Below are 143,374 nucleotides of genomic sequence, written 5' to 3'. Positions count from 1 at the left end.
TTCTTCTTAAGACTGGACTACTGCATACTTGGCCCCCAGGCTGTTTCTGGAAAATCAACTACTTATCGCAGCCTATCAAGCATTTGGACAGATCTTCTTTTTTACAGCTTTACCATCGTCCATAGATGTTGGCAGCAGTCCCTAATATAGAACTGATTACACGCACACAACCAGAAGTCTGTAACTTTGACAAACTGTCAGGCAGCCGTCACACAGGACTTGGCTATATTTATTTATTGGGCTTTATTCTGGCCATAATAAATTACAAACCAAGCAAAGCGTTCTGATGTTTTAGTTTTTCCAGTGTGTGAAACGTTGCAGGTATGTGGTGTACAGCTTCATTCTTCTTGTTAAGTCTGAAAAACAGGTTTTATGGTCTTTCTGCTCTTCAAAACTGAATGAAGACCAACAAGAATGAGCCATGTACCACAAGGATCCTTCTCCACCATACCATCTAAGCACACAACACTGTCTTAAACTGGCTGGCGTCTGGTTTTTTTTCCCCCCTGTTGTTTTGAATGGTAAGCCAGTTTGAATGTTCAGTTGGGACAGAATGGCAATACATGTATTAAATCCAGGTTTTAAAAAAGAGTTTAAAATATTGTTCTCTAATAGGAAAAGGCTGATCAACAAGAACACTGTCACCCATTGGAAATGGAAATGGGAGTGTGTCATCTGGCCACTCCTTTCAATGGGTCTAGGTTCACTAGATGTGGTAGGAAATTGTGCCTGCACATATACTGCAGCATCAGTATGGTTCAACTGACACTACCATACTCCTGCTATACTGTGAGAATGGCTTAAAAATGATCGTTTTAAGACTGATCGTGTATCCGATGCCATTTTGTCCTGTGGAAACCAAGCAACAACACACCAGTGCCACCACGGCCTTTCCCTGCAGCAGCCTTGAAGCTTAACAATCTGAAGAACCACAGAATGTGCTCTTGTCAGATCAACTTCTGCTGCATCACCTACAAGCTGTTGCAATGGGATGTACAAAAGGGAATGCTCTCTAGTTGCACAGATTCCAAGACCAGCTTTAGCACAAGAATGCCTGAAAACTGACTGCTGCAGAACACAGATCAAATCCTTGGTTCTTGCCAAATTTAGGAGGGGAAATGGCATCTCTTGTTTGGCAATTTCATAGAAAACCAAAGGAGAGAGATCTTAAGAACCATGGCCGCCAGACCTTCCAGCTAAGAAGCCCCAGCAGGCTGCCTGATCCTGGAAGAAAAATAAATAAATCCTCATATTTATCTAAACAGGGAGACCATCAGTATCTGTTCTGTCCACTTCCATTTTTCTATTTCTGCTTTCGGTAATTCAAGTTCAGCCATTTTTGGGGAGGTATATTTGTAGCCTTGAAAATAATTTATTAGAAACCTTTATAATAGCAAGAAAGCTCAGATCAAAATTGGACATTCCAAGACTTTCTGTGCCATTTGTTATCAAAACTTTTTGAAAATGGTGCAGAGAACCTTGTTATGGGGGTCATTGTAAGAATGAATTCTTGTGAATATTCTGAATTGTTGGCTCAGTTTTGTTTCGTTTTGTTGTTGTTTCAATTACCAACTATTTATGTCGCCAGATCCTAAAGCCAAACTAAAGAGAAAAAAAGTCACCAAATTCAGAAGTGCCATTAAAAATGAACTCTGAATGTCATATCAAGTTGCATCTATAGCTGGGACAGAAAGACAACAAGTGTTGAATATGGTTCACACTTGATTTTTAAAAAATAAAGTTAAACAAAACCTCATTTTTTTCAATGTACTGTGTGAAAACTTTTTGGAACAGAGTAGTGTGCTATGTCTGTAGTGGACGACATCCCTGGCCCTTTCCCTCAATTTCTGATGATGTTTTCTTGACTAATCGTTGTTACTGTACTTTTAATCATGAGTAGTTGGTGCTTCTTCATAGCACAAGCTTAACAATCAACTACTGAAGAACAGTCTTAAAAGCTAAATGTCTGCATGATGTTACACCCGTTGTACCTACTGAACAACTTTGTATGTAAATGTACAGGAATAAAAGACGTTGCTCCATTACTGCTGCACTCAGTCTTCATCTGTCTTGTTGGGATTGTCCCATTTTGCGCTATTGCAGATGCTGCTTTGCCCAAAGTTGCTTTCCACAGGGACCTCCCCACCCCTTGCGCCTTTCCAAGAATAGCTCCCTTTTTTTCTATTCAGGACAGAATCAGGGTGACTGAATGAAGCTGAGCATTTACTGGCCAGATGCCCCTCCTGACACCCTTGTGGAGTTGCAGCAAGTATTTTGTCTTTATGCTCTTAGGAGAGAAATATCTGCCACTACCTAGGATTAAACTCTCAATCTTCCAAGTGCAAGGTAAGCATCTTCATCATTAGGCCACCATGCCAACACCTTGCCTTGCTAAGAATGCCCTCTTAAAATTCAGGAGCTAAAGGATTATGTAAATAAGAAGGAAAACGGCAATTAAAGCTTTCAATAACTTTAATATAGCTATTATACTTCCAGAGAAAACTACTAAAAGCCAAAAAAAAAAAAGTCAGGTCTGATTTAGAGCAACTGATTGACAGATTGAGGCAAAGAATACTGGGTTAAATAGACTTTTGCCATTATCTAACAGGGTAGATTTGAATTTCTTAAGTATAGATTTTAGAGATTTGCAAAAGAAAAAAACAATACAAACTCGTCCTGCGATATTACATCCTGTCCCCAAACATTAAACCGCCTCTAGGAATTATGCAGCAATTATGTAAAAAATAGTTAAACTTGCTCTCTCAGTTGCAATGAACAGCCAATATGATCTAAGGACAATTTCCTTTACAAGCCCTTCACTGAAATTTCTATATACCACTATAAACCAGGAATTCTTGACCAGTGGTGGGATTCGAAACATTTTACTACCAGTTCTGTGGGCGTGGTGTGGCTTGGTGGGTGTGGCAGGGAAAGGATATGTAAAATCCCCATTTCTTCTGGGGAAAGGTTGCTCCACAATCCCATTCCTTCCCCACCCCAACCTGCTTTCCAGCTCTGTTCTCCTGTACGGGGCAACAAAAGAAGACCCGGCCAATCAGCTGCGATTCAGGAGGCAGACAATATGGGGGCAGGGCCAGTCAGAAGTGATATTTGCCAGTTCTCCAAACTCAAAATTTCTGCTACTGGTTCTCCAGAATTGGTCAGAACCTGCTGAATACCACACATGATAGGGACCCAGAGGCCCCTTGACAGTCTGGATAGATTTTAGGGATCCATGGACCTGGATTGGCAAAACATTCTAACTTTATTTCACTAAGTTTAACTGAAATGAATTTGTCTTGTTATTGATTTAATGGATAAATCACAAAGCACATACAGTAAATATTACATTTTGGTTTATTTTAATTTGATAGCACAAGTGGTTTTCTTTGTAATGCAATCGACATCTGGCTATTTTACTTTATACATTGCAATCCATTTTTTCTGAGAAGAAGCTGTGACTCCTTTTCTGCCTCATCTCAGAGATGTTCTAGATGCTTCTCCCTTTCTTGAAAAAGATGTAAACCTGCTCACCACTGGTGCTCACGTAATGGGAAAGTAGTCAATCTAATTGCTAGGGAAGCTGATAAGACTAGACTTATTAAGTTTTAAGTCTTTTTCCCTTGACTTTGTTTGCTAGGCATATATTCTGCAATGAATCCATTTCAAATCTGATACTTTTCACTGAACAGATTTATTTTATCTTTGATCGAATGCCACAGAACTAGATCACATATGATTGGAAAATTCAAAACAGATCTATGTTGTGTCAAGCAAAAACAGCAGGTGGCAATATCTGTCAAATGTTGTAGCATTTATTCCAGTTCTATATTCTCCCAACAGGAATTTCTGAAGAGCCGAATACTTCTTTCCTTTTCATTATATATGTAGATTCATTCATTAGCTCAAAAAGAAACTCAATTAAACTGAATGCATTTTGCCATCCCAAATATATAACTCAGTGACATTTTTAAAAAAAAAATCTTTGGGAAAAAAATATATAAACAAAAAAATGTGACTATCCGGAACTAAAATTTGTCTGGGAAAGTTGCCATTTCTTCCTTGATACGATTTTCTACAAGTAGTATGAAGCCACTGTCAGTATTTTGAATGTTATAACTGACAAAAATCTGTTTTTTAGTCTTGCTGGCTAAAACATAAACAAAGCACAGGTCATATCAATCTTTGAAGGAAGGCACAGCAGAAATCAAATTCTATCAAGTGTTTCCCACAGTTCCAAGCCCACAGTTGCTGACAAAAAACGGGTGAGTTTGGGAGGTAGTTGCTTTGCATTTGGGATAAATTCTCCACATAACGCTTTGGGAGTTCTTCGGGATAAAAAGCTTACTTTAAACAGGGATTAAATTGCTTTCAATATCTCAAGGGAATATCTGAAAATTTCTTTGAGCATGTTTATTATTGTTGTTTTAAATCAGGGGTGAGGAATTATGGCCCTTTTATGATTTGTGAACTTCAACTCCCAGAATTCCTGAGCCAACCATGATTTCTGGGAGTTAAAGTCCACAGGTCATAAAAGGGCTATAGTTCCTTACCCCTGATTTAAAACAATAATAATAATAAACATGATCAAATATTACTGAAAGCTCACAAGGTTTATGATGATCCCATATAATTTGAACCATTAATTTTGTTTTAATTTTTGTATCATGGTGCCCAGAACATACAAAGGCTGTTAATCATCTATGTGGTCATAGATTTTTTTTTTCTTCCATTTCCCTGTGTTAAGTTTTAAAAAATCATGCATATACATACCTAGTCTTTGAGCTAAAGAATTAGATGTATTGTCAGAAGCATTGCCAAAAAGCAAGGTAGATGCTGGAATGGAGTCCTGGAACAAAGAAAAAAAATTAGGACCAATTCTGTGCACTCATACATACACAGATCCTTTGTTCAGAGGGGAAAAATGTTGTAATCAAGGAATTTATCCCAGTGTTGATGCCACTGAAGATACAATTTTTGCTTCATCCTTTTACTTAATATTTCTTTTCTAAAAATCTCGCTCCAAAGATGTATGAAAATAACAAAAGTGCTAAAATGAAAGATCACAAAACAGAAACCTCATATCTAAATAGATTTAATGCTTTTAATTTAAAAGCATTGGGAGGTGTAACTAGGATAAATAAAATTAAACTTTGAGCATATACAGTACATACTCATAATTATCTTTCAGGTTTTGCAGTATTATGTAGAAGTGCTTTCACAGTGCTACACATTATGTTTCTACCAACATAACAAACTCTTACAGAACTTGCTCAACAATCATTCGAAGTAGCTGAGCAAAAGTTCCTACAATTGTACCCTAAAGTTGCAACAATTGTAGTAGGCCCTGCAGTCACATGACTGAGATATGGGCACTTGGCAAACCATTGCTACTTCTGATTTGGTTGCCAAGTGCCTCACAACCATGTGATCGCCATTTGCAATCTCTCCTTCTGGCTATCCCAGAGTCATTGGGGAAGCCAGCAGGGAAAGTCTCTCTATTTTGGGATAGTACATCTCACTTGTATTTTGTCAGGGAGGATTTTTAGCCTCACAGTGGAAAGGAAAGGATATCTGTCCACTCTGGGTCTGAAAATTCTCTCTCCGAAATCCAATTCTGTCATCAAACTCCAACTCTGATCAGACAGATTCGCCTCTCTCTCCACTCGGGGGCTGAAAATGCTCCCTGTCACACTGTTTCTAAGGCACTCCACACTCTTTAGGTGGGGCTACATCTGCTTAATGCCCCATAAAATTGCTTAATGATAACAACCAAGAGTGCCAGGATTGCAGCTGTTAAGCAAAACAGTCCCGTGACATCTCACTTAATGACCCATCACTCAATGACTAAGATTCCAGTCCCAATTGTGTTTGTAAATCAAAGGACCGCCTGTGCAATGAAGTGTAGAGTAGCTTGGTTTTTATACAGAACTGTTTTTTGCTTTTTTCAACAAACATTCAACACACTATTTTCTACCCACTACTATTCCCCCCACATTTTTTGTTTATAGTTATATTATATCATGAGGCACAAAAATATCTGCCTGCCCTGGTTTTTCACTACTTTTGTATAACCTGAAAATCTTTGCACTATTTTCCTTGTCAAACAAACCACCTTGAGTTTTGATACGTTAACCACACGTTCCTCACTGCACTCACTCACTCACTCGTTAATATTCTCTGCAATCATTCAGATTCTGTCAAATATTCTAGGGGGCGTGCATAAGCGCACCAACGTGCCTACTGTCCCTGTCCTATTGTTTCTTTTATTTTTCTTTTATTTTTCTTATATGTACCTATTTCATGTATTCATAACTATGTATACACTTATACTTATTATCTTGTAAACAATTGACAAATCAAATAAATAAATAATAAATACAAGGTATCATCTGCATTCAAATGTGCACATACATTTATATCCTTTACCAATACACTTTTGCCATCTATACGTGTGCGCCATGGGAATGAGGGATGTAAACCTTATGTACGTGCCTACAGGGTCGCAATGCAAACACATACAAAAGGTCATTATGGCATCATTCATCATTTTAGCACTATCATAATTAGCAGCTGATGCCTATGCCATTATAACAACAGGCATTCCTTACACATTTATCCATGAATACTTTTATTCCTAGGTATAATTTACTTCCATCGTGCGTATATGCCAACAATCTTTAGAAGATAAAAAAACTACAAAACAGCAGCCAAATGGGCAACAACAAAAAACCTGTACAAAAAGTACTGTGAAATCATAAGCACCAATTGTAGATAATTAATTTGTACATAAAATGTTGTATACAGCCTTTTTTGACACCAATCCCCTACTCAAGGCAGAAGCCTTATACCACCCCAGCCAAGTGGTTGTCCAGTCTATTTTTGAAAACCTCCAATAATGGAACACCCATAGCCCCAAGTGTCAAGCTATTCTACTGACTGTTCTGTCCAGAAAATTTTTCTTTTTTCTAGGTTGGATCTATCTCTAATAAGCTTCTACCTGTTACTTCTTGTCCTGTCATCGGGTGCTTTGGAGCAGGGGTCTCCAAGCTTGGCAACTTTAAACTTGGCAGACTTCAACTCCCAGAATTCCCCAGCCAGCAAAAAGTTGAAGTTCACCAGGCTTAAAGTTGCCAAGGTTGGAGACCCCTGCTTTGGAGAATCCCCTCTTCTCTGAGACAGCCCCCCAAGTCCTGGTCAGAGTGTTATCATGTGCCCTTAACCTTTCTCTTCGATAGGTTAGACGTACCTAACTCAACTGTTTCCTGGTATAAAATGAACTTAGCCTGAAAATTAGGATAGCAACAGATTCACTGATCTTAATTGATCAGCATGCCAACCTATCAAGCTATGACTCCACCGAGATGAGAAAAAAAATGTGTCGTGCATCCCCAAATGAAACAGAACCATAATGCAGATGTAGCTCTGAGTGCCGTACAAACCCGCAACTTAGCCTCAATAAGGATTTCTGAGGCTGTCAAAGCAAACTATCTCAGTGATCAATCCCAGGGTCTCATCCTGAAGGGAAAAATAGAAAAATCCCGTTATTTATTTTGGTGCTGGAAACTTGGAAAACAGACTTCCTGAAGAATCTGACTGGGTTCCATTCACATAAACTGGGAGCTGCATTAGAGGAAAAAAATCAGTGCAAGAGGCAGGAAGAGGAGATGCTAAGGTGTACCTCCCTAGACTCGAGCACCAGGCCCAGTTCAAGTCCTTTTCTTAGCAAGAATTTGGAAGCGGGCTGACTCTGCTCACCTAAACAAAAATGATCCCAAGGGGTGGGGATGATGTGTCTCTCCTCACGACCCACTTGGATTCTTTAAAGAATAATAGGGGTTTCTTATAGGAGAAGTTTAAGGCCGCAATGTCCTCTCCTCTACTCTCTAAACCTTGGCGAAATCCTGGGAATCAACCTCTGGGGATTGAGATACCTATTCAGATACATTTAGTAAAATTACAACAGCAGTGAAAAAAAGTGACTTATGGCTGTTTTTTCACACTTAACTCCATGGTCACATGATCTACATTCAGATGCTTGACAACCGACTCATATTTATGACGGTCGCAGTCATAGGATCATTCCCTTTTGCAACCTCCTGGACAAGCAAAATCAATGAAGTCAGATTCACTTTGAACAACACTTTTTGTGTTGTAATGGAACAACTGCAGTGATTCACTGCCTTAACCAACATGGCAAGAAAAGTCCTAAAAACCTCGCTTAACTCATTTCAGGGAACTAATTTGGGGGGGAGGGGGGGCTCAATTGTGGTCGTAAGTGAAGGACTACCTGCACCCACAGGGCTGAGCTGCAGCAGGAGTTCGCCTCCTCATAGCCCGGTTAAAACAAAAAAACCCCAAAAGACCCCGGCTTGCATCTGCGGAGAAAATGGTTGCTTAGCTGTGTCGGGAGCCAACCGGCAGCTACCCCATTTTGCAATACGATACGCTTCGTCTGCCACTTCCATTACCACCTTCCCCCCCCAGGTTGTAACCCCCGAGGGGGGCAAAAGGTCCGGAACTCACGCGGGGGGTGCACATGGCCACGGCCAGGTTGCTGAGCTGCGGGCCGTCCCCGACCCAAAGGAAGAGCGAGTCCTGCAGGCGCATGGCGTGGAAGTGCACCAGCTGCTCCGCTAAACGGCCGTGGAAATTGTGCAGCGAGATTCCCCCTTCCTCAGCCGGCGGGGCGGCAGCCGAAATCCGCTCGGCGGCGTCTCCTTTTGCCGGCTCCTGCGCTTCCTCCATCGCCGCCACAGGCAACCGTAGTAGGCCAAAGCAAGCGATCCCCGATCGCGCCGGCACTTCCCTGGTTGTCAGTAGGCCAGAAGCGGGGCGTGGCCCTCGCTTACTTTTTGTCTTTCTTCCAAGCGGCGTCTGAACGCCTTTATTTTCTCTCCCCCACCCCTTTTTTTTTAAAAAAAATACACGCTCAACCTTAAAGGAATGGTTAGATTGGATTAAATTAACGCATCGCTGGCCATAACCACGGTTTGGCCCACCTTCTTGTGCAGATTTAGCTTAAGAAACAGCAGTTGCCTCAAAAGAGCTTTGGCGTTTAAATTACACACCTGTCCATTATTCCTGTACAAGGAATCTATGATTAACTTCTTTAACCCAATGCTCTGGAAAATTGGGGTCCTTAAAATGACAAGCAAGCAAATCATAGAAGAAACGGATAACAAGAAAAGGATAAGAACTCAGCTGCTCAAATGATCTTCATTTGAGTCAAGGGTTCCAAATGTCTGACAAAAGGACACCTTTTTCTCTTCATGTCCTCTGTCTTGCAGGCAATGTCTTAAAATCAAACATTGTCCAGCCTTTTGAATATCTTGTTGCTTATTGTTGGACAAAATCATATTGACTATATACTCAGACAAGCAAAAATAAAGATGCTCCATTCAGTCAGCAAAAACCAATCCCTTGTGATGACTACAGTTCAGATTGCAAACTCCTTGCTAAATTATAATTAAAAGAAATCAATAGAATCATCAGCCCCCATAAAATACAATTTCAGCAATATTCCATATTATTGTGCAATGGAGAAAAGGATTTTAGCTTCAATGGGTTAGGTTTGTTAAAAAGAATGCCTGAAGAATTTGGGCTTGACATTTGTGTTATCTTGAAGATAAAGCAAACAAAATACCCAAAATGTAAAACAGAAAATAAGGCAACATAATTATGTTGATATATTGAAAATATCTAATAAAAGCAGAATGTAAAAGGCAATAGAATCAGACAGTATTTTGCCTCAGTAAATCTTTTCAGGGAAGAAGAAAAAGAAACCAAGAGTTCTATAAATAATGCAAAGAACAAGCAAATGAGTAGTAAGAGATTAAAATTAGAAAAATCCCCAGAAATAGACAAAGATGAGCGTGACAAAAGACAAAAAAGGCAAAGAGTTATTGGAGAAAAAAAAGCATGGTGCAAATATATGGAATAACTGCATAAATAATCTCCCAATCACTGATATATACATGATTTGATCACTGAACTACAGCCAAACACTCTGCAAAGATAATCAAAAGAGTCCTATAAAATATTACTAATAACGAAGTTGCAGGTACTGAATAATTGCCAGCTGTATTTTTATAATCCTACAAGAGGGCGATGTAGTTAAAGTGCTACCTGTGGTTTGGAAGCAAGTATAGAAAACAGAGCAGTGGCCAAGGGATGGTAAAAGATCAGTTTATAGGACAGTGCTAAATAATGTTCATAATATCATGCTTATTTCATCTGCTAGTAAGCTAATGTTTTTGCAATCCAGATTTCAATAATGCATGGAATGAGAACTGCCAGATGTACAAGATGGGTTCAAAACCGACAGAGGGAACTGAGATCATATTCTTAACATATGGTGCCTAGAAAAGAAAAGGGAGTTCCAAAAAAATGTCTAATTTGCTTTATGAATTATATTAAGGCTTTTGATTATGTGTAGACCATAGCAGATTGTAGGTAGTCTTTAAAAACATAAATATTCCAGTCACATTTTAAAAGAATTAGTAGCAAGACCAGGAAGCCAAAATTAGAATGATTATACAGGTAGTCCTCAACTTACAACAGTGACCATTTACTGACCATTTGAAGTTACAACGGTACTGAAAAAAGTGACTTATTACCATTGCCCTTATGACCATTGCACAATCTCCATTTCCCATGATGAAAATTCAAACACTTGGCAACTGACTCATATTTACGATGGTTGCAGTGTCCCTGGGTAATGTGATCACCTTTTGCAACCGTCTGTCAAGCAAAGTCAATGTCAATAAATGCCAAAACCTGGTTTTCAGGGAGGGAAAGAGCTAGTATTAATCAATATAAAATGCTGAATCTTAATGTTCCTAAATTCTTACAAAAAGCATTCCCTGTTAATCTGCCAAACTCAGGACAACCCAATGCAAACTGTGTGTGCTGCTGCCTACATTTTTGTTAATAATGACTTCGACTTTCATTTGTTAAAAAAACTGCAACATCATTGCTGCTTTGAATGATCACAGCATAAATGTCAGTCTTACACCCAAGATCCAGAGATGTCATAGCTCATCTGTCCACAAGATGGAGACATTTTATTATTCCTATCTGGAGGCTCTACTTCTTACACCATTAAACATATACTCTCAGCATTTCTAGGGAGGAGCTGTTCTGGCTGCCTTCCTCCCACTCGGACTAAATTTTGCTGGCTTTTGTTCCTCTGGAATGTAATCCTGCCCTCCTGGAAATCCAGACTACATTCCTCCACAGTGGAAACTGCTTCGTCCATATATTGTCTCATTCATAAAACAGAACAATGGAGCTAAAAGATCTTGTTCAATCTTACTGCTAATGCAGGGAATTCTTTACAACTCATCAAGCCTTTTTCTTCTTATTTACAAATAGTAATAGTAGATTTCAGTGGTGGTATTCAGCCAGTTCACACTGGTTCACGCAAACCGGTAGCAAGGCATGGGTCACCGAACCAGTAGTAAGTTCTGGCTGGCCATGCCCCCGACCCAGTCACCCAGTCACCGCTGGCTCATTTGCCCCACCCACCCAATGCTTGCTCACCCTGCCTGCCTGACGCTCACCCCTTAAGGTATTTTTCCCCCTCCCAACAATCAGCTGTTCATACGATCAACTGTGCCGGGATTCCTCTTGCTGAGGCCCAGGAGGGGCACAGCCCGGCCCCTCCATTTTTTGCTTTCCTTAGCCCCAGGGGAGCCTTCTGGAAGAAAAAACGCCCTCCAGGAGGCTTGCCTGGGGCTCAGAAGGCCCCAAAATGGAGCAAGGGGGGTACTTCATGCCCCTCCTATGCTGCATTTTTTTTTCCTTCCGAGCTCCAGGGGAGCCTCCTGCGAGCAAAAATGGCCACCCCAGAGGCTCCTCTGAGGCCAGGAAGGCCCCAAAACAGAGTAAGGGGGTGCTGCGTACCCCTCCTATGCTCCATTTTTTTTCTTCCTGAGCTCCAGGGGAGCCTTCTGGGAGCAAAAACACCGCCCCAGGAGGCTTGCTTGAGGACCAGAAGGCCCCAAAAATGGATGGAGGCTGGCTGCAAAAAGCAAACAAAAAAAAAAACTGCCACGCCCACCGTCACTTTGCCATGCCCACCAAGCCATGCCCACAGAACCAGTAGTAAATTTTTTTGAATCCCACCACTGTTAGACTTATATTACCATCCCATAGTGCTTTATAGCACTCTCTGGGCAGTTTACAATGTCAGCATATCATCCCCCCTAGCAATCTGGCTCCTCATTTTACCAATCTGAGAAGGGTGGAAGGCTGAGTCAACACTGAGCCCCCTCAGGATCAAACTCCCGGTTGTGGGAAGAGTTTGCCTGAAATACTACATTCTTTTTTTAAAAAAATAAATTTTTATTGGTTTTTAAGACAAACATAGACAGACAAAACATAAAAACGTCAAGCCTTCTTCCATATATATACATACAGTGTGTCGGTTGGTTTACAAATTGTTTTGTGCTTCCATTTCGTAGCCTTCAATTACAATTACATTGTATATATTCTCATATTTTCAATCAAATATTAAATACATTAATATCATTGTTAATCATTTGACTATAGTTTTATTCATTCATGTTTTATGAAATAATCCATATTTTACTTAATTTGTTTTATGACAGTTCATATTATCATCTCAAATCTATCCTACAATCATTTTGTAGATATAATAAGAAAATAATACACCTTTATATATTTATTATTTTCTAAGAGTCTACATATTTCATTACCATGTTTTATTGTCTAACCATTGATAGAATAGATCCCAGATTTTATAAAATTGTTTATCATCTTGTTCTCTGATTTCAAATGTCAATCTACTCATTTCAGCACATTCCAATATTTTCTTAATGATTTCCTCCTGTAATGGTATTTTATCATTTTTCCAGTTTTTGGCATATACAATCCTAGCCACTGTTAATATATTTACAATCAGGTATTTCAATTCTTTACTATATATTTCAGGCAAAACTCCCAATAAAAATATCTCTGGTTTCAAATCTATATGCTTTTTTGTCATTTTTTCCAACCATATGTGATTTTAGTACAATATTTTTTGGCATCCGCACAAGTCCACCACATATGGTAATATGAGCCTGGTATCTGATGACATTTCCAACATTTTTCGGATTTGTTCTTGAACATTCTTGCTATTCTTGTTGGGGGAAAATGCCACCTGTAAAACATCTTATACAAACTTTCTTTATATGCTGTTGACATTGTCATCTTATAATTTTGAGACCACAATTTTTGCCATTTCTCTAGACCAATCCCATATCCAAAATTCCCCCAAGCAATCATTGTTTCTTTAACTTGTTCTTCTTCTAGTTTAATTTCTAATAAATATCCATACAATTTTTTAATCACCTTTTCATCAGTATCTGTCAAAATCTTATCTAAATCAGTCAATTTATCATAGAAGCCTTCTGTTTTAGAATCTTTGTCATACCTTGAATGTATTTGCGCATATGAAAACCAATTCATCTTTATATCTTGTTCCTCTAATTTTTGCATGGATTTAAGTTCACCCTTTTCATTCAATATTTCACCATATCTAACTGTTTGTTCTTTTTTATATATTATAGGATAAGAAAATGCTTCAATAATCAATAGCCAGACTGGAATTTTCAAATAACATTGCCTTTTAGTCTTCTCCCAATTTAACCACAGAGACTCCCGTATATAATGTCTTCTTAAAATACCACTGTGTTTTAGTTCCTTTATACCATAGAAAAACATGCCACCCCAACAACAGATCATGACCTTCTAATGTCAACAATCTAGTATTTCTTAATGTTATCCATTCGTTAACCCACATCAAATTTGTAGCTTGGTAATACAACTCCCAATTAGGCAAACCAAATCCTCTTATTCTGGCATCTTGCAAATGTTTTAACTTTATTCTCGCTTTCTTACCTTGCCACATATATTTCAACACAATTTTATTTAAATCTTCAAAATAATCTTTTCCAAGCCTAACTGGAATTGTTTGGAACAAATATAAAATTCTGGGTAGTATATTCATCTTGATTGTTGATATTTCTCCCTATTAATGACAGTTGTAAATTTTCCCATTTCGCCAAATCTAGTGCTATCTGCTGCTTAAGTTTGATATAATTATTCTCTTTTAGTGTACTACATCTTGCTGTCAAATGTATCCCCAAGTACTTGATCTTATTCGTGACCTGAATTTTCAGTACATCCGCCAGTTCTTCCTTTTGTCTTAATAGCATATTCTTTGTCAAGATCTTTGTTTTATCTTTATTTATTTTCAAACCAGCCACCTTCCCATATACCTCTACCTTTTCTATCAATTTTGATGCTGTTTCTAGTGGGTCTTCTAAAATGAAGACCAGATCATCTGTGAATGCTTGCAACTTGAATTCTTCCTTTTTAATTTTCATCCCTTTTATATTCTTTTCTTCTCTAATATTTCTGTTTAACACTTCCAAGGTTAACACAAACAACAAAGGTGATAGTGGGCACCCTTGTCTTGTTCCTTTTCTTATATCAATAGAGTCTGTCAGTTCTCCTTCTATCATTACCTTTGCTGTTTGCTTATGATATATAGCTTCTATTGCTTGAATAATTTTTTTAGCAAAGCCCATCTGTTCCAGCAGTAATAACATGAATCGCCAATTCACATTGTCAAATGCCTTCTGTGCATCTAAAAATATCAAAGCCATTTGCTTTTCAGGGTGTGCCTCATAGTATTCCAAAGTGTCCAAGATTACTCTCATATTGTCTTTAATTTGTCTCTTTAGCAGAAATCCATTTTGATCAGCAGGGTGGATAAAATTGTTTAAGTATTTTTTAAGTCTTTCTGCCAATATTGAAGCAAAAATTTTATAATCTGTGTTTCGTAAGGAAATAGGTCTATAGTTCTTGATTTGTAATGGATTGGCCTCCTCTTTTGGGACAAGTGTAATATAAGCTTCTGACCATGGTTTGGATATCTTCTTCTTTAACATAACTTCGTTCATAACTTCTAGCAATGGAAGGTTCAACAATTCTTGTAGTGTTTTATAAAATTCTGCTGGAAGTCCATCTGGGCCTGGTGCCTTTCCATTGTTTTGCTTCTTAAGTGCTTCAGTTAACTCCATCATCGTTATATTGTTTTCTAACATTGTTTCAATCTCTGTAGGTATCTGGGGTAGATTAGCATTCTATAAGTACTGTTTAACTCTTTCCTCATCAATATTCTCTTGTGCGTATAGTTTTCCATAATAGTCTCATATAATTTCCTTCTTCTCTTTACTACCATAGCAAACTTGGCCTTGGTCATCTATTAATTGCAATATTTTCCTTGATTCTTTCTCCTTTCTCAATTTGTATGCTAACCATCTACCTGGTTTATTTGCATCTTCAAAATAGTTCTGGTTTGCACCTCTGATTTTCTGTGCTAGTTCTTCTTTTTCCATTAGTCCCATTTTATGTTTAATTATATCCATTTTTAACTTAATATCCTTTTTCTGTGGCATTTTCTGTAGCTCTTTTTCAAGTCCTTTATACTCATCCTCTAATGCCTTAGAGGCTAGTCTTTTCATGGTATTTCTTTTCCTTGTATAGTCTATTATCAAGCCTCTGGCATATGCCTTCATTGTATCCCATACGTTCTGCATTGATGTATCTTCTTTTTTGTTTTCTCTAAAGAAGAAAGCCAGTTCTTTCTCCATCCACTGTATGAAGTCTTTTTCCTTTAATATAGTATTATTTAATGTCCATCTAGATCTTCTTCTTTGTCCTTTCCATTTAATTGTCATTGGATTATGATCTGCCCAAGTACTTGTTTCAATATTTATTTCTTGAATATTAGCTAACAATTCTGTTGACATCCATATCATATCTATTCTGGACCATGATAAATGTCTATTTGAATAGAAGGTGTATTGTTTAGTCTTAGTGTTTCTTTCTCTCCATGTATCTTTTAAATTTATTTCATCTATCATTTTAAAAAAGGATTTAGGGAGAGTCTTTCTATTTTGCTTTGTTGTTTTCTGTGCTGTATAGTCCAATTTATTATCTACAATTCTATTAAAGTCTCCCATCATAACTATATTAGCATAATCCAGTTCAATTATTTTCATATGTAATTTTCTATAAAATTCTTCTTGTCATTAGTTGCATAGATTGCAATCAGGAGCATTTTCATATTATTGTCCATTATTTCCACCATTAGTAATCTTCCATGATCATCGGTATAGATCAATTTCACTGGGATAATATCTTTAATGTATAAAACCACTCCTCTTTTCTTGCATTGTGTCAAAGAGGTAAATATTTCCCCTAATTTTCACTGTATCAGCAATTGTTCATGTTGCTTTTTAATATGTACTTCTTGTAGGCAGATTATATCAAATTTTAATTTCTCTAATTTATGGAAAGTTTTTCTTCTTTTAACAGCTGAGTTAAGTCCATTTATGTTAATTGTAATCAGTTTTTTCTCTTCCATTGTTATATTTTGTAGTTAGGTTTAGCAGCTCTCGTAGATCACGTTCACGTTGTTCTTTGACTTCCACCTTTCCTCCTATTGCACCTTCTTCCTTTTCAGTCGCTATTTGGGAGTCCTCTTGGAATTCAATTAGTGACGTTTCTTTTTCTGCCTCCTCCTCTTTTCCTCCAAAATATTCTGTACAAAATAATTCAGCTTTCTCAATTGAATCAATTCTATGTTTCTGTTCGTGCCATGTGAACATTAAACCTTCTGGAATCAGCCATCTATAATTCACCTCTTTTTTAAGTAGAATTTTAGTCAGAAATCAGTATTTTCTTCTCATCTCTCTCACACTTCTGAGTACTTGTTTCAAGACCACAATCTCCTTGTTTTTATATTTCAATGTTTTCTTTCTTGCCACTTGCAATATTTGTGTTTTAATGGCTTTCTTTGTAAGTTTGATGTGAATTTCTCTTGGTAAGCTATTTCTCATTGCATATCTTGTGAAGATTCGATAAACCTCATCTATTCCATCCATCATCTTCTCTTTAGTTATTTCCAAAGCTTCAGCCAAAATTTCTATCATTATCTCAGCTAGGTTTTGTCCCTTTTCTTCCTCTATGTTTTTGGAATCTGAGATAAAATTCTGATCCGTCCTTCTCCCATCTCAACATCCCACTTTTATCTTGTTCAACCACAGTTAATCTGCTATCAATATCTCCAATCTTCTTATCTCTTTGTTTATCTTCCTCAATTTTTTGGAATCTCTCATCATACTTCATCATCATTTGTTGAATGTTCTCCACCTTTTCATCAGTTTTTCCTGTTCTTTGTTCAATGTTCTCTGTTCTCTTTTCAATATTCTCTGTTCTTATTTGTATATTTTGAATTCCTTGCATAATCATCTGCAGCGTCACTTTTTCCTGTTCTTTTTCTTGCTGTAACATCGTCTGTATTGAGCGTTGTCCTCCAGATGGTGAAGAGGAAGAAGTAGAAGTTGAGGAACCAGGGGCTGTTAATTTCCTAGTCATTTCAGACAATTCAAAATCTTCAGGTTCTTCTAGACCTTAATCCACTTGTGAAATAACCAATTGTAATTCCAAGTAAAAATAGTGGGAAAAAAGAAGCCAAATAATAACAATAATAATAATAATAAAATAAAAAAAATCTTCAAGTTCTTGTATATCTTAATCCAATCGATTGGTTAGATAGCAGTAAAAACTCAAAAATGGAAGAAAAGACCATAAACACACAAAAAAAGAAAAAATTATTAAATCCTGGAACAGGCGGAAAAATAAAAAATAAAAAACTAAAGAAGAGAAAAGAAAGGTTCTTCAGGTTCTTCAACACCTTAATCCAATTAAAAAGTCTCAGGTATAAAAGGATGCATAACAAAAAAGAGAAAACCACAAAAAAAAAAACCAATATGGAAGGTAAATAGAAAAAAAAATACAAGAGAGGGAGAGAGAAAAAAGAAGAGAGACTACTCTCTTAAGAAAAAAAGAAAAAGGAAGGAAATCATTAATACTAAAGCTTTTCCTTTAAAATAAAATGCAAACGTAGAAATTAGACTTCAAAAACAAAAAGAAAGACAAAAACAAGTTCCAAAAGGCCAAAGATCCAAATAGCTATTACAAAAAGTAAGCTAGTAAGGAGAAGGCTTGTTAAAGTAAGAAATAGCCCAGCTTTAAAAAAGTAAAAAGAGCACACTGCACCTTGTTTGGTTATCCAAGGCTTTTGTTAAAATTTATAACTCTCTTCTCCAGAGTCTTATCACCTTTTTTTCCTATAAATTTCAACAGCAGACTCCAGCTATTGATAGAAACCCAGAAGAACACCTGCAATAATACTCTCCCATGCTCTTCCCTCTATCTTATCAAACAGGCAATGTCCTTGAAAAGAAGTCTCAGTTCTTTCACAGCTTTGTCTGGTCCAGAAAAAAAAGAGATAGAATATGTCCAAGCCTCTAGTTGGCAGTGTTACACAGTTTCTTCTGCTTTCACTTTCCCCCTCCTTTTCCAAACAAGATATAATAAAAGTTAATTCAAAAGGGGAAAAGACATTTAAAAAGATGACTAGAAGGGAGTCTCTAGCCTAAAATATTATAAAGTCAAAAAGGAAAGAAAGAATAGGTGGAAGAAAAAAAAACCCAGTCCAGTTTCAAAATCTAAAATCATGTGTAAAAAATCCAGCAACGAGAAAAAAAAATAAAAAAATATTACTTTGACTTCCTGTTAAAAATCACCGCTTAATCACTTCTGTCAAAACTTTTACAGATTCTTTCTTTTCCTTAGGATATCCTTTCAAATCTTAAAATAAAGAAAAAAATCTCACCAAATTGGCACACTTTCTCTTTCCGTTCTCTTTCGTTTCGGAACCGTCCCAACTTCAGCAGCTTTAATGGCTGCCTCTTTGCTGCTGGCAAAAAGAACTTCTCCTGGATCTACCAGGGACTTTGCAGTGTCCCTGGCATCAACAGGATGCAATCTTTACATTCACCGTCTCTTTGGGAAGCAAAGATATCGGCAGCGATCTCAGACCTCCAAGATTGCGCGCCGTATCGTTGTGACGCTAGCTCCGCCCTCCCTGCAATACTACATTCTAACCACTGCACCACTAGGGCTCAAATGAATGCAAATAACTGTTTGTTATTACTGGAAAATTATTTGTAAGCTCTAGACGAAATCTACTTTGCCATTTTTTTAAAAAAAAAAATTGCACTAATTGGGAGAATTCATTCCTGGAGTGACAAGAATTGCTCCATCATTGTAACAAATCCTCATACTTTTTAAGACAACTATTATATGACTTGCAATGGTCCCTTTTCCAAGATAAACATCTATGTGCTTCAGTTCCAGAAGGATGGGACAGCAGTCGCTTGAGTACCCTGAAATGGAACTTAATTTGTTGAAATGTATTGAAGGCTGGAAGCAAATGGATTTTTTTAATATTACCTAGTGGATTACTGTCGTATCTGGAATCTATCAGATTCATGTACCAATGGATATACATCAGAGCAGAGGTAGTATTCAAACATTTTTACTACCGGTTCTGTGGGCGTGGCTTGGTGGGCATGGCAGGGGAAGGATACTGTAAAATCTCCATTCCCTCCCCACCCCACTAACCTGCTTTCCTTTCTCCTGTGCAGGACAACAAAAGAAGACCCAGCCAATCAGCTGGGACTCAGGAGGCAGAGTATAGATGGGGGCGGGGCCAGTCAGAGGTGGCATTTGCCGGTTCTACAAACTACTCAAAATTTCCGCTACCGGTTCTCCAGAACTGATCAGAACCTGCTGAATACCACCTCTGCATCAGAGGAGAGAGTGAGCCCAGCCAGTTTATGGTTAAGTAATATGTCTGAACACAGGCAATTGGTTAAGTAAACCATGATTCTGTTAACCCCAAGTGAATGTGTTGTGCAAATACTGCTGCAGAGAGACAGGTAACAGTCTGTATTCAAAGAGGGAGCCAGTTGTTTTCTGGAAATATCAGAGTTTTCCTGTGTTTTTATACTTCTATTGTTCTCTACTTACATATTTGCAAAAAAAAAAACCCAGCATAACCAAGTCTCCAGAGATTTCTTTGTCCTAACATTGCAGCATGCAGGAACTTTGTAACAAATTATGAATCTGTTTAACTATGAAACCATTTTTCTCCCTGGAAGGTTTATGTGAAAAACCAAGCTTCCCTTGTTACATTTAAAAGCTAAGAATTACTCTTTTGGGATGTAGCCCACTTCTTACTAAGGTGCTCTTGTAATATTAGTCCTTCTCTGAATACATACATTTCTACTGTTTAGAAAAATCCAATTATCAAAAGGTTCAGGAAACTCCTTATCTCTTATTTCCTTTGACAAATGCCAGACAAGAGTAGATATTCTTGATTTCACCACTTAGGAAATCAGGAGAGGAAAGAATATCTGGTCTCTAAATTCAGCATTTGCTACCAGAAAACTATTTTATTTTGAATTTGTTTTATTCTTTTATTTTATTAATTTTGACTTGTCTGGCACCCATCTCACTTAGAGGTATTGCAGTGTATCTGTTAAGCAGTCAATAGGTTGGGCAGAAGCTCTACAATATGTACTCTATGAGTGCTTGATATGGATCTGTTGAGATTCTCCTTCCTCACCCTCTTTTTCTGCAAGTTGGGAGGAAGAGTTTCAAAGAACAATCCATCTCTGTTCATGAACCGGAACCCAGGGAACTGCTGCATTTAGAATACGACCATGCGGGCAACAAGCTCAGTGTTCATCTACGATGTCAGCAGATCTGAAAGACCAAAATGACTCTTAACTGTAGCTGCCAGGGATGAAACCCTATCTGCACAAAGAACAGCTGATGTTGATCTTCCCTTGTTGCCGGATTTAAGTCTTTTGTTTTGCCTTGTCCTCAAGAGTAATATAACTACTCACAGAAGGCAGCATTATACATAACTGCGGTTTTTAAAAACAACAACACAGAAATACTTAATCCCATAATTCCCATTATCTGTGTCGGTTGGACCAGCATTTCTGAAGGACACCAAATTAAGAAGCTATGGTTAACTAAAGTATTTTAAGGCTCTGGTTTCTCTTTTGAGTCTTTTAGCCTATCAGCAAAAAGAGCTGTTTCATCCTTTCTTAGATCGGGGTGCCTTTTTTCGTTAGCACCATCCAGGCCACTACCCAAAGGGAAATCCAGGCTATTGATTTAATTGAGATAAAGAGTACTTAACACTGCAATACTGCAGTGTAAGACTCACTGAAATCTGTGAGCCTTACATCTATGAAAAAAGCATAAAATGACGCTGAATGTCAGCTTTAGGTTGTTTTCATAGATTTCTCCAGCTAGAAATCAGCTTGGTAGCACCTGCATGAGTACTATGCCTCATAATAAAATGTGTTTTTCTTAGAAGGTGCTACCAGACTCTAAGATTTTTAACTATCAGAAAGGTAAAGGTTCCCCTTGCACATATGTGCTAGTTGTTTCCAGTTCTAGGGGGTGGTGCTCATCTCCATTACAAAGCCAAAGAGCCAGCACTGTCTGAAGATGTCTCCATGGTCATGTGGCCGGCATGACCAAACGCTGAAGGCACACAGAACGCTGTTACCTTCCCACCGAAGCGGTCCCTATTTTTCTATGTGCATTTTTACACGCTTTCGAACTACTAGGTTGGCAGAAGCTGGAACAAGTAACGGGAGCTCACTCCATTATGCAGCGCTAGGGATTCAAACCGCCAAACTGCTGACCTTTCTGATCGACAAGCTCAGCGTCTTAGCCACCAAGCTACCGCGTCCCTTTTTGACTACCATAGATGAACCCAAATTTCCTTCTACAAAGTCTACAATGAGAATCCCCAGTTAGGTGTCCTGAGAAGGCTATCATGAATGATGGTTGGATTATAATTCCCAACTAACTGCATTGAAGAAGGTAGATGTAGTCCCATCCGGAGGTCATTAGGCTCCGGATAGAACTGCAATCTGATCCGTGTCTGTTCAGAATGAAATCCCACTAAGTTTAATAGGACATATGGTCACATGAACGGGTATCAGTCTGAACTGCAATCTAAATCTGAATTGCAATCAAAATGGCAATGCACTATCTCTTACGTGCATTAGCAAAACATCACAACCCCCCTACAGAAGGAGCAAAGTTTGCCTTGCAACACAGTGATGTGTGCTTTGTCATTTTCCCCTTCCTTCCTCCCTCCCAACAGATACCCATGGCGGTTGTATCGCTGAACTCTGAAATAGTCTGTTGTGACCTGCCAGCAAGGAAACTAATAGCCCTGGGGTCTTAACACCTTCTTATATTTGAACACCATAGCTGTATGCTCAAAGGGCATAGAAAAAGGTGTAAAATAAATGTTGTTCTGGGCATCAATTTCAAGCAATTGTCTGCTCCCTTCCTTCAAAATTCAGGGAGAAAGATAAATAGCAAAGGGAGACTTTCATTTGTTTCCATATTCTTGCTTTTTAAGCCATGAGGCGGTATTGTCAGGACCGAAAATGTTACGGGATTAGGAGACAGAGGGATCCTTTTTTCTTTTTTTTCATTGCAGCTTGTTTCCAAGGCTAAACCGGTTGCCTAGGAAACTGCAGTAGGTGGAATCTGATTCAATGTGTGGCCAGACCGAGAGCGTCAGGGATCTGCGGGCAGCGTTTCAATGAAGGAGGGAGACGGTCTCTGAAGAATTAAGGAAGGCATAAAATTGAAGAGAAGCAAAAAATAAAAAAATTGTAAAAAATGCAGATTCAGGGTAATTCCTTTCCTAGCGTGGAATGTAAAGTTGTGCATAAAAATAACTGCGTAGGAGGCTCGAAATGTAGCAAAGACTAGGATCAAGCAAGATGGCTTGCCGAGAACAATAGGAACCTGCTATTATTCAGTATAATGGCTCCTCTAACTACTGTTGACTATGAAATGTGTTCAGTTTCTAACACTCTCGTCCTAGAGATGGGGGAGGGGAAGTCTGCTTTTGTTTTGTTTTTTTAGGGCACAGACACGTAGAGTCAGAAAAACCAGCACTTTTTTCCCCAAAAAGAATCACCACTATTATCTGGAGACATCTTCTTAATGTCTGCTAGTAAAATTCACAGGAAGCAACCCGACTTCCATTTTTATATGTGATGTGAAACCGATACGGTACTTGTGCACGTGTCAGGTTTTGAGACAGATGGATATATATTACACACATAACCGAGGAATTAATTATTCAGTTATAGCCCTGGCTATAACATCCAGTGGATGAATACGGAGCATCAAATCAGTCATATTCGTGCTGGTTTGAGTATCTGCTTTTGACATGCTGTAGTTCTTTCTAAGTGCTGCACCACTCGGTTTAATAGCATGGATCGTGTTACTCTTCTGGGACCTGAGGATGTTAATAAAACATTGTGGCTCTCTTGGCCCCTATCTTAATTTATTCGTGCTAGTTTGACGGAATGGTAATGCCAACCTTGAAGTGGACCGATCCAATTCATAAAGCAGCTCTTTTTGGACCCAAATAGTGGCCTTGAGGGGTGGGATGAGGTGCGGGGCAATCTGCTTGAATTGCAGTAGTCTCTCTCTACAATTGCAGATTTATTGAAGGAGACCAACTACAGGTAGTCCTCAACTTATGACCACAATTGAGCCCAAAATTTATGGTGATAAGCGAGACATTGGGAAGTGAGCTTCACCCCATTTTATAACTTTTCTTGCCACTGTTGTTAAGTGAATCATGTGCTGTCCAGACAGTGTATGGTTAATTGGGAATTGGGATAGTTAAGTGGGAATTAGGAGCTGTCCCCTTAAGGGAATGCCTCAGGGTAAATGTAATTAATGCATCATGGGAAATGTAGTTCGTGTCATGTGATCACATCTGTAATCCTGATTGGTCACTGAACTGACCCTTGGTTGGGTTGGGGGAATTTCTTTTACTCTTGCTCGGACTCCAGCTTCATGCAAGTGTGTCAGCCTTTGTCAGCCTTTGCTCCACCGTTATGGGATGAAGATAACTGTATTTTTACACTACGGAGTCGACTATGCAAAGATTTGGACATTAGATGGATCTCGACATAACCATGAGTTATATTTCAAGGATGCCTTGTGACCCAATAAAGAAACTTTGAATGGAAGCCTTTGTAGAGTTTACCTGCCTGTCTTTATATTCAGCCAGCAATTTGAAGACAGGACAGTGAGAGTGTAGTGATCTTCATCCCATCACACACGGTTGTTAAACCTGGCTTCCCCGTTGACTTTTGCTTACCAGAAAGTTGCAAAAAGTGAACACACGTTCCCAGGAAATTGCATCATAAATGTGAGTCTCTTGCAACTGTGTGGATTTTGACCACGTGACTATGGGGATGCTGCAACGGGTGTGAAAAACGGTTGTAAGTCACTTTTTTCAGTAACTTTGAACAGTCACTAAATGAACTGCTGTAAGTCAAGGAATACCTGTTCATCTAACTTGCCCCATGCATCATGATGTAGGTGTGTTGGAACTTAGTCAGCCAGATTTCTCAGTTTATTTAAATGGAGGATATTTGTCCCTAAGAACCTATGGCACTTTTTTCCAGGACCAGGAAAGGATTTCGGACAGCTTTCATTCCAGTAATGTTATACTGGATTGTAGCTAATATATCTGATTTGATTCTCAATAAGACTATGCTGTAACCCCTTCATATATTATAGTTAGAGGAAGGATGCCAGGAGAAAGGCATGGGGATCACAATCAAGCAGCAGAATTGTCTCAAGTAAAGCCCAGTCTCCCCTCAGACCTAAATACAGTAATCAATGTTTGGCAAAGTGTGCTGGCTAAAAACAAAAAAAAATCAAAACTAAGGTTTTTAAGGAGGATTACTCAGTGTTGAAGGAGAATAGAGGATTCCAGGAAAAAGCTATTTGAGACCTAGAGATTTGTTGCCTAATAAAAATGAATGTGAAACATAACCACAACAGGTAGCTCTCAACATATGGTTGTAATGGAGTTTACCCATTTAAGCCATCAGTTGTGACAGGTCAATCACATGACCAAACTGATTTTATGACCTTTTAAAAACAAATGCAGCACTTGTAACATAAACCTGTGGAAACCACTTGGAAACCACTTCTGGGCTTTGTGCTTGAGGTGGAAAAAAGGAAACTCTGGTTTTGAATTTTACTGATTTAGATAGATCTGTTGTTATAGAAATGGCTAGTTTATACTGTTGTGTAAAAGTAAAAAGTTGAGGTTCAATGTTATTCCCTTATTCTACTGCACCAAAGGGAGTCTGACAGTCAATGCCTTTTCTCTTCCCCTTCCCCTTCTCTGTTTTTATTATTTGCTTTTGCATTTTATATTATAAACTAATAAAAAGAGAAAAGCAAACCCAGGATTTGGTATCACAACTGTTTAGCTGAAAAGCCAAAGTTCCAGTTTTCTGCAAAACCATCATAAAACATGGTAATACGGTTGCAGCGCACTGCAAATCAGCATAAATGCAGCCCTGTTGCCAAGTCCCCAAAGTGATTTGATTATGGAAGGGGCCAAGCTTTGTAACTTTGGAAATGGGTTGTAAGTAGCCCTAAGGTGGGTTTGTCATAACTTCAACTGTCACTAAGCAACCAGTCAGCAGCCTGAAGAATTCAGAATTCAAAATTTTGAACTAAAAGTGTAAGAATTTATGACTGAGTTCTTAAATAAGATCTGGAAAATGAACTAAGAGTGGTAAAACTCAATTTCATTTGCAAAGTCAGTTCTGTTGTCTTCCTTGGGAAGCTAAGAGAATGAACACAGGACTACAGGTTTCTATACCCATTTTTATTCCAGTGTCAAGATTTAGTGTTGTCTGAATGGACACATTTTCAGCTGTAAGGGCCCAATCAGCTACCAGATCATGGACCAGTCATTTTATAGATGCACATAATTCTCCAAAATATTTTTAGATGCCCCACGATGTTTATTTCCAGATAATCTTGATTTTTACCTACAACACTCACATATCACATTATCCTTCCTAGCATTTTTCCTCCAAGTGCAGGGCTTGCTTTTTCATATGAATCAAATGTTGATCCATTGGTTGCAACAGGAAATGACCAACTGGTTTGTATCCCAAGACAGCCCCTTCCTTCTTTAAGCTGAGAGAGAGTGACTGGCCCATAGTCACCTAGTCGGCTTTCATACCTAAGGTTTCCTGGTTCTAGCCTGATGCCTTAAACACTTTATTCCCCACTATCCTGTCAGAGCTGAAGAAGCTTCTTGGATGAGAAGCAAAATGTCTTCAAAGAAAAAACAAGAAAGTCCAGTTGCCTCCTGAAAAATCACCTTCGGAACAACCATAAACTGGATGACTGAGAATCTCTACAGACTTAACACTAGAACGAACTCTCTTTTGCTATATTCATAAATACTTCCATTTACTAAGTCTATTTTCCACATAGGTATAGAATATACATAGCAGTATACGTGATTAAACAACATATTCCAATTAATGTGCTTCTTTGCAGCACATTTTCCTGAGTTTCACACATTGTACCAGATTATAATGTGATTTCTTTCCTTTTAGCTAAATTATGACAAGTGAAAGCAAGCCAGTTTGGTCTAGTGGTTAAGGCATCAAGACTAGAAACCATGAGACTGTAAGTCCTAGGTATGTCTTAGGCACGAAGCCAGCTGGGTGTCCTTGGGCCAGTCATCTCTCTCAATTCAAGGAAGGAAGCAGTAGCAAACCACTTCTGGAATCTTGCCACGAAGACTGCAAGCACTTCCCCATGCTGATGTGAGGAGTAAGGCTGATATGAAGCCCCCACCCCCCATTTAAAAAAATAAATAAATGAGAGGCTTAATTTGGTGCGGTGATTAAGGTACCATGTTCAAAACTGAGCTAGTCCTGCCAGTTTGCGACCTTGGGCCAGTCACTCATTCCCACTCCTAGAAAGCATGCATTGGCAATCCACTTCTGAAACCTTGCCAAGAAAACTGCAGGAATTTGTCTGGGCAGTTGCCAGGAATCAAGACTGACTCAGACATTTTTTTTAAAGTGTGAACTTAGCATTGTGATTTCTTAACAATACAGTTTGTTGTTATGCATGAAATTAGTGTTAGGTGTGAACAAGCTACAGTTAAAATGTGGATTAATATTGTGTGAATTTAGGTTTTCCTTGCAGAAAAATGTGTGATGATAGTGTACATTATGTCTGTTTGCTTTTGAACAACCTTTTTTTCCCAAAGATCAAGCAGACAGATCTCTATTTGTGTATGTGTGAATATAAATATATATATCATGTATATTACTATTCACTTTTAGTGTATTTCCTACTTGTTTTGATATACCTATGTATAGTGTTAAAATGATTGTATTAATAGTTGGAGAGAATTATTTTACCTTGAGAATCACAAGATCTGTAGATTCATGTAATCATAAGATCACATGACATGGGATGCTTTTTAAACCCCCGTAAAGCAGGTCTCCACGGTCAACAACTTTAAGGCCTTTTTGACTATATGCTTTGTGGAACAGCCTTCTCCCCCCCCTCCAAAATTCCCTACAGAAAGGCAGTGAAGACCTGGAGCCATGGTGCTGATGGAGCTGGCATGGTTTCTTTGCTCTGCAGGACTGACGTTCTCTCCCCCACCTCCCAATTGTAATAAACATTAACAATTGTATTTGCATTTTTTATTTTGGTTTGCCATCCAGAGTTCCCTTGGGCAAGAATGGGTGGCTTTATCTATTTGCTTAATAGATGAACAATACATCATTTTTGTGCACGAAATGAAACAATATAATCATGCCTATTTTATGCAGAATACAATGAATCCAGATGCCTATTCCTCTCTGTGTGTGTATATACCTATATGTATGTGTGTATATAAATATATATTGTCTGTCTGTCTGTCTGTCTGTCTATCTATCTATCTATCTATCTATCTATCTATCTATCTATCTATCTATCTATCTATCTATCTATCTATCTATCTATCTATCTACCTACCTACCTACCTACCTACCTACCTACCTACCTAAAATAAAAACTGGAGGTATATGGATTCTGCATTTAGGAATGCAAACGTGAAAAGCCCCAGCCATGAGATCCTTTTGACTCACTTCCTGAGCAGTGTTCTAGTAATAATACAAAAAGGCTACTCCGTGGCTTAGGATCACTCGGTTGACAGGCGGCGCGCGAGGCGCGTTTCCTTCCAAGTTACACCTACTAGCAGTAGGAATTGGCAGAAACAACCAGCTGCATAGAAAACCCCACCCCACCCCCAGCGCTAATTCCGTTTCTCATCACAGCTGTTGGATGTGTTGAAGGACAACCGACTGTTCACCCCCCCACCCTCCTAAAAACGTGGGAAGCTAATACTCAGTACAGACCCCCCTCTACAAAGAAGCGGATCTAGGAAAAGCGATGCAATTGGCACCCTGCTTTTGTGCAATTGGACAAAGAGTTGCCTAATCCGCCGAATTAAACCATCCGTATTTTATTTTACTTTTTAAATAGGAAGGACTCTTCAGTCCGAGACATTCTGGAAACCGGAGAGTTACTACTTCGCTTAGCACCGACTCGGGTACTTTACTGCTTTGACACAGTTTCTGTTCTTTACCAAATCCCAGCCCGCGGGAGAAAAGACCCTGGTAGCCTTTCTCGCCTCGTTTTTCAACGCCCCCCTTTTCTTATAAAAGCGATTATCTCCCAACCGCTATCACCCCCCCCACACCCCCTTCGGATCGCATCGCCGTCAAATTTGCCTTCCCCGCTCGCTCCCACCGACCGCTCAAACGATAAAACGCGCCGTTGCCCGATGACTAGGAGGACGAGGACAATATTGCGACCTTGACGAGACCCGCCGTGCCAAAAAAAAAAAAAAAAAGACCAATCGATCCGGGCTGGCTTTTCATACCGAGATCCGATGCTGCCATTGGGGGGGGGGAGAGACGACGACTTCAAGTTCAAAAACACCTTTATTGTCCCCTGTGTATAATGAGATTGGCTGAGCCTCCATTCGTGAAAACTCCCCCCCCACACACACACACAACTCGCAGTGAAAGGCAGAAAATCCCCTAAAAACCCAGCGTAATCCTACTCCTCTCTCTCACACACACACACACACACACAATCCTATTGCACCAAGGTGAGCATATTGCACGAGAGGGAAGATATGGGGGGTGGGGGTGGGGAATGGGGAGCATGACTTTAAAAGCTCCCCGTTATCTATGGAAGCTGAACCCAGGGTGGAGTTTCTCCCAGAGGCTCGGAGGACTCGATCCGCAGGCGGCTGCCGTGGTTTCCCGAAAAGGCGCGTGTGTGTGTGTGCGGGGGGAGTGGGGATAGGGAGAGGGAGAGCGTGGGAAAGAGAAGCTGCAGCGCGGGACCCGCCCCTGCCCTCGACCCCCTTTTTGCAGCGCCGTTGCTGTTGCTGCAAAGGGGGCGGGCGGGCGAGCGAGCCTCCGAAGGAACAAAAGAGCTGAGGGGACGAGAGTCGGAGGGCGCGGCGTGCAAAGCGCTCCTCTTTGATGGACGCTCGGAGCCTTAAAAGCCCAGACGGCGCAGTTTTTCCTCCTCCTCCCTAGCGCCTCACTTAGCGTCATTCTCCCTTCTTCTTCTTCTCCCCCACCCCACCCCAAGGAGAAGAAACCCAGAACAAAGAGCTGCTTCAGCCTTTTTTTTAAAAAAAAAAAAGTTGAAGCGCTCTCCCCACCACCGCCCTGGCTCCGCAGGCCGGCTAAACCCCTAAAAAGAGACCGCGGAGGGAGGGAGGGAGGGGTGTGTGTGTGAGAGAGCGACAGCGAGCGAGCGCGCGCGAAGGGCAGCAGAAGGCGCGAACCAAAGCAGGGGTGCCTTTCGGTCCCTTCTCTTACCCGAGCCGCGTTTTCTCTTGCCTGGAAGGTGGCAAGGTGGGGTTCAAATCAGCAGAGGGGGCAACATGCATTGAGGAATTACGCCTGAGGGGTGGGTGGGTGAGGGCTGGGATGAGCGCCCCGCCCGCGGTCTTAAAACGGGTCTGGGGTTGCTTGCGTGGCATCGAATCTCATTTTCACCTCAGGGCTGTTCGCGCGCCTTCGAGACGCGCCGTTCCCTTTATTTCTGTACTAGGCTCTACTATTAGATTACTACGGCTAGTACAAATATTGCTTTTTTTTGTTTTGTTTTTTTGCTGTGGCTCTCTCGGTTGTGGAGTAGAAGGGAGCCAATTTGACGGCTCGCGAGCCCCACCCCTCCCGGTGGATTTTTTAAAAAAGGAAAAAAAAAAGACCGCAAGGGAGCTGTGTCTCCGCGCGGTAGCGGCGTAGAAGGTAGCGGAGCAAACAACAATCCCCCGCCGGCCTTCTCTCCTCTCTCTCCCTCTTTGCCGCGGTCGCCCCCTGCGCACTTGTCCAGAGCCGCATTACCTCACCCGAGGAGGGGGCGGGGCTTGGGTGGAAGGGGGCGGGGCTTGTACTGCAGAAGGGCGGCGAGCCGGGCTGCCCGGTATAAAAGGAGGCTGTCGGAAGGAGCCCGTTCCCTGTCGCAGGTTGCCGGCAACGGGAGCGGGTGGGGTTAAGGCAGGAGGCTGAAGCAGCGGCCACTGAGGTGGGGGGGGGGGGGTGAGCCCAGAAGAAAGCCGTCGCCATGCGTGAGATCGTGCACATCCAAGCCGGCCAGTGCGGGAACCAGATCGGAGCCAAGGTACCCTGGGCGAGGCGAAGGGGCTCGTCTGCTGTCCGGAGGCTTGGCGGCGGCGGGTGGGGGAGTCAAAAGGGTCCCCGGGTGTGTCTGCATCTGTGGGCGGGGCAGGTGTTTCCCCACCACCTGCAGCAGATGGAGGGGTAAATGGAAATCCAAGGGTCGCCAACCACCGTATTCTCCAAATCCAATATTCTCTCTTCCTCCCCTCCCCCTCTCTCCCCCTCTCTCTCTTCCCCCTCTCTCCCCTCTCTCCTCCTCCCCCCCTCTCTCTCTCTCCCTCCCTCCTCTCTCCCTCCCTCTCCCTCTCTTCCCCTCTCTCCTCCCTCTCTCCCTCTCTCTCTCTCTCTCTCTCCCCTCTCTCTTCTCTCTCTCTCTTTCCCCTCTCCCCCTCTCCCTCTATCTCTCCCTCTCTCTCTCTCTCTCTCTCCCTCTCCCTCCCCCTCCCTCTCCCCCCCTCTCTCCCTGTCTCCCTCCCTCTCCCCCCTCTCTCTTTCTCTCTGAATAATGAAAAACGATTGTATTTGCCTATGGGTTGCACCTTTCCCCCCCTTTGTTCTGCTGGAGGGGAGGGGAGATCAGATCGCTGGTCGGTCGGCGTTCATAGTCGGGTTCACGGGCACAAAAGAAAGGTAGCTGGTGGGTGAGCTTTACCCGGGGCACTTGGGGTGGGGTGGGGAAAAGGTGCATCTTTCCCCCCCCCCCCGTTGCTTTTTTTTGGGGGGGGGGGAGGAAACGATGCCAGCTTCGAGCGACACAACAAGAAAGCAGGGATTCTGTTGAGCCAAGTAAAGAGATCTTGGCCACACCCTTCCATTCAGAGGTAACCTCTATTATATGCTAGTGCGGAGAAAGATTAAACGAGAGGATGTATCATTTAATTGGAACCGAATTCTGGAATTTCAGTACCCCCCAAAAAGGCAAAAGGCACAAAATACGGAATTATAGACCCTTGCCATTTTAATGTAGGTTGAGCTTTTCACAAGGCTGGTGAGACTATTCAATGGGGAAATCCGGCTGGCTAGCGATAGAAAAGAATCTTAACTCTTCGCTGCCATCTAGGCAGATCTGGTTGGTGGTGCCCATTGTTGGTGCTTTTGACACCACCACACAGAAGCTGGGAAAATTGGCACCCAAACGCTCTGAAGGTTGGGAATAGAATCCGTCCAGCACTGGGTGGTTGTGAGCCTTCTGCAACTCCACCCCTCTAAGACAGCCTGAAAATGTTCAGCACACATTCCGTAGATCTTTAAAATACTAAGGACCACTTCAAAGGGGCTCCATTTTTAAAGGGACCTCAATCAGATGAAGCCAAATGTGAACATTTATATCTCCGGAAAGGAAGTGGATTATTATTATTATTATTATTATTATTATTATTGGTAGGTATGTGAACCTCACAATCCTACATCTCCAGTTATTCTAATGTGGAACAGAGTCTGCAGTATGAGCAAAATATTTTCTTCCTAGAAACAGCTGTTAATAAAGCCTCTGATGCAAAATTGCACCATGTTCTTTCATAAAGAACATAAGGGGGAAAAAAAAACCTTCAGACTAGTTTTAATTAGAACGTATCTGAAAATAATAAAGAGCAGGAACAGCTGTTATCTTTCATTTATGGTCCCCAACTCTCCTTCTGGGCAAGAATACAGAAGAATGTTTTTTAAAAAAAAATTAATGGCACGTGAGTGACAGATAGAACCTCTTTCTGCCTTCAGCTGTAACTGTGTCATTTCTTTGGGCTTTAAAAACCACCTTCCTTTGACAGCTGCCTTGATTTCTGCTGGGGCAGCAGCAACAGCTCTGACAGCAGAATTAGACAGGGTGTGCCTCCAAGAAGCATATGTCTGCTGCTGCAGCAGTAGCTTCCTGGCATTTTGAAGGCAGTTGCTAACAGCTCTCAAAAAAAAAAAAAAATTCCCATTCCAGTTCTGGGAGGTCATCAGCGACGAGCACGGCATCGACCCCACTGGCAGCTACCATGGAGACAGTGACCTGCAGCTGGAGAGGATCAATGTCTACTACAACGAAGCAACTGGTAACTCGGGTAGGGGGTGGAAAGAGAAAAAACTATGCCTGAATTTTACATTAGCCCCCGAGTGCAGAGTGTGACAAATCCTGGATAAAGCCGTCTGGTTAAATCCCTAGCAAAGCATTGAATGCCTGCTTGAAAATTCCATCCTTGTTTCCGTAGATCGGGCGTGTCCAGACGTGGGCTGCATGCAGCCTTGGACGGCGAATAATGTGGCCCACAAGAGACTATTACAAACAATCCTCGAGTTAGGACCACAATTGAGCCCAGAATTTATGTTGCTAAGGGAAACATTTGTTAAGTGAGCCTGCCCCATTTCACGACTTTTCTGGCCACGACTGTTAACCCCGAAGCATTGCATTTGTTAAGCTAGTAACAGGGTTGTTAGGCAAATTGGGATTCCCCGTTGACTTTGCTTGTCAGAAGGTCTCAAAAGCGGATCGTAGGACACTGCAACCGTCATAAATATGAACCAGTTGCCAAGCCTCTGAATTTTGATCACGTGACTGTGGGGATGCTGAAGTGGTCATAAGCGTGAAAAACAGTCATAAGTTGCTTTTTAAAGTGCCATTGTACTTTTGAATGGTCACTAAATTAACTGTTGTAAACAGAGGACTACCTGTAGGGGATTTACATACATTACTACATAATATATTTCATATGTGATCCAAGACAATTCCTCAAAGTGACCAAGGCAAGCCAAAAGATTGGCCATCCATACCTCAGACTGTCCCCTTTAAATGCACACCTCCCCCCTTCTATTTGTATGTAGCTATATTTCTTCACTGAATAGCAATGAGTTGCCAAGAGCATAGAAGCAGCTTTTTTCTTTTTTTCTTTTTTTAAAATGTGGTTGGATCAGTAACACTGGTTATTTTGTCTTTTCCACAGGTAACAAGTATGTTCCCCGTGCAATTCTCGTTGACTTGGAGCCTGGCACAATGGACTCGGTCAGATCTGGACCTTTTGGCCAGATCTTTAGGCCTGATAATTTTGTCTTCGGTGTGTAGCTGATCTACATGACTTTTCTTAAAAAAAAAAATACTCAATTGTGGCTGAAAAGCAAATTGGTCATTCTCAATGGAAACTGTCAATGGAAAATAATGGGGTGATGTTGGGTTTGGGTTTTTTTTTGCACAAGAGCAGGGATGGGCATTAAGCCCCCCTCCGTAAATTTTTAAATAATGACTTCCCATGCTTCTTAGCAGCATGGCCAATGCTAAGCAAAGCCAGTTGCGGAAGTTTTCATGAATTGCAAAAAGCTAGTCCTGTTTTAAATCATTTGAACTCAACATATATAAAGAATATATCTGAAAAGAGAGACTGATTCTTTTAAATCAACTTCACCTGCATGGCACAAAAACTTTTTCACTCTTTATTGAAAGTAGACCAAAAAAGAGTCAAGCATCTCTAGGCAAGGGAAATTTGTGGTTTCAAAAAGGCTAAATAAGTCTTGTAGCCTTGGAGAAATTAGTTTCTTTAGAGTAGGTTACAGCTGAGAAATCAGTGGGAGGATCTACCCTATTTATAATAAATGGTGCCTGGATTTACACACAGTCTATTGAATAATATATGTGATATAATATAAAAGCTACATTTTGGCTTAGTATCATGTGTGAATTGTAATTATATTTAAATGCATCTTTGGAGTGCTCAGATATAAAGGAAATAAAATGATTTGGTATGTGCAAGGACACTCACATCGTATCTGTGGGTAGCTCCTTAAAACAACTGCATCTTCTCTGTTCATAAAGCTATACAAGCAGTCCTCATTTAGCAACAATTGAGACCAAAAGACCAAAGTGATTGCTAAGTGAAAAATCATGATTTAGTGATTGGACTTCAGTTGCAAAGGCTATATATGTGAGGATTGGTCACAAACTTTTTCATCATTGTCATAACTAAACAGTTGCTGTTTGAGGCAGTCATTAAGTGAGGACAACCTGTAAAATATTAATATGTCCTGCATCTCCTGTGTGTGTAATAGGTGGCATAGCCATAAAGAGCTGTTTTTTGAATCTGACTAAAATACAACTGAAGCGTATAAATAGTTTCTACGCATGCACAATGCAAAGTAATACTTGTGAAATAATTATTAACCAATCTATTTTCTTCTGGATGTTTTTTTTTTCTTTTAGGCCAGAGTGGCGCTGGGAACAACTGGGCCAAGGGCCACTACACAGAGGGAGCTGAGCTAGTGGATTCGGTGCTGGATGTAGTAAGGAAGGAGTCTGAAAGCTGCGATTGCTTGCAGGGCTTCCAACTCACCCACTCGTTGGGTGGGGGCACTGGGTCTGGCATGGGAACCCTTCTCATCAGCAAGATTAGGGAGGAGTACCCCGATAGGATCATGAACACCTTCAGTGTAATGCCATCTCCAAAAGTGTCAGACACTGTGGTTGAGCCATACAATGCCACCCTCTCTGTCCACCAGTTGGTAGAGAACACGGATGAAACCTACTGTATTGACAATGAAGCGCTGTATGACATCTGCTTCCGCACATTGAAACTCACAACTCCAACCTATGGCGATCTCAACCACTTGGTGTCTGCCACCATGAGTGGAGTGACCACCTGCCTCCGGTTCCCCGGCCAACTGAATGCAGATCTTCGCAAGCTGGCGGTCAACATGGTGCCTTTCCCTCGTCTTCACTTCTTCATGCCCGGCTTTGCTCCCCTGACGAGTCGCGGGAGCCAACAGTATCGTGCCCTGACGGTCCCAGAGCTGACTCAGCAGATGTTTGATTCCAAAAACATGATGGCGGCCTGTGATCCCCGCCACGGCCGATACCTGACGGTGGCAGCCATCTTCCGGGGCAGAATGTCCATGAAGGAGGTGGATGAGCAGATGCTAAATGTCCAGAACAAGAACAGCAGCTACTTTGTGGAGTGGATCCCCAACAACGTGAAGACGGCCGTTTGCGACATTCCTCCCCGAGGCCTGAAGATGTCTGCCACTTTCATCGGCAACAGCACCGCAATCCAGGAGCTCTTCAAGAGGATCTCGGAGCAGTTCACAGCCATGTTCCGGCGGAAGGCTTTCTTGCACTGGTACACTGGCGAAGGCATGGATGAGATGGAGTTCACGGAAGCTGAGAGCAACATGAATGACCTGGTCTCTGAGTACCAGCAATATCAAGATGCTACTGCAGACGAGCAAGGAGAGTTTGAGGAGGAAGGAGAGGAGGATGAAGCTTAGAGGTTGAGTAGGGTTAGTCCATAGGCAAGTGTCCAAGGTGAGAGCTGTTCAGCTGTACCAGTGCATGCTTTTCCAGTTATTCTTGGTGCTTTTCACTGTTGCCTCTGTCGGCAGTTTTTGTAACTTCACTCTTTATGTAACACTAGTTGCAAAATATTTCTGGGGGCAAAAGTCTTCTGTTTCAGTGTCTGAACTCAAACATAAAAAGTATTTGTGTTTCTCATTGGTGTCTGTTTTCATTTCTTACAAAATGGCACAAGACATTTTAGCTAATTGAAGGAGTATGGCAAGCTGATACTAATTTCCTTAGTGTGGACTGTCAGTAAAAATATGAATATGGTTCCTTAGTGATTTTGTAGTTTATATTTCTCCCTGTTAATAACAATGGCCGTTAAGGAATTTTGACCAACTTATTAATTTTTTCCCTATAATACACATTCTTCACTGGGGTGTAGTCCTTTAGCATAATTTTAGGAAAATTAATTCATGAGCCTTGGTTATAGATGTTTGAAAGTTTATGGGCCTTGGTTGTTTGAAAAGCCTGCCAATCTGCTTTTTGATACTTTCCCTACTGTGTGAAAATTCCAGCCCTCCTGCCTCCCCACCCCACATATGGGGGTCTTGGGGGGTGTTAAGCAAAAAAGAATGCCTTAAACTGCAAAAAAGATAATTGGAGAGGTGTTTATGACATGCCATGCAAATCCTGGAATGGCCCACAAAGCAACAAAACCTGGTTATCCTTTTAAAGCAAAAAAAAACCCAGCAACAACCAAAAGACACAAATAGGAGGCATAATTTTTAAAATGAAGTGATTTGTGATGGCATGGTTGAAAACTGCATCTAACAAAAATTCCCTTGCTGTTTTCCTTCTAAAGTGATATCTGTCTTAAGAGTAATGATTATTTTTAACGTGTCCCAGTGCACGGCAATATAATTACAGCAAAACCATTCATACATAAATGACTTGAAGCAACTAGTGTGTTTTTCCTAGTCCTTCCACGTTCACTTCATGAGCATTCAAACTCCATCTTAAAAACCACAAAGTTAACTCTGCTTTCAATGTGAAGAACCAAGACCTCAGCCTGAAGACAACTGGTGTTGAGAAAAGGGTGGATGTTGATTCAAATCCAGAAACAAGACTGAGCTTGCTTGTCAACTTCACAGGGAGAAGGAATAATTAAGGTATGCTTTGGACCTTCCATGAAATCACTGTAAATATTTTGAAATCATGGTGTGAAAGATGTTCTTTTGTGAGTATAAAGTATTACAGCTAGTGTATGGTGATGATACAGGAACCTAAATCTCTTAAAGTATGAAACTTGGTCAATTACTTTAGCCAATAATTATCTCAGCCCTTCTTTCCTGCTCTGAAATAAAATGGAGACAAAAGCCATTTGAATTTTTGCAGAACAGCAATAACTCCACTTAATAGGAAGATTTCTCCTCCACAGAGCATTTGTTGTAGGGCTTATCAGTACTTCATTTGATTTTTTTCCCATTATAGAAAATAAGATCGGTTAAGACTGAAGAAATTAAGTTTATTCCAAATCGTAATTTTAGTGTCTTTAAGGTAGAAAGAATACAGCTGTTTTCAGCAACAGTATTAGACTTGTTGAATATATTCCTTTGAAGAAAAGTTATTGTAAATGTAATTTAAACTTCAAATTCCTCGGAAATATTAGGAATCTAATAATGAAGTAATTTTCTGACCTTGTGTAGTTACAACAGCCTTTAAATATAGGGATAAAGACATATTGAGGCAAATTTATGTGGCAGTGAGATTTAATACAAGAAAAAGTTTTGCAGCTGACAGGAATGTTCATGGGAATACTTCAGATTACCTCATACCATATTTGCAATTTGGTCCAAATAATCTGAATTGACATCTGTCCCTCAAGCACAGAATGGGTTATTCCCTCCCAATATCCACGTATTTGGAAATCCTGAAAGGAAAACCCACAGGCATTTTTTTCTGAAACATCCATGGTTGATTTCTAGATAATGAGTTTAGAAGCCCAGCCCTGTTCTGTGAGTAATGCATTTTCGTATGATGTATGGATGAGGAAATGGGTTTAAGTGATTTGTGCTGTAGGAAGTTCTGTTGCTTTACCCCAGCAAGAATATTCTAGAATTGGAAGGCTGCAGAAAAGAACCAAAATATTATTAGTTAAGGGGTAGGGGTGTCCTTGGTGCTCTCTGAGCTTGCTTGTTTTCTTGCAAATGTTTCATTACCCTAACTAGGTAACATCAGAGTTTGTGTTAGTTAAGGAGAGTACTTTTTTTCCTGTTTGTTAACCAGAAAGGAGATGGAGTAAGTCTTCCTTGTCTCATAATACTAGGATTCACCTTCCCTAATTAAATTAAAAGAGAAGTACTGAATGTAATCAGAAGATTCACTGCAATGAGTAAGTGCTGTGAGCTGGAGATACGGTAAATCCAGTAAATGCATACCAAGCATCCATAGCCAGGTACAACAGGGCAAATGATGTGCATTATCACCATAACAGCACAAACCATGAGATTTATAAATCGGCAAAAAATGAGAATGTGTAATGTAATGGATGCTACCACATACATTTCATTATTTTTCATCATCTTGCTCTGTACCAGATGCCTGCAGCCAGATGCTTTCCCGATCGCGAGGGTTTTTTTTTTTTTTTTTTGTCCCCAGAGGTTGATAAAAATAAATGGAGAGAACTCTGCCTTAACAGCAGTTTGATTCCTGGAATGGGTTTGATAATAAGCTAGGTCAAATCATTACATGGCTCAATGTGTCAAGCTAATAAAGTCAATCGCTACTAATGATGTAGCAGTTGGATTCTGCATTTCTGGTCTTTATTTGCATGAAAGGTTGACATGGAGCTCTATTGGTGCAAGAACATACAATTTATATGGCTCAGCATACTATAATATGAGTTACCTATGTTTCTCTAAACAGAGCTATTTCTCTAATCAAAGCAACACCAATGATTATGGACTTAGCACAAACAGAATTTATTTACAGGTAATCCTTAATTTATGACCACAACGGAGCCAAAGATTTATGTTTCTAAGTGAGAACTTGGTTAAATGAGTTTTGTCCCATTTTACGACTTTTCCTACCGCAGTTGTTAAGTGAATTGCTGCGGTTGTGAAATTAGTAACCCGGTTGTTAAGTGAATCTGACTTCCCTCATTGACTTTGCTTGTCAGAAAGTCATGAAAGGAGAATCACCTGACCCTGGCACACTTTAGCTGTCATAAATGTGAGTTGTCAAGCATCTGAATGTAAATCACGTGACCATGGGGATGCTGCAATGGTCATTAAGTGTGAAAAATGATCATAAGTCACTTTTTTCAGGGCTGTAATTTCGAATGGTCACTAAGCAAACTGTTGTAAGTCAAGGACTACCTGCATTTATTTATTGGATTTGTACGCTGCTTGTCTCATTAATATATTGACTCTGGGTGGTTATAAGAAAAGCTAAAAAGTGCAAAAAGCAATTAAATTCGAATAAAAGAGACAAACTTATTCTTAAAAACCAGGATGATGGGCAGCCTGGGAATGAAAATCTTCTTTGTCCTGTCAGCCACCCATAATTTAGTAGGCCTGTGGCAGCAGAGCCAATTTTTTTAGGCTCTTCCAGAAGGCCAGGAGTGAGAGGGTAGATCTCGCCTCTGTCAGGAGAATATTCCAGAGGGTGGGAGAGGGCAGCAGCAAAGTCTCTTCTGTAGACCCTGTCAGTCAAAATTCTTTGGTTGACAAGATCTGAAGTAGGCCCTTTCTGCTGTAATGAAGTAGGACGGGTTTGTCCCAATGGGATCAGGCGATTCCTCAGCTACCCTGGAGAGTTGATATGCTATCCGATAGCAGTAATAATTGGAAGTGAGTTTATTCTTTTCAAGTCATCCTGGTGGACTCCCTGAAAACAACCTGGTGGGCCAGCAAAAACAGCAATACGTTTGTGCAGTATGGTCCAGTCCAGTTATTCTTGTGTTCCAAGGGGAAGATACTGAGGTGTTTTGGGTTTGTTTGTTTTAAATAATAGATTCCCACGCCATATTAGAAACTTTTTAAAAATACCTATAGCAGTGTTTGGAGTCAGATTAATGTAATGGTTAAGACACTGTGCTGCCCAGCCAGTATATGGGAATTGGGATAGTTAGTTAGGAATTGGGAGCTGTCCCCTTAAGGGAATGCATCATGGTAAATGTAGTTAAGGCATCATGGGAAATGTAATTCATGTCATGTAGCCACATCTATAATCCTGACTGGTCCCTTGAATTGACCCTTGGTGGGTTGGGGGAGGTTTCTTCACTCTTGCTTGGACCCCAGTAGCATGCTGGTGCCTCACCCTTTGCTCTATCGTTATTGGGGATGAGAGGTTACCATCTTTTTACTATTCATGCTAGAAAAGTGGGAGAATGTGAATTCTAGTCCTGCCTCAGTCACAAAGTGAGGCAGGCTACCTTAGGCCAATCACTTTTTTTCATCCCTAAGAAGCAGGCAATGGCAAACCATTTCCAAAATCTTGCCAAGAAAACTACATGAACTAGTCCAGGCAATCACCAGGGGTTAACACGGACTTGAAAGTACCAAAAGAGAAAAGAAAAAAGCAGAATTTAATGGAAAATGGCTGATCTTTGGGTCAAACAAGTACAAAGCCTCCCCAAATTTGCACAATATATTTTTATTATGTATTTTTATATTTTATGTATTTTTATAGGAAGGAGGGGGTTGGGTGTGATGGGTGGAGAGAATAATGCAAAATAATTGCTGTCTAGAATGAAACCAAAATGATGATCGAGGTGGGAGACAATGCCTATCAATTAGCAGCTATTGTTGCATAATTGACTAATCCATAGTTAAACCAAGATGCTCAACTTAGTACTCTAGAGTCACACAGTACAGTGAACCATAGGCCAGGAATTCTGAGAGTTGAAGTCCACAAATCTTAAAGTTGCCAAGGTTCGGAGACCCCTGACATAGCTAACAATACTGGCTAGGTTAACACTACCTTCAAAATAAATGTTGACTACTTCAAAGAATTCAGTCAGCCCATTATGCAGTCTGAGACAAAGCAGAGATATAATAGCTGGCCAACATTTTGAAAAGTAATGTTGCACCACTCGGAATACCATTTTAAGTTGTGCCTTGGAAGAAAGGAGAAAACATCACAAAAGCATTTGGACTTCAACTGGAAAGAAAACTGAATTTCTTCTGGAACATTTAAGTTGGGTTGTTTCAAGATCAGAAACTACCAACACAGTCAAATTGATTTAAAGCAGGGCTATCAAACTCATGGCTCACATCATGCGCTGGCCACGCCCATGCCCAATTTAGTGAAGGGGGGGAAAGTCCGGATATATTACGTGATGCTGCCATGATGGCATGAGTTTGACACCCCTGATTTAAAGCTTCAACTATTTCTGCAGCACTCAGAATGGCCTTGTTTGAGATCAGAATATATTATGAAAGAAGTTTTTGTGTATTTAACATTCCACCTCTCTTTTTCAATACATCAACATCTGTACACATTCCAGCAACAATTATTTTGTGGGAGCATTTGGGCAGGTGATTATATTAATTCCTTCTGAGATTAATCAAAATTCATGCTACCTCTGTCATGAACCTATTTATGAAGGGCACAGTACTGCACAGTGTGGATAGATGCAATGAATTACAGGTACTTCTCATTTAGTTATTACAATTTGGACCAGCAACTCAGTTAAGCAAAGCAGCTGCTAAGCAAAACTTAACAGTGCCTGCAATCTTACTTCCCCTTTCCTTAGCTTTACAGATCTATAAAGTCATAAATGCAAGGCCTGGTCATAAAGTTACTTTTTCATTATCATTGTAACTGTGTGAATGGTCACTAAACAAGACCATTGTTCAATGAAGACTACCTGTATTAGGTTCCCAATTGGAAAGAATTGGGACGTTAGATGTAGTGATATTTATTTATCCCACCTTCATTAATTTTGCAAATAAGTCAAGACAAGACATATGCAACACACCTTCATCCTCCTATATTCCCCACAACAACAAACTTGTGGTGTACATTGGGCTGAGAGTATGTGACTGTCCCAAAATCACCCTGCTGGTTTTCATGACTAAGGCATAACTCCTGGACTCCCACTTTCTAGCCAGTTGTGCCTTAACCACTAGACCAGGGGCATCAAACTCATAGCGTCACATCATCATGTGACATATCGTGATTTTCCCCCCCTTTGCTAAACCGGGGGTGACACATCCTGCCCACTGTCTATGAGTTTGACAGCCCTACACTAGAGCAAACTGACTCTAAGACCAAATATGAATATTGTATTGTCCTAAGAAGTGATCCGAGTAAAGAAGTATCTTGCTTCTACAGTATAGATACTTAAAATGCAGACAGTGCTGCATTTAGGTTGCAAGTCACGTGGTAAAACCATTAGTTATGAATAAAGATGTCGGGAGCCTTGCAACAATTGCTTTGGTCTTTATTGCTAGACCTGCCCTCTTCATTTATGGAAAGATTCCAGAAGGCCTGCTGAATATCACATGCTAAATAGCTCTGGGGTACAGCTGACTAAATTGCCATGTATAAAATCAAGATTGGAGTCTCCCTCTCCTCTATGTTTGAAGGACTACGAAAACCAATTAAGAACTCTGTAACTGGCTCACATATGCAAATGTGCTTCTCTTACTTTATTCCAAGAAACTGCTGCTCAACTGGATTGAGTTCTTTGTCTCTCCCTCTTATACACAGACCCTTTCTGCAAAATAACATAGTTCACTTTCGATAAAATCACACTTCACCTTAAATCGGAAATTTTTTTTTGGCCACCAAATCAAGTTAACAATTCAATAACAGCGTAACTTAGAAGTGTTTGGTGTTACCTTTAATGAGTTGTTTGGCTTTAATGATTTGTTAAGGCTTTTTGTTTGCTGAAATTGCCAGGAGATGAAATGCTCCTGGGACAGATCACCCCACAGTCCCTTCCACCCAAGGGGCATCACTTTGAAAGTCTGTTTGTATTTTTGCATTTTCTTCTCCTGGGTATTGTGTGTGTGATTTCCACCACCACCCCTTTTTGGACCAAAGGGTAAGAATATCTTGGTTCCCCAACACCTTAGGACATGCCTCCCACCAGACTTTGACAAACATCAGTTTGCCTGCAGGGGGAACAGGTCGACCGATGACGCCATACAGACGACATTCTGTAGCGAGACATCTGGAGAAACCCGGAAACTATGTCAGGATGTTTTCATTGACTACAGCCCGGCCTTCAATACTATCCTGCCAAGCATCCTTATTGAAAAGCTGACTGAGTTGGATTTTCCCTCTTCCATCTCTGACTGGATCAAAGACTTTCCGAGGGACCAACTGCAAACAGTGAGGGCTGGGTCTGTCACATCCACCTCCCTGAAGTTTAGCACTGGCTCCCCACAGGGCTGTGTGCTCAGTCCCTACCTGTACTCACTGTACACACATGATGATGTAGTTGCCTGACCCATCCACTGTGATCATTAAGTTTGCAGATACTACCGTATTAGGTCTCATTACAGGTGGAGACGAAACAGCGTACAGGGGAGTGGTTCCAAAATTATCCTCATGGTGCCAAGAAAATGACCTGCACCTAAACATCAGCAAGACAAAGGAGATGGTGTTAGACTTCCAGAAGAAGAGAGAGGAACCCACCCCACTTTACATTGAGGGGGGCTGCGTGGAAAGAGTTTCCTCCTTTAAATCCCTGGGAGTCTACCTCAGTGAAGTTCTTGCCTGTAAAATCAACACAACCCAGGTGGCCAGAAAGGCCCAACAGAGACACCATTTCCTTAGAGTCTTGCGAAAGAATAAAGTGGAACAACGACTGTTGACCTCCTTTTACCAGTCCACAATAGAAAGCGTCCTCACATATTGCATTACGGTGTGGCATGCTAGCTTGACAGCCGTGGATAAAAAGACATTATGTTGGGGGCGGAGCTGGCATCGCGACGATATAGCATGCGATCTTGGAGGTCTGAGATCGCTGCCGATATCTTTGCTCCTGGACGGTCCAATCGGATCTAAACCATCCTGAAGAGACAGTGAAAGTAAAGAGCGCATCCTGTCAATCCCAGGGATATTGCAAAGTCCCTGGTAGATCCAGGGGAAGCTCTTTTTGCCAGCGGCAAAGAGGCAGCCATTAAAGCTGCTGAAGTTGGGACAGCTCCGAAACGAAACCACTAGATGACATCGCTAGGACTCACTGCCTTAGAAGAGTGAGGAAAATTCTCAGGGACAACTCACACCCCGGTCAGCCCTTCTTCAGTCTCCTATCATCGGGTAGGAGATATAGAAGCATAGCCAACCACACTAACAGGCTGAAGAACAGTTTCTACCCGTGGGCTGTCGGACTTCTGAACAGGAAATAGCTTCATGTCAACATAGACTTGCGGGGCTGATGCATTGTGCAACAAGGCCACATAGTGTAATAAGATTGGGACTGGGTTAGGGACTTCTGTCCTCACTGTGAGTTGTGCTGAGGAGGGTTGCACAAAGGGAGGCTCAGCCAATCTCATTGTAAACATGTTGTACTCTGATAATAAAGGTAATAATAATAGTATGTATAATATATATAATATAATAATAATTTGGATTTGAGTATAGTAACAACTACTGGGAACAGCAGGTTGAGAAGGTTCTGGAAAATGAAAAAGTCAAGATCTTGTGGGACTTCAGAATTCAGACGGACAGGCATTTGGCCCACAACAGGCCTGACATAACAATAGTTGAAAAGGGTTTGATTCATTAACATTGCAATACTTGGTGATACATGAATTGTAGACACACAGCAAGAAAAAATCACAAAGTATCAGGACTTACAAATTGAAGTTGAGAGACTTTGGAAAATAAATCGTGTGTTATCCCAATTGTAATTGGAGCCTTTGGAGCAATACCTAAAGAGCTGCCTCGCTATTTGAAAATCCTGACTTTATCAGACTTGAATACCCTGATTCTACAAAAAACCACCCTACTTGGAACAGCTTATATCCTCCAATGCTACCTGAACAGTTCCTAGGTCCTTGGTTGGGCCTCGAGCTGTTGAGCTACCAACCAGCCCCAAAGGCTGTTAATCTCACTAAAGATTAAATAGTAACAACAACAACAACAACAATAATAATCTCGGTTCTTTGCACTAATAGGTATACACTGACTCATTTCTCACTGCAATCAATCTCATTTTAGCACATAGGTTTTTCTCTCCCCTTGCCCAAATTAGCTGAAAGAAAAAGAAGAAGAAATAGGTGTTTTCTCTGAGTTAGTTCACAGAGAACATGCATTTTAAAAAGTGATGTACAGAGATGTTTGTCATTGTAAATAGTTTTTTTTGGAATCAGATAATCTTTGATTTGCAACAGTTCATTTAGTGACTGCCTGAGGTTACAACAGCACTGAAAAAACAATCTTATGACCATTTTTCAGTAACGACATTTGCAGCATCTCCATGGTTACGTGATCAAAATTCAGACGCTTGGCACCTGCTTCATATTTATGACCGTTGCTGTGTCCCAAGATCACATGATCCCCTTTTGTGACCTTCTGACAAGCCAAAGTCAATGGCGCCACCAGATTCACTTAACAACTGGGTTACTCACTTATCAACTACAGTGATTCACTTAACAATGAAGGCAAGAAAGGTCATAAAATGGGGCAAAAGTCACTTTACAACAGAAATTGTAGGCTCAATTGTGGTCGTAAGTCGAGGACTACCTGTTGTTATTTCTTTATTGTGTACAAGTAATCCTTGACTTATTGATCACAACTGAGTGTGGGTGAGGCAGCTCTTAAGTGAGTTTTGCCCCGTTTTACGACCTTTCTTGCCATAGTTGTTAAGTGAATCGCTGCATTTGTTAAGTTAGTAACACGGTTGTTAAGTGAATCTGGCTTCCCCACTAACTTTGCTTGTCGGAAGGTCACAAAAAGGGGATCGCATGACCCTGAGATTCCACAACCGTCGTATGTACGAGTCAGTTGCCAAGTGTCCAAATTTTGATCACGTGACATTGGGGGTGTTGCTATGGTCGTAAGCGTGAAAAATGGTCCTAAGTCACTTTTTTTCAATGCTGTCTAACTTCAAATGGTTACTGAATGAACTGAATGAATAAAGAGGGGACTACCTGTATCTGAATAGGCCAGATATGCTTAGAAACCTTGTTCTGGTAGAAAGTTAGTAATCTCCACATAATTAATTGAAACCTTACATACTAACCAGGATAAGGCATTCACATCACTCAGATGTTTATTTTATTCATTTATTTAATTAATTAATTTTGTCAAATGCTTACAATATAAAATAAGAATAAATGTAAGTTTTAATATAAGAAATAGGGACTAATAATTGGGGACGATAGGACAGGGGTGGTAGGCATGATTGTATGCCTATGCGCTCCCCTTAGATATACTAGACCAGAACAGAGAAAATGTAGATGAAAAATCCTATAAATTTTATCTTGATCTAGTTTTTCTCTCAAGTTCTACAAGGTTATGAGAATGAAAGTATAAGGTCAAATTTAAAGAAAAATATGTACCTTTTAATAATAAGAAAATAGATATTAACTATGGTAATGTAAATTGTTTGCCTGTCTTGTACCTTCGGCTATAATTCATGGCTTTGGGGTAGACGTCTATCTTAGGAAGAAAGACCAGGAAAAAAAAAGTAATGGATTATTCATCATAAAATATTCTTCTTCTCTAATTACCACAAATGGTAATATATTTAACTGAAAATCAGGCAGTACACCACTTCAGCGAGGACTTTGTAAACTACAGGTTTACAGGAAACGGTAGTAAGCAAAAATTCTAAGATTGAAAACAGTACTGGAGGTTTAATAAATCTGTGAGAAAAACTTTTAGCACTCCCCAAGCCTTTAGCCCTGATCCAAAACATACATTTATCAAGAAAAGTTTTAAAATGGCACTCCAGAGTGGAATGATTTAATGATGCTGTGTTTGTTGGACACACACCAAACCACAAACCATCTAACTGTAATTTAGCCCGACCTGTTATGCAAATTCAGCCCATCATAAGTTTGTTCATAAACCTGGGTTGTAAACCATGAATCAGAAAAGTATGGGTTAATCGATGCATCTAATGACCTAGCTTTAGGCTTGATCACTAAGTTTTAATGCAAACAATCAAGACCAAACATTTGCCTATAATATATGATGATAAATTAGCAAAGCAAAGCCATGATTGGCAATTCTCTTGCTCTTACCTTGTACCTGTGTAGAAAGATTACAGAATCTATGGCTCTGTAGTTACCATGTTTAGTATAGTAATGACTATCCTTGTATACCTTTCTATATACTAATGGTAATAATCCTTGTATAATATACTGTAATATTCATACACAGACACACATAATCTTTGATGAAATGAATTGTAATCCATCACATTACAGTATGCCATAATTAGTGCTAAAGTATATGCAACCTCCATCTCTCTCTCTCTCCCTCCCTGAGAACTGGAATATGATAGAAGAGGCTAGCCACATGCCAGAACATATAAAATGATTCAGATCAAATTTGACCAGTCCCCCAAACTGAAAAGCCAATCATTCTAGATCTCCCCCAAGGGGCAGGTAGGTGGTCTCTAGCATTGCCAGTTCCTAATCCAGCATGCTAGTAAAAACAGATGTACATTTCATTCTTATTTTCCATCAATGTCTTCTAGGGAGGGATGCTTGTAAATGAAAGACAAGAATGCACCCAGACAAAGGCAGGGCAGTAGTATGGGCAGTAGTATAGTCACCTCAGTTTTAATTATTGGGCCTTCAAAGTTTAAAAATACTAGCATCACATGCATATGAAATGGCTGCTTTCTTAAGACCTTGGACTGCAATCATCCAAAGACAACTCTGGGTCTTGTGAATTCCTGGGACACTTTACACAGGTCATTCTGTGTATGTGACATATGGGGGGTGGGAGGTGGTCTGTCTTAACACCTGGGCCTGAGGGGCACTTGCCCACAGGCCCTAACCAGCATCGGGGCCCCATACTAATCTGTGTATGTTAACCCTTCAATGCACCTTGTATCGTATAAATACAGCAACATGTTTATTACATCTTACTGCATTTTTAAAATTAATACTAACATGCAAATATATGTTTAATTTTATCAACCACTTACATTTTTATGCCTGTGAGTAGTTGTGATAGGGACCCATAATGCTATTAAGATGGGAGGGAGGGAGGGAGAAGGGCGAGAGAGATAGCCCGGGCCGTAATTTATTTCCTTGGGACTTGCCTAATTTTCTAACAATTCTGTGTCCCTTACTAAGGGCGGGGAGGGGGCTGAAGCAGTGGTGGGATTACATTTTTTTACTACCGGTTCTGTGGGTGTGGCTTGGTGGGCATGGCAGGGGAAGGATACTGTAAAATCTCCAGTCAGAGGTGGCATTTGCCGGTTCTCCGAACTACTCAACATTTCCGCTACCGGTTCTCCAGAACTGGTCAGAACCTGCTGAATACCCACCTCTGGGCTGAAGGCTTGTCAAACCCAAGCAGGGGCGGGAGAGGGAAGGGGTGTCTTTCCATGAAGAAAGCCAGAAGCCGCAGTCAATTTTTTTCACAATTGCAGATTTCATCCCTTCGGTTCTCTCACTGTTCTTGGGGCTTTGTGTGTGTGTGTGTGTGTGTGTGTGTGTGCGCGCGCGCACAGGAGCTTGGTACAAAATGCTCTTTTAGAGTCTCAAAAAATGATCCCTCAGTTCCAGGCAGATCCAAGCGGTGAGGAATGAATGAACAGGGTTGGAAAGCCAACCAACTATTGTTGTTGTTAGTTGCGAAGTCGTGTCCGACCCATTGCGACCCCCTGGACAATGTTCCTTCAGGCCTTCCTGTCCTCCACCATCCTCTGGAGTCCATTTAAGCCCACACCTACTGCTTCAGTGACTCCATCCAGCCACCTCATCCTCTGTCGTCCCCTTCTTCTTTTGCCCTCAATCTTTCCCAGCACTGGGCTCTTCTTCAGTGAGTCCTTCCTTCTCATTAGGTGGCCAAAGTATTTGAATTTCATCTTTAGAATCTGGCCTTCTAAAGAGCAGTCGGGGTTGATCTCCTCAAGGACTGACCGGTTTGATCACCTTGAAGTCCAAGGGACTCGCAGGAATCTTCTCCAGCACCATAGTTTCAAAGGCCTCAATTCTTTTACGCTCAGCCTTTCTTATGATCCAACTTTCACAGCCATACATTGCAACTGTCCTTTTGGAAAAGGTAACCCTGGATCATTCCCAAAGGATAAGCTTTCTCCGGTGGGCGGAGCTTCCCTGCCCTCCTTCTCCTGTGAGGGCAGGCTGGGGTAGATCTGCCATTTTTCCTCCACTTGCAAAGTTTGGGGACCGACCAGGGGTCCCCCGAACTTGGCAAAGCTGGCTGGAGAATTCTGGGAGCAGAAGTCCACAAGTCTTCAAGTTGCCAAGTTTGGAGACCTCTGCAAAAGGCCAATGAATTCGCGCGGCTCCTTTAAGGCCGCCCAGTTCCGACTGGGCAGGAGAGCTGGGCCGGCACCCTTTGTGAATGGAGGGGGGGGGGGGGCGGAGCCACGCCGAGCCCGGTATAACTAGAGCCGGGCGGGGCGAGGCGCGCCCAGTTTCCCAGCTGCTGATGCTCGGCGTGTAGGAGAGAGCTGCTCTCCTTGAAGGTCGTCCGTTGGGTGGGAGCTCCAAGGCACAGTCGCAGCCATGCGTGAGATCGTGCATATCCAAGCCGGCCAATGCGGGAACCAGATTGGAGCCAAGGTATCTTTTGGGCGAGGGCGGGGGAAAGAAGGTGTGTGTTGGGGGAGAAGCTTCCATTGTTGTCAGCTTTGCTGGTCTCCAAAGAAAAAAGATGAATTCTAGCTCCTCCTGAGCTGAGGATAATGGATATTGTAGTCCAAGGCTTCTGGAGCGGGTTGTGGGGGGGGGGTCGTCGCCTTGTCAATTTTGGGCGGGGGAACCACTAACGCGATTTCTAACCGATTTTGTGGGGGGGGAAAGGAGGGAAGGAGACGGAGGTTGCTGCGCTTGTAATAAATTCTATATAGTGCCACCTTTAATGCGGAGGAAGGGAAAATAATTTAATCTGAAAAACGAGCTCAACCACTGAAGAGGCGCTTTTTTAATGATTTTTTTTCTCCTCCTCTTCAAAATCTCGGAGGCTTCTGCCATGCTTGCCTCCCTCCCTCCCCGCATCTTCTCGGGAGAAAGTGCGTCTGTTTGGAGACAAAGACACACACATTTCTTCCCCTGGTGGGGCGGGGGGAAAGAAGCGAGCCTTTTATTAGTAAAACAAAAATGATCTTTTCAGCCCCGTAGTAACGAGGTGGCTTAGCTGGGAACCTGGCTCAGTTTTAATAACAGCCTTTGAGTGCCTCACCCCATTTTCAGAGGATTGAAACCTGGATAAGGGGTGGCCTGCCACAAAGGGTGTGGGGTTTGCAGACAAATTCTCTCCTCCATAAAGGGAGCTGGAGAGAAAAAGCCCAAACCACCCAAGTATATATAGCCTTAATTCCTTGGTTAGGGGGTGGTGTATAATGATGCAATTCTAGGTGGTTTTTAGCCATTGCCACAGCTGTAGGGCTGCAAATACCTGTTACAGCAGCCCCTTTTTGTAAGGTTAAAGCTGAACTTGGCCACGACCAAGCAAACCCCAGTGGGGAGGTGGGCATGGCTGCAGAATGCGGCTAAGGTGTGGCTGCAGCACGTGCAGGTGCAGCTTTGGTGGTGTTTTAAAAGAAGCAGTGAATAACTCTCACGCGCACACACACCCAAAATCCCATTCCAGTTCTGGGAGGTTATCAGCGATGAGCACGGCATCGACCACACCGGCAGCTACCACGGAGACAGTGACCTGCAGCTGGAGAGGATCAGTGTCTACTACAACGAAGCAGCTGGTAACCCCTTTCTGTCTCTTGCTGTTTTTGAAATGTTTGGAGGGTTGGGGTTTTTTTGGTAAATGCCACGGTAGGCAGTAGAAATCAAGCAAAACACACCTACACGGGGTGGGTCTGGAACAGTCACCTTATCTGAATTTGTATACCTTGATTAAAAAAAACCAGTACATAATTGTGCTGCTTTTGGCTTGTTCCTCTTTTAAGATATGACTGCTTCTGATGGCATTGGGAGAAAGGAGGATATTTTAATCCACCCCAACCTCCAGATTAAAATTGAAGGAATAATTAAGAGTGATCTTGTCAAGCACTAAGGGAAAGCCAAAGCTCTATTGGGCAATGATGGGCAGAAGTGCCTTTGACTTCCTGCTTTTAAAAGCTTTGATATCCTATTCCTTCCAACATGTAGCCTATGGTCTGCCTTCAGCAGGTCTGCCAAATCCTCCCCTGCTTCTGTCTTAGAAGTTGGTGCAGAAGGTGAGAGTAGGCAGTCCAGATTGACACTTTTCCTCTGCAGGATTGCAACTTCTACTAGCAATCGTTTATCCAATTGGGAATTGTTAAGTAATAAGACAAAATTTGAATTTTTATAACAAAGCAAGTAAAAGAAGCTCACAGATCAAATTTTCAGAGTCTACTTGTATGCCATGAATGAACCAGACATCGGCTTCTCCAGGAACAAACTCCGCTTTCCAGGCCAGCAGTACCCAGTGGCTGAAACTCTCACTTGGTCATTCTTGTTTCAGTTCTCCAGAGGGAAAGACTGCTACTTTATTTTTGTTTTTCCTCCAAAGCAAATGCCAATGCTGTGGTTAGGCTTAGCCCAAGAACAAGGAACAATCCAGTTAGAGTTTGGTTCTTTATTTGCTTATATACAATAAACAGAATCTTGCCAGAGTAAATGTATGTTGTTCTCATCCTAATGGATATACCTATTAGGGAGATTCTAGGGAGTGGCTGTCTCACTCTGTCTCCTATCCAGCTCCAGGCTGTGCTGCCTCTTCTCTCTGCCCCCACCCTTCATGGCTTTGGGAATGGGCTCCCTTCTTCCTGGGAAACTGATGCTTCACTGTAGTCCATCACGCCACCTTCCACTCCTCAGGAACCATCCCTCATGGCTGCCATTGTGGGCTGCCCAAGCTGCCCCTCCCTTCATCTTTTTGTGCTTTTCACCACTCCTCCTCTTGTGTAGGCAATGAAAACAACTAAGGCAGATGAGAATCTCTAAGAAGGTTTATCTTTTTCTGGAAATAAGAATAAACTGACTCCTTTATAAGTAATTGGCATGACATGAGAATTTAATTTAGACTCTTTAGGGTCATATTTAATTTTCTCTGGCTTGGTTAAGACTTAATTTCAAGTCTTAATTTTATATAGGGCAGGAAATCCCTGTGGAATTTTGGTGAGGTTATATCATTTTTAACAAGATTTCAGGATAGTCTTGGAACATGTTCTGTGTAACTAAATGGTAATAAATCCAGAGTATTTTAAAACTAAACCAACTCTGTTGTTCCCTTCTAGTCATTAATTCCTGGCAATTGCCTGGACAAGTCCTTGCAGTTCTCTTGACAAGATTTTGAAAGTGGTTAGCCTTCCTTCCAAGGGCTGAGAAAGAGTAACTGGCCCAAGATTACTCACCTGGCTTTGTGCTTAAGACAGAATGAAACGCCTGTTTTTAACTTAAACAAAAGTTTTTAGCCTGTTTCTTAATCGTTACACCAAACAGAGTTTCAAAGTTGACTTAGTAAGTTTTAATAATCATAGCTATTCCATGTGAACCATGGAAATTACGTGATGATGGAGTTAAGAGATTCTAAAAGGTCCTTGGTAATCTGTGGAATGTTTGTTCACAGACTTCCCTAAAAATATAGTGGTAAGGAATGTTGCATTTCTGTAGGCATCAAGGGGAAAAGGTGAATGCTATTTGACTGTATTATGCTCAAAGGCCATACAGCTAGTCCTTGACTTATGACCACAATTGAGCCCATTTTTTTTGGTTGCCAAGTGAGACATTTGTTAAGTTTTGCCCAATCAGAAAACCTTTCTTACCAGTCATTAAGTGAATCACTGCAGTTAAGTTAGTCACACATGGTTAAATGAATCTGGCTTCCCCATTGACTTGGCTTATCAGAAAGTCACAAAAAAGGTGATCCCATGACCCCAGGGAACCGCAACCATCATAAATACGAGTCAATTGCCAAGCGTCTGAATTTTGATCACAGGACTATGGGGATGCCACAACAGTTTTAAGTGCGAAAAACTATCATAAGTTACTTTTATTCAGTGCCAGTGTAACTTTGAACAGTCACTGAACAAACTTGTACTTCAGCAGTGCAGCACATGTTTAGCATGAGAATTTCCCTTCACACTTTTTGTGATGTTGAGGTAATAGGGAAAAAGAATGCTGCTTGAATTTATGAATAGCTGCAGCTAGCCAACCAGTATGAACCTGTAACAACAGACTGCCTGAACTAATAAGGAACAGCTTTCTTATGTATTGTATGAGCCACCAGTTGGAGAAATTATGATAGAATTGGTTCATTCATTAAGCCAAGGGTCTTCAAATTGGCAAGTTTAAGACTTGTGGACTTCAACTCCCAGAACTCCTGAGCTAACATGATGGGAGGAGGAATTCTGGGAGTTTGAAGTCCACAAGTCTTAAAACTGTCAAGTTTGAAGGCCCTTGCATTAAGCTATCAGCTACCAGTCAAACTGTGTGAACAGATCTATCTAGATCTAACGTTAAATAGGGCCCAGTTATCTTGAGTGCTGTGTCTGGAATGGGCCATTAGACATGGCAAATGAGAATGTAGATAAAAGGAATGTTCTTTCATATCCAAACAACAGAAAGTTCACAGGGAAAATTATAATACAGATTGAGGTTAGCCTTCAGTGCCTTCTGCATGTCAGCATTTTCATGAAGGGGGATTTAATCGCACAAATTCTGGTATGTGTGAAATGGGGATCTGATGATTCTGTCCTTCAGACTGTCGCACTTCTGTGAACATTTGAGATTTCACTATTGTGACTAAGACGGTCTTTGGAACCCACTTCCCTTCCTTTCCCAATCAGTTTTTTTTTCCCCTCCCCTTTGCAGTAGAGGAGAAGATGAAGATGAAAAGTTCTCCCATTTCAAACACTTTGGAGATGCAGTTTTGTTTCTGTGCACATACAATATAGATCAGGGGTCTCCCAACTTAGCAACGTTAAGACTTGTGGACTTCAACTCCCAGAGTTCCAAGAGTTAAGTTCACAAGTCTTAACGTTGCTAAGTTTGGAGATCCCTGGTATGGATATCCATCTGAGACAGGGGCCATAAAACGATGCAAGCTGGTGCAGGAAACTTAAGGGAATATTAATTATGGCTGGTGTGTTTGTTGTACTTTCAGAGTGAGATTTTAAAAACTCTGTTCCACAAAAGGATTACTTAGTGCCGTCCTTTAAAATGTTGAAGTCACCAAGGGTACTGCAGTCGGGGGGGTATTTTATTAGGCTGTTAGATAAGGCTAACTTTTGTTCTTCCCCACAGGAAATAAGTATGTTCCCCGGGCAATCCTCGTTGACTTGGAGCCGGGCACAATGGATTCCGTCAGGTCTGGCCCTTTCGGCCAGATCTTTAGACCTGATAACTTTGTCTTTGGTATGTAATACTAATTATGTTTTTCTCCGATTACATCTTAAATAACTGCAGCATAATCCCTACTATTCGATTTGTTCTAAGTCAGAGGCAGGCACTATGTGTCCCTAAGTGTTGCAAAATTTAAATTTCAAGCAGTCCTGATCAGCCTGGCCTCAGCTGCTAGGAACACTAGAGCAGCCCCACCTGGAGGCTTTGCCTTCCTCTCAAGGGTGTCAAACTTGCGGCCTACGGGCTGGATGCGTCATGCACTAGCCATGCCCACGCCCAGTTTAGCGAAGGGGGGGAAAAGTCACAATACGACATGTGATTACGACGTGCTTTACATGCATCTTATAGTTCTAATGAAATATATAAAAATGTGTCATTGGTAAGATCCATTGATCAGTTCAGCCCCTGTTGTATAATCGTAACCGAAATGAGCATCACTGCCAAGATAACAAAAAGATGGTATAACTACTACAGCCTAAGTAAGAAGATCTCCACATTCGCTATTTGATGAATATTCTCCCTGATCCATTTCTTATCTTTTTGCTTCAAATTACAAAATGTGGGAGATCTCCAAAATTTTGTCTCTTGGACTAATGTCCTCCACTCTTTTCTCCTGTATTGAATGCAGCTATTTCTCATCTCTGCATGCTACAGATGTAGGAATGAACAAAATTGACTTTTCTTGGGCCAGATGACAAATTTAGCTTGGATTGAATTTGGCCCATAGATCAAACATGAATATTACTTTAGCATTCCTGGCATGTAAATGGTTTTGTAAGCATCTCTTTTCTTTCTAATGATTCCTCTAGGCCAGAGTGGCGCTGGGAACAACTGGGCCAAGGGCCACTACACAGAGGGAGCTGAGCTAGTGGATTCAGTGCTGGATGTAGTAAGGAAGGAGTCTGAAAGCTGCGATTGCTTGCAGGGCTTCCAACTCACCCACTCGTTGGGTGGGGGCACTGGGTCTGGCATGGGAACCCTTCTCATCAGCAAGATTAGGGAGGAGTACCCCGATAGGATCATGAACACCTTCAGTGTAATGCCATCTCCAAAAGTGTCAGACACCGTGGTTGAGCCATACAATGCCACCCTCTCTGTCCACCAGTTGGTAGAGAACACGGATGAAACCTATTCTATTGACAATGAAGCGCTGTATGACATCTGCTTCCGCACACTGAAACTCACAACTCCAACCTATGGCGATCTCAACCACTTGGTGTCTGCCACCATGAGTGGAGTGACCACCTGCCTCCGGTTCCCCGGCCAACTGAATGCAGATCTTCGCAAGCTGGCGGTCAACATGGTGCCTTTCCCTCGTCTTCACTTCTTCATGCCCGGCTTTGCTCCCCTGACGAGTCGCGGCAGCCAACAGTATCGTGCCTTGACGGTCCCAGAGCTGACGCAGCAGATGTTTGATTCCAAAAACATGATGGCGGCCTGTGACCCCCGCCACGGCCGATACCTGACGGTGGCAGCCATCTTCCGGGGCAGAATGTCCATGAAGGAGGTGGATGAGCAGATGCTAAATGTCCAGAACAAGAACAGCAGCTACTTTGTGGAGTGGATCCCCAACAATGTGAAGACGGCCGTTTGCGACATTCCTCCCCGAGGCCTGAAGATGTCTGCCACTTTCATCGGCAACAGCACCGCAATCCAGGAGCTCTTCAAGAGGATCTCGGAGCAGTTCACAGCCATGTTCCGGCGGAAGGCTTTCTTGCACTGGTACACTGGCGAAGGCATGGATGAGATGGAGTTCACGGAAGCCGAGAGCAACATGAATGACCTGGTCTCGGAGTACCAGCAATATCAAGATGCTACTGCAGACGAGCAAGGAGAGTTTGAGGAGGAAGGAGAGGAGGATGAAGCTTAGAGGTTGAGTAGGGTTAGTCCATAGGCAAGTGAGGGCTGTTCAGCTGTATGAGTGCATGCTTTTCCAGTTATTCTTGGTGCTTTTTTCCAGTGTTGCCTGTCAGCAGTTTTTGGACCCTGCTCTATTATTGTAATATTTATGCACTGGCAAGATGATTTAATTAGGGAGATATAAATCCTATTAAATTTTGAAGTTGGACTCTTCATCAACAATGCTGGCAGTAGGACCAGCTCCACACTATATATTAAAATCTTAAGAATAAACTTGATTCATGCAACTATAGATTCATGCAACTATAGATTCATACAACTATAGATTCATGCAACTATAGATTCTGCACCCTTAATTGGTATTTAAGATAATTCTCAAGGAAAATTCCTGCAGGCATTAAAAATTTATTAAAGAGAGATGTTATAATACTTTATCTAAATTAAGAAAGAGATTTATGGAGTGCTTTGCAAACAAAGATGCTCTAGATTGGTTTTTTTTTTAGGTGTGTTGTAATATGCAATTCCCAGATTTTCTAGACAGCACAAGATTTTCTTTCTTTCATGGGAACAGTAGGATCTACAGTCCCAACACTTCTGAAGGGGATTTCATTGGAGAAGGCTTGAGTATCCCTTGTTACTGACCATTTATCTTGATTCAGCTAGAAAGGCAGTAATCAAGGAAGATCAGTATCTCTACCAATTAGAGTAAGCAGAAATCTTTTTTTTTTTAATCTACCCCATGAAATATTTTCGCACATGCTAAAGAATACTCTACACAATTGCGGAGGCAGTAGGTAAATTTATTTTGATTAGGTTTTCCTCGTCTGGTGCTCTCACAAGAATACCCACTGGATAAAAGTGTTTAAAGTTGCAATTAGAATTCTGGGTGTAACTTGTAACACTTTGTGATTCGAATTGATCATTTCCAACTTTTGGGATCAGGGTCCTCAAAAGACACAGGTATTGCAACAACTGGTTTCTAAAACTATTTTTTTTTGTAACATAGGAAATCATTGGCTTGTAAAGTTAGGAGCTTTATTCCCTCTCACTTTAAGAACCAAGGTGGGTTTTTTTTTTCAATATTTGGAATCACTATGTTCCAAATCATGTCTGCAGCCTTTTTCTTTAAAAAAATAAAACTCTTTAAGACTTTGAGGCAGAAACAGGCACACTTGCAACTAGAATACTAGTAGAGCAGGCATGAATTCAGACGGCTGTGATTGAGCATGTTTTCTGTGGCACTGTCTTCTTACGTTGCTTCCTTTTGTGCATTGTGTAAAGTCTTCAAGAATGTCTGCAGTAAAATTCTACAATAGCTTTTGTGTGGTGTTCAATGTTGAGGCATGCATTTTGGATAATGACTTCTGTCTGTGCTTTTCTTCAAGATTGAATCTGGGCAATAAAAGTATTTATTGAAACTTATGCAGCCCCCCTAAATATTTTTTACAAAGCTTTTGAGAAAATATTCCTGTTTTTAGCAGTTTTTAATCATTTTCCATGTCCCATGGGGAATTATTGGCATACATCCGTTTTACCGCCATTTGCAGAAAAGATGGGTAGGGCACGGAAATTCCCTTGTCACACTCTATCTTAAGAATACAGTGCCCTGTTGCCAGTTTCAGCTGAACTATACCAGTCTCTCAGGAACAGCAAAGAAGTAGGTGCTTTACACTAGAAATTCTTCTACCATTTTGTTAAACTCTTCTGCAAACCGTAGATGTAAATTGTGTTTTCCTTCAGGCATAAAATGCAACCTGCAATGACAAAAGGTTGAATAGGTTAAAGTATACCAAGGAAATGGGTACCAGCTGACCTTAACTTGCTGTTTTCCAAATGACATTAAAATTAGAAACGGCAGCCCATGGAAATCCTGCTTTGTCATTCAAGGCGTTGTGAGTTCTAGCACACTAAGGGAACACTGGGTTGGTAAAGATTACTGTACACACTTGTATAGAGATGGAGAAATAGGCTGATGCAATAGAAAGAAACCAGTGGAGAAACAGAAATATATGATCTGAAGCCAACTCATAGAATACTCTGAGCTAAGGCCTGATCATTTCTTTAGGCCTCTGTAAGTACGGGTATTGCAATAGAACCAATCTGTTTGGAAGAACCTAAATGAGAGTTTATGGCTGATTTTAACTCCTAAAGGAAACGCTGAATGAACAAATGTCGCTTTCTCTTTGGTTATGCTATCTGTGGGCATAATGGAGATTGAAGTCTAAAGCAGGGGTCTCCAACCTTGGCAACTAAGCCTGGAGGACTTCAACTCCCAGAATTCCCCAGCCAGCTTTGCCCCTCCAGGCTTAAAGTTGTCAAGGTTGGAGACCCCTGGTCTAAAGCATCCACAAGCAAAACAGATTGGGGATCAATGTGGGGCTGTTTTTATCCCACATTAGTTTTCCTTAGAAATATGTCTCTGTTCAGTGAAAGAAGGCCTTACCACTACCAAAAGCCCATAGTCTGTTTCCTAAGAAACAATCCTTGATGTTTCTTCCTGTAGTTACTTGTCTCAGACCATAAGCTCCAACCTTTTGGATTAGAGCCATGGTGGCACAGTGATTAGAAGGCAGTATTGCAGGCTAATTCTGCTGAATGCTGATTGCCAGCGGTTCGAATCTCACTGGCTCAAGATTGACTCAGACTTTCATAGTTCCGAGGTCGGTAAAATGAGGACCCAGATTGTTGGGGGCAATAGGATGACTCTGTAAACTGCTTAGAGGGGGCTATAAAGTACTGTGAAGCGACATATAAGTCTTAAGTGATGTTGCTATTGAGCCTTAATGGATTCACAGTGAATGACCCATATCACCCTGGTGATATGTATGTTGCCAGAATGAGAGGGTGGGTTAGTAGTGAAGGATAACCCAATTAACATTTCATTTTACTGCTGTTAATTCCAAGTTTATTTTTATCATGCCTTTATTATTTTTATAAATAACTCAAAAGCAGCGAATGTACCTACTACTACTTCCTCCTATTTTCCTTACAACAACAACCCTGTTGAGGTGAGTTGGGCTGATGGAGAGCGACAGGTCCAGTTACTCAACCGGTTTTTCCTGCCTAAGACTGGACTAGAACTTGCAGGCTCCTCGTATCTAGGCTGGCACTTAACCACTAGACCAAACTTGCTCCCAATTTGCATTCTCAAGCAGAATAGAGATTTGTGCTTCAGGGAAATCTGTAAGGTGAACTTAATGTGCAAATCTTAATTCCTTAGCAATCATGGAAATATTTGTATATCTCTGCAGCACTCTTAAATTTTTCATAGCACCTGAAGTCACCTATAACAAAAGCAGGAAGGCATAGGAGGCAGTTAATGTTTTACAAAATGATAAATATTCATTACATCAAGATCCTCATCCCACCAGTAAAATATGAGACTTACCGTGAACCTCGGATATGCTTGTGGATGTATTCTGCATGAAAACGGGGTACCAATGGATCTTTCTCACCATGTATAATTAGTGTTGGGCATTTAATATGAGGCAGCAGTCGCTGACAGATATCACCTGTGGGGGAACAAACTGAAGTAAATGATCAGATGTCTGCAAGGAGTATAAATCCTTCCATTCCCCACCATACAGTGAGAGCTGAAGAAGCTTCATGGATGAATGTCTTCAAAGAAAAACAAAGTCTGATTGCCTCTTGAAAAAGCATCTTTGGGGCAACCATGACCTGGATGACTGAGAATCTCCATAGGCATTATACTAAAATGAATCTTTATTTAAAACAGGCAAAAAAGTAAAAACAATATATTTCCCGGTTGCAAAACAGCTGTATTTCTCAAACATTAACATCATTGATGAGCAATTCAGAATAGCAAATGAGAGCAGTTGGCCAAGAACAACATGTTGCATTGTATTAATCACAGCTGCAACATTTTTTTGTGTTCTTTCCAGATTCCCTCCCAATAACGAACACTCCAGTTAATCAAATGCAGATAGTTAAATGAGAGAGCCCATTCAGTTTAATGCAATGGCATTTTATATCAGTAGGGTGAACCTAATTTTTCTTCATCTTTTTTTTTTTTTGCTGTCTAGTTAATGCAAACAAAATGCAGTTGATACAGACGTGATAACTGCCTCTCCTCCATATAATGACAAATCATATTTATGAGTTTTTCCAATGAAAACATAGTTGATTTTCATGGAAACTGAAGGTTATTATTTTGCTTTTGGGGTGATTCAATGTAGTTTTTTTTAAAAAAGTAAGCTACATTCAACTGACAAAGTAACCAAACTCTGTGACCAGTATAAATATAAATTGCAAAAAAAATAATAATTCCAAGTAAACTACCAGTGTTTCATTCTGTGTATCTTGTTTCATTGTTTCTATATGACAGGGGTGTCAAACTTGCGGTCCAGAGACATCATGCACTGGCCACGCCTGCATCCAGTTTAGCGAAGGGGAAAAAAGTCACGATACATGTGACAACAACATGACGCCACGAATTTCACACCCCTGCTATATGAGAAGGGAAAATGAACAATGCTTGATTTCTTTGTCCTTAAATGTAGTCTGCACAATTAAAAATTACACTTGTAACATGGTTCAGAAAATTGCTATATCCCTTCCATCTCCAAATATATCTAGAAGATTAAATCTTGATGCTCTTTCTTCATACATGGAACAACAATGTTCCTATACATGTCCTGGTCTAAGCCTAGGCACAAAAAGAAATACCTACACAAGAGAAATTTCATGGGTTTTTGAAACAAGACAACTGTGCTATGACCATAATGAAAAGTCTGTTAGGTAAATCTAAAGATTTCATCTGAACTTTGAAATTCACAGATTTCACATTTTAGGCAGAACTACCATTCTAAAAGGGTCTTGTTGGGCATATATGAAAACTGGAAATTATTTCTTAAATTTGTTTGCCGCCCTCCTTCGAAGTGACTCTGTGAATCACCAAAACGTTAAACAGAGGGTAGTAATTATGACTGCTGGGTTCATTTCCCAGTCTAGATGCTAATTCGGTGCCTTTCCCCTAATTTAACCTTTCTATCCTTGAACATGTTGAACAACAGTTACAAGCAGAAAGCATTTAAGTTGACCTTGCTGGAAAAACCCAACCAGGTGGTAATTAGTTCTGGACAATTATTGCTTTTAAACTACTACTGGCAATGATTGACTTAGCTCCAGAGAAGGAGAAATAGGTAAAGTTAATATGTACCATATTTAGAATGGAAGTAAAATAACACAAGCATTTCATATGCAATAAAACAACTTCTTGTTCTCCCCTGCATTCCTATCAAAGGTTGTTTGGGGGTGTGGAGGTGATGGAGAGTTATTTTAGGGTGTTTAAAAATGAAGTTTTCTTTCACACACACACACCCTTCTCTAGGTAAACCCGAACATTGCCTCAGGTTATGAATGAATTAAAATAATTAGAACAATCACACCTATGTTGTTCTTACGATCCAGCCTGGAATTAAGCAGAAACCAGTCTGAAGCTTATATCATGTGCTTTGCAGAGTATAATTGACTCAATAAAGCAGGAATGAAATAGGAGCATTTCAGCTACTATTTGTTTGGCCCCAAAACATTTTTGTTCCATTCAGGAAACACAATACATTGGTAATTCTTGGCAATTAAAAAAAAAATATTAATCTATAGGTAAAATTGTCAGCCTATAAGAAATGCTGGCTTCAAGGAACTGTTTCCCCAGCTACCTGAGTCCTATCTACCATGGAAGGCAACCATTGCTTTGAAGTTTATTCTTCATCCATAAAAGGAAAACCTCAGATGTGCTGTGTGAATTTCCATGGAAGGTTGGCTTGGATAATTTATTTCACTAAAGGTTGGGTTTTCTTTGTTAGAACTCTGCCCTCCCTCCCTCAAACCATCAGAATGAAGGAATTTTGAGTGCAAGGATCTTCTTTTAGAGTTCCAGAACAGTACAGATAGTTCCTTGACTTACAACCACAATAGAGCCTGGAATTTCAGCCGTATGTCATTGCAATCATAAGGTGAGGTACCATGTGACCAAATTTGATTTTATGACTTTTTATGGTAGTTGTAAACTGCATCATGGTCATTAAATGAACATGTCGTCCTTAAGCAAATCCAGCATATCTAACAGGTGTTTTTGCCATTGCAAATCATGATCATATGACCACAGGCTGCTGCAACCAGTCATCAATGCAAATCGGTTGCCAAGTGGAGTGTGATGCTAGTTCGCCTCTTCACGATGCACCTGGATAGCATGATAGTGTGAACCAAACGACTAGCAACAATTTGGCAGCCAGACTACATTGAAGAATTGGTAATTAATGACAGTGGGCAGCCAGACATCTTCATAGAACTCCTGGCTCTCCAAATACATGGCAATAAACACCGGCTTTTGTCATAATCGTAGTTGTGTTGATTAGGGGCTGAGCCTAACAGGACATATCGAGGCTGGTTTCCAGCGAGGCTTAAAAACCACAGCTGTGTTCATTGACTTTATTGTAGCATATGATACTGTGTGGAAGAAGGGTTTTGATCTTCCTCACCAGCATTGGTCAACTCTGCCAGGACTCACTGTTGAAGTGGCATCTTGTCTCTATCCCCCAGTGTGACTGTGGTGTTCCTCGACAAAATATCCACCACAATATGTCCAAATGTCCATCAAGAGCTTAGGATCAATGTCTGATTTTTTTCAACATAGACCACCCTGTCTTTGAATGGCTGGGTGGACTGGACATTAACATTTGAATTACTGCACTATAAGTTCATGTATTTGCCATACCCTAAATAAATAAGTTGTCTAGTGCCTGAAATGTGACTGGGAAGGGCATGTGGCAGACAACTGCTCATAAGTCAAGGACTATCTACAAAGAGTTTATAATCTTTCCATACAAAATTATATTTCTAGATGTTCTGACAAACTGTTTTAAGTCCAGGGCTGCCTGTACTGTACTTCAATAAATACTTCACCCTTTGGCACTTCAAGTTCTCCACTTAGAGAAAATGAGGGGCTGATTACAAGGTTATACTTTACTGTTAAGGGCAGCTCCTGCAATCAAAATGGCCTCCAGCTGTGTTCAATTACAATATTCCAACCCAGCTACGGTGAGTGTTGGGTAATGCTGACTGAGGATGATGGAATTTATAGTCCAACACCTCTTGAAAACATTAGGCTCAGAGACACTTCTTTATTCGTTCCCAGTGTCTATGGTCATTTATGGATGCAAAGGGCTTGAATGAGCTCATTCAACTTCATCAAGCATAGCACCATGATCTTCTGAAAGCAACTATGTCTCTCTCTTTTACATGCAACTTTTCCTGAAAACTACATCAAGAGAAAGATGGCAGGAATGAAAGTTGTAGCAAAGTCAGGAGGAGAATGTATTTGGGATATGGGAAACAAAAAAGTTTTACTTTTTTGAAAAAATGAGATAAAACAAACTAGGCCGCAGTTCCAGTTTCTTACCATCTGACTTTTGCACAAACTGGGAGATTCCATCTACCCAAGCTGAACCTATTTTGCTGAAATATTCATATCCATACATTTCTTCCAAAGGTTTTCTTGTTTTTTCACTCCATTTTGAAACATCACGGATACCTGTATGTAATGATAAAATATAGTTTCCCCATCGGTATTATCTTTGACCTGATATGCAATTTTTAAATGCCTGTCTGAGCATTTTGAACCCACAGGGTATTTTAAAAATTACTAAATTGTTTGAAAATAATTAGAGACTATTTAAATGCATACAGTATACCTCATATTTTGATATGTTGGCTGCAGAACTGACATTATTTTATATTATTCCTAAAATGTATATTCTGAGGAACTGAATCAACCAATTAATTATTTGAAGAAGTTAGATGCAAAAACCTCTTTATTCAATTTGGATTATCCAATTTAGTCAATTAATTATGATCTTCAGGATTTCATCTGATTACTTGGATTTGATCCATGCAAGTTTATGATATGCTTTAGTAAGATTTTTTTCTAATCTTCAGGCACTAAAAATCTCTGGGGTTATTGTAGCTCCTATAAAACATGACTACTGTTGAGGTAATTCCCCGTTAGGAGAATGAGCGCATACGGAGACGTATTTGAGAGGAGTGTTTGGATAGTACACATACAGAACACGGATACACTGTACAGTAAATGTAGGTTTTTACTTCCAGAAATGTTAAGCAAAGTCCAAAATAGGCAGTCCAAAGTCATTCACAGGTAAAATCAGTCAGTTTTCATCCAGGGATAATCCAAATATCAAATTCCAGTGTCAAAAACAGTTCAGTATCAGACTTACATTAAATTCATGAATATCAGTCAATTAGGAAAAATGGAGAAACGACAATATTTTCCAACAGAAGGAAGCAGAGACACTCACTCAGACACACACTCTTCTGAGACTAAGACTAAGACAAACTAGATTTCTGGCTCCATCTTATGGCCGTTTGAGAAACCACACCTAATTACAGTTTTGCATTTTCTTAAAGATAGTTTTAAAATATTTATCCTGGTTTATATATTTCTAACCCAAATAGCTGTTAGGTGACTCATATTCCTAACAACTACGTCGTTGGAAATATTTGCATTGGAAATGAGTTTGTAATAGACAGAAAGTTTTAATACATTTCTAGATTTTGAGAACCATAAGGTAGGATTTCTAATGACTTCAATGAACAATTGTCACTGTAGAACATTTAGACAAATATGTAATGTAAGCATAGAGGGTCTATAACAACTTCCCATGGCAAACTCGTTGAAAGATAACTCACCGTGGCCAATTCACTGTGGGACAACTTACCACCGCAGGATAAAAGTTACACTAATATATTAAAAAATAGTCATTAATGGAATCATTAAAGAAAGGATGCCAAAGAAGGCAAAAAATAAAATGAGAACGACAAAAATTAAAATAATTATTAAAATTAAATTGTTGAATTGTCCCACAGTAAGTTGTCTCATGGTCAGTTGACCTATATAGTAATCCCATCCATACCTCTTTTTTTTTTCATTTAGTCTATAACTAGTTTTAGCAAACTGCTTTTTTGGTTGGTAGTATAATATATTTCATGATTCTATACCTAAAGTATTAGGCAGCTTCAGAAAAGGCATTTGGATCCCTTTGTTTAACTTTTTAAGCATGGAAAATGTTGCCCAGATCCTGCTCAGCCATCCAGTAAACTGGTACAAAAAGACTTTACATATAGTGGTATTGAACAGAATGTACAGTTTCATATTTCAAAATTACTCAAGACAACTATATGAAACTTATGAGCTATGCAAATGAATATTCAAAGGATGCGTAGTAAGGGAGTTGTTCAAACTGAATACTTCCTTAGAGAAAGTAATCAACATTTGGACCATTTTCATATCCAGTATCTTTAGCAGTTACTGTAGCCTATTAAATATTTATCACCTTCAGATGCTTTAAGCAACATTAGAATTTTGTCTTACATACCCATTTCAGAAATCTTAGCTCCAATACTTTTTACCAAGAAAGTAAAGTGTCCATTTAAGTGGCATTTGCTGAGTAGAAAAGTGAAAATGTATAATTATTGTGTTAATTGGATTATTTTCTTCCACAGAGTAATCTGTTATTCAAAGATAGTAACTAATTTTATTTCTTTTGTCTGCTGCGCTATTTCTCATTAAGAGAATCTAGATTTTTTTTAAAAACAAACAAAGTTGTAATGGTTGTTTTTGTGTTTCATTTGTTAGCCATACACCATGCTACTTAATTAAGTGAAAATATCTTGTTTGGTTTACTGGGTTTTAAAACTAGCTTGGTCTAGAATAAGGATGAAATGAAAAATTCTCATTCAGTTAAATGCAGTTAACAGGCAAAATAAAAAGCAAAATAATTTATTTTTGATTGAATTTTTTTGACTGAAAATACAGTTATTCTTTTAAAAGATATACTTATAATATGTGGCTATACTAAATATTTATATATGCCTAGTATGTGTATGTGTATGTGTGCATCAGAATTCAGCAGTGTGCCACATGCAAATGCTCTGCTGCCAAAGTATCTCAAACTGATTTAACGACAAGGGCGTAAGTCATGATTCTAAGGTCCTTCCACTCCAGGTACAGCCTATATCATGCTACTGGATCATCTCTTCCAATGGGTTCATGTACATATTAAAATAAATAAGGGAGAGATTTAAACCCCAAAGCATGACATATTGGAGAGCCCGAATGTTGGTTTAAGGTCACAAATGACATCTCATCTCATAGGGAATGTCTACTTCATCAACATCTACAAACTCAAATGGCTTCTGACATGACACCGCAGGATATTATCCCTATCCGCTCTTCAGAATCCATCCAATTGGCTTCCAACTGCAAACAAATGTGAATTTTATCTGTCAAATGCCTTTCTAAAAGGTTGTAGCAGCCCTCTAGTGGTTCTTCCCTGACACAATTGTGGTCACCCTAAAAAAGGTTGCTAGATAGCATCCAATGGATAAGTTCAAATGAGTTATAATGTAATGGAGTTCCCTCTGAAAACCCATGAGATTCATTAAGTGATTAGGGTGGATATCTATCACTGATCTATCCTCTCTACATAGATTGATGGTGCCACTTAACTCCATTGGTGATCAATTCGCAACAACAGACTGATTTCAACATCCTCCACTTTTGAGCTGCTCTGGAACATCAACTAGATCCAATGTGTGGACTCCTCTGTATGTACAGCTTATGATGACCAATCCATGCACAGCCCTGGGGTTACCACAGCAACCAAAAAAATCTTAAGCCATCTCACTCCATCAGGAAGACTGAAATTATTAAGTACTGACAAACTGGGAGATTCAACCACCAACCCATCGTAATATATTTCAGTTGAAAACCCTGAGATATAAATAAGATTTTGGCATTTTTGTGTGAAATCACACATTTTTATTTATTATTAAGGCTGGTGTCCAAACCACTGCACAATATCATACAAATACTGTGTGACTGATGACCACTAATGGTATAAATTATGATATTCTTATATTATTGTAATGTGAAATGTTATCATTTAAGTTATATGGATAAAATATGCATTAATATCATACTGATGCATTTAGCACTTAAATATTTTTTCTTACAGTATCCATATGCTTTAATATAAATTCTCATTATTATTAATTTAAATGTATTATAGCTGCCCAACTCCAGTGGAATCTGGGCAATGTACAAAACAGAAAAAAAATCCATAAAAACAGGTAAGACTTAAAACCACACAGAAAGCCCAGACTGAAACAATTTTAAAACGACACAAATCAAACTAAACTAAACAAAACAAAACATGGTTCCTGAAAATACAATATTTTAAGCCCAGGCCTGGGATCAAAGCCAGATTTTAACAGCTTTCTAGAACCTTCATCCATCCCAACAAATTCTGAATCGTCAGTGTCTTGTTGAGCATAAGGAAACAGATCGGAAATAACTCATTTTCATGGATGTTAGCTGATACCTACCATTGTAAATTTTCACATCTTCTTCTGTAACGGTCGCATTGGCTCCCCACACCACCATTTTGCAGATCAATTCTGGATATTTTGCAGCTGCAATGAGTGCGGTTATTCCACCATCGCTCCATCCCAACAAAGAGAACTTCCGAAACTTCAGTGCCTTGTTGAGCGAGCATAAGGAAGCAGATTGGAAATAACTCATTTTCGTGAATGAAAATGGCTTGTCCTAAAGTTAACTGATTCTTCAAAAGCGACACCTCGCTGATATAAAAGGAATTTAACATGGCTAAATTACGGCAACGAAGCTCAGTAAATTTATTGAATTATATTACTAAATCATAATATTCATATTAAATAATTCTAACTGCAACAAGGATCAGCAGTTTTGTTTAGGTTGCAATGACCACAGGGCATTCAAATAATAGCTGGAGCCTTGTATCTAGTTAAATCTACCCAATTTGCATAAAAATGAAATGGGCATGTGACACTAGGGATTACAGAATTTCCTCATCAAGGTAGAAGGTCAGAAAGAAGTCTGTCTGGAAACACCAGTGGGAGGATGGATCACCCACAAGGAGAGAGCGCTACCTCTTTCACTGCCCTTGCAATAGTTTTCTTACCACTCTTCAATCCATGTGAATAGGTAGAATAACACCAATTGTTACCAGTGCAGTAACATATTCTCTAGAGCAGGGGTCACCAACCTTTTGGACCTCAGGGATCACCAAACTCAAATCCCTAATATGAATTTTGACTGATGGTAGCTTGCTGACATTGGTGGGAAAGTAGGCCCCATATTCCAGAGCTGCAGTAGTCACAGGACTGGCCCTTTGGTTATCCCGGAGCAACTGCTCCTCCACCTGGGTGCACCGGCGTGCCATGGACTGGAGGAGCTGCTCCAGGATGACCAAAGGGCCAGTCCTATGACTACTGCAGCTCTGGAATATGGGGCCAACTTTCCCACCAACATCAGCAAGCCACCCCGGGGCAGATTTCCTTCCCCCGCCATTGGCCTTACCTTCCAGTTCCAGCTCGCGTGGCTGTACTCAAGGTAAGGTTTGCACTCGGCCGAAGGGCGGGGACCAGCGGGTGGGTGGGCCATGTGGGCAGTGCAGCTTAGTGTTCCCGCGCAGCCTGGATTAATTGCTTTGGGGGATGCTTTGGGGGAGGGGATATTTCTATGCGGAGCACCAAAATTTTATCGCGGACCACCAGTGGTCCCCGGCCCACTGGTTGGTGACCACTGCTCTAGAGCAGCGTTTCTCAGCTTTGGTAACTTGAAGATGTGTGGACTTCAGCTTCCCAGAATTCCTCATGCTTGGCTGGGTAATTCTGGAAGTTAAAGTCCACACATCTTCAAGCGGCCAAGATTGACAAACACAACTCCAAAGAGCCAGTTTGGTTTTCAGGTAGTCCTTGACTTAAATGGGACCACATTGCTAAGCGATGAGATTGTAAAGCATGACCGCATTGCTGTAGTGACAGCAATCCTTGCTGTCTTGGTTACCATTGTTAGTCGAATCCCACAGTCATCAGGCTTCCCACAACAACAAAAAATCCATGGGGAAGCAGGCAGGAAGTTGCAAGTCCCAGGGTGACAGGCAGGAAATTGGCCATTGCTGGTGTGAGAGGAAACAAAGAAGTGTGAGGGAGTGCACTAGAGGCACAGCAAGGATCAGGAAGAGCGCATGGGAGTTGGTGTGGGTCAGGAAAGATACACAAAGGGACAGCATGCCACAAACACAAAGAGGCTAGAGAGAGTGCAGGGGGAGACTTATTCCAGTGACTTTCCATTGCCTTTCTGGGAAACTGGCAGGGAAGGTTGCAAATAGTGATCCCATGATTGTGGGCCACAGCAACTGGTTGTAAAGGCAAATCAATTGCCAAGCTCCCAGACTGTGATCATGTGACTGTGGGAGTGCTGGACAGCCAAAATTCCAGAGACCAGTTGCAAACACCATTTGTTCAATGGGTGGTAGGCTAGAAAACAGGAGACCACGAATTGTAGGCCCACTTTAAGAAACCAAGAGAGCAGGGGTGACCTTGAGCCAGTCACTCTTCCTCAGCCCTAGGAAGGAGGCAATGGCAAAGTGGTTCTTCTCTCAGTGTCTCCTCGTTCAAGCAGCCACTCAAGCTTGTAATGCTGAATGAGTGGTATTGATGGCTAGTCCTTGGAGTCCCAGCTGTTGCAGTGGCCTTGCGGTCATATGATCACGATCCAGGTGCTCGGTGCCCAGCTTACGATTATGATGTCGAGAGGTCTTGCCCTTGCGTGGTTGCCATTTGTGATTTTCTTTTGCTGATTTCTGGCAAAGTCGGGATGCTGCAAAGGGTGACTACACGATGTCCTTGCTTAATGACTCACAGTGTCTCACTTAATGATGGCAACCAGGACTGCCAAAATTGCTCTTGCTAAGCAATGCAGCCATGTAACATTGCACTTTATAACTGCGTTGTTCAATGATGGGACTTCCAGTCCAAATGGCCACCGTTGAGCAAGGACTATCTTTATTGCCTAAAAAACTCCAGCGACTTGTCCAGGCAGTCAAAAGGGGTCAACAACGTCAAAGATACCAAAAGGAAAAAAAAAAGAAAGCATACCCTCTACATTGCAACGTTTAATTCTTTTTTTTATTTATTTGCTTTATTTGTTCAAAATAATGAGATCTTTTACTTGGATAGAATAGATCAGAAAGAAAATTAAAAAAAGCTACTATAGAAACATTTTGCTTGTGAACAAGTCCAATCTTCCTTCTCGTAAAGTGTCAAAGGCACAGCCTTAGAGGTTCTACTTGCTTATTTCGAAAACTTAATGTACAGAATTCTCAGAAATCAAAGATTTCAAAAGCGGGTTTCAGGGAAGCCTGGCTGTATTTACCTGCATCAAGTCAACAGCATCTTTTGCATCTCTTTCAAAAAAGTCTAGAGGAAAATCTCGAATGGGAGGGATTGATTTTCCATATCCTCGAGGGTCCCAGGCAACAACAGTAAAAATCTCCTTGTTCATATTCTTCAGCTGGGGGCCAAAATCAGTCTGACCACTACCTAAATCAACACACAAAAACACTGCAAGATCATCATAACCAAGAGAGGAACTTATTTTACCCACATTTAATATACGTAAAAGAAAAACTAAGTCCAAAAAAGCATGATCAAATTTACTACAGATAGGCCTCAAGTTAAGTCCACAACTGTATGTTGCTAAGTGAAACTTTTGTTGAATTTTGCCTCATTTTATGATTTTTCTTGACACCGTTGTTAAGTGAACCCTTGTATTTGTTAATTTAGCAACATGGTTGTTAAGTAAATCTGGATTCCCCATTGATTTTGCTTGTCAGAAAGTTGCAAAAGCTGACCACGTGACCTTGGGGACATTGCAACCGTCATAAATATGAACTATTTGCCAAGCATCTGAATTTCGATCATGTGGCCATGGGAATGCTGCAATGGTCGTGTCAACTCATAAAACATTTTGTATACACATTTTATAGTTGACAACAGAAAGAAGGGGTGGGGAGTTTCAAAGAGCAGGCAACAGTGTGGAATCGAAAGTACATTCCATTCATATTTTCTTCAAAGACTGATTAGATGGCTGAAGCTTCTGCCACGAAAAAATCTAATTGGAGAGCATGATTGATGACTCTTGGCTATGGAAAAGCAGGATCAAGGGTGACAGTGAATTACATATTTCAGAGTTGGCTACACCCAGATTAGTGCCAGATATAGAATGTCAACTTCAAATAAATCCTCTTAAGTTTTTGGGAGTGTGGCTCGAGGCTCATGATTTAACTAGAGTAACTGCAGGAATCCTGACAGTAAGTGTGAAAAACGGTCATGAGTCCCTTTTTTCAGTGCCGTTGTAACTTTGAATGGTCACTAAATGATCTGTTGCAAGTCAAGGACTTCCTGTATCTTTATGTCTCTTGTTTGACTATTAAGAAAGCTTAGAGATCATCCTCTTTTGCTGCACTATGATCAATTTCATTAGTGAGTTATTCTCCAACCATTGTAAAACCAACCATTTTTTCCTTGTCTTTCTCCTCACAAGCTCACTACCGCTGAATAAGTGATTATAAAACATCACTCACTCTCCAGTGGGAAACCAAGCAGTGTTCTCAGTGGTGGGATTCAACCAGTGTAACAACCAGTTAGGTGAGTGCACACAGTGTTTGAAAACCATTTTCAGTGCTAAAACTTACCTTCTGCTGCAGCAGAACAGCTGATGCGTGGCGATCTGCTGTGCTGCGCAAATCAACTGGGCTGTAAAATAGGACGGACTAGGGCAGGGGTGGGTGGACAGGGCCAACTAATCACCGGAACTACAGGTTCGCCCGAACTGCTCTGTATCGGCTGAATCCCACCCTGTATGACAGCAGCGAGAAAAATGCTTGAATCTTGAGTTGGATTCCAGAAGAACAGTCGGGGGGCTGTTTTCGTTGTTGACAATGTGTAATTTATGGTTGTAGAAGATGGTACTAGATGTGGGAAGATTTCATACACTGTGCTAAGCTCAAACTAATCAAACTCTTTGATTAAATGGTAAACAAAGTAAAAAAAAAAGGGTTGTGGTTACTGAAGTCACACAAAATTTTCTTATAAAGACAACGTGTCCCTTAAAGCAAGTTCACTTTTAGTCAAAGCAGAAACGTGTCTATGTAGTTTGAGCGTGATTTGGAATCAGAATTACTGGAATTTGGATGTGTAAAGAGTTGCTGGGAGGCTTATAGGTTGCCTGTTCCTGAAGTAGAGGATTTTTAGTTCTTTTGCTATCATTTCCCCAAAAGTTTCCTCCAGTGTTGGAATTTTGTGATCTCCAGCTAGTTCAGTGGAATTGCAGTCAAGCAGAGTTTGAAAAAGGCTGATCCTGGATCAAACATAACTAACAAGTATTTCTACTTTGACAATTAAGACTGAGATTTAAGAAATAACTCCAAGGTCAGTCAAGGCAGGTAGAGTTTTCCTTATCGTTTTACTTGACCTCATTTAGGAAACAATAATCAAAAATCCTTGGAGATCTCTTGCTATCATCCAGAAGTAAACCAATAAATTTTATCTCAGCTTCAGACTATTTGGATAGTTAGGTCAATATACCGTTTCCCCAAAAATACGACCTACCCTGAAAGTAAGTTCTAACTTTATTTTTTCACCTGCGCCCAATATAAGCCCTACCTCCCAAAATAAGCCCTAATTAAGATCCCACCCACTTCAGAGTGCATGGGTAAAAATTAAGCTAGGGTGGGGATGGGGGAGCAGAGCTGTCCTATTACTTACTTTTGGACAGTTGTAGCCAGGCGTCGCATACCCCAACACCTGCCTTGCTGGCCCATTTCTTCTTCAGCTGGCAAGGCTGGTAAGGCTTTCCTGAAGGCCTCTGTAGTTGATAACAAAGCTCCGGATCGATTCAGAACTGTAATCGGCTGCAGAGGCCTTCAAGAAAGCCTTGCTGGCTGCAGAAGAAGTTCCTGAAGGCCTCTGACAGCGAAAAGGAGGCTGGGGGCGATGCCCACAAGTGAGGCTAGACAGTGGATGACATTCCCCCAAAATAAGACCTACTGACTTTTTTGGTAGCAAAAAAATATAAGACAGGGTCTTATTTTGGGAGAAACATGGTTAGTTAGATAATTAGTCTGGTCTAAAACAGAGGTCGCCAACCAGTAGGCCATGGCCACTGGTGGTCCGCGAGAAAATTTTGGTGGTCTGTAGAGAAATGCCACCCCAAAACACCCCCCCAAAGCAATTAATCCAGGCTGCGGGGGAACACAAGGCTGTGCCGTCCACATGGCCCAGGAACACAAGGCTTGCGTGGCTTGAATTAGGAACAACATGAGGTAGTGAGGGGAGGGGGGAAAGGGGGGAGGGGGGAACTTGCCTGGCCACCGGGTTGCTTCTTTCCGCTTCTTTCATCTTCTGCTTTTCGCTGCACGCAAGGAAAGCAGCAAAAGTCTTTCTTTCTCTCCCCCAAACTCTACCAGAAATGAGTCTTTGGGACCCTGCAAGGCATCCTGCTCCAAGTGGCTTCAAAGACTCATTTCTGGCGGAGTTTGGGGGAAGAGAAAGAAAGGCTTCTGCTGATTTCTTTGCGTGCAGCCTGAGAACGGAAATCAAAGCAGGCTAGGAATGGGGCTGCCTTGGAGGGGGTGGGGGTGGAGGGTATGAGGGAGAGAGTGAAAGAAAATCACCATCCCTCAGGTTAGATCGATCTCCCTTCCTCCAAGAATGGAGATCAAAGCAGGCTAGGAATGGGGCTGCCTTGGAGGGGGTGTGTGTGTGAGGGATTTGTATGTGTGTGTGTATGAGAGAGTGATCCATCACTGCTGGGGAATTAAATTCACGGGGCGGGGGGATTTGCATGTTTTTGTGTCTTTTCTTTCCAGCCTCTAGGTGGGGGGGGGCGTGGAAGGAAGAGAGAGAGAGAGATAGGAGGGAACGATCCATGGCTGCTGGGGAATTAAATTCACGGAGGGGGGAATTTGCATGGCTTGACTGCTACAGTGACCTATATCAGGAAAATGTTAGATAGTACTGTGCATTCAAATGTTTGTCTTGTAACGACTGGAATGAAAATGGAGTGGAAATGGGTACTTTGCGCTTTCTGACAAACTTTCCTAAGTGTGAAAGCATAGGGGAAAAAAACACTAGTTACACATTACTCTTAAAAGACAAAAAACACCAGGACTTGGGATCCCGCCAAATCCAAAGGACGAGAGAAGCCCTTCCTTTCCCTTTGCTCTGCCCCACAGTTCCCGTTTATGTTTAACATAAAAATAAATTTTTTTATATTAAATATCTTTTTAAAAAAAAAAATCGTATTACTGGGCCTCAGGATTTAAAAGTATGAGTTTGGTAGCCCCTAAGGTCCAAAAGGTTGGCGACCCCTGGTCTAAAAGCAATTATTTTAGAGTCATGCATTATTACAAAGATCTTCTGACAAAGGTATCAATATAAATATAAATATTTTTGCATATGTTATCCATTCCAAATCAGCAGCATAGTACAAGTGTTAGATCCGTACCTAGCATGCCAGGGAAGAGGAGGACAGCATGATTCCCATTCCCAGTCTGTTGGTAGTGCAGGTGGATGCCATTCACTTCTACTTTCGCTGAGGTTATGGCAGTGCTGGAAGAAATAGCTTCAATTGTTCAATTTGTTCATATTTTATCTTCCTTCCCAACAGCATACATAGTTCTCCCCTCTACTCTTAGTATCTCCACAATAAAGCACCATACACAGGTGAAACTCGAAAAATTAGAATATCCTGCAAAAGTTCATTTATTTCAGTAATGCAACTTAAAAGGTGAAACTAATATATGAGATAGACTCAGCACATGCAAAGCAAGATAGTTCAAGCTGTGATTTGTCATAATTGTGATGATGATGGCTTACAGCACATGAAAACCCCAAATCCACAATCTCAGATAATTAGAATATTACATTCAATCAATAAAACAAGGATTGTACAGAGAACAATATCAGACCTCTGAAAAGTATAAGCATGCATATGTACTCAGTACTTGGTTTGGGGCCCTTTTGCAGCAATTACTGCCTCAATGCGGCGTGGCATGGAAGCTATCAGCCTGTGGCACTGCTGAGGTGTTATGGAAGACCAGGATGCTTCAATAGCGGCCTTCAGCTCTTCTGCATTGTTCGGTCTCAGGTCTCTCATCTTTCTCTTGGCAATGCCCCATAGATTCTCTATGGGGTTCAGGTCAGGCGAGTTTGCTGGCCAATCAAGCACAGCGATCCCACAGCCACTGAACCAGGTTTTGGTGCTTTTGGCAGTGTGGGCAGGTGCCAAGTCCTGCTGCAAAATGGAGTCAGCATCCCCATAAAGCTCATCTGCAGAAGGAAGCATGAAGTGCTTTAAAATCTCCTGGTAGACGGCTGCATTGTCCCTGGACTTAATGAAGCACAGTGGACCAACACCAGCAAATGACATTGCTCCCCAAATCAACACAGACTGTGGAAACTTCACACTGGACTTTAAGCATCTTGGTTTCCAAATGAGATGCAAAACTTGCTCTCATCAGAAAAGAGGACTTTGGACCACTGAGCAACAGACCAATTTTTTTTTCTTTAGCCCAGGTAAGACCCTTCTGATGTTTGTTATTCAGGAGTGACAAGAGGAATACGACATTTGAAGCTCATGTCCAGGATCCGTCTGTGAGTGGTGACTCTTGATGCACTGACTCCAGCCTCAGTCCACTCCTTGTGAAAGTCCCCAACACTTTTGAATGGCCTTTTCCTGACAATCCTCTCCAGGCTGCGGTCATCCCTGCTGCTTGTGCACCTTTTTCTCCCATACTTTTCCCTTCCACATAACTTTCTATTAATGTGCTTTGATACAGCACTTTGGGAACATCCAGCTTCTTTAGCAATTACCTTTTGAGGCTTTCCCTCTTTATGGAGGGTGTCAATGATGGTTTTCTGCACAACTGTCAGGTCAGCGGTCTTTCCCATGACTGTGATTCCTACTGAACCAGACTGAGAGACCATTTAAAGGCTCAGGAACCCTTTGCAGGTGTTATGGCTTAATTAGCTGATTAGAGTGGGATGCTTTGAGCCTAGAATATTGAACCTTTTCACAATATTCTATTTTTCTGAGATTGTGGATTTGGGGTTTTCATGAGCTGTAAGCCATAATCATCTCAATTATGACAAATCACGGCTTGAACTATCTTGCTTTGCATGTAATGAGTCTATCTCATATATTAGGCTCACCTTTTAAGTTGCATTACTGAAATAAATGAACTTTTGCACAATATTCTAATTTTTCGAGTTTCACCTGTATAGTATGGCTCTTCTCCCTCTTAATGAGACTCACAATCATCTAGTGCAGTGCTGTCAAACTTGCGCTCTACGGACCGGATGTGTCACACGCTGGCCACGCCCATGCCTGGTTTAGCAAAGGGGCAAAAGTGGCGATACATCAGTGTCATCACGTGACGTATCACCACTTTTTCCCCTTCGCTAACCTGCGAGTTTGACACCCGACTTAAAAGTGTTCCCACTGAAATGAATGGAACATATGCAAATTAAACCTCATCAAGATTTAATTTCAGACCCAGACCTGCAAATTAGCATAAAATGAAACTTCATTTATTTAATTTCTATCAATAATTGCTCAATGTAACAGAGGAGGAGGTAAGCTCTAAGGAAACAAAAGGTTCCTTAGTCCAGGGAAGAGGGGACAGAGAGTAATTGTGCCTTCAGCACACTCGGAGAATTGTTTTGGCAAGATTTCATGGTTCTCTTATATAGAGTGTCCTCTACTTAGGACCAAAAATGGACCCCAAATTTCCATTGTTAAGTGAGACATTTGTGAAGTGAATTTTGCCGTTTTACGACCTTTCTTGCCACAGTTGTTCAGTGAATCACTGCAGCTGATAAGTTAGTAACATGGTTGTTAAGTGAATCTGGCTTGTCAGAAGGTCTCAAAAAGGGATCACATGACCCCTGGATGGGACACAGCAATGCTCATAAGTATGAACCAGTTGCCAAGCATCCGAATTTTGATCACATGATCATGGGGAATGCTGCAGTTTGCAACTATTAAAAATGATTACAAGTCACATTTTTCAATTCCGTTGTAACTTTGAACAGCCACTAAACAAACTGCTGTAAGTTGAGGACAACCTGTACTGCCCTACAGGCAAGAAAGTTCATTCTAGAGATCTGTCTAAGTGGTATTCAGGTCCTGAGTTACTAGCTCAAAACCCTCAAGGCCAGAGAGCAGAGACCAAAGATGACTCTGTTTGCTGTTTGAGGAGAATATACTCCGTTTGAGGAGAGAATATTCTCCCATTTAATTCATTGTTGACTCAATTTTAGAAGGATTGCCTCCATCAAACAAAAGGAATCAGATTTCTAGGAGCAGTGAAGAATTTAAATTACAAATTCTAGTCGAGCACAACACTTAAGCCAGTGCAAGGAAAACCTAACAGCAGCATTTGTTTGGCTACCGTAGATTGGGGGTGGTTGGTTAGAATAGAATTCTTTATTGGCCAAGTGTGATTGGACACACAAGGAATTCGTCTTGGTGCAAATACTCTCAGTATACATTAAAGAAAAGATACATTCATCAAGAGTCAAAACACTTAATGATAGTCGTAGGGTACAATAAGCAATCAAATCATACTAGGAAACAAGTCAATATAAATTGTAAGGAAACAAGCGACAAGTTACAGTCCTAGTCACAAGTGGGAGTGGATGGGTGATAAGGAGTGATGAGAAGATTAACAGTAATAGTAGTGCAGACTGTAAATAGTTAAACAGTGTTGAGGGAATTATTTGTTTAGCAGAGTGATGGCTTTGGGGGGGAAAACTTCTTGTGTCTAGTTGTTCTGGTGTGCGATGCTCTGTAGCGTCGTTTTGAGGGAAGGAGTTGAAACAATTATTTACACAGCCCTCTTGTTGACTCATGCAGTATACAGTTCCTGGATGGAAGGCAGGTTGGTAGTAATTGTTTTTTTCTGCAGTCCTAATTATCCTCTGAAGTCCGTGTCTGTCCTGTTGGTTGTAGTGGGTTGTGTAAAGCGGAATCCTTTTCTTAGCTTGATATATTGGATTAATAACGTACACAGGTTAAGAACGTTGTGGCAACTAGTTGTGCCTTACAGAGGTCTCCTTGCACTGCCAGAAGGGCCTGAGGAGGTGACTTTTGTGATTCCCCCTTTCCCCTACAACTCCTACAGGCAAGTAGCATATCCACAGCAGATCTGACCTGCAGTATAAGAGACAAACTAATTTGTGCATGGCTACACTGTGGACTAAAAGTATCGTACTATTTCGTTAGAATTTTGCGATACAATAAGACATTTCTGAAAAGCAGCCTGGTTTAATCTGGTATGGGAAGTACCAAAAATGTTGTAAAAGGAGGCCTATTTTCATTACAAACGATTTTGCAGTCTGCTTGCAAAGAAATCTTTATAGAACTTGCTTCCAGGTAAGTATGCAATGGTGCATAGTCCAAAGTATTTTAAAAAAAAAACACCTTTCAGCTTTTTTAGTATAATAAATAGGACAAAAGTAGGATGGAAGGCTGTCGTGTTGTTGTCGTTTTAAATTTTATTAACTCGTTCCGAATCTTATCCTCCCAGACAGCTTTTGCCTAAAATATAGAGTGGGGGATAGATGTGCAATTGTTCTTCCCCCAGCGAACAATTCCTGCAGCCTTTGCGGGTGCTTTCACCACTTACCAATATATCATTTTTGCTCTTAAAAGGCGAGTTTTGCGGAGCCTCCGTTAAAAGGAAAGGATCTCTAGTATGGGTCATTTTAAGGCTTTTAACCAAATCTGATCTAAAATCGGATTCATACGATCAGACTTCGTTCCCTTCGTGAAAAGCCTGCGCGGGGTCACAAGCAGTTACGTCCTAAAAGACACACGGTGCACAAGTTAACACCCGCACCCCAACCCAAAAGCAAGGCCAACAAGCGCTTCGGTCGCACCTCACACCCACTCCGGCTTTTGCAATCAAGCCCTGTTTTGCTAACCACGCACGCGCATTGCGGTTTCGATTCCCCGGGTACGAGGCCCGCGGCGGTTTCCTCACATCTCCGTCCCGTGGGCGTTTTACCTATAGGCAGCCATCGATCTCGGGACCGTTGCCAGCGTGGCAGAGCGGGAGAGGTGGGAAAAGAGGTGCCGCAGCCGCCAAAACGCTGCCCCGGCGGGCCGAGCCATTTTCCTTTCCTTCCCGCAAGTTTTGTCTTGGCGGCTCCGCCTTCGTTGCCGCTCTATCGGCTGTCAGGAAAAGTGCGGTTGCCAGAGGGCGGAATCACAGTTAGGCTTTTCCCTCAAAGCAGGGAAGCTCACCCACCAATGGCTGCAATCGTTGGCTTCAATTTTGGAGGGAAAAGAAAAAGGGGAGGGGGGAACCCGCGTTTCTTCTTTTCGGTCCTTTTTCTGAATCCAGGGCATTGAGCCATGGTGGCGCAGTGGTTAGAAATGCAGCATTGCTGGCTCACTCTGCCCACAGCCTGGAGTTTGATGATCCTGAGGGGGCTCAAGGTTGACTCAGTCTTCCATCTTTCCCGGGTTGGTAAAATGAGGACCCAGATTGTTGGGGGGCAGTAGGCTGATTCAGTAAACCCCTTAGACCAGGGGTTCCCAACCTGGGGTGCGAGACAATATTCCAGGGGGTGCGAGAAAAGTCCAGGTAAATAATAGGATGTTGGCTATATGTTGGCATCTTTATTTATTATGCAATGGATTAATTTTGTTTTCATTTTAGAGTTAAGTATCGTTATTTAGTGGCCGTCACATACATAGCTGAAAAGATTCAATCCTACCATATATTTAAAACGTTCAGTAGTTCCTAAAGTCTAAATTTCAGGGGGTGCGAGGTTCGAGTGAAATTTCTTTAGGGGTGTGGGGCGAAAAAAAGGCTGGGAACCACTGCCTTAGACCCATACATACCTATTTCAATCAACACCTAATAAGAGACTCCTTGATTACAATTTGAAAAAAAAAAAATCAAAGGTATAAAACACTATACAGAAATCCCACGATGGCTGTCAACTATGGAAGCCATAATACATCCAAATAGATTAGACCTACGGAAAATGGTAAGCTTTGAAGAACTATTCGATAGTCAAGGGAAATTAAAATCAAACCAAGAACTGAAGGAAAATGGAATTATAATCAATTGGTGGCCATATTTGCAAATTCAAAATAAATATAAAAAAGACTCGAAAGATTTTGGATTTGACAAAGGGCAGAACTAGATAAAATATTAATGGGACCAGAACAAAAACTTATAACTAAAATAAATATTAGATTTTAAAATGGAAGAGGAAATAGTCAAAAGTACGATTGCATGGGCACAGAATTTTGGATACACTATAGAATTAGAGGAATGGGAAAAAATATGGAATATAAATTAGTGGTACCTGCAGCATACAAAGAAAACATATATAAAATGTTTTATAGATGGTATTTAGCCCCAACAAGATTGGCAAAAATCTACTCCAATATGAGTCCTAAATGTTGGAAGTGCAAAAAAGTTGATGGTACATTTTATCATGTGGTGGATGTGCCCCGAGGCCAGGACATACTGGATTCAAATTAAAAATTGGTTAAAAGAGATCACTGGCTATCAGATTGAGCTCAGACCGGAATCCTTCCTATTAGGAATTCTTTAAGAAAGACTACCAAAAGAAGTAAAATACCTAGTGTTACATATAGCAGCCACCAGAATAGCCTTTGCACAGGTATGGAAAACACCAAATACCCCCAATGAAGAACTAATAATACACAAAGTAACAGAAAGTGCTGAGATGAATATGCTAACAATGAAATTGAAAGAAAAAGACAACTCTGAATTCTTTACAATTTGGAATAAATGGTATAAATGGCTAACAAACAGAACCAAGAGGTAAGACAAAAATGTTAATTGAAACAACCCTTAAGAAAGTAAAATAAAATTTTGTAAACTATATAAAGATATAAGGGTAGTAATTATAGCTAAAGATATTATTTAATAGTAGATAAACGCAATATAATGTATTATGATATTTAAATCAAAATCTTGTATAGATGCCAAGAAAGTTGTTGATACCAGGATGTTTTATGATAAACATAAAAAAGAAAAATTAATAAAAATATATTAAAAAAAAACCTTAAACCCATAAAGTGGTGTGTTAGACATTGCTATTACTATTCAGTAACAAAGTGGGGACATAAGCAAAGAAAATAGTGTGGGAAGCCCCGCACCCCCAACTTAACTATGAAATATTTTGGGGAATATTAAAAAGGCAGGATAGAATATTTTCTCTAAAAGAGGAATGAAAGAGGGGGAAAAAAACCCTCAAGGGAGGCAAAAACCAGCCCCAATTTCCCTGCCCCAAGCAGAAAATGAGGCCAGCTTTTAGAAATGCAGATTTGGTAATCCATTCAGAAAGACTGGGTCAATATAGAAACTCAGATAAGCAACAAGCCAAAGGTTGACAAATTAACTCAAACACCTATTGCATTTGCCCTTTTGCCTATAGAGCCAACCGTGACCCCTATATGACCTCATACTAATCCATAAGATGGATCACCCACTCTAAACTCCCATTTTGTCAGCTGTCCCAGAATCACGTGGTCTGTGGGGCTGCCACAGAGAGGAAGGGGTCAAGCTATTTTCTAAAGCACCTGTAATCTGAACAAGGAATAATGGATGGAAACTGAACAAGGGGAGATTTAACCTGGAAATAAGGAGAAACTTTCTGACAGTGAAAATAATCAACTAACGGAACAGCATGCCTTCAGAAGTTGTGGGAGCATCATCACTTGAGACTTTCAAGAAGAGATTGGATTGCCATTTGTCAGAAATGGCTTGGTCTAGATGACCTACAAGGTCCCTTCCAACTCCGATTATCTGTTATCTGTTATGCTTCATCAATGAAAGGAATTTTTCTTTCCAATCAGCCTCCAGCCTCCATTTTATTTCCAGTTCGTTTTATTTTCCTGGCTTGGAACGACCTGGATTTTTCTTCCAACAATTGTTTGCTGGGTTTAGTAAAGTTTGTTGGGTTTATTAAACAAATTTATAAGGCCACACAACACTCACACACAGGATACTCTTGGCAGCTTACAACTGAAAAACTCCACAAAATACAGGGAGCCCTCAACTTACAACCACAATGGAGCCCAACTGTTTAAGTGAAACATTTGTTAACTGAGCTTTGCCCATTTTACGACTTCTTGCCAGTCATTAAGTGAATAGTTGATAAGCTAGTAACCTAGTGATTTAAGTGAACCTGGCTTCTCCATTGACTTTGCTTGTCAGAAGGTTGCAAAAGATGATTATGTGGCCTTGGGACACAGCAAGGGTCATAAGTATGATCCCATTGCCAAGCAGCTGAATTTTGATCATGTGGATGCTGCAACGATTGTTAATGCTGATTTATTTATTTCTTTAGGAGATTTATATTGCAGCCTATTCGCACATGGCAACTCAAGTACTCTCTGAGGTTGCTTGTTTTCTTGCAAAAGTTTTATTTCCCTAACTAGGTAACATCATCAGTGCTACCGTAGTAAGGAGTGCTGTTTGCTGTCAGTTTATATTCTGGAAATCCTTTGCCTGTCTGTGTGCGTGGGTGAAGGAGGTGACCCTACATTGTTCATTCTTGCTAAGATGGTTGCTGAAGCTGCTGATCAGCCCTTGTCAAACTGTTATACTGCTAGTTTGTTAAGATTCATAGTTTACTCATAGCAGTAGCTTGTTTTACATCAGAGGTCTCCAAACGTGGCTAGTTTAAGACTTGTAGACTTCAACTCCCAGAATTCTTCAGCCAGCAAAGAGTTCGAAGTCCACAAGTCTTAAACTTGCCAGGTTTGGAGACCTCTGTTTTACATAATGAAGGAGAACAATAATCCAGTTTTATTTTTGAGAAGAGATTCTTGTAGATTAGGAAAGCAGCCTTATGTCCATTTTCTCTATTTAAAAAATTAAAATTGTACAAATTCATTCAAAATTTGACATATTATAAAACAGGGAGATATATGCATGAAATAGGGGAAAATGTTCCATTTTATACCTATAAAAAAAAAGCCCAGAGCCCTTCAGAAGTTCTAATGAGCCATTTCAGGCCAGTTATGGTTTGAGAGAAGCCAGGCCCAGAATACTTTGTCTTGCATTTAGATGAAACAAATCCAGACAGGCAAACGGGGCTAAGTTAGTGGGTATTACTTCCCATTTCCATGATCAATTCCCAGAGTGGAACATCTCAGAGGCTAGCACCACCAGTGCTTTAATTTCCCTCCCCCATCCTTCTCCTCAGCCACCACCATTCCTGCTAAAGGCCCGGCGTGGTATATACCAAAATCTTGTCCAGCTGCTCTGCAGCCTTCCCTCTCTCCCACTGCTCAGCCACTGCTGCTGCTCTCTCTTAGCTGTGGGAGAACCATGTTGTGGTCCGTGTCCAGAACAAAACAGCCATTTTGTTCTGTGCACAGAGCAAAACACTCAAAATGTTTTGTCTGTCTCTGCTGTAAAGCATTGTTATGTTTGTAGCGTTTTCTTTTCTTTTCTTTAGGGAATGCTATGAAAACGTCCCTTGAGATTGACCATCGTTTGCTCTTTTATCTCCCATTCCTTACTCTGCTTGTGTAGAGTAGCATTTGGCCTGACCAACAACTTCTTGTGGCAATACAAAAATGTCCTCTTGGAAAAAATGTCCAACCCAGCCAAAGTCTTCCAGCTGCTTGTTTGACTTCTTATCTGTTATTTCTATCAGAATCCTGGCTTATTTTGATAAAACTATTGAGGAGATCTCTCCGACCGCAAGCAAAAAGGGCTCTGGCCAGCTTCCCCACCGTTGCCCCTTTGCTGCCTTCCTTCATCAGCCATCTCTGGAACATCTGGTAAACCTTTTCTTTGAGCCCATCCCGTTCATAATCGTGGTCAATTTCGTCCAGCTCCGGGTCACTAAAGCCCAGTTTACGAGCGCAGTGTTTCCATTTCTTGGCCAAGTTGTCTCTCACAAGGTTTAGGTGAACATCTGAAACTATAGCAGTGCTCTCTGGTGGTAGAAAAAAAGAAAAAAAATACTTATATAACTCTTTCCAGAAAGATGTTCTTTGAGGCCATCGGTGCTACAGGTAGTCCTTGACTTACAGCCATTCGTTTAGCAAACATTTGGAGTTACAGCAGCACTGAAAAAGTGACCTTTGCCTGGTCATCGTACTTATAACCTGTTCTGAACAAGGCTTCTTAAGACTGTAATTAATCACACACTTAGTCCAAACAGCTCTCTTTTTATTTCAACACTGGGAATTATGTTCATTCCCATAATGAGTCCCAGTCTCTCTAGATAAGCACCTACCTTTTATCTCCTTTGAATTGCTGCCAACAACTAAAGTGCCAAATTAACTCTAAAAAGCCAAACAGAATACAAAGCCCACACAGAGCTCAATCATTGCAACATCCCTACAATCACTTGAAAACTGGCATGTATTGGTTGCTGGTTGCAGCATCCTGAGGTCTTGTGACGACCATGTGTGACCTTCCCAGCCAGTTTCCAACAAGCAAAATCCATGGAAGAAGCCAGATTTGCTTAACGTTCACATGAGTTTTGCCATGATATTTGTTACGCGATTCATCACAGCTGTTAAGTGAACCATGTGGTCCTTCATTTAACAACCATGGCAAAAAAGGTCATAAAATTGGGTGCGACTCAGTTAATAACTGCCTTGCTTAGCAACAGAAATTCTGGCCCTAATTGTGGTTGTAAGATGAGGACTACCTGTGTTGAAATCCCTTGATGGGTAAAACAATGAAAGAGCAGGCTATTGATGGCTAGCAAGATGTCTGTTGCTATCGTTTGGTTTTTTTTCCAGAGACAGAATGGAAGACATTTCCATCCTTGGTGAGAAATTTGTTGTACATGTACAATAAAAGAACTGCCTCCTCTATTTCCACACAAGAAAGAAATCCAAGTCAGACAAGAATTCCCTTCATGTGGAGGTACTCTCTGAAACATGGATCAGAAACTGCACGAAGACACTTCACATAATGTTTTAAATAAGACGATTGGCAAGATGTGTGGCATGCAAACACACTGTCATGATTCTTTGGTGTGATGAAGGATACCTTCCCGTGCTTTGTGAAGCTGAAAATGGTGTTTCTGAACCTTTTTTCTGGTGATAGTTTTTGGTATGGTTTACTAAATTTTTGGCCACCAGATCGGGGCTGCAAAATTTCAGGTGACTGTAGATTAGAAAAGGAAGGCCAAATCTTCTGTATCTCTTTACTGTCATCTCTGGTTATTGCAGGCCAGAGAGGGTAGCTCTACTAAATTTGAATCATGGCCTCCCTGCAAGGAATACAGGATGCCTTATACAGGATAATCTCTTTAACCATTCCATCCAATAACAAAGAAGGAGTTTGTTTTCATGACTGACAGTTTTTGAGCCATTCACATCTATTCCAACACTTCCTCTGTTTTACTATATTAAAGCTATACATTGCTTGCCTTGGAATAACCTCATTTAACTGATTTTCTCCAACGTATGTATTAATAAAACACCGGACATGAACTCTCTGTAAATACGATCGGCAAAACTGAAATATCAATGAAGAGTGATTCTCCCATTAAGGAAGAAAAAAGTTTAGATTTCTACTTACCAAATATTTTCTGGTATTCCACTGGGCAGGAATCAGCAGTTGCTGGAGGGCTGTTTCCTCGAATATCTTGATTTTTAATTTCTAAATAGTTGTAGGAGCCTATTTGAATTCCAGTACTATTATATATGTTGTAGTGTGCAGGTTCTTCTGAACATAAGGAAATATATTTTAGATTTTAAAAAGACATAGAGACAAAAACATAAAAAATAAATACTAAACTGTATGTTAACAGATATCTGAAATTTAGAACAGTGTTTTTGCATAAAATGACAATAGATAATTTCTTCCTCTGAACATCAAGGACAGATTAGAAAAACCATCTTTACCAGAGTTGATTAATATAGTCAATATGCCAAGTTTGCCAACATGACACAGCTTATTTAAAATCACAGCTTATTTGAAAGTGTTGTTACAATCCTCATGTCTTCAAAGGACGTATCAATCAACCACCTACTTGAATAATATATATATTTTTAAAAGCCTTTGAGGCATCCATACCCCTCACGCCAGTTCATTCCAGGCTAGGCAAAGTTCTGCATAGCAGAAAAGGCATAAATTGTAGTTAGCCAAAGAAATTAAAAGCATGAGATAAGAAATATATATATAACCAAATCTAATTTATAACACCATTCATTATACCTCTTTATCCTTTCTGTTCTCATTTTATCACATCCATGCAGCCCTTCATGCACTGTTTTTTGTTCTTGAAACTTCTCACCTCTCTTTTCTCACAGTCCCATTAATTCTATCCACCCCCTTCTAGTTTTGTTATTCTTCATCCAGGTGTTTCTCCTTAATTCTCTTATAGGAAGTCAGCCGGCAAGCTTCCTGCTCCTGGCCAGCCTCAAGAAAGATAGCCTCTCTAGCCTTGAGGAAGACTGCCCTTGCTAGCTTTCTAGCTATACCTTACATTGGCTGGGGTTGCCTGTTAGCAGCTGCAGGGAAAGGGAAGGGACCCTGGGCATGATGGGGCAAGAAGAAGGCCTAAGCCTCTCGGGAGTGGTGTGGGGAATGGAAGAGGCTCACACATTAGCTGGCTGAGGCTTCCCAGACCATAGAAGAGGGGTGGGGAAGGAGCAGTTCCGGGGTTCCAGTAGTCTTAAGGACAGGTATGCTGCCAATCACCTGAATTCTGATCACATAACTCTGGGAGTGCTGCAATGCTCAGAACTTTAGGCAGGGTTCTCAAGTCTGTTCTGCACCATTGTAATTTCAAACTTTATTGAACGAACGGCTGTAAATTGAGGACTGTCTTGATAATGCTCTAATAAAGGAGGCATTCCATATATGGGGTGCAGTGCTTCAGATGATGTCTAGATGGCAACATAGAGACAGAAAAAAGTCTAAACATTTCACTGCCACCTAGCTGTCATGGGGCGTTTTGCAGCCCAGACATGGTATGTGCACGTTAAAAGAAGTCATCGTTTCACTTCTTTGTTTTACCTGAAGGTATTCTGCCCATATGTGCAAAGTTGAATTTTCTACAGGGAATCGACTCCACAGGACCTAAATAATTGTACAGATTGTTTCAGAATTAGGTCAATGTCACTGTTCTTGACCTCTATAACTTTTAAGAGTATAAAATACAATTGATTCTATAATTACTCAAATGGAAATCTAAGTGATGGTAATGGTACTCTGAGCTTTAGTAGGCTGATTAAAAAAAAATGACCAATGGGGCAAACTAGTGATATGGTGGTACATACACAAGATTCACTGTTATAGAATCCTGTTTCCAACTCTCAGCTTGTAAAAATCCTCCAGTTTGGCCATTTGTGGCATGTAAACTTTATTTCCATGTGTTTAAAGAGAAAATCTTGACCAAACATAGTTCATTTTTAAAACAAAATATTAGTGAAATTTTTAAATCACTTAAGATAGCCAGACCACAGGCCCTTCTTACTAGGAACTTGAATCTTGAATTTCAGTATATTTTCATCTACAGTCTTCAAATTCGGACTAAGAATTTTTATTCTTCGTCAAGTCAGATGCAGCCATGTGTCTTGTATACAGGTAGTCCTCGACTTAGGACCACAATTGAGCCCAACATTTCTGTTGCTAACCGAGACAGTTAAGTGAGTTTTGCCCCATTTTATGACCTTTCTTGCCATAGTCATTAAGTAAATCACTGCAGTTGTCCAGTTAGTAACATGGTTGTTAAGTGAATCTGGCTTCCCCATTGACTTTTCTTGTCAGGTCACAAAAGAGGATCACATGACTCTGGGACACTGCAACCGTCCTAAATATGAAACTTCTGAATTTTGATCACATGACCACAGCAGTGTGAAAAAACAGTCATAAGCTGCTTTGTTAATGGGTATTTATAACTTTGAACAGTCACTTTAAAAAGTAATAGTAAGTCAATGAAGGAGGATTACCTATGTGCAGTGTTGGGCTGCTGCAGGTTCGGATTGGTTCTAGCAAACCCTCACAAACAGTTGGCCCTGGCCACCTGCCCCCCACCCTATCCTGTCTTAATTTCCTTCTTTTGCAGCTCAGCTGATTCGCGGGGCGAAGTGAATTACCGCGCCTCAGCTGTTTTACTTACCGGGGAAGGCTAGAAGGCGAGCGGGAGAGGTTCAAATTGGTGTTTATTGAACGCCGCGCACGCGTGCGAAGAGCATGCTCACAGAACCGGTTGTTAAACTGGTTGCAGCCCACTCGTGCCTCTATGTTGTACTATAATACTTCAGCTCATATGGACGGGCATTAGGTTACCCAAAGCTGTATCACAGTGCTACAACAGAACTCGCGAAGATTTTCATTCAGGCCAGTTATTCTTACAATTTAAATGACTGTAACAACCTCAGAGGCTAAGACGAAGTAGTTAAAGCTGGATAACTTTCTTATTGTGGGTTGCAACCGGACTCTGCTTTTCTTTCTTTTTCTTTCTTTCCTGGGTAATGGATGCTGTTAGAATGGACATGACCACCATGATGCAAAGAGAAAGAAGCAACCCTTCAGACTCCCATATTATCTCACTTACCAGTTTCTGTGCTTAAGCTTTGAGGATGATATGGATTGTATGGCTTGGCCTGACTGTTTATGCCAGATTCTGGAACTGGTACTTTAGTGAAATTAAAGTTTGTGGCTGAGGGTGCTGAGGGAGTTGCATAGGGATCTTCTGCACTTAGCCACCTGCTGGGATGTAGAGTTCCTGCCGCCAGAAAGCCATTTGGATCTACTGCTCCTGATGGTGTTGAGTACCATGGGTGACTTGAATGAGCTGTACTGGTATTGTTGTGACTCACACTTGCTTGGAGGTTTTGAGCTCTCTGGTAAAATTCTGGTGTCTGAGGTATGGCTGCCGTTTTGGCAAATGGGTCATAGGAAACCTTTCTCTTTCTCCTCTCTTCTTCTTGCATTTCAGCACTATATGCAGCAGAAGGACTTTCTGGCTTATCCATCCGGCTGCCAAATAGATGGTAATTTAGTTCATCCTGTAATTTTTGTTGCAAGTTTGCCGGGGGATCAGAGGTATTTTCACAGCTTTCTACAGGCTCATTTTCTGGATATGGCGCAAACATGTTTTCATCTATAGTGTTATTAGCCGTGAAATTTTGAGAACTGTGTAAAGAACCAGGTTGATCTGCGGGATAGATTAGAAATTTGATTTTATTATCAAAGGTTTCATGGAAAAATTTCCAGTCACTTTGTGGGATATCTTATTGATCAACCCCACTGAATGCAAGATTAAATCCAGTACATCCCCACCTTGCTCAACCTGGTATCCTTCAGAACAGTGGCCCCCAACCTTTTTTGTGCCACGGCCCGGTACCGGCATCACAAAATGATCCACAGCCCGGTACCGGCATCAGCACGCATGGCAAGGCGAGCCGAGCGACCGGCCAGCCAGCCGTCCCCTGCTTCTCCCCGCCACCTTCAACTCCTCCTTTGTACCTTTGTCAATGGGCTTCGGGACGGTCGCTCGGCTCGCCTTGCCTTGGGTGCTGAAAGAATCCTCGCGCCTTAGTTTTGTTTGAAGCCGCCCCCCCTTCGATGAAACTAAAGTGCGAGGATTCCTTCAGGACCCAAACGCCGCCTTCCAACCGGAAAAGCTCACCGGAAGCACTTTCTCATCAAAACAAGATGGTGGCGCCCAGCAAACCCGTGGCCCGGTAGAAAATGTTCCACGGACCGGTACCGGTCCGGGGCCCGGTGGTTGGGGACCCCTGCTTCAGAACACTGGGATTACAACTCCCAATATTCTGTGCCATTAAGTCCTTCCCCACATTTTGGTATATGTCCCACTGAATGTGGTAAGTCTTACGAGTAAACAGAAATTATATAATCTCTTTAAAACCGCCCCTGCTTCATGGTTCTCCTAATAGTTCATTCAACCTGGCTCAGAGATGTTCAGCAACATCTGCTATTTTGATGGGTTCTAATTTATCTTAACCTAGATCTCTTTTATTATGGAAGAACTCTATTCTCCTCTATAGCTTTTGTCATTAGGACAACTCAATTACATTTTGCAGTTAAATGTTTCCTAGCATGGTTGTACGTGCCTGATCCCTTATGTGCCAGCTCATCAAGAAGGATTGGAAGATGGTCCTTTCCAAGGCAGCACCTCTAAAGCCAATAATTATGGGGCAAGCAGAAAGAGGACATTTTCAATTAAAATGCCCCAATCTTCAAATTCCTTCCATTTTAATTTTTCCTTACAGAATTGGTATGTAACCCTTTCCAGAAATTTTGCTACTGTGATTTCTAAACAAGGCTCAACGCACACACACACCCCCACGCCCCATTTTGACCAACAGGTTGCTGCAGGAGGCATCTGTCCCGTCTCGCACCCCGCACCCCCTGGCCAGCCCACAGAGGACAACTAACAATGCTGACCCGGCCCTCAAAGAAATCCAGTTTGACACCCCTGTGCTAGAGATTTTGCACCTGTTAAGAGTCCATGGCATTATGAAAAAATAGGAACGATCAAAAGATGAGACTTTAAGCAACAAAATCCAGCCTGTACATGGATTTTATCTTCTGTTCAACTTTTTCTTTAAGAATTCTCCATGACAGAAATATGCCAAGTGAGATAAAACAAAGAGAGTGACTTTACTGGAGGGGTCATGTGATAGTATCTTCTGTTCTCTAAGAAGATCTAATTAGTTTTTATTTTATGATCCCATAGGTTCAGAAATATTTATTTTCCTCGGCATGGATCTCTAATATAAGTTTTTAGTTGGAAGGTCATGGCTGATTATCAGACATCACTACCCCTGCAATCGATTGGACCAACAATAGTGTAAACTGGATATAAATAAAATAAAATACCTGATCGAGCTCTGCTGGGAAATTCTGACACAGCATCTACTTGGAGAGATTCCATCCGTTTTACAAGTTCAATTGGTTCAGGATATCTTTCCTATTACACAGAACAAGAATAAGAAAAAGTGATGAAATTGTAGGAAGAATGTAGCCTTCAAAGGAATACAGAATAGGGTGCCTTTCAAAGGTAACCCTGATGGATTGTACAGCTATGTGTTTGATAACTTACTTTTAATTCTCTCACATGGTCTTCCACATCCTGTTCAAAGTTTTCATGGTAATATGGGTTGTAAATCAAATGTATTTCTACAATAAAAGAATTAGTGAAAAAATTGAAATAAAAATCAATAACACCCTCACTGGCAATGAGAGGTGTAATTATGTTAATTTAAGTTTGCACATCCTTCTAAGTTATGGTTAGAATTAGAATTGCTTTAAACTAGCCTTGTCCCTTGAGTTCTGTAAAACAAAAGTCCTAGCATGTAGTTTTCTCCTACATTATTTTTATACTAACAGTTACGCAAATGATAAATAATAGACCTGGCCATAGATTATGTGATTTATAGAGCTATGTTTAATTCAGGTAGTCCTCAACTTACAACAATTTATTTTGAAGTGACAACGGCAGTGAAAAAAGTGACTTACAACCATTTTTCACACTTATGACCATTGTAGCATTACGCTCGGATGCTTGACTTCCATTTATGATGGTTGCCAGAGTCACATGATCCTCCTGGCAAGCAAAGACAATGGGACGCCAGATTCACTTAACCGTGTTACTAATTTAACTAACTGCGTTGATTCACTTAACAAATGTGGCAAGAGAAGTCGTAAAATGGGGCAAAATTCACTTAACAAATTTCTCGCTTAACAACATAAATTTTGGGTTCAGTTGTAGTTGTCAAGAGAAGACTACCTGTATTCAGATTTAGCCGGAAACATGCTATGTATCTATAAATCCCAGAATTCTGAGAGTTGAAGTCCGCCAGGCTTAAAGTTGCCAAGGTTGGAGACCCCTGCCATAAATCATTGAAATGAAAATGTCTCTATATAGTTTATTCAGGGGTGGGTGGATCAGTACATATGCAAAAGCTCCATGCAGGCAAACCCTTCAGCTATTCCCTGAAAACAGACTAAATAGGAACGGAATGAGGAAAAACAAAACCACTACACATATCTTATTATGTAAATTCTTATTCTTTGAGCTTTTAGAAGAAGTAATAAGTGTATCTAGAATTCTCATTATGTTAATTTAGTAGGTTGCACTTGGAAGTTCTTATGTGTAGTTTTCAAACTATGTTACATAGGTGAGAAGTGGATGTTACAATATGGTGGAGAAATCATTTAGACGATTTATGAGCTTTGATATAATGCATGAAAACCCAATTCTCACAGATTCCAGAAATCAGGAAATCTATTCCATTCCTTTCCACTACGTTTTTAGAAAGTATGTAAAGCTTTTCCCCCCCTCCAGTTCTAGTTCTAGTTTGAGGTCTGCATTATTTGTTTTGATATGTACAATGAACGCCGGGTCACAATGCTGTATAATGTATGAGAAAGTTCCACGTGCACCTTAACTGGTTTCATTTTGCCGCTTATGGAAAGCGATCCACATTTTCTTTATGTCCAGTTGTGCGCTACCATTATCTTTTTGCCTTGTTATAAATCAGAGGTCTCCAAACTTGGCAACTTTAAGACTTGTGGAGTTCAACTCCTACAATTCTGGGAGTCGAAGTCCACAAGTCTTAAAGTTGCCAAGTTTGGGGTCCCCCGTTATAAATAGTTAGCAGAAGTATCTTATATTACCTGAAAAAGTTGGGCGATCATTTGGATGTTGCTGCCAAGCTCTTTCCATTAAAACGATAATCTCATTTGGACAACTGTCTTCCACCTCTCTGACAGGTGGCCTGTTCCCTACTGTGACGCAATAGCACAGCTGCATATCATTGACTGCATCTGGATGAGGAAGAGAGAGAGAAGAATCGGGCATGAGTAGAGCATGAGGCTGATTACATGCAGTACAACATTTTATAAAGTAGAGATATTTGATCATAAACTCTTACTCTCGTAAGGTTCTTTGGAGGCAAAAATGGCCCATAAGACAATGCCAAAACTGTAAACATCTGATTTCTCCACAGGTATTGTGTTGATGTCCTTCAGATGTTCTGGGGCCATGTAGGAAAGGGTGCCAGCATTAGACTTGGAATCCTGTTTGATTTTCCTCTGTCGACTGGTCTCTTCTTTAGTCAGCCTGCTCCAGTTTTTGAAACAAGCCATACCAAGGTCTGCTATCTACAAAACAGATGAGGGTAGAGTTTTGGGAATAAGAAGGGAAAGCGTCCACAGGGGGCAGGATGATCTGTCCCTTTTGTGCTTGTGTCATTGTGTGGCATGCACATACAAATGAACCGAGCTTTTGTTGCAATTAGTAACTTTGACAAAAGCCTCTGATCCTCTAGATCTGGGATGTCACACTAGCGACGACACACTGTTGTCATGTGAGGTATTGCCAACCAGAGGGGGCATGGCCAGCACGTGATGCATCCGGGCCGTGGGCTTGACACCCCTGCTCTAGTTGCCTCAGTACATGGCCCAGATGAAAGCAACCAAGACTCTGGCAGGTGACATGCTTACTTGTATTGAGCGTTTCCAACATATTTGGATGTCATCCAATATGGTAGGTTTCTCTGGCCAGCAAAGCAAAAGCAATATTCTCATGCAAACAAATTGGAAAGGCTTGCAGTACCATAGGTATATGGTTAAGACCAGGGGTTTCCAACCCCCAAGCAAAACCCTATCTGCGGGATGCAGGCAGTGCACAAAGCCACATCCCTCTAGTCCGTGGAAAAACCTCTCTCCGCGGAACTAGTCCCTGGTATTCAAAAGGTTGGGGTCCACTGGTGCAGACTAACTTCTGGGGGAATACATAGTGAGCTGAAGACATCTCCATGAAAGCAGAGCCAAAGACTGCGGCAGAGATTAAAGAATTGGTGAGTAGACCATTCTTCAGAACCTCTCCAAGTATGGAAAGGATAGGAGATCACCCACAAGTGCTCCAGATGGCTACTTTTGCAACAGCAGCCATCTCCCACTGGTTTAAGCACTGGAAAAGCTTAAGCATCAAAAATAACCTATTAACCATCTTAAAGCTATTAGGAACCTTCGGAATAAGTTTGAAAAGTAAACAGGTGAGTTTAGCTTCAACTCTGAATAAAAGAAAAACTACAATATTAAAAACTTAAATAATTTGAAATAAACAGCAGAAAGCTAGATAAAGTTATACATGGATTAAGGGTTCAGATAATTTTGGGATATAGCTCCTTGTGGGAACCACAATTATTGTAGCTATCTTGGCTCTCAGTAAAGAGAAGCAACTCGGATTTTAGAAATTGGACACTGAAGGGAGACTAAAGATTCAAAGTAGAAGGGGGGAAAATATAAGCCAGCTTTTGGTGTCGGATAATGGGGACTTACAAAATTATACAAAATGTCACAACACTGAAAATATTAAAAAAAGATCTTTGAAGAATGGAGGCAACTGGTTCTTGTTATCTGTATAATGATTTAGACAGCCCTGGCTGTAATTCTGTTGAACTGCTTTTTAGGATTGGGCAGGAAGTCAGAAATGTTTTTGTCTTTCGATTCATGCCTTTTTAAAACAAAACTCTGATGACCCAGGGTAGGATACAAAATAAACACAGTCACAAAAAACAGGTGAAGGCCCTTTTATTCCTCCACTTTGCTTCCAAGCTCCAAATATCCTTGGAGAAAAAAACTCCCACACAAGCAGTTACAAGAAGGAAGAAATGGCGTTTAAATTATAAGGAGTAAAAAACAACACAAACCAGGCAAGGGCTGGAAGACGTCCACAGATATCAGAACGCACACTGGGAAGGATGCCAAACTCAGAGAGGAACAATAAACTAGAGATATTTCCACGCTTTGTTTCCAGCACTCGCCCGTACGCATGTCCATCCTCTTATCCAGTTGTAACAGCTGCAGCCCATGAAGAGGATCAAGGCCCTCTCCTCCCCAGTAGACCACATCTCTCCCTTATCCTCTCCTCCCTGCGTGCCCTAGGATGGAGAGGCCTGGGTCCTCCTCTGACTGCCCAGCCGGCCTCTGCCCTTCCCCAGCCTCCTCCACAACCTCTGGAGCCACATTTCCACTCCCTGTGGGCTGTTCCTCCTCTCCCTCAGAGTCAGTCTCCACCAGGGGCATGACAAAAACAAAACAATAAAACAGAATTACAATGACATACAATCTAACAACATTCAGTCTCCACTGATTCCCAATCTCTTTCACATAATCCATAGACCCCCCCAAAGACTGTGCGGCTGAAAATCCCCCATCTTCTGGTGCTATTTTGGTCTTGCCCAATGCTCATTCATGAAACTCTTAAAAATTAATATCTCCAGGCCACCAAAAAAGCTGCTGACCTGATGAAGCTGATATGGCAGAATGCAAATCCAGATCAACAGTAAAAGCTGAAAAGCTATGATCGTGGCTCTTGTTGTGACCAGGACTTTGTTTTCTTAGTCCCATTCTAGAAACCCTGTAGAATAGTCCAAAAAGTCATTTGAAGAAGTCTGCAAATTAACACTACCACTATTGCTTCTTCCCTCTTCCACCCCAGTTCTTTTCCCTTTAAAGTCAGACTTCTTAACAGAGGTGGCATGTGATTCTCAATTCCCCTTTTGGTAGCCTTGGAACCATCATAGAACATAATTTCTGAAAGCTGGGGGAAACAAATTTTTTTAAAAAATCTGGTGCAAACCCTAAAATAGGTAAGTTCACTGTGAGAAGAAAATCTCTAAAACTGGCTTCCATGCTGACATTCTAAGATCTATGCTCAAGTTGTGATTGAGCAAGTTGTGATTTTCACACTTTAAGCCTAGAATAAGTTGCTAAGTTTGGGGACCCGTCGTAGACCCTTTCCAGAGATATTGGTTTCTCCTTCCAGCCAGCACAATCAGTAGCAAGATGTCAAGAGCACTATAATCTAGAAGAACTGGAGGCCACTATAATGGCTGTCTCTACTTTACTTTTAATCATCTAAACTTGCTTTAAATAAAGAACCAAGGATGTCCTCGGACTCCCACACCCAGCCTGGAGTAAGTTTTCAGTGTGAAGAAAGTCTTTTGCACACCTGATGGTACATTTCCCTTTACCCAACACAAAAATCTTAAAATGACATTGCAGGAAAGGAAAGAGTAAAACAGTCAGATATACTGAGAAAGGAAAATTGAGTTGCTGTACCACAAATCCATCTAGTGAAAGTCAAGCCCTCCCAAACACCCCTTTATAGCCTAACAGGCAAACATACATTTAACAAACACTTGTGCTCTGATTTTCCTAGAAACTAAAAATGTGTGTGTCTGTGTGCTCACGTTACCTTGATGTGAAATTCTTCATCCACAAGAATATTTTCTGGCTTCAGATCTTTGTGCACTAAACCTTGTTCTGTTAAGTAAAGCATTCCTTCAATGATCTCCTGGATAAAACGTCCTTTCAAAGGTAAAGGAATAGAAGTCTGTAAGAAAGAAAGAAAAGCAATTCCAGAAAAGTATTGATTATATTCAGTTTAGATATCTACAAAACTGAATTTACCAGGTTGGATAGCAGGTCGTGAAAAAGTTACTGAGGAATTCAGATCCATTAATATAGGACATTGGCCAAGCATGATGGATGGATGGATCTGGAAAGCATTCACTTGGGGGGAAGATTTTCAAATCATTCTTATAGAAGTGTGAATGGATGACTTATAGCAGGAGTCCCCAAACTTGGCAACTTTAAGACTTGTGGACTTCAACTCCCAGAATTCTCCAGCCAGCATAAAATTCTGGGAGTTGAAGTCCATAAGTCTTGAAGTTGTCAAGTTTGGAGACCTCTGACTTATAGCTTTCCCCCAGCTATGACTGCTTCCTACACCTGTAGAAAATACACATCTGAATTCCATCCGACTTCTTATTTTGCACTTTCCCCATCATTGAACAATCCCGTCATCGTATTGTATTATTCAGCAATCCCATGTAATAAGCCCTATAAGCACCCATGGTTTGGGAATTAAAATCCAAACCATTTTCATGGCCATATAAAAAACATCACCTCTAGCAAATGTTAAGATTGACTAACATCTCCTAGCTTTTAGGCACTTTCTCCAAAATGACAGTGGATTATTCTGCGAGTTATCAATATACTTCCTACTTACTGCTTTTAGAACAGACATCAAGTCTCCTTTGCGTAGGTATTCAATCACAAGGGAGTAGTTTCCATCTTCCAGGATGACACCAAGTAGTTTCACCACCCGATCGTGATTTAGTTTGTGCATGATCATGCCTTCCTCTAGAAGGGAAGTGTTACATCTGGAAAATAATTACTATAAGCGTTATCAAGAGAACTGGAGATCTAACGTTCTAAAATCTATGCTCGTGTTGTGATTTTCAGATTTTTAAGCCTAGAATAGGCAACCTGGTATTTTCCAGATTGGCTTCTCCTTCCAACCAGCACAATCAGTAGCGAGGCATCAAGAGCCTTTTAAATCTAGAATAGCTGGAGGCCATCACGATGCCTAACTCTGCTTTAGTTGTATTCATCTGAACTTGCTGAAGTGAGGGATCGAATTGTGATGACAACAGGCACAGTTAAACACAAGCCATAATCCCTAGTGCCATCAGATCTTTTGCACTACAAGTCTCACAAACCTTACTCAACTGTGATGTTTGAGATGAACACAACTGCCGTGCACTACGCTGCAAAAAACTGGTATAGTGAAACTGCAATCAATGAGGTGAATGAATGAGAAGTGGTCATATATATGAGTGGCAATTCCTATTATTACCAGTGGTGTATTCTATTGTTTTTACACTAACAGGAATATTAAAGGATCCAGGTTCTTTCTTGCTCGCTTTTCCACTATCCCTTACACTTCAATACGTATGCAGGTCTGGGGAACAGCTGCATTTTAATTCCACAATAAATTAGTGTAGGACATTATAGGAAGTTAAAATGCCTCATACTATTGGTGTCATGTAAAAGAAAAAAGGAGGGTATTCTATAGGTAGATACCTGAATGAATCCTCAACTGGTGCCTTTTACAGAGCCAGCAGCAATGAACCACTGCAGCAAAAATTAGCTGAAAGTCTGCAAGATCAAAAATACACACAACTACCAGGCTAATTCTCCTGACTGCCAACAGTTCGATCCTGACCGGCTCAAGGTTGACTCAGCCTTCCATCCTTCCATCAGTAAAATGAGGAGACAGGTTGTTGGGGGCAATATGCTGACTCTTTAAACCACTTAGTGAGGGCTATAAAAGCAATATGTAGCTGTATATAATGCTAAGTGTTATTGCTTGTGCACTTTTCTTAAAACAAATCTAGTTTGTCTGGGAGAAGCCAAATGTTGGGATCCTTCCTTTTACATTCTTATTAAACACCCACTGGGAAAATCTTGCTTTAGTAATCATCTCTGGTAAGCAAATCTTTAAAAAGATAGAGAATGAACAAATTCAGCCAAAAGATCAGCTAATCTGGTTTGAAATTTCCAGGACACTTCCAACAATTCTGTCCCACCCTCTCTCATCTGCGAAGAACATTTATCCAACTTACTCTGTGCGTTGAGGTCCAGTATACACAGTTTTTAATACTACAAGCCCATGATTTTTGTGGTAGCATAATGAGACAGTTCCAAAACCACCAGCATTCAGCTGGCTTTTTTCCAAAAAATCATCTGATTTCATCTGGATGTCAGCCAAGGCCATGACTGTGGTTCACAGAGCACTTTAATTCCGAAAAAAAAAAAATCCAATGCCTGAAATGTTAATACAGAAGAGAAGGTATTTTATGATCCATCCTTCAATTCCTACTCTAGATTTTGGACAAAGCAGGTACTTTTGTAACCTTCTAAAATGTTCAGAAGATGACTTCATCTTCCGCATCCCTAATGCCTATTTAGTAATTAATCCCCAACTATTCAATGGTACATCCTTAGGAATGAAACCCCAAAGTAAGTTTCAATTTCCTTCACTGTCTCAATCAGAGGTAGATACCCTGGCTTCCTCTAGATGTCTTGGACCTCAGTCCAACCATGGTAATATTAGAATTGATGGGACTTGCTACCCAAAATATACAAAGAGCAACCAGCAGCCTATTACCTAATTTAAAGAGGTTAATTCAGGAGTCCCCAAACTTGGAAAGTTTAAGACCTGTGGACTTCAACTCCCAGAATTATCCAGCCAGCTATGCAGACAGTCAAATTTTTCAGCATAGCAACTGGAAAGGATTCTGCCTGGATGATAAATATTATTATAAAGCATTTACACGTCAGAGTTCATGTCTATGTAGATTCTCAGTCATCCAGCTCATGATTATCCCAAACGTTCTGTTCAAAAGGCAACTGAACTTCCTTGTTCTTTCCCCCTCCTGCAAATATTTCACTTCTCATCCAAGAAGCTTCTTCAGTTCTAAACTTCTTGGATCAGAAGCAAAACATTCTTAAGGGGAAAATATCGAGAAAGTCCAGTTGCCTTTTGAATAGCACTTTTGGGACATCAATGTTTAGTAAGTCTAGAAGAGTTCATATAAACAGAAACAAAATCAGAAAAAAGGGAAGTATTAAAAAAAAAAACCTATCACTTTAAAAATACATCATGTAGATCAAGGGTCTTCAAACTTGGCAAGTTTAAGACTTGTGGACTTCAACTCCCAGAATTCCTGAGCTAAAATGACTGGAGGAGGAATTCTGGGAGTTGAAGTCCACAAGTCTTAAAGCTGTCAAGTTTGAAAACCCCTTGATGTAGATGGTAGCAAAAACACATAGGTAAGCTGGCTCAACTGGAAGAAGCCACTTCTGAGAAAGGCTCAGCAGCAATTGCTGTAGAGTGCTCTTGCATAAAAGCCTTCTTTTGTGGCACCTCAAAACCATCTCCTTGGCCATTGCAAGCACTAGATCATAGACTAGATGGAGTTTTTATCCTTTTGAGGAAACTGCCTTATTAATAATTTAATTTCTTAATTTAATTAAATTTCTTCTAACTGTCTAGAGTTTAGACATTATCAAAGATGCCAAGGATTGAATCTTGGACCTTGAAACCTTATGTAGAAAGTGATCTATCAGAGATATCTCTTTCCCTGAAGACCTGTAGAGCAGAGGTCTCCAAATTTGGCAACTTTAAGACTTGTGGACTTCAACTCCCAGAATTCTCCAGCCAGCATAAGGTAAAGGTAAAGGTGCCCTTTGCACATATGTGCTTGTTGCTTCCGGCTCTAGGGACCGTGCTGTCCGTTGCTGTCCAAAGACGTCTCCGTGGTCATGTTGCTGGCATAACTAAATGCCGAAGGCACACAGAATGCTGTTACCTTCCCACTAAAGTGGTGCCTATTTTTCTACTTGCATTTTTACATGCTTTCAAACTGCTAGGTTGGCAGAAGCTGGGACAAGTAACAGGAGCTCACTCTGTTACGTAGTGCTAGGGATTCGAACCACCGAACTGCCAACCTTTCTGATCGACAAGCTTAGCATCTTAAGACACTGAGCCACCGCGTCCCCCCCTCCAGCATAGCTGGCTGGAGAATTCTGGGAGTTGAACTCCACAAGTTTTAAAGTTGCCAAGTTTGGGGACTCCTGCTGTAGTAGAGCATCTTAAAGAAATCTGCATGTTTCAGAAAAGCTTCAAAAGTGATGGTGCAAAATGCAGAGAATTATGGCACCCCTTTAGAGCTTTTTTTCAAACGTTCAAGAGATTAGGCTCCACACATAATTCAAGAAGGGGTTGCTTCAGAAAATATGGGAAAACACCCCAAAATGGGTGCTTTAATAAGCATGATCTGGAATTCAGCACCAACTTTTTAAATAATGTTAAATGAATTAAATAAATACTCTTGAGGACTCAACCAACGCGGGGACTGACAAAACAAAGATATAGCCAGGTGTTTATCATGAGGGATGAAAAAATACACACCTGCAGTATTCTAGGCATGAACACAGAGTAGAATCAGGAAACCTGTTTGTTACTAGAGTGCAACAAAAATCCAGGTCGGATCCATCTAATGTGTGGATAAATTGCCTGTTTCTGGAGGAAGATATGAAAGAAATTCTCCAGATTTATTGATTTAGTACATGGCCAAAATGTTAAAAAGCATTTCGAAAGTACATTCTCGGTAAGCAAATGGGAGCAAAGATATTTAGGAGACATCATATACCGGTGCATCTTATTTCCCAGCAGAGCACTCGGGGCACGCTTGAAGTTTGCTTCATAAAGTGACTCCGACTGATAAGACTGAATAGGAAGTGGTTATGGAAGTACATGTTATGTTTTCATATGTCTGCTCTTGACTCTCATTTTACTTTGTTGCCTCGTTTTATTTTTTAAATAATAATAAACAAACAGATTCACCTTTATATATAAACTCTTTTGGAGCTGGTGAAAATCATAAAGGTAGAACAGATGCTGCCACTGATTTGGAACCTCCAGATTTTGTTCAGAGGGCACTGCCTACCTAGACTTATAAACAGTTCTCCCTGAGGAAAACTCTGGGCATAAGAAAGGGAGATTGTGTAATAATAGGGTACCCCTTTCCTGGAAGCACCTAATTTCTGATCTTTTTGACTGCAGCTAAACCCACAAACCCGGAAAGGCATTAGGAGTTGCTTATTCTTTCTATTTTCTATTCCTATTTTGGTTTTTAAGATCCGTGAAGTCAGTTCAGTTCCTTCTTTCTCACACCCGAGAGAGAGACAGACAGACAGACAGACACAGACACAGACACAGACACAGAGAGAGAGCCTGGCCTCGCCATTGCAACTTCAGAGGCATAAAAAGAAACGTGGAGAAAGCCGGGGCGGCGCGCGAACCTTTTTAAAAAAATTCTATGGATTTCAACGGTCAGGGTTTCCTCAGCCGTCTGTCCGGTTGAAGTCCGCACATAAAAAAAAAAAAACTGAGTGGCATTGAGAAACGCTTAAGGCTGCAAACAGGAAAGAGGCTATAGCAGAGAGCCCCAAACTTGCCCAACTTTAAGACTTGTGGACTTCAACTCCCAGAATTCCTCAGCCAGCTATGCTGAAAGCTATGCTGGCTGAGGACTTCTGGGAGTTGAAGTCCACAAGTCTTAAAGTTGGGCAAGTTTGGAGACCTCTGGCTATTTCTATAACCTTCCCGGTTACATCGCGGACTTCGTAGCTGAGCGGAAGGGCTGGTCTAAATCCTCCGACCAGAAAGCCGAGCTGCTTTCGGTTTTACTTTCGGCTTTCCCCGCCTTTCCAGGTCCCCCACCCCCCCGCGATCGTTGCCTAAGGAAATCAATCAATCAATCAGTCGCGACTGATGAACATCCCATGGCTGTCTCCAACCCTTTGAAGAGCCAGCGACCCACCCCTAATCGTAATGCGGGGGGGGGGGGCGAAAAAGCGCGGAAGAAACGCAAGAGGGGACATCAGAAGCGCGGGTTAGATAGAGACGTGGAGAAAAACAGACCCGGTTCCCTTTTACCTATATTCTCCTCCAAAGCGGGGGGGAGGGGGTGTCCACCCGTTTGCGCGCTCCGGAAAGATGGGGATCTCCTCTTGCTAAATCGACCGCCACCGCTTCGCCTGTTCCTTCCTCCTTCGCCGAAACTCTTTCGGGGCGGAGTTAGGCGGGGACAAAAGAGAGGACGGAAGCTCTCTTCAGCCTAGGAAACACGCATCTTTCACGTTTTGCAGACGTGAAGAAGCCTCGTTAGATGTCAAGTCCTCGAGGTTCTGATCTAGAACGTCAGATCAAACCAAAACTTTATTAGGGACACAGGATCAATCTCTCTCTCTCTCTTTTTTAAAAAAGCAAAGCAGTTAAAATGAAAATAGGAAGCTAAAAATAAAGGGAATTAATGCAGATTTTCAGGTCTCAGGAAAGACGTTTGGAAGAGAAATCTAGGTCCGGTTCCGAACTGGGAATAAAATGGAGGCTGATTGGAAAGAAAGATTCTGTTTATCGTGAACAGAACCATCACACACATACACAACCTGCCGTTTTGGGACAGCTGACAACATGGAGTTGAGAGGAGGGTGGGTTTTTGTACCTTTTTTTATTTTTATGGGGTCATGTAGGGGTCATGGCTGGCTCTATAGGCGAAAGGGGAAATGCAAATCCTAAGTGTTTGTCTAAAGCAGGGATGTCAAACTTATGAAGTGACTTTTTTCCCCCTTCACTAAAAGGGGTGGGCGTGACACATCCGGCCCCCAGGCCGTGAGTTTGACACCCCTGGTCTAAGCTAATTTTGTCTTGCTTAATTGCTTATCTAGAGTTTCTGTCTGACCCAGTATTTCTGAATGGATTACCAAATTCTAAAAGCTGGCCTCCTCAGTTTCTGCTTGGGTCAGGGAGACTGGGGCTGGTTTCTGCCTCCCTTAAGATTTTTTTCCCCATTTCTCCTTTAAGGGAAATATTCTGTCCTGACTTTTTAAAAATTTCCTAAAATATTTCATTTTCTAGGAGGGTTGGTGGGGTGCTGACTTTCTACAACATGGAATAGTACAGGGGACTGAGCAACCTGGAAAGCTTTATCCAAATGGCAATTGGATCAAGAATGATAAATAGCAGTTCCCTATAAAAAAATTCCTTCATGATAAGATACATATGGCTCAAAGACTCTACTGAGGCATCCCTACAAGGGCATGTACACTGATAAAGTGTACACTGATGTTTAAAATATGATACCAAGTTCTAACATCCAAGTCCATCTCTAAACAGACATTTTTAGTGTATGTTGGGACTGCAGGGATAGATGAGATGGCTTCCTGGATGTTAGGATTTCTAAAAGGACAGCGTAGAAGAGTTGACAGTTGACCTAGGCTAGGAAGACCTTGTAAGAGAGGAAGTAGGCGTCTTTTGAGTGAAAAACATTCAGGATAGTTGAGCTACGCCATGGTGTACCATTTTCCAGACATAGAAAGTATTTGAGGACAAGAAAGTCCTGCAATAGCAAACCATTGAGTATTTATAAATACATACCTCTCAATATATCCCCATTAATTTGCCAGTTATGAACGCCATGATACTTTTATACAAATACCAGGACATTAGTTTTCTGACAATGTAGTTAACTAGTTTTTATTCTTAACAGAACAAAGCCAAAGCTCTCGTTTCTTTCCTATTTCCACTTGGGAGACAATTAAGTTTTCTGCTTATAGAAGAGCTGGATCCACTTGCCCCGCTAATACAGGGGAGGGATGAGTGGGGAAACAGAGGGCTGGGATTATTGGGTTGGTATTTTGGTTAAAAGGTTGAAGGGGGCTGAAATCTGGCCAGGTTCTGTACAGGGGCTGCACCTTTTATACCCTTAGATTAGAGAAAAAAATAATGCAATTTGAAAAGGGATTGACAAATATTTTTCTGCATTAGCAGCGTAGTGATTATCTACTTATGTAGGTTAAATATTTAAATATTAATAGTCCTAGTTTAACAATCACTCATTTAGCAACCATTTGAAGTTATGATGCCACTGAATGAATTGTATTTATGATGGGACCTCATAAATGGACCTTGTAGTTGTGGCCATCACAGTGTCACTGCGGTCAAGTGATTTTTGTCGACAAGGTCACACTTATGATTGTCACAGAATCCTGCGGTCACATCATCACCATTTACGATTTGCACTTCTGGCTTCCGATAAGCAAAGTCAATAAGGAAGCTGGCAGGAGGTTACAAATGGCAACCACACCATGTCACACTTCATGACATTGTGGGACTCCCTTAATGGTGATAACTGGAAGTGCCAGAACTGTTGTCACAAAGTGGTGTGATCCCATGATGTTCTTTATGACCACATTGCTTAGTGATAGAATTTTCTGTACCAGATATTGTCACTAAGTAAAGACTTTCTGTAATAAAGAACAACAAGTCAGCAACACTGACTTGCAACTATACTTTGTCTAAGACTGTGTGGGTTTCCTTCCAGCTGCTTTTTCCTATCCTAGAACCAATGAGGATGAATTAATCAATCAATCCTTTCTCGGGTCTTTCGGAAGGATAAAAATGCCAGATCTATTCTAAATAACTGGCTGACTATGCAAATCGCGCAATGGTGATTCACTTGGTAATTTGAAGTGCAAGGGTGACATCGTGTGGTTCATTCAAATACCGCATTGTCTTGACATTTGCTATCTAGAACTAAACGGATGAAGGCCAAAAATGTGAAAATCTCTGTTCACATAACTTCTAGTCTGGTACTTGAACCTGAGCATTTTTCAGAATTGTCCACAAGGAGAAAAGTGGGGAAAAGAGAGAAACATACGCTCAGCTAGAGGAAGTCTGGACAATAGGAACAATGATCATATCTGCATTACTGAATCAGGAAGAGACAGGAAAACTCTCCATCCCAAGGAACAGAAAACCAAGTCATTGGTAGAGCCTCTAGTATAGGTAGTCCTCAACTTAAGACCACAACTGAGCCCAAAATTTCTGTGGCTAAATGAAACATTTGTTAAGGGAGTTTTGCCCCATTCTATGACTTTTCTTGCCACCGTTGTTAAGTGAATCAGCAGCAGTTGGTAAATTAGTAACATGGTTGTTAAGTGAAATTGATTTCCCCATTTGTCAGAAGGTTGCAAAAGGTGATCACACGACCCCGGAACACTGCAACCGTCATAAATATGAGTCAGTTGCCAAGCATCTGAATTTTGTTTACGTGACCATCAGGATACTGCAGTGGTGTGAAAAATGGTTGTAAGTCATTTTTTTCAGTGATGTAACTTTGAACAACCACTAAATGAACTGTTGTATGACAAGGACTACCTGTATTCATGCAACATTGCACTGGGTATGAGTAAGGCAAAGAAGGAACTGAAAATCCTATTAGAGGAAAGCACTAAAGGATAATTAGATATCATGGAGGTCTGGTGGGGTGAGATTTATGATTAGACTATTAAACTTAAGACTTTTGATTTGTTCAAAACAAAAAACACAAATAGAGAAGGCAGGGCAGCCGTTTTATATAAAGAAGCCATAAAGAAATTCATGTCCCTAAAAATGGACCTCCATTAAAATTAACAGGAAAAATGAAGAAAAAGTGACTGTGTATGTTGTATACAAGGGTCTTCTCTAGACAGGAAGGGGACCATCCCTTTCTAAATCAATGCATAAATATCCTGGTATCTTCTTACTCATTTATACTTTATACACTGGTAATTCAATAGGTGTATGATCATTCTTGCTGACAATTTTATTTTTTTCAGAATGCAGAAAAAGAAACCCACCAAATCCTAACCAATGGAGAAGAATTCATGCATGGTCTGAAAATATCGGACATCTTAGGGGACAGCAATCATGCCACATTGGAAGTTCTAAATGACTAGGGGACAAAAAGCTAACAGAAGTCAATCATTTCCCTGGACCTCAGAATGGTTGCAATAAATTCAGGTGGAACTTTGGCACTGTATCATGGCTTGAAATCCTGAAGAAGAAACATGTTAACAGCAATGGGGAGATCCTGTTTTAATTGTCAAAGGCTTTCTCTCCATCTGAAAAAATCTATGCAACTTGTTTTTTATTGTTATTCCAAAACGGTCCACAAACTTTTCCTTTTTAACGTTGAACTTTAATTGTCTTTTATGTAAGAACCCACACTGATCCTCATGAATGAATTCCTGCAAAATTATTTTCATTATTTCAGCTGGAATCATTAGAGTTGTAAGGGAGAACATTGTGTTTCATAGAGATTCTGAAAGTTTATCCTCAAAACTTTTATAGTACAAACCTGATAAGCAATCAGATCCTGGCATCCTTCCTTGAGCTTTTTTATACCTTCCAAAATTTCCCTTATTGTTGTAAGTTCATTCCTAATTTTCAAAACTGCCCCTATTGTTATTACGCCATTCATAATTTTCTTTCTCCCTCTAATCTTTGTAGATTTTGTTTAAAAATTGGAATACTGATGAAATGCATAGCGACATTAATCATTAATGCAGTATTTCTATGTTGAAGTTTCAACATCTTTTCCTCTTTCTTTTCTAGCTTATATGCCAGCCATTTCCTGTTCCCCCACCCACAAAGTCAAAGGTTGAGGGTTTTTTGTTCTTTGCATGGTTCATTTTAAATATCCACTTCCCTTAATAACATAGATAGCTGTTGCTTTAAAAGCTTAATTTGTTAAGAGGGATTTATCTTCTCTGGAAATTTCTTTAATCTTTTCTTTTGATCTCATCCAAAATATTTTGGGTTTTCTTTTGCCGCCTTCTGGTGTTATGTTTTATAAAATAAAAGTTTTACTTGCATCCCAAGCCATTCTCAAATCAAATTGTAGCACCTTATATTTAACTCATGGGCTTTCCCTGCCACACAAATTTAGATACATCCTTTTGCCATTGTTTAAATGCTGCATCAGTTGTCAAAATGTGTCCCATTGGAGATTATGAATTATTATACACCCACGGACTGGGGGAAGACCAGGGTCAAGGGTGAAATGAATGATGTGTCTCAAGTCACACCCAGGTAGCACCAGCATGTTCACTCCTAATAAATCTCCTTTAATCTCTGAGAGATCTGGCTACGTCTCTATTCAGTATTTCAAGAACCAAAATAAACAAGAGAGGAAACAAGGGGCAGTCTTATCTTGTTCCTTTTGTATCCTTTTGTATGGTTTTATTAGATACCCATTAACAATTACTTGTGCTTTCTGTGAAGTATAAATTGATTTTACCCATTTTATAAAATTATCTGCAAAATTCATATGTCCTAAAGTTTAAGACAGAATTCTAGTGGGCTCCCTTTTGAGTGGAGATTTTCAAACTGGAGCTGGATATCCACTGGATGGGACCATTCCCAGCAAGTTTTGGTCAAATGATGCCTAAACTACCTTCAAAATTCTATATTCTATAAGTTTGCAAATCATTGGAAATCTTATCCAGATCACCTTCTGCTATGCAAGTGAGCAGGGACTTGGATTCAATAAAATCTGTTTACCTTAGTTTTTCCCTGTTTTTACCACTGCGTTGACCTATTAATCCCATTATTCCATCCAGCATAATTAATCTTATTGCGCTTAATCAAAGTTGCAATGCAACATATCAGGAAATTCTTAGATTTGGAAGGGGTATGATATGCTATGAGGATGAATAGAACGATTCAATAGAAACATTTATCATTAAAAATCTAAAAATGCACTGTTGTCTTTCACTATCACAACATTTCTGCATCATTCTTTTTCTTAATATACAGGTTTTTTAAAAGGTAGATTAAAAACAATGAAAATTAATATAAAGTAAGTAAAAGGAAAAAAACAAAGCTAAAAGTACAAGAAAAGAAAACTACAAGAAAAAATAGGAAAGATGATATAATGAAGGAGCCTCCAATCTTATTTATAGCGTATAAATATATATTATTTATGGTATATAAAAGTATACATTTATTTCTTATTCTATGGAGTTTTTCATAGAAACATGAAGTTTTTCTTTCTACAATCTGTCCTGTCCGGTCATCAAAACCATAAATCATTTTTCCTGTTTCATTGCAAAAAGTCTAGAAGGGCTTTTGATTTTCTGCATTAGTCTTGATGCCAAGGAAATGGGTGGAAAATAAGACGATACTGAAGATACAAGATACTAGTCTCCAATTCAATTTTATTAATTGCCTCTATACACCCCGAGATGGATAGGGAAAATAGAGAAACAAGTATTTGTGGGACAGAGTTTCAGAAAATATTTTTATCTTTTTGCATTCATTTCCCTGCTGTTTTCAAATGTCCCCAAAGTACCATTCTGGCACACACTGAATAGGTTTCTCTTCCCAAATGGTCTGCAGCCGTTTGACCCATGCAGTCAATGTTTGTTTTCTTTTCTCTTCTGTCATATACTCAGAGGCAAAGCAGATCTGAGGGGAAAGGACACTGAAGCCACAGAAGTGCAAGATTCCATGCTGGAATTAAAAAGAAAAAGACCCATTAAAAGCCTTACTGTTTGTGATTGATTAGACCATGGTTGATGCAGTTAAAAACAACAACAACCAGCAATATTGTAAAGTTGAATTCACAGTAGCTTTCAGGCAAAGTTGGCAAGGAGGAGCCAGGGATAAATAAAAAAAACATACATACATAAATAAGCCCAGAACTCCACAGCCTTTGTAGATTTGTGTGGGGCAAGAAGTCCGTTAAGAATTCCAATCTCAGATAAGAAAGATGGGGCTTTAAAGATAATTATCAGTATTTGGAACTTCACTGCACACAATAGGCCAAGTGGGCCCTACTTCCTGGTATAATATATGTGCAAACAATTACCTATTATGGCTATTCCAATAAATTTCTACGCAGCTCTCATGGATAACATAGACATAGCCTGTTTATGACACTTCTCAACCACATGAAGCATACAGGCTTAGTACAATTACAGTTCACAACTTTATCAGGCCTGACTAAAACATCTATCCATCCATTTATCCACCTGCCATTCTATAAACCATTCCAATCAACCAATTGTGAGTGACTTAGAACACCCTAAATTGGTAATTAAAAACAATCAAATTTTAAACTTTCACCAATACGTTAGCTATAGAAGAGGAGGGCTATTGAAGTATCATTGTTCTATAACATCCATTAGTCCAGACAATTGGCTGTGCTGGCTGAGATTAAAATCAGTTGTAATTCAGCAACTAATGCAGATTGAATTGAACTGAAAACTTCTTGAGTTCAAAGTGACCCAATTCAACTATAAATCTCATGTTCGGTTCTTAGTGAGTGTTCCAGTTGTATTCCCACCACGGCAGAAGTGTTCTGAGCACTAACCTGGACACCTTTTTGAGCTCAAAACACTTTTAGAATTATTGGAGCAGAACTGGAACAGTTCTATGAACTTAGGATGTTTTGTCCATCCCTATTAAAGGGCCAATAAGCTGAACTTTATTTAGCCACTTCCTGTTTCCCTAAATTAATGGCTATAGACCAGGGGTGGGATTCAAATTTTTTACTGTGGTGTGGCTTGGTGGGCGTGGCAGGGGAAGGATACTATAAAATCTCCATTCCCACCCCACTCTAGGGGAAGGATACAGTAAAATCTCCTGAACCCCACTCCAGGGGAAGGTTACTGCAAAATCTCCATACCCACCCCAGTCCTGGGGGAAGGTTACTGCAAAATCCCCATTCTCTCCCCACCCCACTAACCTGCTTTCCAGCTCCATTCTCCTGTGCAGGGCAACAAAAGAAGACCCAGCTGATCAGCTGGGACTCGGGAGGCAGAGAATAGATGGGGGAGGGATGAGTCAGAGGTGGTATTGGCCAGTTCTCCAAACTACTCAAAATTTCCACTACCGGTTCTCTAGAATCAGCCAGAATCTGCTAAATACCACCTCTGCTGTAGACTGGCCAGCCTTCATATTCCACGTAAGCAAGAATTTGAGGAACCAAAAAGGAAAAGCATTTGCTCTGGAGGACTTCCTGTCTCAGTTCCCTTATGCATAGGATATACATCTCTAAAACACTAATACTAACACAAAATATTTTTATGTTCTCAAGTCTGCCTTATTTTGGAAGGCCAAAATATTTAGAAACATAAAAGGACATTGGCCATTTACTGATCATGTTATTCTTCTTGTTGTGGGTAGAATAAAGAAAAGCCAATGTCAAGAGATTCCTTCAATTATGTTTTGAAGCCCTAGTCATAGAGAGGGAAAGTGGGACTACTACCTCTGCTTGTACCACAACTACTCATTCATGAAGGCCGAATCCATATTTCTAGGATTCTTATTCACAGTTTGCTGGCTGGAAGATATAGGAGCTGCAATCCCAACAGATCCAAAAAGCATCACATTGAAGAAGACCACAAAGCAAGAACAAGAGAAGACTGATTGGTTGGGGGAAAACAGACAGTGCCTAGTGCTGAGGGTAGCTGCATGCTTGCATCAGATAGTTGCACAGTGTGCTTGCTATAACTGGCTGACTGAGATCTGTTGAAGAACTGAAAGCGGAGTTTAGTCCCTATCTCATTCTCCAGAAGCCAATCCTAAGCCAGCATTTGGTCTCTACATACCTGCATGGGCCAGAGAAGGTAACGAATATTACCACTGGGTCCTTTCTTTGAATACATTTCTTCATCTCCTCCAGTGGTAAATGAAAGTAAGGCTAATTTATTCTGGAATGGAACACGTGTTTTAATGTACATATTCTAAATCAACAGTCAATACAACAAAACAAATCCCTCACAGTGGAACATACAGGATGCGGGATAAACCCCAACCAAGTTAAAATTGCAATGTGATTAGAACAAAAATTAGAACAAAATCCTTTAGAGTAAATTAAAATAAAAGCATTTCAGAAAACTGCATTATGCTTTAAAAATATGAAATAAGGTTTTAAAGACCAGTTTAAAATACTGAATTGACAGAGCGATATAATTAGTACTTATGAAATGTCCACAAATAACCATCAACAAGGTCATCCAATTGACTGCCAATTGGGCCAAACTTCATTAACAGGCTATAAGTTTCCATAGGTGAACTCAGGTTAATATGCCAATTATAGGTTGAGTGCATCTGAAATACATTTCTTCATTGTAGGGTTTTTTCAAGTTCTTTATTTTGAAGCCAATTTTTCATGGTGTAATTTTCGAGATCTTTAATGTGCCACAGATTCAGTGAAAGCTTTTTTCCAGAGTTTCTAGTGGCATAGATGGTAATTAAGATTTAAAGCAATTTTTCATGTTGCACTGATTCATGTAACAGTCTTTCTTAGGAAATTTCAGCAACAAAATAGACAATTCATTATAAATCGCTTGGTTTTCAATTTTTTTTTCAAATGTGCAAATTTCTAGAAAACTGAGCACTGCTAATAAAAATAACACATTTGAAAAGAAAGGCTATAACTGGCTGGCTATATCTACTACCAAGATCCTGCAGGAAGTTCACACTTTCTATCATGCAGTTTTAGCAGTGTTATGCCACATACGAATAATCATCACGATCCAATTCTTGAGGATTTGCTAAAATAGATTTAAAGGGAATGTGGTGCCACAAAGAGGTCTTAATGAAGTTTATCAATCTTAAATCAAATTTCAAGAATGCTTATAAGTCTTTCAAGAAAACTTGTCACATTTAACAGCATAAATGTTTTATGTAAAACTGATGTATTCCTTTGCTATTAAATATTCATGTAATCTACCTTCAGAGATAGATTACATGAAAATTTAATTCTGGGAGTTGAAGTCCACACATCTTAAAGTTGCCAACCTAAATACTTTACCTAGAAATAACTGACCTTTCTTGGTTTGCAGTCAGGTTGATATTTGTTACTATTCTTTTTGTGAAATACATTCCCTAGTCAAAGAGTTTCTATTAAATCTCCTATTTTTATTTGGTTCCTTAATTATACTTTGTTAATTATCTTCAGTATAGATACAAAGACAGGATCTTAATGTCAGTAAAAACTTACTTTAATGTACATTTATAGGCCACCTACCTTGAGTAAACCAGAATCAAAACACTTTGGGAAATCATGAGCGAATCCTTGGACTAAGACTCTGTCCATCCAGCCCTTCAGGATGGCTGGCATGCTGAACCAATATAAAGGAAACTAGATAGGAATACAAGAAAGGAATAATATATTTGGCTTTAAAATGCCCCATAGTCACCAAATTCTTCAGAAAGGCAACAATCAAGCAGGAAGTATTGCAAATAAGTATAAATTAACAAAACCTGGCATTATTATAACATTATGTCTCTAACATGGATCTTTTTAATTCAGTATGGTGGTTGCCAAGACACACCAAAGGTCAGATATATCCCTTTAGCAAATGTTTTTATCTACATCAGAGATGAGGAACTATGCGCCCTTTATGACTTGTGGACTTCAACTCCCAGAATTCCCTAGCAGCATGGCTGACTCAGTAATACTGGGAGTTGAAGTCCACAATCATAAAAGGGCCATAGCTGCCCTCATCTGCAACATCTGAAGCAATCATTTTCCTCAGCTTGTTCAATAATATTTTTAAAGTATCTGCCTTTCTTCTGAAACAAAACCAGATTTATGTATAAGGTACTGAGTTAGGAAAGTTTAATAAAAACAGATTAATCTATTGAAATGTCACTCCCAACCTAATACTCCCTAGATCAGGAGTCCCCAAACTTGGCAACTTTAAGACTTGTGGACTTCAACTCCCAGAATTCTTCAGCCAGCTATGTTGCCAAGTTGCCAAGTTTTGAGACCTCTGCCCTAGATGCATGGATTCAGATGCTCTCTGTCCCAACCAACTTGACCCCAGTTGGATAGCCAACATGGAAGATGGACTTCAACACATCTGGAGGGCAGGTATCTCAGAATTTTGAGGAACATGCTACACTCACCTGCAACTATTGGACCTACAATGTAAGGGATAATATTTTGAAAGTTCTTAGATGATATGAGCAAATCAAACCTAAAATTTCCCTAAAGTCCAAAGGCTTACATCAATAGGATCTAAGCTCTTAAACAAATTTGATCCAGCACCAGAAGTCTCACATAAATAAGCTTTTGAAAAAATAATGACCTGGAAAATCACCAACTCAGCTTTGTTCACTTTCTTTTGCTCCTCAATCAAATCTTCAGTGAGACCTCCATTTTCATAAGCTTTCCAGGCCTCAGTTCCATAATTAAAATGATCAGGATTGTATAGATCACCTATAGACACAACATAACACACAATCTAGTTGCATTTGAAGAGTTGCCATTCAGTCTTTTTTTTTAGTATATATCTTTTTCCATATAGTACTCTTGTACTACAGTAAAATGTATTCTTGGGACTCTTGTGGGAATACAAACCACAAATGTATACTTCTACCTCATCAGTGGTGCCTACCAACTATGTCGTTCCTTGTCGTTCTTGGCTCAAATTGCATTTCATATAAGTCTGAAACACTGACGGTGCAGCCTTGCTTCTTCAGTTCTTCCACTGTCAAGGTTTTAAGTGAACCATTTAGAGATTTGGGCTCTTGGCTTGCATACACAATCAATACTTCTTTCCCTGATGTTTAAAAAGGAGAAGAAAAGCACTATTTACTTAAAATAGGGATTCTGGAGGCAAATAAAAATCAAGGTGACAAGATTTTCTGCAATCAGGAACAGCATTCCAGTTTGAACATTGTCTTAATTACAAGCCTATAACTGATACAAGCCTATAACTGATACTTTTTTAAAAAAAATATATTATTCTTTTATTTTACCTTATCAGTCAGACCATTACCTTCTTCCTAGGGCCAGAATTGAGTGACTGGACAAAGCCACTTAGATACTTTTGTGTCTAATGCAGGCCTAGAACTCACAATCTCCCAATTTATAGGCTGATACCTTAACTACTACACTAAACAGGCTTGAGGTAGCTCTTCCTATCCTAATTTTATCCTACAACAACCTTTTGGTGTTAGATTAAGTTAGCAGTGACTGGCCCAAGGCCATTTCATGTAGTATTTAATCAGGATTCTTTTAATATATATATTTAATATAAAACAAGACAATCTGTTTGTTCCCCACTGATACCAACCTCTCTGCTATGTTCCCTGACCCAGCTAACTTTTTCCCTTATCATTTCTTTAAAAAATAAAATAGAAAGATGGCTCACTGTATCTTTATTTTCCTAAAGACTTTTGAACTCCTTCTAAACCTCATGGCATTTTAGAAAATAAAAATATTAGGTGGCTGAAATTTATAAATATCACACCCACACAATGACCAATTGAGGAGAATATCCACAGTATTCTCTAATAATCTCTGGTCACAGTCCAGTTGACTGTGGAAAATGAGGGAATCTATGGGGACCTCTTAATTCTTGCTCTCTCCTTTGATAGAAAGATGATAAAAAGAAGTACAACTTACCTGCCATTTTTTTCAACACCCTGCAAAAGTTAGTTGCAACTGTGGTTTTGAAAGATTCTTGTCAAGACTGTTGCAAAAAGAAAGAAAGATACTAAATTCTTTTTCTTGGTTTTCAAAAACAAACATTACTTGAAGCTGGCCTAATGTACTAATGTATTAATAATGAGAGAACCACAGGGGGGAGGAAACAATAGACACACAATCTTAAGCACAAGAGCATCAGCCCAAATATCTTAGCTTAATAGCTCTTAGCAGTAGAAAAAGAAGCATTTTCTAATCCCCCCCCCCTTCATTCCTATCCAAGTCCTAAAGCAAAGCAAAGCAAAGTAGATTCCATTTCTCAAGATCTCTGGAGTAGGATCCACCACCTGGAAAAAGAAGAATGAGAGTTTGCTATTTGCATCCAATAGGGGTGTGGATTCTAGGGAAATGGGAGTCAATGGGAGATCAAACACAGTCTTACGGAGCTTCTGCTTCTGCCAAAAGCTTTGGGTCAGTCACAGTTTAACAGAAGTGAAACATCCAATACTTAAATTGGTGCAACTACTGAAATAAGAAAAATCAGGACAATGATAGCTATCCTCCCCTGAGAGACACTCAGTCTCAAACAAAGCAGGGGTAAATTCAGTGGACTATTGGCTTATATTTATAATAAGCTCATCCGTTCGTTATATCTAAGGCACACAACATCTAAATAGTTTGCCTAATTGAAAGGGGTGCGCAGATCAATCGGTCGCAACCTAGAATGCAAGGTCAAGAAGAGGAAACTAATCAGCCTACCAGAAAATAAGTAAATAAATAAAATCCTTTCAAAGTGTAAACATTGTCATCCACTTTCCCTTCATGCAGTTTTGCCTTACCGCACCCTTGAGTGACTTCCGAGTGTTTCAACACAAGCACCGCCCCTGAAGATTTTGGATTCCTGCAAGAAAGCATATCAACATTACCATTTTATACTGTATTTCACGCTTACTCAGAAGTAAACTACGCCCAGTTCCGTGATTTACTTCCAGGCAGCCGGCTTGCTATCTCCGGTTCTTCGAAAGAACCCGCGCTGAGTATTCTTAGTCCAGTTAGTTCACGGATCAAATAAGGGTTAGTAAATAATTACTGCATGAGTATGTTCAAAGCGGTCAGTATAACGAGCCTCTCCAATGAATATAGATTTATTTCTGAGTAAGACAGCATGTACCACTGGACTACTGGACGATGTAAGACATTTGGATGAATTGCAGTAAGCTTTAATAAATAGGACAGTTCAAGTTCCCCCTTTTATACTATTTCCAGATTTCTCAAAATCTACATTTAAAAGATTTGTTTCTTCTTCTTTTGCAAGCCAGTTTCCTTAGTTGAAACTCGTACTGGAATATTAATAAAATCTAACAACAGAATGTAATCAAAATTCTTAATAAAAAGTTGTACAGGAGAAGATCGTACCAGAATTTCCAGCAGTCAGGCTGGGATGAGATCATCCTAAGCAAGACGGGATCGATATAGTTAGTGCGACTAGTAATGCCTGGCAATTAAAACAAACCGCCCCTTCCTTAGTCTCGGTTCACAATTATATGATTCGGAGCGTGTGATAGAGTGTTTTCGCCGTTCTGATTTTAATTGCCTTTTCATGCATGACTGAATTGCAGTTTTCCTATTTGTATTGGGGAGGGGGGGGGGATATTTCAATTAAAATGAGATTTCTGTTGAATAGCAAGTTCAGTAGATAGAAACCTCGTCCGGCCAGTATTGATTGGGTTCACAGGGCAACCTGAATGAAAAGGCAGTGTGGTCATTCGTAAGCAGTGTGAATCCAGGTGATGTGCACAACGTAGTGAAAGTCCCAGCCAACTAGGATGGCTGAGTTCACACAACATGCTAAGCTAAAATATATTTGGCTAATTCGTGGTTCAGTGTACTGTGGCAAAGCAGCCTAATGCTCTTAAATTTATGATTCAGTATGTGTGGTACTTCTTTAATACAATAAACCACAGAAGAATTACCGGTAAATGAATTAATGTGTCACAGCTACTTATCAATGGGTCTTAAACAACTAGTTAGAGCCTCTTTTCATGTTCTGAGGCAAATGGAGACTGCCTTCTTACTGTTTTCCAAATAATTAGATAATCAGAACTTGATTATTAATATTTCCTCTGTTTAGATTCAAACTATCGCATGAGCAATACAAGCCTTACAAATTAGAGAATCAGGCTTTGGTGAGTTTCTAATCAAATACCCAGTGCAGAGTAGGAATTTTCAGACCATCACAACCAAAGGCTAGCCTGCTGAAAAACTCCAGTGATGGGGCACATACAATTCCTGGAATTGTGGACATATGAGAGGTGAGGGCAGGCTGAGAATAGTGATTGGCTTGCTGTGAGCTCTTGTGACTTCTTGGATCTTTGAATCTGGCACTTCTCAGGTTTAGGGCTAGAGTTAGGGTTATCATGGGACTGTCATCATGTTATCATGTCATCATGTTATCATGGGACTATCATGGGACTGGTTGGAGGAGTGGGAATCCCTCATTAAATAAGGAGCAATACTCAAGAGACACGTCTTGAAGTTACAAATTTATATCCTACTGCTTCACATTGCTTCAGAACAATATGCCTATCTGCTCAGTCTTACCATGATATAAGTTACTGACGAACTGGATCACAAATTCAACTGTGGTTTGTTTAACAGTGCTGTATTGACCAAGTATAATAGGCAAAAGGAATAACTGGAAGAGTTGGAACCAAGGCAACTGTCTGATAAAAAGAAATCTGGGTCCAGGATAGAAATGTAATTTGATAAAGCACTCAGACTCTCTAGTTTTCACAAAGAAAAGAGAGGGCACATTCAGACTTGAAAGATTCTGTTACTATAATATTATAATAAAGGTAGTATCAGCTTTCATATCTTTCTATTTTTGAATAGACCTATTCTGAAGAGCTGGCTTCTACCAGATGCTAAATCTCACTTTATAACTGACACTGGATGCCAACTTAGCTCTCATGGATCCTAATTTGGCTTCTTCAGTCTTATAAGATTTATAGATATTTTTGGGATTGTTTTCAAATTATAATTACATTAATTCTTGTAGCCATATTTAATTTTAAAAAACCCAGAGTTGATGTCACATTCCTACCTGATAATGGCAGGAATGTCATCTATGAATCTGTTAGACAAACCATGATGAAATCAAATTACAGTTTAATATAGTTAATGAACTAAACCAACATTGTGTTTCCAGATTCTGTTTAAAGGGCTGGAGATCATTTTCTGCCTTTAAGAACAAAGTACTCAAAGTGCAAAACAAAATAAATGTACAAAGAATGGTTACAGGAGTTTGGTATGTCTAGTATAATGAAACCAAGGATGGGGAGACATGGATAGCACTGTTCCAATATTTGAGGGGCTCCTACAAAGATAGGATGTCAAACTTTTTTCCAAAGCACCAATAGGCAGGATAAGTAACAATGGTTAGAAACTAACCAAGGACAGAAGCAATCTAGAACTAAGGAGAAATTTCCTAACAGTGAGAGCAATTAATCAATGGAATAACTTGCCTTCAGAGGTTGTGGGTACTCCATCACTTAAGAATTTCAAAAAAAAAGACTAGACAACATTTATTCGACATGATATAGGACAGTGATGGCTAACATTTTTGGTATAAAGTGCCCAAAGCACACACACGTGCATCCCCAAAATGCAACATAGCGTGCCCCACATATGCGCCTCCCCCCCAGACATATACATGTACCCCCCATGCCCCATGCATGCGCATCTCCCATGCCCCCCACATGTGTATATGACTCTCCTGCACGTGCCCTGCCCGTCCGCATGTGCACGCAACCACCATGTGTCCATCCCACCCCCCACGCACAGACCCAAAGACCAGCTGCCTGGTTGGAGGTGTGCGTGTGCGGGAGAGTTGAGCTGGGGCGATGGGTCGCATGCCCCGAGACAGGGTTCTGCATGCCACCTCTGGCACACATGCCACAGGTTTGCCATCATGGATATAAGGTCTTCTACTTGAGCAGGGGTTGGACCAGAAACCCTCCGAGGTCCCTTTCAACTCTGTTATTCTATGTTCTATAACAAATCAGGATATCTGTAATAAAAGGATCTTGTATGAAGTCCTCTTCTGCAATTGCCTAGCTACTCTGTGTCATCATCCTCCACAAGTATATTTTTCCTTCCTGGATCTCAACTCCATTGAGCTGGTTTAGTCCACAATTGTTTTGTCAGGATGACCCCACCTCAGAATTGTTAAAAAAAAATTGTCAAGATATTTTGTACATTTGCAGACCCAGAGATTTCCCCAAGCCCACTTGTTTTTATGTGTGAGCTGCTTTAATTACATCTTTAATTAAACAGAAGGAACCATATCATTAACAGTTCCTCCACTAACATTGTTGGCTTCATTCAACAAAATATCTCTTGATGGAGAAACTCTGGTTGCTGAAAGAAAATGACTTTTTAGTATTTGCAAACAAAGGTATAAATTTGCAGACAAAGAATAGGCCTCTTTGATTCTGTGGTACACGACAAACTACTCCTAAAACTAGAATCTTATGGCATCTCTGGACACCTGCATAACTGGATAGATGCATTCCTGTCAAACAGGCAACAAATGTTCAAAATAGGGAACACCCTATCAAATCCTGTACCTGTCAACAGTGGTGTCCCCCAAGGCAGCGTTCTAGGATCAACTCTCTTTATACTTTACATAAATGACCTCTGTGTTCATATTAAGAGCAACTGCATTCTTTTTGCTGATGATGTAAAGTTATTCAACACCACTGACAATACTGCTATCTTTCAAAATGACCTCAACTGGAAGAAGGCGGAGCCTCCTCGCTGACAAATCATAGATTGCGACTCTCTGTGGCTATGGTCCGTGCTCTTTTGTTGGAGAGCCCCGATCATTACGATTAGGGGCTGAAGCTACCTTGGAGGGTCGGCGGAGTAAGGGGAAGCCACAAGCCAGGTTGAGGGGAGCCGCATCTCCCCCCTGGGCATGGTCTTTTTTCCCCCGAAGACGACTGCAGCGATGGTTTAAAATGGCCACCCCGAAGAGGAGGATTCAGCTGAATTAAGATTTGTGCAGGAGGAAAGAAAGAGCTGGATAACATCTGAACCGGGACAACTGGGCAGTACAACTAAACAAAAGTACCCTGGGATTAAGGTAACATGGAATTTTTAAGAAAAGAAAAGTGAGCGGCAAAATTACAAAGGGACAGGAAAAAAATAAGAAAATATTTTTGATGGCTAAGCAGGGCTTCCAACCGGGAAAGGAAGAAGCCGGAACTAAAGATTTAACTAAATTGGACTAAAATATTTTGGCAATAAACAGGCATAAAATAAAGCTGGACTTAAGATTGTCAAAAAATAATAATAATAAACTTTACAAATTGGAGACTGGACTGTGCTGGAATATTGAGGTCTGAAAAACCCCAAACAAAAAATAGGGGGAAAAGGTGAAGACTTTGTATAATGGAGAGTGTCACCTTTTGACAAAAACTTGAGCTCAAACAAAAGTGAAAGCATTCTGTTTCTGAATGAACTTGTGTGGATATAACACTAAAGAAATATTGAAACAAAGTAAGAATCTTAGAAAGTGAAAGCAGAACCAGAATAAAGAAAAAAGCAAGAAAAGACTGACTATGGGATTGATTGATGTTTTTGGTATAGATCCTGGTCTGGAATAATTGAGAACTTTAGAAAATTGAAAGAAAAAAGAAGGAAAGTAAAAGTGGGGTTTTTTTGTGGACTTTAACGATCATAAAATACAAGAGTGTGTAATGATGATATCTCTTCGGGAATTAAAAATGGAACTTAAAAATATGAGAGAATTACTACAAGAAAGAGGTAAATCACTTTGCTCTGTGTTAGAAACAATGGAAATGGCGATTGAAGAACAAGAAGAAAGAACTTCAGAGGAGGAGGAGTCAACTCAAGAAGACATTTTAAATTTTAAACACAAAGAACACTACAAAGAACTGGGGAAAGAAGGTGTTCTGTATTAACATTCTTGTAAACTCGCATTCCGATTGGTCCGTCCGGACCGCAACCCGATTGGTTCACTGAATGCCTGTGATTGGAGCGCTGAGAATCTACCGCGATTGGCCGAGCCGATCGTGGGAGATTCAAAGCGCTGCCATTGGCCGCCGAGCCGCCGGCCAGCTGTATAAAGCCAAGCGGCTCGCACATTTTAGCTGTCCTTGTTCTGAAGTCACAATAAAGAGCTGACTGTTCACTTTCGCGTCCCGCCTCTTATGTGACCCGATCCACCGATCTAACACTGGCGACGAAGGTGGGATCGTGAGGCGAGGACCAACCAGCACGTGGCAAATGGCGCACAATGACCTGCAAGATGGCCAGCACCCCGCCACCCGCTCCGTTCGACCCAGCCACTGAGGACTGGGAGTCGTACACCTATCGCTTCCAGATGTTCCTGGAATGCAGCAAACTCAAGGACGCCAACGGCCAGAGGAAACGGGCAGTGTTTCTGACGCACTGTGGCCCTGCGGTATTCAAGATGGCCAAGGCGCTGGCCAAGCCCGCCGATGTAAAAGAGATGGACTGGGCTGACCTCAAGCCCATCTTGCGCCGCCATTATGCCCCTGCCGTGCCCATACTCATCCGTAGGCACGACTTCTACCGCCGAGATCAGCGCGAAGGCGAAACCATAGGCGACTTCGTGGCCCAACTGCGGAACCTGGGAGGCCTCTGCGGGTTCACCGACCTGGACGAGGCGCTTCGTGACCGAGTCGTTCTCGGACTCAGAGACCCCGTGCTGCAAAGCTGGTTAATGGCCAAGGGCGACATCTCCCTCGCCGATGCCCTCGCAGAGGCTACCGCCGCCGAGGCCACCCGCCAATCAGCAGCCCGGATGCGACAAGCAAACATGACCGAACGGCCACCAACCAACGAAGCGATCCCAGCCCCAGCGAAGCCCGGAGAAGCCAGCCTCCGAGAAACAACCACACATCATGGCGACCTGGAACCCCAATCCGACACCGAGGACGAAGACGAGGAGATCCATCGGCTACAGACTGAGCGCGACCGCTGGGACCGAAGGGGACGTAAGTTGGGATTCCATTGTGCCGGCTGCGGCGGCGACCACCCCCGCTCCGAATGCCATTTTCTCAACACCCTCTGCCGGCATTGCGAGAAGCGGGGGCACATCGCCAAGGTGTGCCGAAACAAAAAGAGCTACAGCCCTCAACGATGAGGAAACAGCCCCCAACGATGAGACAACACTCCCCCCAGGCACCGAGACCGCCCGACCGAGAGCCGGTGGAGCCGCGACAGCCGCAGCAGATGACTCAGCGAGGCACAGCGGCGCAAGGAGACCCACCAGACGGTCGTCATCAGCCATTCATCAACCATGGACGCCCGAAAGGTACACGTTGCGCTGAGCATCGAGGACCAGCCCTGCGAGATGGAAGTGGACTCCGGGTCCTACCTCTCCATGGTCTCTTGGCGCACAATCAAGCGCCTAGTACCGACCATCCGCCGCAACGAACTAGACGACCAGAAGCTAATCCTGAAAGACTACCAGGGAAACCGCATCCCTGTGGCCGGCATCGGACATTTTAAAGTCACCTTCAAAAACCACACCGAAATATTGCCACTCACAGTCATGGACAAGGACTGCCCCAGCTTGCTCGTCCTGCAATGGTTCTCCCCGCTGGGAATCGAGGTGACGGGCATCCATCACACGGACGAGGCCAACTGGGAAGCAACCCTTGTGAAGGAGTTCCAGGAGGTCTTCGACGACTCGCTAGGCAAGTACCGAGGGCCCCCTATCTCTTTCAACCTTAACCCTAACGTCGCCCCAATCCGCCTCAAACCTCGGCGAGTGCCATTTGCGCTCAAGCCGAAAATCGACGAGCAACTAGACAAGCTCGTCGCGCAAGGGGTGTTAGAACCCATCGACCATGCCCGCTGGGAAACGCCCATAGTCACCCCCATCAAACCCGATGGCTCCATAAGAATCTGCAGTGACTACAAGGCCACCCTCAATCACGCGCTACAGCAAAGCGCCTACCCTGTCCCAGTAGTACAGCACCTTCTGCACTCACTGGGGGGTGGCCGGGTCTTCGCAAAACTCGACTTGGCGCAAGCCTATCAGCAATTGCCGGTCGATGCGGAGACAGCCGATGCGCAAACGATTGTTACACACCGGGGGGGCTTTTCGATGCAACCGACTCCAATTCGGAGTCAGCGTCGCCCCAGGAGTCTTCCAAAGTCTCATGGAAAGGCTCCTCCAGGGAATAAAAGGAGTGGTCCCCTACTTTGATGACGTGCTGGTTGCAGCCGCCAACAGAGAACAATTGGAAACCCGTTTAAGGGCGGTGCTTAGCAAATTCAAAGACGCCGGCCTTAAAGTCAAAAGAAACAAATGCCAACTCCATACCGAGAGGGTCGAATTCCTGGGGTACCTCCTGGACCGGCACGGAATACACGCAACCGGAAAGAAACTCAGACCCATCAAAGAAGCCCCCACACCAACAAACAAGGCGGAACTACAGGCATTCTTGGGACTGCTTAATTTTTACAATGTTTTCCTACCCCAGAAGGCGACCGTGGCGGAACCCCTACACCGGCTACTCGATAAAGCAGCCACCTGGACCTGGGGAAAGCGGGAGGAGACTGCGTTCCAACAGACAAAAAACCTGCTGACATCAGACGCAGTCCTGATCCAGTATAGCGAGACCCTACCACTCACGGTAACATGCGACACATCACCCTTCGGCATCGGAGCAGTCCTCAGCCACACCCTACCCGACGGGAAGGAAGCACCCATCGCCTTCTTCTCCAGAACGCTGGCCAGACCGGAAAGAAATTACAGCCAACTGGACAAAGAAACCCTCGCCATCATCGCCGGAGTGAAAAGGTTCCACGAGTACCTTTACGGTAGGACCTTTTCGATCATTACGGACCACAAACCCCTACTTGGGATACTCGCGGGGAACAAAGCCACCCCGAACATCCTGTCGCCCCAGATGACGCGGTGGTCCGAGTTCCTTGCCGCGTACTCGTATGAACTGTCACACCAGACATTGCCTGTGAAACAAATAAAGACAAACGGCTGGCGCGGGTATTGAGTTGGGTAGAGCGGGGGTGGCCGGAAAACGAGGGTGGCGAACAGTTCAAAGCCTTCCGAAACCGCCAAACTGAGCTGTTCACACAAAGGGGGTACATACTCTGGGGAGACCGGGTAGTCATACCTGAGACACTACAAAATAAAGTGCTGGCAATGCTGCACGAGGGACACCCGGGGGTTGTCAAGATGAAAGCCCTGGCCAGAAGCTACGCTTGGTGGCCAGGGATGGACAAACAAATTGAGACATGGGTCGCCAGCTGCAGCAGGTGCCAAGAGTCGAGATTCCCCCCCCCCCGCCGCCCCAGTCCTGGAATGGGAAACCCCCAGAGGACCATGGTCGCGAATACACATAGACTTCGCCGGGCCAACCAAGGGGCATACATTCCTCATCACCGTAGATGCTTACTCCAACTGGCTGGAGGTAAGCACCATGAGGGCAACAACAACAGAAGCGGTCATCGACAAGCTCAACAGACTCTTTGCAACGCATGGGCTACCGGATGTCTTAGTGTCGGACAACGGCCCACAGTTCATGGCACTGGCATTTGAAAGATACCTGGCCGAATGGGGCATCAGACATGCCTTAACCTCGACGGCTCACCCGGCGGCGAACAGTAGGGCAGAACGGATGGTCCAATACACAAAAAAAACCATCCAAAAAATCAAAACCGGCGACATCCAAGAAAAAATAAACAAACTACTCTTCATACAGCACATCACGCTAAGCACAACCACGAACAAGAGCCCAGCGGAGTTACTGATGGGAAGAAAACTGAGGTCTCCACTGGACCGGCTACACCCCACCTACAACCCAGAGAAACCCCCGGACTACTCCAGCCGGTACCGGGCATTCAACACCGGGGACACGGTCTATGCAAAGAACTTCACGGGAGACTCCCTCTGGGTACCTGCACAAATAACACAGGTAACCGGGCCCCGATCGTACAGACTCCAAACAACGGATGGAAGGAGCTGGAAGCGGCACATCAACCAGCTACGGTCCAGACTAGCCGCCAACACCCCCGACGCCTCAACAACAACAACCACGGAAAGCAGAGCGGGAGGGGAAGCCTCAACAACCAAGCTGGGAAACGATGAAAGGCCGGAATCGTCAACAGCACACCCCCCAACGCAAGCCAAACACCCCCCACCAGAAGACAGCAACATTCAAATAAACCAGCCATACTCACCAGCAGACCTCAAACTGTCGCAGATGGGATCTTCACCTGGAAGGTACAGCCAAGCCAGCTCAACCAGCCCGGAAAGACCAAGTGAGAGCAACAGGAACCGCAACTCGACCGACCCAGGTAGTCCGGGCAGGAGCTGCGGCAACAGGCCCGGCTCAGCCTTCCAGGCGGTTCCATCAACGGAGTTGAGAGCGACGCGGAGCCCGTCCGAACCGGCCGACGATCACACACAGACTGAACTGCGCAGGTCATCTAGGCAGGTTCGGAGTCCCACCTACCTGCGCGACTACGTCACGACGCTGCGTCGGACGAAACCATGAGGGGAGGGGTGTTCTGTATTAACATTCTTGTAAACTCGCATTCCGATTGGTCCGTCTGGACCGCAACCCGATTGGTTCACTGAACGCCTGTGATTGGAGCGCTGAGAATCTACCGCGATTGGCCGAGCCGATCACAGGAGATTCAAAGCGCTGCCATTGGCCGCCGAGCCGCCGGCCGGCTGTATAAAGCCAAGCGGCTCGCACACTTTAGCTGTCCTTGTTCTGAAGTCACAATAAAGAGCTGACTGTTCACTTTCACGTCCCGCCTCTTATGTGACCCGATCCACCGATCTAACAGAAGGAAGGTTAAAAAGTTGAGATTTAAGAAGGCAATCAAAAGGGGAATACCCGTGAAGTCGGGAAAGGCAGAAAGACCCAGCAGAAAAGGGGAAAGGAAGATATTAAGAAAGAGAGGGATATAAACTGGAATGAGAAAAGATATGGGGAAAAGAGGGGGAGGAGAAGCAGTAAGAAACAGGTGCATGAAATAAAGAAATACGGAAATAGTAAAATGTTGAAAAGAATTTTTTTTTCAGAGATAATGGTTGATGAATTAAAGGGGGGATTCTGCAGGGTGACAAAGGGTAATAAGAATATTTCTGCAATTAAAAATATTTAGAAAATAGGGTAATATAGATACTGATAACTTTTATAAAAACTTAAGGGGGGAAAATATGCTGCAGAATCCAAATGAAAAGATGTAATGATTATTATTGTAACTTCTTAAAATTAATGGTTTATTGGGAATCAAGATGAGGGAATAAAGGTATATTTTAATCACTGAGGTGTCACATTCAGAGCAGTAAAGGGGGGGAAACCTATACTTGTTTTTTTTTCTTTAGTGTTAAAATTTGTATTAATCTAGAATTTATAAAAAGAATGTGTAATGGAAAGGAAATATGACAGACTAAAGAACCAACTAAATTAATAAGTTAATATAGACTATTAAAAGCAAGGAGAGACATTGGTAACCATTATTATTATTATTATTATTATGCAAACACATATTGTTTATCTTTATTTTTAAAATAAATATTAAAGGATTATCTTTGAAATAATTGAAATGAAAAAAAAGATGTTTCGATTGAGATTAATGAAAGAGGCTAGAATTAATGTGTTTGTTTCTCTCCTTACTGAAAATTTGGAATGGAAAAGGTAATAATAGAATTAAATATGCATATAAGAATGTATAATTGCTGTCATATTTGTATGTAAAGGTGATGACCCGGAAATATGTTGTCCACTAAAAAAAGATTTTTGTTTTTAATGTGAAAAACTGAATAAAATTTGTTAAAAAAAAAAAATGGCCTCAACTATGTGTCAAAATGGTCAAATAAATGGTAACTTCAAATCTCAACCAACAAATGTTCTGTCTTACATATCAGCAAAAAAATCAGAAAATAAAATACAAGCTGAATAATCAAGACCTTGTTGATGATCTCAGCTATGTCAAGGACCTTGGAGTACTCATCTCTAATGATCTAAGTGCCCACTGTAACTACATAGCCACAAAGGCATTAAGAGTTGTTAACCTAATCCTGCGTAGCTTTTTTTCCGGTGATATCACACTACTAATTAGAGCATACAAAACATTTGCTAGACCAATACTTGAATACAGCTCATCATTACATATCGGATATTAATACAGTCGAGAAAGTCCAGAAATATTTCACAAGAAGAGTTCTCTATTCCTCTACTCATAGCAGAATATCTTATGCCACCAGACTTGAAATTTTAGACCTAGACAACGTAGAACTATGCCGCCTTCGGTCTGATCTAAGTATAGTACATAAAATTATCTACTGCAATGTTCTACCTGTCAATGAATACTTCAGCTTCAACCACAACAATACAAGAGCACACAATAGATACAAACTGAAGGTAAACTGCACCAACTTGATTGCAGGAAATACAACTTTAGCAACAGAGTGGTCAGTGTCTGGAATACTCTACCTGACTCTGTGGTTTCTTCCCCAACCCCCCAAAATTTTAACCTTAGACTGTCTACTATTGACTTCTCCCCTTTCCTAAGAGGTCTGTAGGGGGCGTGCATAAGTGCACCAATGTGCCTAGCATCCCTGTCCTATTGTTTCTTTTTTTTCTTATTTGTATCCATTTCATGTATTCATAACCATGCTTATAGTTATGCCTGTCATCTAATACTTGCTTGACAAATAAATAAATAAATAAAAATAAAAAAGGGGTGACTTGGGAGTAAGGCTTGGAGGTGATTGCCCCTCCCCTAAGGTATAAAGGAGGTGCAAAGGTAGAGAAATCTTTGCAGGAAGCAAAGTTGTTCACTCTGTTCGGATTAAACCTTGAAGCTCTGTGTGGACTTTGTACTTTGGTTGGTTTTTTTCCAGTTAATTTGGCACTTCAGTTGCTGGCAGCAATTCAAAGGAGATAAAGGTGGGTGGTTATCTTGAGGGACTGTTTGGGACTCATTATGGCTGGGAATGCGTAATAATTCCCAGCGTTGAAATAAAACAAGAGTTATTTTGACTAAGTATGTGCTTAATTATGGTCTCAGGAAAGCCTTGGTCAGAACAAAATGTCTCAGTTAACAGAAAGTTTAGGCTCAATTGCAGTCCTAAGTCAAGGATTACCTATACTAGCTGGTTTAGACATTACCTTTGTCACCTTTTCTACTGGGATGGCCCTACTCTTTTAACATTAATTTAGCTAGCAGCAAAACCAGCATAGATGGAGGGGCTTTTTTAAAGTTAGAATTTATTTATTTTTAAATAGTGTATAGTTAGTCCCCAACTTACCATCATTTGTTCGGTGACTGTTCAAAATTACAATGGCCCAGAAAAAAGAGACAACTAGTCCTGGAACTTAATGACTGTCGCATTCACAACAATGTTCAATGTGATTAAATACAGGCACTTGGCAACGAGAATATATCGATGACAGTTGCCGTGTTTATCATTTGAGATCTTCACAGCCAGCCTCCAGCAAGCAAAGTCAATACAGAAAGCTATATTCATTTAATGACTGTGTCATTCACTTAACAATTGCAGTGATTTGTTTAACTATGGCAAAAAGAAAAAGGTGCTGAAATTGGGCATAATAACTTGCTTAACAAACTCTGGCTTAGCAGTGGAAATTCTACGGTCATCACTCGAGGACAATCTGTTGGACTAGCACTGGGAGAATCTTTGTCCAAGTCCACCCCCAATCATGCAAACTTATTGGGGAACTCTTCTATCAGGTTTCTTCCCAAGTGTCTGGAGGCTATGGAAGTCTGGGGAAGAATAGACTTGGGGTTAACTCTAGCAAGACTGAGTAACTATGGGTTTTGAGGGCTCCCCACATCTGGGGACCTTCCAGAGCTGTACTCAGTACCCAGAAAGAATGAGTGTGCAATGGGGAAGGGGTATTCTTGAACATTTGGTTGAAAGAGAACGGGAGCATATGGCAGCAATGGCTAAGAAAGCCTTTTCATAATTCCATTCCATACATAGGAGTGCCCTTTGAGACTGCCCAGAGCTCCAATAGTCCAGAATATGGTGCTGCTGGTAGTTATGGCAGCCACAACTGTGAAATCTCTCCCCTTTGTGAATTGCAGTGGTTGCCAGGTGCACTTGAAGACACTGGTTAGCACCAGTGGTGGGATTCAAATTTTTTAAATACCGGTTCTATGGGTGTGGTTTGGTGGGCATGGCATGGTTTGGTGGGCGTGGCTTGGTGGGTGTGGCAGGGGAAGGATACTATAAAATCTCCATTCCCACCCCACTCCACGGGAAGGTTACTGCAAAATCCCATTCCATTCCCTCTTCACCCCACTAACCTGTTTCCCAGCTCCCTTCTCCTGTGCAGGACAACAAAAGAAGACCCAGCTGATCAGTTGGGACTTGGGAGGCAGGAGAATAGATGGGGGCAGGGCCAGTCAGAGGTGATATTTGCTGGTTCTCCAAACTACTTAAAATTTCTGCTACTGGTTCTCCAGAACTGGTCAGAACCTGCTGAATATCTCCTCTGATTAGCACCCAAAAAGCCCTTCACAGCACATAAACCCATTCCTTATGGGGGAAACCAATTGTATTTTTTTCTGCTTATTACACAAGATCTGATTTAGTGAGAGTGCTTCAGGTTCCGCTTGATGAAACGGTGTCAGCTGGTGGGACATAAGAGGCATGCCTGTTCTGACAAAGCATCTACTTTACAGAGTGACTCTCCCAAGATATGGATAGTTCCCACCAAATTTTTGAGATCTTGAAAACTTGGCTCTTCTCCCAGGTGGGCCAAGGACATTGGATACGTACATTTTCAAATGGTTTGGAACATGATTGTGGTTGGGTATACTATAATTTGGTTATCTTCATTTCTAGATTGAGGAATTTCAAGTTGGATAGCCATATATAAGCTTATTAAGAATATCTTGTGATTGTCTGAATACAAACACTGTTTAGTCTTGCATCAGTAATGAAATTGTGATGCATGTTTGTGATGCATCCTTATCCCCCTACTGTGGACTTCTGAGCCAATAAAATCTTATTACTTCTTTTCTGTTCCACTACTCAATGTTAAAAAATACATTTTCATCTTAGATGTTGAGGTTTGAGTGAAGAGGTAAATGAATGCTGGAAAGATGCTAATAAAAGATGTCTGAGATTTTAATCAATTCATCTTATTCTCTATTATTTCAGTCTATCTCTTGCTTTTTTTTTTTTTAACCTGTAAGACATTTAGGAGAGTAAATATGAAAAAAATGTTTTACAAAATCAGGAATTAGTTATCAATGGCTTTTCCTCTTGGTGGTAGTTTGTAGAACTACAAGCCACATTCTTTTTTTAAAAAAATAAACTTTATTAATTTTACAATTAAAATAAACAAACAACACGTACATAAATGTGAAAAAGAAAAAGGAAACAAAGAAAGAAGAGTAGAAAGAGAAATCAGAGAACAACTAAAAAACAGTTTAATCCTTGACAGTTTGTGGGATCTTATTTTCAACCTTATTTTATGCCATCTGTACAATACCACCTGTATGCCTTGTGTGAATATATATATATATATGTGTGTGTGTGTGTGTGTGTGTGTGTGTGTGTGTGTGTGTTTCATGTTTTCGCGGGTATTTATATGTATGGTATTTAGGTTTCTTCGGGTATTTTCCCACGTCTTAATATTTGTGCTTTTATTATAGCTATAATATATATATAATATATTCACTACTACAATTATAACATATCTTCTTTTTCCCTTTATTGTTTAATCAATCTTTGATCTATCCATTCGTACCAGGCCACATTCTTAAAATCAGGGATAGGGAATGATGGCCCCTTTATGATTGGTGGACTTCAACCCCCAGCATGTCTGGCTCAGGAATTCTGGGAGTTGAAGTTCACAAGTCATAAAAGGGCCATCGTTCCCCATCCTTGCTTTAAATACTACTTTTTCCCTTTCTGTTCAATCATGTCTGATTTTTAGAGACTGCCTGGACAAGCTACTAGAGTGTAAATGGCAGAAGAGAACTGTTATTTCCTTCTCCATACAGTAAGTTTTTGGAAAACAACTGCTCAAACATTAGCATGACTCTTCCTAACCCAGGGGTCTTCAAACTTGAGAGCTTTAAGACTTGTGGACTTCAACTCCCAGAATTCCTCCTCCAGTCATGTTAGCTCAGGAATTCTGAGAGTTGACGTCCACAAGTCTTAAACTTGCCAAGTTTGAAGACCCTTGTCCTAACTCCTTAGTGAAAATGGAAAGAACAGGAATAAACACAGGCCCTGAAGGAGTACAATCCATAGTTGGACAGAAACTCAGGAAATGGGTTTTTACATATATTCCCCAGATGCTTTTTTGAAAGTTTTGATTTGTTTAAGAAACTCTCACCTGTCAATAATGCTTGGATGGGTTTGGGGCAGTGTTACTTTCTCATAGCTTCTAAAGACTCCACTGCAGAAGATGGCTTGAAATACAAAAAGGAAACAAATACCCATTGTTGGCAAGGAACAAACTAGGATGCACTTCAAAAAGCACCCCAAAACAGTGGGAAGAAATAGCAATTTCTTATATTTACAGTTGTGGGCTGTAAGTACACTAATTAAATGGCAGCAAAGAGCTACAGTGAGCCTGTTTTTTTCTGACATTTTTGTAGTCTACTTTTGGAAGTTCTCACAGTACAGAAAAATATTTTCACCCCCTAGGAAGGAACTGATGAATCTCACTTGATTGCATACAATTGATGTTGGGACAGTACCAGGTTGTACCTGGTAAGATTTTTTTTAAAAAATTACTTTTTATTTGAGAAATCATCCCTTAATCTAGGACTGTCAAACCCCCGGCCCAAGGGCCAGATGCATCACATGCTGGCTATGCCTATGCCCGGTTCAGCGAAGGGGAAAAAGTCCCGATACATCATGTGACAATGACCTGACGACCTGAGTTTGACACCCATGCCTTAAATCATTCCTAGTCACCGCTTCATGATGCTCTCAAAATTCCTGTGCTGCAGAACTGATCTTATTCAACTGGGGAGGGGGGTGTAAACTGCTGCTAGATAGATTAATAATAAAGGACCCTAAGAGGAATCATCATTATTTAAATTAATTGCTTCTAGATGCCTGGATACACCCAATGCTGGACTGCTGATAGGGCTAATCTCTGCTATCATATTAACTCTTGGATTGCTGTGTAGAACCAGGGCTTGTTGGAGGATATCCACCATTGTGCTGTCCAGACAGTATATAGTTAGTTAGAATTGGGAGCTATCCCCTTAAGGAAATGTATCATGGTAAATGTAGTTAAGGTATCCTGGGAAATGTAGTCCATGTCATGGGGCCACATCGGTAATCCTGATTGGTCACCGAATTGACCCTTGGTGGGTTGGGGGAGGTTCCTTCACTCTTGCCTGAACCCAGCATCATGCTGCTGCTTCACCCCCTTGCTCCACCATTATCGGAATGAAAGGAGAACTATCCTTTTACACCAGAAAATCAGCTATGCAAAGAGTTGGACATTGAGATGAATTTCAACATAACCATGAATTATACTGAGGATGCCTGATGAACCAATAAAGAGACTTTGTATGGATGCCTTTGTGGAGTAAATCTGTCTGCCTTAAATTCAGTTAGTAATTATAAAGAGCAGGACAACCATGGTTACAACTTCATTTAATTGTTGCAATATCAAGAAATTTGCAGAGAGAAGGTGAGTTTCTTGGAAAGGTTTGATTATATAGGTGTTATTTGGAGGGGAGTACCGGGAGCTTGCCCCCTTATTCTGCAGGATGATTTGGAGAAGAGTCTTTGGAAAGTTGAAGAGTGCCCGGGTTCTAATTGGGTCCAGCCTTGTTACAGTCATTGGAGGCGAAAAGGGGACTGGAGCCAAGGATCCAATACTGGTAGTCCCCAGTTTATAGTCGTTCGTTTAGTGGCCGTTTGACGTTACAATGGCCCTGAAAAAAGTGACTTAGGATCATTTTTGAAACCATTGCAGCATCCCTCAGACAAAGCATATTCATCCCCACCTATGTTACCAGTGCCAAACATGGACACTTGCAATAAAGCATAAGTGGAAGATAGTCACCATGGACATGAGATGTTTGAAGAAAGCTTGCTGGAGTGACCAGAAGGGATAAATTCAAAAATGAGATCATAAGAGAAAGAATTGGATTACAGAACCAATCTTAAGCTACCTGTACGTACGAAGACAGCAGGTTAAGTGGTGTTGAAAGAATTATCCTTTTGGGTTCAGTTCTAAGTGAGGAAAAAGACACTGGAAACATGGAGGCTATTTGGAAAGATGGTTTAATGGTGGACAGGATCACATGTCCTGGATAAAGAAAGAAGGGGGAAAAGGGACCGAGATGCTGAGAGACCCTTAGTTTTACAACCTCTGTTGGGCCCCACTTTAATGTTTCCTGTTCTTGTGCAAGAAATGTATCCCATTGGCTATCAGACTCCCAGGGGCAGGAGTCTTAGCTAACTTTGTAGACGTTGTCTGGACCACATGGCTTCACCTGAGCGTTGGCTGATACAATGTTCCCAGGCCAGGTGGTGAGATGGGTAGAGGCCTTTATTATGTAGAATACTCTGGCATAGGCTTTAATGGCCCATTAGCAAAGGTGGGAGCGGGGCTGAGTTTCTGCCTTTCTGAGGTGAGTTTCTGCTTCTGAGTTTCTACTCTTTAGGGGAAATATTCTACCTTTTTAATATTTCCTAAGATATTTCATTTTTCTAGGAGAGGGGCGGGTGCTAACTTGCTACGGTGGTTAGCTCATCTGGAGAGAATGTCTTGAGCTTCTACACCATACAAGATATGCAAAAAGAGGAGAAGGCCAAAGCGAGGCAGCTCCAGAAGAAGATGGAGAGACAACATCAAAGACACACTAATACAGCATCAATGAATGGTAGTTGAGGCCATTAGAAGTGCAAGAAGCAGAAATTTGTAATCTCCCTTGACACCCAAAGTGGTAAAAGAAGAAACTACATGATCAAAATTTGGATGTTTGGCAACTGGCAATGTATTTATGACAGTTAAACTGTCCCTGGGTCATGTGACATTTGTAATTTTTTCAGCTGGCTTCTGACAAGCAAAGTCAATGAAGGAAACTGGATTTGCTTAACAGATAACAGATAATCAGAATTGGAAGGGACTTTGTAGGTCATCTAGTCCAGCCCCCTGTCCAAGCAGGAGACTCCACACCATTTCTGACAGATGGGAGTGCAATCTCTTCTTGAAGGTCTCAAGTGATGATGCTCCCACAACTTCCGAGGGCTTGATTGTTCTCGCGATCAGAAAGTTTCTCCTGATTTCCAGGTTGAATCTGTTCTTGTTCAGTTTCCCTCCATTGTTCCTTGTCTGGCCTTCGAGTGCTTTAGGAAATAGCTTAACTCCTTCCTCTTTGTGGCAGCCCCTCAAATATTGGAAGACTGCTATTGTGTCTCCCCTAGTCAACCTTGTGCTTCACTTAATAACTGAAGTGATTTGCTTAACTGTGGCAAAAAGGTTGTGAAAGGGGGCAAAACTCACTTAACAACTGCCAACAGAAATTTTGGGCTCAGTTGTGATCATAAGATGAGGAATACCTGTATTCACATTATTAGTTGGGGTGGGCAGGGAAGAGTCAATCTCATCTATTTTTCCACCTTGTTAGATTTATGGATTCCAGTAAATTGCTGGAGCTTGTCCACGTTTTTTCCTAGCCTGGGGTGGCATTTTGGGGGCATTAGGTTAAGATAGAAGAGGTGAGGAATATTGCAAGCCAGGAGCTGATTTCAGAAACTGCAAGTGTGACATCATCTTAGCTCCTCCCATAATTATTTAAGATGTTTTATACACACACACACACACACTCTCTCTCTCTCTCTCTGATATAAAGGTTTATTATTATCAGCTGGATCTTGATTAAATCTTTTATACAATTCATGATTAACTTATCCCACTGATCTCAATGAACCCAATTAAATATAATTGACCCTGGATCCATCAAAATAAAGTATTTATACATTATGGCTTCAACTTTGCTTTAGTATTTCTTTTTGAAACTGTACATGTACATGTTAGGGAATGCTTTGATGAATGATGCTGTGTATTCTCCCTTTAATCTTTCATATACTTTGGCTAATTTTCTAATTTACCTGCAGCTGTTCACATAGCATGCTTTCTCAATTAAGTTTTCTCAATTCACATCATACACTAATCACACAACCTGGACATGCTAAACTGAAATTACTAATTTGTGGTTCAGTGTACTCTATGTCAACAGTGTAAGCATGCACAGAGTCAGAACTGGAAAGGTTCAATGAGTCCAATCCATCTTTGATGCAGGAATCTAACTCAAAGCATTCTAGATATGGTTGTTCAATCTGTCTTGAATAGAGCCAGTCAACTCCAAGGGGAGATAGTTCTGCTGCCAAATTGCTCTGTTGGGAAATTAATTGCAGTCTGAGTTGCAAAAATCAGCTGTAAAATTGGACCAGTCCATTAGGGTGCTGTAAAAAACAAAAGGCAAGTTAAGTAGCTAGGTGGTAAACTAGTACTGTTTTATAAATTCTTAGTAAGACCTGGAATACTGCATCCAGTTTTGGTTACCTTACCACATTACAAAAAAGATGTTAAGATTTTGGAAAAAGTGCAGAGAAGAGTAACTAAGATGATTAAAGTCCTGGAGGCTAAAATATATGAACAGCGGTTGGAAGATGGCCTGTCTAGAGAAAAGAAGGACTAGAGATGACATAATAGCAGTATTCCAGTATTTGAGTGTCTGCCACAAAAAGAGGGGGGGAGTCAACTTATTTTCCAAAGCACCAGAACGCAAGGCTAGAAACAATGGATGGAAACTAAACAAGGAGAGAAGCAACCTAGAACTAAGGAGGAACTTCCTAACAGTGTGTTGGAAGAAATATCCTTCTGGGTTCAGTTCCAAGTGGGGAAAAAGACACTGGAAACATGGAGGCTGTTTGGAAAGATGGTTTAATGGTGGATAGCAGGACCACATGGCTTGGAGCTCCAAAGAAGGAAGGTGTGAGATGCTGAAAGTCCCTGGGTTTTATACCCTCTGTTGGGATTTGAATTGGAGCTTGTATTCTGATTGGTTGTCAGACTCCCATGAGGCCATGCAGGGGCAACTCTGTAGGCTGTCCTGAGTCCCAGGCTTGGTTGAGCCTTGCTGGATGATGTAATGAAAGGGCTTTGAGCAATTCCTATTATAGCTCTACCTGGAAATTTTTGTTATATAAAATAGGCTGGCCTGGGCCAGAGTAATGGCCCATTAGCAAAGGTGGAGGGGGGGCTGAGTTTCTACTTCTGAGTTTCTACTCTTTTTAGGGGAAATATTCTGCCTTTTTAATATTTCCTAGGATATTTCATTTTTCTAGGAGAGGGGTGGGTGCTAACTTCCTAACAGTGAAAACAATTAACAAGTGGAACAGCTTCCCTTCAGAGGTTATGGATGTTTCATCACTGGAGGTTTTTAAGAAGAGCTTGGATAACAATACTGGACTAGAATCCACATGTGGATGGAAAAAATGACAAAAAAACATATAGATTTGAAACCAGATATATTTTTATTGGGAATTTTACCTGATACATATAGTAAAGATTTGAAATACCTGATTGTAAATGTTTTAACAGTGGCTAGGATTGTATTTGCTAAAAACTGGAAAAAATGAGAAAATACCATTGCAGGAGGAAACCATTAAGAAAATATTGGAATGTGCTGAAATGAGTAGATTGACATATGAAATTAGAGAGCAAGAGGATAAACAATTCTATAAAATATGGGACCTTTTTTTATCAATGGTTAGATAATAAAATACAATAATGAAATATGTAGGATCTTAGAAAATAATAAATATATAAAGATGTATTTTTTTTTCTTTTTTACTATATCTATAAAAAAAAAATTTTTAGGATAGATTTGGGAAGATTATATGAATTTTTACAAAATGATACCAAGTAAATTATAGTTATCTCGCAAAATATGAATGAATAAAATTGTTGTCAAATGATTGAATAATAATGATACTAGGGTATTTAATCTCTGATTGAGAATATGAGTTATTATACTATGTAACTGTAATTGATGACTATGAAATGGATGCACAAGGTCGATGTTTTTATGTTTTGTTTGTTTATGTTTGTGTTTAAAAAATCAATAAAAAAAATTTTTTTTTTAAAAAGAGCTTGGATAGCCAATTGTCTGAAATGGTATAGGGTCTCCAGCTTCAGGGATAGACTAGAATACCTCCAAGGTCCCTTCCAGCTCTATTCTGACAAAGGTTAAATTTTGGTCCTCTTGAGTCCCAAATCAATTGTACACTGAGAGAGACATCTGCCTGCACATATTGGTATTCCTCTTACATGTATTATTATATAGAGAAGAAAATGTTGCTAAGGATATTCCCTCCCTCTTATTCCCATTATTGGGAATCCCATTACTTATTCTGAATACATTTCTGGGTAAATACGGATTGGCAGAATTTCTGCACCTCTCATGTTCTGAAGATCAATTTAAAGGTAAGTTTCAGGTTTTATTTGAGCCGTCTGCTTTCCCATGCTTTCAAAAATATGCCACTAGAGGGAACTGTATAACAAAGCAACTGTACATGCTGGTAGGTTATGCAATCTGTGCAAAATTTCCTTCTATTTACTAGTAAATTGAACTAGTAAATGTATATAGAAAGGTGCATATGTTTAGAGCACCTATTTTTTATAGATCCAAAATATCTTCATTTAAAAATTGACCCACTCTGTCTTAAGTAAGAAAAGTCAGAGCAGGGAGGTTTTGTTTTTAACATGGACACACACACACACACACACACACACACACACACACACGGGTTCTTTTACAGCTCAGAGGTTTGTGCCCTGGTCTCAAACTACATTGCTAAACCAGGTATGCTCATATACTGCTGTGAAGCAAAATTGTGGCTATTGGAAGACATTTCAGGCAGGTGCTGTGTTTACACTCCTGAAGCTCTGACAGACCTTTTGGAATAGACTCCAAAGCACAGCACAACTGTATAGTTTTCAGTGATCCTTTAAGGATGTCTGGGTGAAGAGAACACTACAGTTTATTTCTCCTTGGACTTTCATCTTCTATCAGCCCCAGATAGAAGGCCAACGAATGTGAGAGTTCTGCTCTGCAAACATCATTTGGGCAAAAGGTTGTCTTCTTCTGAACTGAGACAACTCGTTCCATGTGATGGATCCCAATTTTAAAATATTTAGGAGTTTGTGAATGTGAGGTCTAGTGCTGTTGAGCAACCCGTATGTGAGAGAGAGAGAAAGAAAGAGGGAAGGAGAGGGGGAGAGAGAGGGGGGAGAGGGAGAAAGAGAAAGGGAAGGAGGGAGAGAGGGAGAGGGAGAGAGATGGAGAGAGAGAGAGGGAGGGAGAGAAAGAGAAAAAAGTTTAAATCAAAGGCTGACAAAGAAATATTTTGGCATATGAATATTAGAATGCGGGAATGGAATTAATTTCAGTTTAATAAAAGATAATATTGTTTAATAAAAGGTAATACGCTAGGTTTGCCTTCTGTTGGCAGATTTAGGAAGAGGTATGTAGGATATCAGGAAGGCCTGGAGGAACATTGTCCATGGGTCGGACACAACTTCGCAACTCACTACAACAACAAGATAGGATAATAACTTGAACGCTCCTGAGAGGCTGTAGATTCAGAACCTGAAAGAAATAAAGCAGTGCTTATTTGAGGTATTTAGCTACCTTAGATAAGAGATGAGATGGATGAATGCCATTCCATGTAGAGAATTATTTGTGTAAGTCTCCTCATGAATACTTGATAATATCTCTCCAGGGAATGGTTCTCTACCAAAGCTAATGATAGGAAGCAATCCAGACTCCGCACAGTTTGGATTTCCAAAGTGACCATTTGTTGCCTTGGTGTGGCCAACTCATCTTGCATAATGCTAACCCCACTCCTGAACTTACTGCAAACTACTTTTGCTTTTCATTTGTTTTCATTGAGATGGCCAAAATTGTCTACATGAATCATGCTCATTGGTCTCAAAGCAACCAGTCAACGTCATTAATGGAACCATATGGATGACTTCTTCATCTCTCCCTTCTTCAGAATAACAGAATAAAGAGTTGGAAGAAACGTTGGAGCTCTTCTATCTAGTCCCATCCCCAGCTCAAGCAAGACACCCTGTACTATTTCAGATAAAGGATTGTCCAATCTCTTCTTTAAAAAATCTCCAGTGTTGGAGCACCCACAACTTCTGGAAGTAAGTTATTCCACTGATTAATCGTTCTAGTTGTCAGGAAATTTGTCCTGAGTTCTAGGTTGTTTCTCTCCTTGGTTAGTTTCCATCCATTGCTTCTTGTCCTGCCTTGAGGTCCTGTGGAGAATAACACTTCTAACACTTTAGAGAATAACTCTAACACTTCTATGTTTCTCTCTGCTTCTTCCATCATTTTTCTTACTTCAAAAAACAAAGAAGTGGCAGAACCCCATAAGGTCTTTTGTTGTAGGAAAGGGAGAAGGGTATCATTTATGTCTGGGGATACCCAAAGGCCCTTCTCTGAAAACAGAGCCACAAAGCTCACTGGCCTTTAGAAATCCCATCTTGATGTTCACACAAAATAGTGGTATTGATAAAAGAGAGAAGAAGCTCAGAAAAATACTCCTCACTCAGTTCTCAAAAATTTGTGCTGCTAGATACCCCCAAGACATATGGGAGGGGGTAAAATAAACCTGGACTCCAGTGAGAAAAGATCAATTTGTGTAATACATATGCTACTTTCATTCTTTGCAGATGGTTTCGCTGTGATTCAAGTCCCTTTTCCTCTTGAAGAGGTTTCCCTCTTGGGTACATTATGACTGGTATCAACAGTATTTTTTTCTTGCAAAGGTAGTCCTTCCAAATTTCTAATAACACCTGTTCTGTAAATTATTATGTAGAGAAAGGAGAGGGAGAGGAAGACATATCATGTTTTTATTAATTTATTTAGAACAATAACACACACACACACACACATATAATATCCAGTCTTTCAGAGTTTGTTTTGAGCAGAGAGTTAAGTTACATGTTTATGAGTGGTGAAAACTTTCTTGGTGAAAGCTTTCGTTTAGAATCAAGTGAGATTTCTCACCACTAGAGTAATATTGCAAGTCCTCTGCTTGTAATCAGCTATGAACCAAACTGATTCAGACTTCAGAAAGATATTGCATGATATTCTCCTGCTGCTGTACAACACATCTCTGTTAATAAGCAATTCTTTTGCTTTGTTTTTTCTTTCATTCTTTTAATACTATCCGTGGAAAAGGGCATACATTATGATATATGGAAAGAAGGGAAACTCTGGTCCCATAGACCATTTTTACATTGAAAAGTACAGATAGTCCTTGACTTACAACCACAATTGAGCCCCAAATTTCTGTTGCTAAGCAAGACAATTGTTAAGTGGATTTTGTCCCACTTTACGACCTCTCTTGCCAGTTAAGTGACTCACTGAAGTTGTTAAATCAGACACACAGTTGTTAAGTGAGTCTGGCTTCCCCATTGACTTTATTTATCAGAAGGTCGCAAGAGGTGATGTCATGCCATTGTCGGACTCTGAGGGAGAGGAGGAACAGCCGACAGGGAGTGGAGGTGTGGCTTCGGAGGTTGTGGAGGAGGCTGGGGAAGGGCAGAGGCCAGCTGGGAAGTCAGAGGAAGAACCAGGCCCATCCCCTCTGCATCCTAGGACACACAGGGAGGAACAGAGAAGGAAACAACTTGGCTTACAAGAGAGGAAGTGGCCATGATCCCACTCATTGGTTGCAGCTGGGGAGAATAGTATATAAGAGAGATGGTTAAAGCACAGCATTGCCAGAAGCAAAGTGTGTTTTATTTTGGGCTGAAGTTACCTTGGTTGGCGTCCTTCCAACAGACTGTGCCTTATTATCTCCTTGAATTTGGTAATTACTTATCCTGGTCCATTGTGGAAATTTCTTCATTGTAGCTTGTTTGGTTTTTTATTTCACCTTTATCAGCTCATTGAGTTTGGACTGTATTACTTTCTTTTGAAGACTATTTTTGAGTCCGTTTTATCTCCAGCTGAGAATTATTGAACAGTGGGGCCAAGTTGGAGGTATTAAAGGACATTTATTTACGTTTTGGATTTTGTTACGTCTGTGTTACACTCCTGGTCATCACAGGTGAGGCCAGGACACTGCAACCATCATAAATATGAACCAGTTGCCAAGAGTCCAAATTTTGATCACCTGACCAGTCGTAAATGCCAAAGCAGACATGGGTCAATTTTTTTCAGTGCCATTGTAACTTCAAATGATCATTAAATGAATGAGGGGCTACTAAGTTGAGGGCTTCTTGTAGCATTTTGGAAATATTTCCACTTTCGTGTCTATGACCTGCCTGCCTTCCACATTTACCCTGTCGAGAACGATGTGGCTTGAAGTGTGCACACAAGAGAGGGAACAGCTTCAACATTTGGTCCTATTCAAAGAATCCTTAGATGAATAATTTATGCCAATCTGATGGTGTGGGTCAGTGGTGGGATTCAAATTTTTTTACTACAGGTTCTGTGGGCATGGCTTGGTGGGCGTGGTGTTGCTTGGTGGGCGTGGCCAGAGGTGGTATTCAGCAGGTTCTGACCAGTTCTGGAGAACCGGTAGCAGGAATTTTGAGTAGTTCAGAGAACCAGCAAATGACTGGAGATATTTTACAATATCTTTCCCCTGCCACAGCCACCAAGCCACGCCCACATATTCGGTAGTAAAAAAAATTGAATCCCAGCACTGGGCATGGCTTGGTGGGCATGGCAGGGGAAGGATACTGTAAAATCTCTATTCCCTCCCCAACCCACTAACCTGCTTTCCAGTTCTGTTCTCCTGTGCAGGGCAACAAAAGAAGACCCAGCCGATCAGCTGGGACTCGGGAGGCAGGGAATAGATGGAGGCAAGGCCAGTCAGAGGTGGTATTTGCTGGTTCTCTGAACTACTCAAACTTTCTGCTACCGATTCTCCAGAACTGGTCAGAACCTGCTGAATACCACCTCTGGTGTGGGTAATTAAAAGCACAAAAGCAATAAAGAAAAGATATATGGGGGGAAAGTAAGCCACTTTTATGGACTAGGAGAATATTTAAATCCCTATACACCTGTGTGAGAGAGAAATTACAATTTGATGTTTGCAAGGTGCTGAACTGGGATCTGGCATTTCTTGGTGGGGGGGGAAGCATTCTGAATTGTTTCATGAGTACAGAATTGTAGCTATCTCCTTAATAACAGGGCATGACTTTAAGAAAATGATAATGAAAAATAGCATGCATAGATGACCAATAAGCCATCTATGTTAAGAGTACTACAATATAATCTTTAATCCTCCTATTATCAAGGGTCATCATTAGATACTTCAATGGCTGCTATATCTTCCTCCTCAGTTTCTAAGAATTAGCATTGTCAGTGGGATTTAATCCTAAAATGCCATTTAACTCAGAAGTGAAAGCAAAGTCACTGTTTATTGAAATTCCAAAATTAATGCATACACTTTCTAGTTGAAGAATTATTCTACTTACATTATTTTTCTCAGTTATCAAACAGGAATGGTTCCACACCAATCTCTGACCACCTTCCCCAAAGGATTTTGGTATACTTGTTTAAGAGTTCAACTTACACAGGGGTGTCAAACTCACGTCATCAAGTCATCGCTTGAAACCCCTGAACTAAAAAAATCAAGAGTCCCACTTTGGGATCATTAATTAACTCTATCCCCAAGCTCATGTAACTGGCAGATTAGTTTAATTACTTCAAAGAGGAAAATCAATACAAAAGCTGCAATATCTTTTTAAAGTGCTCTTTAGCCAACTTTGTGACAAATAGCAGCAAACATTATCCAGTCAGCATCAGGTAGCTGTCATTTTAATTATCGCAACATCGTTCTGGAATGCAGCTCCATTTAATTTCTTCTAATACCATTCAAAGAGGTGGTGTGAGAAGAGCATGCTGGGAAATTAAAATGGCAGCGAGCTACCCAGTACTGATCAAAATGTTGAATTTTAAAGGAAGCCTAGGTCAAGCAGCAGATGTTGCTTGGAATGAGGGTCAGGGGAAGTCACCCTGTCGATTTTAAGGCTGTTTAACCACAGGTTTTTTTTTCCAGCGTTTGCTAATGCCTAATAATGGACAGCAAACTGCTTTTCTTCTTGACCGTTGCATTTAAGGGTTTTTCCCTACTGAAGGTTTTCATCCTGTTGTCTTTTCATTTTGAGCCATATCCTCTCTTTCATATGCCCACACCCCAATAACACCACCCAATTTTTTATTTTTATTTATTTATGTATTTATTTATTCAATCAATCAATCATCTTGGAACTCTCAAATGTTGCTTCAAGTGGTTATGCTACCCATAAGGTAAGCATGTATTTCTTTACAAAACAGTCATTTTCGAAATTACATCGAAGACCTGAAAGGCTGGGGTTAACTTTATGATTTTATAAAAATGGAAATATGACTAATCTGCCTGTCCTTTAAAGAACATGCAGATTCACTGAAATCTAGACCCTGCTTCAAAACATGACTTAGGATTTCCTCCTTGAAGGATTTGGGTGGGAGTATGCCCATC

The 143,374-nt window shown here is 40.8% G+C and overlaps 6 protein-coding genes across 17 annotated transcripts; 2 read left to right on the top strand and 4 right to left on the bottom strand.

Moving 5' to 3' along the window:
* Positions 1-3,334: 3,334 nt before the first annotated feature.
* PSMG4 (proteasome assembly chaperone 4) lies at positions 3,335-8,822 on the bottom strand. The gene is made up of 3 exons (XM_026715070.2): positions 8,527-8,822; positions 4,774-4,849; positions 3,335-4,150 (listed from the first exon to the last, which is right to left on the bottom strand). The coding sequence occupies exons 1-3, from the start codon at positions 8,746-8,748 to the stop codon at positions 4,029-4,031; spliced, it is 420 nt and encodes a 139-aa protein (XP_026570855.1). The 5' UTR covers positions 8,749-8,822; the 3' UTR covers positions 3,335-4,028.
* A 21,493-nt stretch (positions 8,823-30,315) lies between these two features.
* LOC113445711 (tubulin beta-2 chain) lies at positions 30,316-35,988 on the top strand. The gene is made up of 4 exons (XM_026715016.2): positions 30,316-30,537; positions 32,464-32,572; positions 33,458-33,568; positions 34,705-35,988. Exons 1-4 carry the CDS (start codon positions 30,481-30,483, stop codon positions 35,763-35,765), a joined length of 1,338 nt encoding a protein of 445 aa, XP_026570801.1. The 5' UTR covers positions 30,316-30,480; the 3' UTR covers positions 35,766-35,988.
* Positions 35,989-49,358: 13,370 nt separating this feature from the next.
* On the top strand, positions 49,359-57,557 carry LOC113445710 (tubulin beta-1 chain-like). Its single transcript, XM_026715015.2, has 4 exons — positions 49,359-49,511; positions 50,542-50,650; positions 54,177-54,287; positions 55,085-57,557. The coding sequence occupies exons 1-4, from the start codon at positions 49,455-49,457 to the stop codon at positions 56,143-56,145; spliced, it is 1,338 nt and encodes a 445-aa protein (XP_026570800.1). The 5' UTR covers positions 49,359-49,454; the 3' UTR covers positions 56,146-57,557.
* On the bottom strand, positions 56,920-79,277 carry BPHL (biphenyl hydrolase like). 4 transcript variants are annotated; one of them, XM_087930788.1, is made up of 8 exons: positions 79,127-79,277; positions 78,746-78,922; positions 74,563-74,666; positions 70,429-70,595; positions 67,557-67,710; positions 63,556-63,687; positions 59,524-59,662; positions 56,920-57,889 (listed from the first exon to the last, which is right to left on the bottom strand). In XM_087930788.1, the coding sequence occupies exons 2-8, from the start codon at positions 78,754-78,756 to the stop codon at positions 57,802-57,804; spliced, it is 795 nt and encodes a 264-aa protein (XP_087786914.1). In that variant the 5' UTR covers positions 78,757-78,922; positions 79,127-79,277; the 3' UTR covers positions 56,920-57,801. The 4 variants fall into 4 exon arrangements, with proteins under 4 accessions (XP_087786914.1, XP_087786915.1, XP_087786913.1 ...); XM_087930789.1 differs by having other exon boundaries at positions 59,524-59,647; XM_087930787.1 differs by lacking the exon at positions 78,746-78,922.
* A 2,699-nt stretch (positions 79,278-81,976) lies between these two features.
* RIPK1 (receptor interacting serine/threonine kinase 1) lies at positions 81,977-102,584 on the bottom strand. 4 transcript variants are annotated; one of them, XM_087930784.1, is made up of 13 exons: positions 102,426-102,554; positions 100,896-101,006; positions 98,545-98,746; positions 97,146-97,299; positions 96,330-96,467; positions 92,998-93,226; positions 92,741-92,890; positions 91,164-91,240; positions 90,941-91,031; positions 88,650-89,252; positions 87,107-87,169; positions 85,664-85,810; positions 81,977-84,059 (listed from the first exon to the last, which is right to left on the bottom strand). In XM_087930784.1, the coding sequence occupies exons 3-13, from the start codon at positions 98,694-98,696 to the stop codon at positions 83,755-83,757; spliced, it is 2,109 nt and encodes a 702-aa protein (XP_087786910.1). In that variant the 5' UTR covers positions 98,697-98,746; positions 100,896-101,006; positions 102,426-102,554; the 3' UTR covers positions 81,977-83,754. The 4 variants fall into 4 exon arrangements, with proteins under 4 accessions (XP_087786910.1, XP_026570799.1, XP_087786911.1 ...); XM_026715014.2 differs by lacking the exon at positions 100,896-101,006 and having other exon boundaries at positions 102,426-102,584; XM_087930785.1 differs by lacking the exon at positions 100,896-101,006 and having other exon boundaries at positions 82,917-84,059; positions 85,664-85,807; positions 102,426-102,551.
* Positions 102,585-108,509: 5,925 nt separating this feature from the next.
* NQO2 (N-ribosyldihydronicotinamide:quinone dehydrogenase 2) lies at positions 108,510-116,512 on the bottom strand. 6 transcript variants are annotated; one of them, XM_026715066.2, is made up of 8 exons: positions 116,176-116,512; positions 115,599-115,660; positions 114,739-114,805; positions 113,726-113,890; positions 113,417-113,547; positions 112,351-112,464; positions 110,927-111,028; positions 108,510-108,824 (listed from the first exon to the last, which is right to left on the bottom strand). In XM_026715066.2, the coding sequence occupies exons 3-8, from the start codon at positions 114,743-114,745 to the stop codon at positions 108,645-108,647; spliced, it is 699 nt and encodes a 232-aa protein (XP_026570851.1). In that variant the 5' UTR covers positions 114,746-114,805; positions 115,599-115,660; positions 116,176-116,512; the 3' UTR covers positions 108,510-108,644. The 6 variants fall into 6 exon arrangements, with proteins under 6 accessions (XP_026570851.1, XP_087786908.1, XP_087786906.1 ...); XM_087930782.1 differs by having other exon boundaries at positions 115,519-115,660; positions 116,176-116,233; XM_087930780.1 differs by having other exon boundaries at positions 115,604-115,660; positions 116,176-116,233.
* Between the last annotated feature and the right edge of the window lie 26,862 nt (positions 116,513-143,374).

This window comes from Pseudonaja textilis, chromosome 3 (assembly GCF_049901715.1).
Source record: "Pseudonaja textilis isolate UNSWEBS1 chromosome 3, rPseTex1.2, whole genome shotgun sequence".
Taxonomy (NCBI): Eukaryota; Metazoa; Chordata; class Lepidosauria; order Squamata; family Elapidae; genus Pseudonaja; species Pseudonaja textilis.
The sequence above is the reverse complement of the archived record's forward strand: the minus strand, read 5'-3'. Positions and strand labels throughout refer to the sequence as shown.

Excerpts from the sequence above, each read along its gene's own strand:
- PSMG4 (XM_026715070.2), bottom strand. The coding sequence starts at position 8,748 with ATGGAGGAAGCGCAGGAGCCGGCAAAAGGAGACGCCGCCGAGCGGATT. Across the intron at positions 4,850-8,526 it reads TGGCCATGTGCACCCCCCGC|GACTCCATTCCAGCATCTAC; the intron begins GTGAGTTCCGGA and ends TCTTTGTTCCAG. Across the intron at positions 4,151-4,773 it reads TTCTTTAGCTCAAAGACTAG|CCAGCAAGACTAAAAAACAG; the intron begins GTATGTATATGC and ends TTTATGTTTTAG.
- NQO2 (XM_026715066.2), bottom strand. Across the intron at positions 112,465-113,416 it reads CTGAGTTGGTGATTTTCCAG|TTTCCTTTATATTGGTTCAG; the intron begins GTCATTATTTTT and ends ATTCCTATCTAG. Across the intron at positions 108,825-110,926 it reads ACCTTCTCTGGCCCATGCAG|CATGGAATCTTGCACTTCTG; the intron begins GTATGTAGAGAC and ends TTTTAATTCCAG.
- LOC113445710 (XM_026715015.2), top strand. The coding sequence starts at position 49,455 with ATGCGTGAGATCGTGCATATCCAAGCCGGCCAATGCGGGAACCAGATT. Across the intron at positions 49,512-50,541 it reads GGAACCAGATTGGAGCCAAG|TTCTGGGAGGTTATCAGCGA; the intron begins GTATCTTTTGGG and ends ATCCCATTCCAG. Across the intron at positions 54,288-55,084 it reads ACCTGATAACTTTGTCTTTG|GCCAGAGTGGCGCTGGGAAC; the intron begins GTATGTAATACT and ends TGATTCCTCTAG.
- BPHL (XM_087930787.1), bottom strand. The coding sequence starts at position 79,233 with ATGGCTCGGCCCGCCGGGGCAGCGTTTTGGCGGCTGCGGCACCTCTTT. Across the intron at positions 70,596-74,562 it reads CCTCTTCCCTGGCATGCTAG|GTAGTGGTCAGACTGATTTT; the intron begins GTACGGATCTAA and ends GTGTTGATTTAG. Across the intron at positions 57,890-59,523 it reads AAGCATATCCGAGGTTCACG|GTTGCATTTTATGCCTGAAG; the intron begins GTAAGTCTCATA and ends TTGTCATTGCAG.
- RIPK1 (XM_026715014.2), bottom strand. The coding sequence starts at position 98,696 with ATGGCCTTGGCTGACATCCAGATGAAATCAGATGATTTTTTGGAAAAA. Across the intron at positions 89,253-90,940 it reads TCCCAGCAGAGCTCGATCAG|ATCAACCTGGTTCTTTACAC; the intron begins GTATTTTATTTT and ends TCTATCCCGCAG. Across the intron at positions 84,060-85,663 it reads GGAATACCAGAAAATATTTG|AGAGCACTGCTATAGTTTCA; the intron begins GTAAGTAGAAAT and ends TTCTACCACCAG.
- LOC113445711 (XM_026715016.2), top strand. The coding sequence starts at position 30,481 with ATGCGTGAGATCGTGCACATCCAAGCCGGCCAGTGCGGGAACCAGATC. Across the intron at positions 30,538-32,463 it reads GGAACCAGATCGGAGCCAAG|TTCTGGGAGGTCATCAGCGA; the intron begins GTACCCTGGGCG and ends TTCCCATTCCAG. Across the intron at positions 32,573-33,457 it reads CTACTACAACGAAGCAACTG|GTAACAAGTATGTTCCCCGT; the intron begins GTAACTCGGGTA and ends TCTTTTCCACAG.